Source organism: Mercenaria mercenaria, chromosome 19 (assembly GCF_021730395.1).
Source record: "Mercenaria mercenaria strain notata chromosome 19, MADL_Memer_1, whole genome shotgun sequence".
Lineage (NCBI taxonomy): Eukaryota > Metazoa > Mollusca > Bivalvia > Venerida > Veneridae > Mercenaria > Mercenaria mercenaria.
Genome location: NC_069379.1, coordinates 36,160,928 through 36,283,968, shown reverse-complemented (window position 1 = coordinate 36,283,968; position 123,041 = coordinate 36,160,928). Strand labels below are relative to the sequence as shown.

General features: G+C 34.5%; 4 protein-coding genes across 4 annotated transcripts; 3 read left to right on the top strand and 1 right to left on the bottom strand.

Moving 5' to 3' along the window:
* Positions 1–5,197: 5,197 nt before the first annotated feature.
* Positions 5,198–28,793, top strand: LOC123542410 (sushi, von Willebrand factor type A, EGF and pentraxin domain-containing protein 1-like). The gene is made up of 15 exons (XM_045328266.2): positions 5,198–5,359; positions 5,652–5,768; positions 9,190–9,369; positions 13,790–13,969; positions 14,546–14,728; positions 15,425–16,120; positions 16,928–17,095; positions 18,755–18,940; positions 19,708–19,878; positions 20,905–21,066; positions 24,662–24,770; positions 26,344–26,466; positions 26,803–26,921; positions 28,016–28,219; positions 28,696–28,793. The coding sequence occupies exons 1-15, from the start codon at positions 5,305–5,307 to the stop codon at positions 28,731–28,733; spliced, it is 2,691 nt and encodes an 896-aa protein (XP_045184201.2). The 5' UTR covers positions 5,198–5,304; the 3' UTR covers positions 28,734–28,793.
* A 1,282-nt stretch (positions 28,794–30,075) lies between these two features.
* Positions 30,076–43,746, top strand: LOC123542411 (complement receptor type 1-like). Its single transcript, XM_053530802.1, has 13 exons — positions 30,076–30,274; positions 31,112–31,225; positions 32,965–33,144; positions 34,186–34,374; positions 35,539–36,096; positions 36,687–36,854; positions 37,412–37,597; positions 38,651–38,821; positions 39,985–40,093; positions 41,141–41,263; positions 42,103–42,221; positions 42,944–43,147; positions 43,527–43,746. Exons 1-13 carry the CDS (start codon positions 30,091–30,093, stop codon positions 43,565–43,567), a joined length of 2,346 nt encoding a protein of 781 aa, XP_053386777.1. The 5' UTR covers positions 30,076–30,090; the 3' UTR covers positions 43,568–43,746.
* Positions 43,747–44,349: 603 nt separating this feature from the next.
* Positions 44,350–54,251, bottom strand: LOC123542015 (mucin-2-like). Its single transcript, XM_053531295.1, has 8 exons — positions 54,225–54,251; positions 53,575–53,700; positions 51,941–52,064; positions 50,800–50,997; positions 47,888–47,995; positions 46,480–47,766; positions 45,433–45,522; positions 44,350–44,483 (listed from the first exon to the last, which is right to left on the bottom strand). Exons 1-8 carry the CDS (start codon positions 54,249–54,251, stop codon positions 44,350–44,352), a joined length of 2,094 nt encoding a protein of 697 aa, XP_053387270.1.
* A 20,582-nt stretch (positions 54,252–74,833) lies between these two features.
* On the top strand, positions 74,834–108,668 carry LOC123542014 (phosphatidylinositol phosphatase PTPRQ-like). The gene is made up of 28 exons (XM_045327806.2): positions 74,834–74,988; positions 78,394–78,517; positions 79,928–80,100; positions 81,183–81,284; positions 81,671–81,799; positions 82,539–82,633; positions 83,040–83,187; positions 83,462–83,521; positions 85,044–85,223; positions 86,147–86,314; positions 86,748–86,912; positions 87,683–87,856; positions 88,144–88,278; positions 88,941–89,039; positions 89,818–89,981; positions 90,461–90,635; positions 91,669–91,892; positions 95,768–95,890; positions 96,572–96,719; positions 97,372–97,485; positions 98,130–98,327; positions 98,917–99,009; positions 99,630–99,822; positions 102,962–103,112; positions 103,547–103,691; positions 104,758–104,859; positions 105,607–105,801; positions 107,095–108,668. Exons 1-28 carry the CDS (start codon positions 74,931–74,933, stop codon positions 107,181–107,183), a joined length of 3,924 nt encoding a protein of 1,307 aa, XP_045183741.2. The 5' UTR covers positions 74,834–74,930; the 3' UTR covers positions 107,184–108,668.
* Positions 108,669–123,041: the final 14,373 nt, after the last annotated feature.

Here is a 123,041-nt window from a genome sequence, read left to right as displayed (position 1 = left end):
TACTCTTAACCTTCTGGAGTAGTCGATATCTTTAAAGTACTAAAACAAATAAAAGTATCTCTATTTAAACAGGAAAGGAACACTTATGAATTGGTACATTTGTTGTTGTTCTTGTTGAACAGTCGGAGGTTTCACATTGTTTAATCTAAAAGAACTTAAGCAGTATTTATTGATAAAACTCTACCGTTTTTATCAATTAAGTATCAACCTCTTTCACGAGGAATTTTGTCTTGTTAGAAAATATTTTGTTTTGTGAATTACAAACAAAAAATCTTAAAATAAATATCCAAGCATATTGACCTTATGTCGACTTTTACCTCTGACCATCTAGCTCAATCCGGTGAGAGGTGGGGTCACGAGCGGGTAGGTTAGAATAAGGTTTGTTTGAAACATAAAATTATTTTGTCGTTATTCTCAGCTTTTATCCTTTAGAATAGTGCGGGTGTCTAAAGGTTTGACTCAGTTTTGACACAGATCTCGAATTTTGATATCCTGAAATGACATTTGACTTTGCCTCTTTAATTTTTCCTTTTCAAAGTACATTGCCAATCGTTTGAGAATGACTCGTCGCCATGTTTTTGGTCTTGTATTTAACATGTTACAAAAAGTTCCTCAGTTCCCTCACCTCATTCAACCCATATCAACCTCGACCTAATACCATTGATATTAAAACCATTATATAGTACGAGACGTACGGGTGACACTGAGGAATGATAGAGAGAAAGGCATATTAAAGAAAACAATCGATGTAAGCGAACAAAGAAAACAATCGATGTAAGCGAACCAGTGGCGCATTGTTACTATATTACAAGACGCAAGGGTTAAATTAACGAATGGTATAGAAAATGGTATATTAAAGGAAGCAACAGAGTGACACATTATGCTACTTTACTATGAGACACAAGGGTGACATCGACAAATGATAGAGAAGAAAGCCATATTAAAGGAAGCAATCGATATAAGCGAGGCAGTGACACTTTATTACTTTATTACGAGACATAGGGTTGAAATCAACGAATGATAGAGATAAAGGCATATTAAAGGAAGCAGCCGATACAAGCGAGACAGTGACACTTCATTACTTTATTACGATACATAAGGGTGAAATCTAGGAATGATAGAGAAAAGGGCATATTATAGAAAGCAATCGATATAAACGAGACAGTGACACATTATTACTTTACTACGAGACTCAGAGGGGGTGAGGGGGGGGGGGGGGGGGGCGGGGATAGAAAAAGGCACAAACGGGACAGTGACACTTCACATTACTACGAGACGTAAAGCTGACATCGTCGAATAATAGAGTAAAATGCAATTAAGGAAATGGACTTATTACCAACCTCGTATTCTCGTTTGTTATTTCAACATGCTTTTGGTGCTTTTGGTTAGGTCATACGAGCAATGTTTCCATAACAACCGGAGAATGCCGAAATCACATACAGAGAAAACGCAGTCTTTATCTTTATGTATTTAGGCCTCGTTCGCACTCACCCCTGGACAAGCTTCTCTTGACTATTTTAAGGCTTCTTGCCCATAGCTGAGGTGAAAATTTTCAATCAAGCTTGGCATAGAATGTATTTATGACACTGAAAAACGATAAAGTGAATGAGAACAAGTGTTAGATAATGGTAAAAAGGCAAGAAGAATGTTGATTTACTCCATTATTTCAAAAGCGCTTCTATACAATATTTTTGGTCATTTACTAGGATACTTTGCAAAAATATTATATCATTACGTTTGACCCCTTAGGCACTTTCACAGTACCCACATGTTCTTGGTTTTTGACATTATTTCTTTTTCTTTTGCCTAAAATGTGTGACCGAATCGCTTTAAGAAACATTATGGCTTAAGAATATTTCGTACGAAAGGGCCACAGAGAGCAACATTTGTAAGGAGAGAGAGATAATGAGGTCAGTTATCAGCTGTAATGTGCTCACCTGGAAGTACTAATCTTGTGAATTGAGACCATGCCGATTACATATCAAAAGTTCATGAACTTTTAACATTGTCATAAATATTTAGATATTGTAACATAGTTTCTGAGTGTGACTTAGTGCTTATAGTTCTGCCCTCGAGTTGTTAGCTCGTGGCGTAGGGAAGTAAGTCATACTAGGTTTCTAGTAATTTGGTGTGTAAATCGGAAGCAGATGAATCATCAGGTGTTCTTCTGCAGTCTAACTTTATCCCAACTAATCGTAATATTCAGTCAGCAGCCATTTATATTCATTTTTTTTCCTCATTTATCTCTTATATTATTACGTAATACATTAGGTCATACAGTATGAGGTAAATGAATATATATATAAATGTAGGAAGTGAATATTCGTTAAGTGGATCGTTTAATTGGAAAAACAGAAGACAGTCATTGATTGTCTACAGTTTTACTTTATAAATTATATGCTGCATATTGTTCACTTATTATTTCATCCTCTGCAAGCGCAAGCACACATCAGTCTGGTCTGTGGGACAGAGCAAGAGAAAGTCACCCACCTCAGAACAGAGAGAGAGAGAGAGAGAGAGACAGAGAGAGAGAGAGAGAATTTGTGTCCCTCCATCCTGTGAAGAACCAGTACTTGACTGGGCGGGAGGCACTCATGAGAAAGAAATCAAGAAATTTCCAATGCCTAGGCTTTTTTGTGTGTTTGTACAATATATGAGAAAACGCAAGAATTTGTTTTGTTTTATATCTTCTTGCATGATAGAAAATTAATAAATTTGCCTAATATAAACTGATTTTTTTTTCAGGAGAAATATACTATATTCGCTAACTGTCCGCAACACAAATTTCAATTTTAAGAACAATGAACATTTTGCGAACATATCTAATTTTTCAATAGATAACATAGCACATTTTGATCTAAACCTTGATAGACGCTATGCAAATATATGTGTAACTAGCCTGGATTTAAGACTTTTAACGTGGCCACCATTCTTCCCTTGAGAAGATCTGATCTTAGTTTACATGTCTGTAGTTTTGGCATACTTACATACAATTTTCTCAGCGTGCTATATTTTTTTCTCCTGTCATTCGGATATAGAGGATATTTACATGAGTGTCTGTTCATATTGAATTTATTAAACGAGTTGAATACAATGATAAAATGCAAGGCTCTGCCGATATACTTTTGATCTATAGAGTCATTCCGTAAAATACCGTAGAAGCGGGCAGATATACCTGCAGAAGTGGGCAGACTAACGGTACTGGAATTGAAAAGAATCTGTCCACATTTACGGAACCCTGTAAATACAGTACAATCTCTCCAGAGTGCTCTTAAGCAAAAAGCTTTTCATTAACAACATCATCAAAATTTTCCTAAGCTGAAATATACTATCAAATTTACCTTTTCAGAACAACAATCTCTACATAACAGTCAATATTTGTATCTCCAAAAGGATGTTGCTCTACAGAGGTTGCACTGTATTATATATATTTCACCGATCAATATTTGGAAAAATGTTTGACTTAATGCCGTTTTATTACCTTGCCATTTAGGGTCTCTTGTTCCAAAAGGTTCTTCTAACTATAATAACAGCAATATTTAAGCGTTAGGCGAAGTCTGTAAAAATCACCCCATACTTGGACTCAATGATGTTAGATTTTCTTGGGGATCGTCGAGTCCGCGCAAAGTATCAGAGTTCCGCTTAAGCCGGTCCAGGGGTTTGAAAAATGCTGCATATGACATTACTTGCCATGAACAGACTCTGCGTCACAAGCTACTGGAGGATTTTCTTGTAGATTTTATGTACTATCACGACAACAATCTTTTAATGCTCTACAGTGTTTTAGGGTTTTAGTGCGCGGATTACAAATAACATTTATTCTTTCACCACTTGTACATAATTTTATCTTATCTTAATCTCTCTTCATTGTACTACATACTGTTTATGCCACTAAGAATTAACTTGTTCATGTCAGAGGACCATATGTTAGACTGGCTATAGCCAAATATGTTATCCTCTTTAAATAAAGTTATTATCATTATTATTATAATGCATTTTGGAGGTCTCGAAAAGTATCCCATACTTCGATTAGGTGTTGTTTTATTTGTTGGTTCTTGTGTGTGTGGGGGGATGGGGGGGGGGGGGGGAGGGGGTGGACTGTGGCTCGTTGAGTTGAGTTCCGCTTAAGCCGGTGCTATGGGTTATGAGCTTAGCTATACACTTCACAAGGTCAGCTTTGTGTACAAGCTAGTTTGCGGCCGATCTTTTGCACTTCCGGTGTTATAGTGAGGATCACGAACGACAACTCTGCTCGGAGGTTGGTCAGCGGCCCGTTTGTTATACAAATGTTCAACATAATTGAGACTGAAATATCTGAGAAGTGTATATACTGGTATCACAGCGACCAAATACGCATATTAAATGAAACACCTTTCATTTAGAAAGAGTCTCTTTGGGTTTATTTATTGCAATAGCTGGTTCTCAGCTTGCCAGTACATTTGCAGTTACTCACACAGTAAGCTAGGTAGAAATCCTCAATTGGATTCGAAAAGCTTCGGTCGTTTTCGTTGTTTTTAAATAAAAATCGTATCATTGAGACGGGTCGGATTAATCTAGCATTATTCAGTCACACCGAGTCTGCTATTTTTTTTGTTTGGTTGGTAAACACACTTCATAGAGTGTTCGGATAATTTATTAAGGAATCGCGAGGTCGTAAATTCGATCTCCATGGGAGGTGTTTGTTCTCCGTGACGATTTGATAGAAGAGATTGCATCTGAAATTATTTATTGTTCATCTCAGATTCAGATGAAAAAGCTGGCAGTTACTTGCAGAAGTTTGTTTACCTGTCCACCGTTCTATACCCGACATACTTATATCTATTCAGACGACAAATGTTGTAGGGGATTTTTATAATAAGGTCAAATTACAAACATCCGTTCTTTACAGGTCAACGATTTTATACATTTCATTGACACAGTCTCTTTGCAAAAGGCATGATCAGGTTTTTGTAGCTATATCTTTCAAAATTTCATGGTTTGACTAAATTTTTCTAATCAGTATGTGCAATTTTATGCCAAAAAGGAGCTTGTAATTTAAGCAATAATAAACAGTCTAAGTTTTACTAAATATCGAAATTTTACCGTCGTTTTGGTGCAACAAGTGCATGTCTACAGACGTAAGACAGATTTAGACAAATGCGATAACCCTTGGCACCTAACTTTGTTAACGCGTACTGGATTTTTGTGTCGCCCTTTCTTTTCGCTGTCGTCCACCTTTGCGCACAGTTTAAATTTTGCGTAGCAGACGGCAAAAAAGCAGACGGTAGCAAACAGACGACAGATTCCAGTAAAAAAGAGAAAGAGATGTTCAGATTCTTTGCTTTCATCATTACAAGCAGCATTTTAGTTGCTGCAAAAGGTATGTGTTACTATATATAGTAACTTTCTTACATACATTTATTTTTACAAACAGTAGCACTAAGTAAGATACATAGAGAATTTAAATTTTGTTTTTACTTATCACACGGCGATATATAGGCATAAACAGCGATATAAATGCGCACATTGAGATTCCCGTTTAGTGCGCGCTGTTGGTGAACGCTTTTTATATGCTCGTCCGGTAATTAACCGCATATTCCGATTTGCTGTTCCGGATTATAGTCTAGAACATCGTAAAATCCAATAAAATGCAATGAAACTTTTCTTTAAAGAGCTGACATCAGTCGCAAAGCGAAGCCATAATCACGGCCCTGATTGGATGGACCATTGCTGGGAACATGGTGTTAATCACGTGATGGATCCATTCTGTCCTCTTCACCGCCATGAAAGCAAGTATTAGCGGAATCGAAATGATATATAGCTACCATGTTTCAATATATTTAAACATGACGATGATGGTATATACGTAGTCAGTTTGGATATCTCCGCGCAGAGTAAAACCGATTGTTTAGATATATTGAATTCGCAGTTTTGCTATATATTATTTCTATTCTATTATGTATTTTATGTAAAAGAATGGATGAAATAGAGAAATACTGTTTCTTAGCGGATGCATGGCGTCAACAAGGAGGTCGTCGTGACGGTGACGTCACGTCACGATCACCGTGATTTAATAATATTTGAGTAGGTTGACGTCTTGTGAATTATTCTGCGCACCTTATACCGAGTGTTTATTGAATTAAATGTCTCACCGTTCTGTTGTATCATCTCGACTCTGAAAATTGTCATTTTCATAAAATCGTAGATCAAATATGGAAGTATTTGTATGGCGCCAAATAATATGTCGACGTGACGGCAATAATGCCATGTTTTAATGAAAATAAACGTTCGTTACGTGAACTATTGGAAAACATTATTATTGCATCGAGACTAGCCAAATAAAGCATTTTATTACCCTACTTAATCTCCTTATCATGTAAAGATTTATACACTGTTCTTAAATGTGTCTCGTTGTACATGGTTCATGTTTAAAGACTGTGACTAAATCAGATCTGGTGCGCCTGTGATATATTACAGACTCCGGATTCAAGCGATTTGAATGACTAGTAACATTAGTGTATATATTTTGTAACCATGGTTATCCTAACTCTAACCTTTAGTCAGTATATTACACATATTATACACTAAATGCGTGCGGACATGCAAGATATAGGGTAAAATGGGGTAACTGGGACACTTATAGAAACATGTTGAGTAATATTTTAGAAAGACAAAATATAAACTTGATTTATTAATATTTCAGTATGCGCAACCTATATAATATATGACGAATATAAACTTTTACAAATACCTGATAACCTGCGATTAACTATAAATTAATTAAACATTGGTCAAGTGTCCCAAGTTACCCCACCCAAGTGGGGTAACTTGGGACATTTTAGTTTTATTAGAATTTATGTATATTACAGTCGGATTTATGACAAATGAAACCATTCATGTCCACAGATCAAAAAAGAATTCTAAACTGAAAATTTAGCTCAGTATTAATTACAATTTATGACTGTTTTGAACAAGGATGCATAAAGAAATCAATATGTCCAATTTTTGCCTAAATTATGTCATTATTTGTTTCAATATATGCTTATTATATAAATTGTTTAAAATAAAAAAATGTTATAAGTGTAAATAACTATGTATGAATTAAACATAAACTTGACATAATCCATTATGTACTTATATATGTGATTTTTACACTTGAAACTGACCAAAATTTCAAACAGTCTTAAAACATAGATTTTATCAAATATTAACGGGACAATTAAAATGTGTGTCTTTTTTCACAAAGAAATAAGGACATTAACTAGCTTTTTGCATACAGGAAGACTCGGGGAGGAGGGGATGAAATGTGAGGGGAATGAAGGCAGGGTTAAGGAGATCTAGAGGGACACATGGGCATACGCTCTCGGAAACTATTGGCAACTGTACCTAAAATGTGTTGTCTGGCCAATATTTGGTGTTTGCTTTAGCCTGAATATTTGACACAACGTCATCTTTTAATGGAGCATACAGGAAGACTAACTAAAAGAACTACCATGCTGGCTTGACTGTCAGTTGGTTCCTGCGCTTCACCTAGTATAAATACTACTTATTAATATAAGATTTGCCGACAGTTTCTTTAAACATGAAAGAAATATCAGTATTAGCCTATTAGACTGTCACAAATTCTAAACTCACCATATTTTACGCGGAATGAGTGGGAGGGGTTCACGGAACGATCTCCCTTTAAATAAATTTATGTGACTAACAGTGACTTAGATCATGTAAATTTGGTATCGGGTAGAAAAGTCAGTAGTTGCACCAGAGTTAAGCTAATATATATTATGACCACGCCTGTGAACTAGTGGTATACTTACAACATATCAGAGTTTCGTCATTACTAGACTTTCTTTCCTATTTTCATTTCATTTGTGGAAAAAGATTAAAAGTTGACAACTTATAGTGATTATGTCCAGTTATGTACAACATTTTATGTACTGTCCATTGGAGCATATCCCCTTTTTCTTCCAGCATCCAGATTATTCAAAAATAAAATCATGGAGAACTTTGTTCTTAACGACAGTGTCCCACTTGCCCCAACACATTAGGGTAAGTGGGACACTTTTGAAAAGGAACGTTCAAAAATAAAGTATGTTGTAATTTCTCAAAAACAAATCTCATTGTATGAAATAGTAATGTGATACCTACAGTTTTGCTACTCTTCCCATAACTGAAGGTATCAACACATACTAATATAAATATTTTGGACATGCCATATTTCACAAACAAGCACCTGTTTTATAACGTCGTTGTCTGACGTCAACGCAACGGTTCATGACAGGCCACTTTATTATTCAAAATGAAAGTCAATAAAACAAAATCATTATACTTTTTTATAGAATTAAAAAAAATAATGCCATGTCCTTGATCTGCAATGATACATAATACGCTTCAATATTTCAAACAAGTTAAATGCGATATTACATGTATACCAGAACCAGCTTCTTGTGTCAAAATTGACGTCACATTTATGATCAAGCCGTTACGGTACCGAAATTAAACATCTTTAAGATCTTATTGATATACCGACCACATATAAGCAAATATATCTAGAAAGTCAGACGACTATTTCCACTGTGCGTTTCACTAGACAGGAACATAACGAGAATATTTAAATGCACCATCTGAAAAAAATAGGCATAATTATTTACAGCGTGTAATTTTATGTTTTCTTATTTTTATTTAATTAGTAATACTCTCAACATATGTCTAAGAAAATCGATTCTTAAAATATTTTCCAATCCATCGGCAGAAAAGTTTTGTCATATTAGGCTTTAACACTGAATGTCCTTTTTCAACATATGATCTTATTTAGGGAACGTAACCAATATTTACCCCAATTTACTGAAAAGTATAAAGTGTCCCAGTTTCCCCATTGTCCCAGTTACCCCATTTTACCCTAGCGTAGTTTAGCCGTGCGCTCCGATGATTTTGTGTCATGCGCAGAACGACTGCGCCAGATCTGTAATGAGAAACACCTCAAGTGTATAATACCTAGAAATTTAAGCTTAAGCTTCATTATATATTCATTTAAAATCATTTTAAAGTCGCCAATACAGTAAATACAACGGAGTTCAGAATGATGAATCTTCCTGTTAATATCTGTCCACTAAAATAAATATTGTCCCCGAGATCATACCACTGCAAACAGAACGCAAAAGAAATCCAAAGAAACCAAAAATAGCTTTAAATCACAGTTTCTTTGTCATTTAGATTGCTACCGTGCACCGGAGATTAAAAATGGAAATCACAGTCAGAATTACCAAAGAACTGTCGGCTCTACAGTGGGCTACTATTGTTACGAGGGCTACTTTCTTACTGGACCGGAAGTAGTAACATGCGAACAGACAGAGACTGATGCAAAGTGGTCGCAGACACCGGTCTGCAATAAAGGTTAGTATCTCTCATTAGTCTGTACTCAGACTTTTGGTTTTGTTACTCAGACCTTTTGTTTTGTTACTCAGACCTTTGGTTTTGTTCACAGGGGATAACTGCTGAGGGTTTTCAAATTTTGAATAAGCGTGCGCATTTTCTTCTAAAAACATAGAAAATCCGAGCTATGAAGGCATTTGCTGAGACAGTAAAAGCAAAAAAAGTACACTTTTTGGAAAAAAATGTTTTTGAAATATTTAAAATATATTTTTAAGTCGGTAGCCAGACCGAACGTATTTTGAATAAAGCATTCATATGAGAGAGGTCTTGTATGTCTCGTTATCATTTATACTCTGATACGTGTAGGCCAGAGACTCCTGTCTACAACAAAGTTTAGTATCTCATCTATTAAATTAGTCCAACATATACATCTGGGATAAGTCGTGCATGTCTCACACTGATAGCGGACTACTGTATGTTACTTGATGATATTATTATTGCCTAATTTGTGCTACAGTTCATAGATCATAAATTCTACACAGATTCAGATATAAATATTATCGCATGTCATGTTTTGATTTTTACAAAATTTGTTTCCATATTGTCAGATACCAAATGTAACAGCAGTCTGTTCCATATTTTCATGCCCCTGGGCATATAGCGATTGAACTGTCCATCCATCCGTCCATTCGAGATTTTACTGTTTTGCCTACAACCAACATTAATGACCCGATTTAGTCACACTCAACAAATCTGACCTACAAACTGATCAATATTTAAATGACCTTGAGCTTCATAGGACTTCACCTTCAAACTTCAAACCTCAAAAAGCAACATCTTTGGTCATACTTGCAGTGGAATGATTTTGCGTATTCAAAACGCAACTCTTTGTTTACAGTTGAATAATGCGCCTATCAGAGTAGATGATAAAGATGAAAGGGGCTAACTTTGATAGTGCGGGTAACGGCGGGACATTTCAATTTTCTGACAAAACATGGACATCTGTACAAGGTTGGACCCCTTTACCAAAAATTTTAAATTGCTCCTACGCCAATAGGAACAGTTAGAAAACAGATCTACCATATCACGTGATTTGTGATTAAAAAGAATTCCTAACTCCGTTTTAGACTAGCCAAAAATCTCGACTGTGGACATAATCTAAAACCTCACTGGGACTTTCTTATCCACAACACATAGGTGTGATAGATTCACTTTATATTCTAAAACAAGGTCATCTTTTTTAAACGGCTTGCTTGATTCTTTTAAAGTATTTACCACGTTGTTCATTAAAAACTCAGTGAAATGATTTTCTTTATTTGTTTCTTTCAACGCCTTTGAACACTTTATTCATTAATGATGGCCGTTGTATGATTTTCTGTGCTACTTTAGTCCCCATTCATAATGGTGGATTATGGAGGAAAATATCTGCTTTGAGAGAGCCGTTTCTATTTGTCAGTTTTCAATAAGTGAATCACATTTTATGCACTTCCTGATTTTGGAAATGTTCGGGGATGTAGCTACTTTTCATAGTAAAATCCTACGGAAATATCGCTTAGGCGAGTTCCGCATTAGTATTATGTATATGTAGAGATAGACCCTAACATTTTCACTGATAGAAATACATTAAATAAAGTCTAGAAATTGATTTCCAAGTCCTTGAAATTAACAAAAATGATTTCACAAATGTGCAATGTATGATAGTTTTGCTAATATCAATAACAGAAATTTTAATATTTAATTCAAAGTTGTGATCTGCAAAGAATGTCAACTCTTGCCTTGGGCTAGTACTTTAAAGCAGAGATATCTATTAGTTTACTTCCCTTGCAATTACACAATAGAGTAGAAAACGAAAACGGTTTAAGACACAGTATTATACATTTTTGCACAACAAAATCGTTCAGGATTTATTAATATGTGTTTGATTTACCCTTGAATCACTGGTTCCTATGATTTTGTCAACTTACTTATGGTAAAAATTAACATTTAACAAGCCGATATTATAATGAAATACCAGTAAGTATTTTATAGTGCAGATAATACAGTTTTGCTTGTATCAAAATGTCACAATAGAAGCACTTTTGTAATACAGAACACCTGGTAGGATTAGTAAAGGTGCAATTATATTGATCTCTTTTTCCTATGCCTAGTATATGCAGTTTTTGCGCCAGTTAATGTTTTGATAATGGCTACTGCTAGTTATAAGAGTGAATTGAATGTTGGGTAAGGACGCAAACGGATTATGTATTACAGTTTCTGTCAAGTAAGGCAGTAAAGTCAAAAGACATTTATATATTATCAAAACTGTATGAGGAATATAAAGACAATTTTGCCAAATCAGTAATTGTAAAATGCAAGGCAGACAATGTCACTAAAATTAGGTGAAAAGTCAAAATACGAAAATGTAGTTTTATGACTGTGTCAGAGCATTGAATAAGGAAGTTTTATTTCCCTGATAGTGACAACATGTCAAAGAAGTTAGTATAAGGTTCACGATATGGTGTAAGAATATTGGACGAGGAAGTAAAACTTAAAAAGACATTATCAGAAGATCAGGTAAATCAGTGCAGTACAAGGTGCAATGTCATACATGAATGTGAGAAGCATTGTCAGAATATCAGGTAAGAAAGAAGTAAATGATGTGGTTACATGAGCAAGAAATTGATACATGCCAGAGTAAGAATATTTGATAAAGATCTGAATTTAATCCACAGTACTAGGATGTCTTAAATGTGAAAAAGCATAATGTCCAGTGCCAGAATTAGTCCGACTATTATTCGAAGTATTAGATATGCATCTTCCTGAAATGAGTAATTAGAGACCGTCTTTTCGTACTTTTTATTAGCTCGACTATACGAAGTATATGGAGAGCTATCCAACTCGACCCGGCATGGGCATCGGCGTCTTTCCGCGTCCACACTTTGGTTAAAGTTTTGATGCACTTTCTCTTTTTTCTTCTTATCTCTGTTATTACTCGATGGATTTGCTTCACACTTAAGATAGTTATTTCTCATCATCACCCACATCATCTGGCACAATGGCTATGACTCTCAGACAAATATTTTATGAATTATGTCCTTTTATTTCAGGTTAAAATTTTGGTGCACTTCCACTCTATCTCAGTTATTACTAAATGGATTTGATTCAAATTTCAAATAGTTTTTCACCATCATTACCTACATCATATGACACAAGGTCCATAACTCTGGCTCCAGTTTTTCATAAACTTTGCCCCCTTTGTCCTTAGAAGTTCAGTTTAAAGTTTTGTTGCACTTTCACTCTGCCTGAGTAATTGCTAAATGGATTGGATTCAAACTTAAAACAATTGTTTGACATCACCAACCACATCATTTGGCACAGGGGTCATATCTCTGGCACCATTTTTTCATGAATTATGCCCCCTTCTCACATAAAATATTTCAGGTTAAAGTTTTGATGCACTTTCACTCTATCTCTGTTATTACCAAACGGATTTGATTCAAACTTAAAATAGTTGTAGCGCATCATCACCCACATCTTATGACACAAGGGACATAACACTGGCACCAATATTTTATGAATTATGCACCTTTTTTACTTAGAATTCCAGTTTTATGTTGGTGCGCTTTCACTGTTATTTCTTAATGACTTTGATTCAAACTTAAAATAATTCTTCCACATTGTCGTCTTCATCATATGACACAAGGTTCATAATTCTTGCACAAATATTAAGTGACTTGTGTCCCTTTTTACTTCGATTTTCATTTGATTTTGATGCCATTTCACCATATCTCTGTTGTTACTAAATCATGTAAATGGATTCTAACTTAAAACGGTGTTTCCACATGACACCAAAATGCTATGAGTTATGTCCTGTTTTTCTAGAATTTCTGGTTCAAATTGTGTTGCATTTCTTTTCTATTCCACTTATTATATTCAAACTTCAACAAATGCTCCACATAATTGGCCACATGATATGAAACAATGTCCTGGTGCATTACTTTGCAGAAAGTTCCATGAATTATGTATCTTTTATACTTATTTAATATTTTGATACACTTCTCTGTCCCTGTTATTTCTAAATACATTTGACACAGACTTAAGCTATTGTCCAATATCTTCATCCACATTGGAGTAATTAAACACTTCAGTGACAGCTCCAGCTTCCTAACATATGCCCATTTTCACTATCCAGCATCAGAATACTCGAGTGCGCTGTCTCCTGTGACAGTTCTTGTTCCAATGTGTTTCTAATTTTTGTTATTTTGTAAAGAGTGCAGTAAATTGTTTTTTCTGTTTCTTCCTTTTTATATAACTTTTCTTGAATGTTTCTTCTATATAATTAGATCGATGGTATATATATGACCACATCATTCGGGATGGCTAAAATAACAAAACAGCCAGTATTATACAAAAGCATTTACGATTATCCGATTTACAAGCACATGGGCTATTTGTCATTTAGGTTGCAGCACTCCACCGACGGTTGAACATGGCAGTTATAGCAAGAACTATAGCATAATTGTCGGCTCCACGGTGTCTTACTCTTGTGATGGTGGGTACTATCTCACTGGTCCTTCAATAGTTACATGTGAAAATACAGATTCTGGTCCGCAGTGGTCTCAAACGCCGATTTGCAAACCAGGTTAGTGCTTAGTAGATGTTATAGTATGCTTGTATATATACTTATAGTTTTATCTATACAAGAAATGGCAATTGTAGTTATTTGCATAAAAAAGTAATCGTTTGGCAATGTCGCAAGTATATATATTTACCATAAGTATGTAAAATTTGAAAGAAACTGTTTTGCAATGGCGCTAAGATGTGTTTACCATTACATCTTAAGTAGCTACGAAAAAAAGTTTTATAGATTGCAAAATTGAGTAATTGAAAATTTGGAGTTAAAAGTGGGGTACATATTGTGCGGCAATTACGTGTTTTTGAATAAATGAGTTGTAAAACCGTGAGAGAATGTGCTTGACTTTGGTAAAACTACACGATATTTCAAAACGGTTCAATGGGATTGATATACAGGTAATGATATACATTTTACATAGAAATACATTGTGAATAAAATCTTCGTAACGATGAAGAAGTGCCTTGTAACATGAAAGTTAAATAGCAAAACGAAAGAAATATTCATATTTAAAAGGTATTAAAGATAAAAAAATGCTATCATACTTGCATAACCAGAACGGACATCAGTCATTTTTGTTTACAGTCAAGTGCCCGGATATTCCCGACATTGAGCACGGTTTCCATGAGTCCACAAATTCAACAGAAGTTGGAACAACTGTAAGGTATTCATGTGATAATGGGTATGCAATTCTAGACAATCTGGACACAATCTCTTGTGTGTTAAACGGCACTGCGAAATGGACTGAACCCACTCCTGAGTGTATAGGTACTAATCAGTTTTGATTACGGTTGACATTGTCTTTATCTCTTGTTATCATGGTTTTGTCAGCTTTTGCTGTGGGAGGAGGTTCTCTTTACATGAAATAAACCCCATCATACTATAGAAAAAGCATGTTATAAAAAGGTAAATCTATTAAATTACATATCTTTCTGCAAAATGTGTCATCCTCTTACCACGCCCTTCATATTCAGATTTAGCGACACATAAATGGGCTACACTTCCCGAGGTTCATCACCTTAAATACACCAATATATTCGAACAACCGTTACACGTCTTCTTTCTCATGCATTTACAATAATGTGCGTATGCTTAAATTGCACAAAAGCGACTCATAGTTCTAATTCTATGTATTTCTAAAAAAATCTGTTGAGCGATTCAACACTAGAAAATACCTTCATCGTTGTAATTTACAACGCTTAATCTGCTTTCCAAAGGGCAAATAGGTCAACTGTATGCATCGGAAGTTTCCATCCTTAAGTTGATAATGTTCACACTGGCTTGGTGAATTCTAATTAATGTAGCGACACAAATGATATTGCTAACTTTTTGATGCATGACATTTTGAAACTCGAATAAACTTTCCTAAATTTCGCTTCTCATCTGCCCTGAAAGCCACCTGATCACATTGTTTGCATTGGCATTTTGCATTATAAATGAGTACTAATATATACTTGTTTCCAGAGACAATTTGCGCTCGACCTGTAATCGTAAATGGGGTCATTTTGTTACCGGGTATGAATTTAACAACTGCTTTGCCTGACAAAACTGTCGAGACAACAACAGAACTGCCATTCACTATTACTGAAGCGCCAGATGTATACAATATGACAACGACGACAGAAGTTCCAGATACGTTTAATGAAACAACCACGAGTCTTCCAGATAATTCCAATGATACAACTGTTCTTCCTGATACGCTGAATGCTACTACCGCCCTACCAGACACAACAAACGATACAGCTGTTGATCTAACTGATACAGCAAACGATACATCTGCAGTTTCCAACGAAACAACTACAACTACAACTACAGCTTTGCCAGATACGTCTAACGACACAACTACTGCAATGCCAGATAGCTCTAATGAAACAACCACAGCTATGCAGGGCGTAACTACTGAAGTAACTACCCTTCTGCCAGACACAACTACAACTCCACCAACTACCACCACCACTCTATCACCATATGTTTACATAACAAACGAAACATTCCTTATTAATGATACAATTATATACAAATGCAACCCTGGATATGGTATCGTCTCGACAGCATATCCAGGATATGTTGGAAATACTATGGGAGCTACGTGTATCAGTACAGTAAATGCAACGTCTAACATGATAACTGCTTGGAGTACAACAGTGTCTTGTGTACCAGGTAGATTCAGAAATTTATATGATTTATGAACTGCTTAATTGTTATTATGATGACATTGCAATATTGATATAATAATTTATTTATGTATAATTTACTTACGTGAAATATGACTGGATAGTAACGTGCAATACATATACAGAGGATCATTAGCCACTTCGACATACTGTTTCAGCAATGCAATGTTATATGCATAGTTTGTCAATACTAAAAAAAAACTGTGTAACATCATATGGTATTTTAAGCTGTAGAGACTATTCTGATTACTCACTATTCATTTATTAAAGTTCCAATAATGTTTAATGAGCATATATGAGTTAAAGAACAAAACTGTCTTAAACTAGTGTCTTTTGTATATCAGTTTAGTTTATCATATGGCTTCATGCCAAAACGATCTGTATCTGTTTTTAATTTTCCGTTTTCAAAACTGCAACAATGAATATGAAAAAAATCATTTTTAAGTTTTAAGAATAATCTAACACTAATGGAATAGTTATAGTAATGAAAAACATGCACTTACCGTATATTTTCGCTTATAAGAAGCATTATTAGGAGTCATTTTTCCAGTTCAAAGAGTGGGAAGTATCTTATAAGCGTGTACTACAAGGAAATTAAAAGAAAAAGAAGCCCCAGATTGCATGTCCGACGTCTTATAAGCGAGTGCGTCTTATAAGCGAAAATATACGGTATTGATTTATCGACAGAGTAACATAATAACGGGAATATGGTGTTGATCTTTGTTAAGAATGTGCGTCCTTTTCTTAACACAAAGAAATTGTTAAATGTGTGTTGTTTGCTTGCAATTTACAGAATGCCAGCCTGTTCCCGATGTAGCAAATGCAAACTACACGGCACCGTCAAACACACTTGCAGGATCAACAGTTGTGTACACGTGTTTCCCTGATTTTGAAAAGATTGGTCCATCAGAAGTCAAGTGTATGTCAACTGGAAAGTGGAGCAAGCTGCCTTATTGTAGAAGTAAGTTTATAAATCACATCTATTGTAAGCCACAAAATTGCATAATCTATCTGTCTTTGCCTTAAACTTTGCTGGTGGTTACACCGATTCGAAGGAAGAGTAAAGAACAGACTTGCCTCCCGCCCAGTCTGTTTCACTGAGTCTAAGCTCAGGCAAAGACTATGGAACCCAATTATACATGTTATATTTATCTCTGGTTACTGCCAACTCATACCACTGGAGTTACAGGCAGGACTGAAGTGCAGCTTGTAAATGTAATTATTGAGAGCGAAATTGGTAAAAGAACTTACAATACTGCTTATCATATACAGAAAGATATGAATGAAAGTGACCGTGTCAAATAGTTAAAATGTTAGTAACAGTGAGAAGAGACTTGCAGGTAAAATCGTCCATCACTGGAATAGTAATGACTGTATACCACAGTCTGTTTGAAAATATCATGTAGAATAAAGGTGTTACTAGACAGTTTGCTCGACGGTTTGTTCCAATGGTTGTTACTATGTGGGCATTTATGGGTACCAGATGTAAGTTGAATCTGTCTCCTCCAAGACCGAAGTTTATGGTAATCTGAAAAAAAGAGTGACTTAAATTTCTTAGCGATATTGTTATATGAGTTGCAGTCAAAATCCATACACAAAAGTGTAACGCCATTTAAGTGATATACAGACGCCAGCATTGGCTTAAAGTTCTTAGCGATAGTGTTATATGTGTTGCAGTGTAAATCTTTATACAACAATTAGGTTACCGCCGTTTAAGTGATATACAAGCGCCAGTATTGACTTGAAGTTCTTAGCGATAGTGTTATATGTGTAGCTGTCTAAATCTTTATACAAAAGTTAGGTTACCACCGTTCAAGTGATATACAACCGCCAGTATTGGCTTGAATTTCTTAGCGATAGTGTTATATGTGTTGCAGTCTAAATCTTTATACATAAGTTAGGTTACCGCCGTTCAAGTGATATACAACCGCCAGTATTGGCTTGAATTTCTTAGCGATAGTGTTATATGTGTTGCAGTCTAAATCTTTATACATAAGTTAGGTTACCGCCGTTCAAGTGATATACAACCGCCAGTATTGGCTTGAATTTCTTAGCGATAGTGTTATATGTGTTGCAGTCTAAATCTTTATACATAAGTTAGGTTACCGCCGTTTAAGTGATATACATCCGCCAGTGTCCTTACTAGTGTTCATGGATTAACCTGTTTCTCACGTTACTGGCAGTGTCCTCCAATGAACAAAGGAGGAGGCCATATAACCTTATACATATTCTTGCTTAGTAAAATAAATTGAAACGCTTTGCCTGATACTGTAACCACATTCTCTCATTTATCACATAAAACTCCATCTTCTTACGAATTTATTCCGATATTGTGGTAAACATTCGTAAACAAACTCACAAAAGCTCCTGCCTATGATGGATCTTTTCTGAAGTCCAACGTAAATATTCGTAAAAAAACTCCTGCCTTTGATAAATTGATTATGATTCTGATACGTATTCGTTCGTAAAAAAGTTCATTCGGTCGGAAATTGAAACTTCATACTGTGCTGCACCTATTTAGCAAACCGTGTGGTAGAATCACAAACAACGTCAGTAGATGTTTTGTTTTAAAGTTGTGTATGTCATTTGTTTCAAATTATATCAACTTACTGTCATTCAGGTTGTATGGCCGCCCCAGATATTGCACATGGGACACATAATACTGACTATAGTACCACAGTAAACTCAAAAGTATCTTATGTGTGTAATGATGGCTTCAGTATGCTTGGCTTAGAGGAAATCACGTGTAACACATTCAGCGAACCACCTTACGCCAAATGGACAGAGCCACCTGTATGCACACGTGGTAAGTTAACTTTTCTCTTATGTGTGTAATGGTGGCTTCAGTATGCTTGGCTTAGAGGAAATCACGTGTAACGCATTCAGCAAACCACCTTACGCCAAATGGACAGAACCACCTGTATGCACACGTGGTAAGTTAACTTTTCTCTTATGTGTGTAATGGTGGCTTCAGTATGCTTGGCTTAGAGGAAATCACGTGTAACGCATTCAGCGAACCACCTTACGCCAAATGGACAGAACCACCTGTATGCACACGTGGTAAGTTAACTTTTCTCTTATGTGTGTAATGGTGGCTTCAGTATGCTTGGCTTAGAGGAAATCACGTGTAACGCATTCAGCAAACCACCTTACGCCAAATGGACAGAACCACCTGTATGCACACGTGGTAAGTTAACTTTTCTCTTATGTGTGTAATGGTGGCTTCAGTATGCTTGGCTTAGAGGAAATCACGTGTAACACATTCAGCGAACCACCTTACGCCAAATGGACAGAACCACCTGTATGCACACGTGGTAAGTTCACTTTTCTCACCGTTATCAATAAAATAATCAAAATGAAAAGTAGCATTTCTGCGGGCTTTCTTGTGATTTATTCATACATGTAGTTCAATTCACAGTAGCTGATAAAAAGATCTTTTCGAAAGCATGTAATGCAACCGTGTGAAATAAAAACAAAATTTAATTCGGTTTTCAAATGCGGTTCTTGATACTTTAAAAAAGAGATTTGTTAATGATGTATAATGTTATGTCTCTTGATTTCTTTGATTGGTAGCATGTGGAACTGTTCCTGACATTAGCAGTGGTACTCATACTGAACCCGATCATATATTGATTGGTGCAAACATTACATATTCATGTTTAGATGGATTTGAGATGATCGGTTCTCCGAATGTTGTTTGTGAGGCTTCAGGAAACTGGAGTAAAGCACCTGTATGTAACAAAGGTACTACGAGTATTAATACATCTGTTGATTGGTTCAAACGTTACGTATTCGTGTTTAGAGGGATTTGTCATGACTGACTCTCAGAATAGTGTGTGTCATGTATGTGACGCACTTGAAACGTGTAATAACATCTATTGATTTATGCAAACGTAATATCGCGGGCTTAGCGCAAAATGGTTGTAACTTATATGAAATAAAGAAGGAGTTACAACCGTTTTGCGCTAAGCCCGCAATATGTTCATGTTATAACGGATTAGTCGTGACTGGCTCTCCAAAGTTGTGTCAGACTTCAGAAAACATGAGTAAAACACCTGCATGCTGCATGTGATAATTACTATGTGGATTAACATACTGGTTGATGCAAACGTAACATAGTCGTGTTTGGATGGTTCTGTCATGAATGGCTCTCAGAATAGTGATTGTTGGGCTTCAGGAAACTTGAGTAAAACGCATATACAATGTATGTGACAAAGGTAAAATGTGTATTCACATGCCGTTTAATAGATTATTTGATTTATTGGAGTACTGCAAAGATATTCAATTTACACAAAATTGTTGTTTAAGTGAAAATGTACAATCATTTAATGGATTTTGTAAAGGCATGCTAGTATGGTAGTATGGTTTGTTTTTAAGAAGTGGTAGGTCATCCGTGTATACACAAATTGCTACTTGGGTCTTGTTAATGCTTTAGAGCCAAATCATTACAAGAGACATTGAATGCAGACGTACAAAGAAATTACCACTTCAGCGTATTCTTTTGAAGCTCAGGGACGTGGCTTAAAAGCAAAAAAAAAAAAAAAAAAAAAAAAGAAAGAAATAAATAGGAAAGAAAGAAAAGAAGGAAAAGGTAATAAAATAAGAAATTAAACTGAAACAAATATGTTTTTATTGCCATTTTCTAATAAAAACACGGGCAATGGTGTGTTTGTTATATTAAAAAGATAGATCTTAGGGCAGTTTGTTCTATAAATTTGAAAGTATACCTACTAAGAATCTTACGCAAAATAATCTGATGTATTTTCCCAGTTTGTGTTGGTCCACCCGACATACCAAACTCAGTGATTAGCAGGTACACATACAATGAAACCGACAGGATTAAATTGGTATGTGAAGAACGATACACACTGATAGGAAATGATACACTTGACTGCAATGGAGGATATTGGAGTACACCATTCCCGTATTGCCGTAAGATATGGTTCTTTCAATTATAACTATATGTTACTCTTGATTGTGTATATTTATATATTACACTTGATTATATGTATATTTATATATTACACTGGATTATGTATATTTATATATTACACTTGATTATGTATTAATATATTACATTTGATTATGTGTATTTATATATTACACTTGATTATGTATATTTATATATTACACTTGATTATGTGTATATCAATATATTACACTTGATTATATATATTTATATATTACACTTGATTATATGTATATCTATATATTACACTTGATTATGCATACTGAAGAATTGGGCAAAAATCGATTCTATTATCTTTCCTTGTTTATTGAGATCAACGCTATACCTTGTTGTCTCCCTTCGACCGTCTAGCTAAATATCGGTCACTATCGGATATTTTTTAGATCGTTATGGTTCGGCTATCTCCGCTTATCGTATCACGGGAGGTGCCGATCATAAAAAAAAACAAGGGATATAGATTAGAGATCTCCTGTTAAAACGTAGTGGGAAGGGTGATTTATTTTACACCAATTTTAAGTACCGGTAAAACAACAACAGCAAATATAGTCATCAACTTGGTTTAATTCTGTTTTTCAATAATGTAAAATACGGAACGGAAAAAAGAAGGCACTACGTTATTTATTCTTTTATTTTGCATAGTCAAAGAGCTATAAAAAAGTGTTTTATACTTCTTTGGCATAGTATATGAAAATATGATCAACACTATATTATCTTCTTTATATTTTACATTAAAGAAACTGAGACATAAAAACAAATATAAATACACAAAATCATGTATATCAGGCGAGCTTAACATACATGTACATGAAACTACTATTATCTTTAAAAATAGAAAGCAGGAATTTTTTTTTAAACTGCTTACAAACTTGACAATTTCATTTTCAGTTATTATAAATGGATGTGAAATGCGTTTTTTATAATTATCATTAATCATATTTAACTTGTTAAAATTAATTTTGCTATGTAATGAACATTTGAAAAACATATTGTCACACACTGATGAAAAATGAACAAAAAAAAAACAAACTAGCAAACATACTTGACAATATAAAATGTATCTTTTTATGACACCAGAGCCTGTTAATTGGTAGTGTGACCTATTTGCTCCCGAGCCAGTCATTGTGTAATAAAGTATGTGCGAATTATGACTTCTCAAGGTTTCTCAAAAGGGACTGACTGACTGGTTTAATAAATGTCAGATTTTTAAAATAAAAAGTGGAAAACCTAAAAATAAAACAAGCACACCGTAGAAAAAAGTCTTTTAGAAAAGATTTAGGATAAAGTGACACTAATGTAGTGTAAAGGTTATTCATAATAACTATCACGAATATTTTTACTATATGAACAGGGGATTACAGATTTTTCATATCTTTTAGCGCGTGCTATACCTTCTTGAGATTAACTGTGCGTACATTCAGTTCAATTCAATTTCGATTTATTGCATAAATCAGTGCCTACAGCAAGTGAAAGCATTATATAATATGGAGCAGAGAAAGTACATAATAATTTTCAGGAGAGACAATAAACCAAAGAGCTATAAAAAATTAAAAATGTGTTTTATACTTCTTTGAATAAACTAATAAATTAATAAACGACAATTTTTCACAATGTTGTCACAAAACTTCTATACTATAATATTTTCACTCTTAGGCGAACTTTTAACACGTGTTCTATATATCTATACTTTAATATCGAACAATTGACCTGTATTCAGGAAAAAATACTGTTAATCAAATACAAGTAAATACTCAATCACTGTCCCATTATCTTATGTATCTAACAACATTTGTACTTGAAAATGAAACAAAATATTTATTTGTATTTAAGTCTCGTTCGTTAAACATGTTACAATTTTAAAAATGCTCTTACGCAGTCACCGAGAAGGTTATTATCTGTGTAATAAAAAGACCGGATCGCCCCTAATCCCCTAATAAAAAGGTGTTGATAAGCAATAAACTTGCAAAAAGCTGTTAATTGGTAATAAACAACTATCGAAAAGCGCTTTAGTATGGCTGTTTCAGAGGCTCCGAAAACAATTTACTCAAATGTTGCATTATATAAATTCTTTATAACATATTTATGGTTAAAACTTAAACTAAGGGGTATAAGTATAATTAAACGAATCTTTAAAATACGAGACAGTGGTTTAGAAAGAAATATATATAGTTGCAACGTGCATCATGTCTTATATTTTTTTTTTATTAACATGATACGTCAGCATGTTTCCCTGTAACATTTCTTTTGCGGTAAGCTTGTAATTCCCAAAAACTATGGTTCGCCTTAATATAACTGAAATTATTCCCGCACTATTATAATCACTTAATACTATGTTGTAACAATAATATTTTCTGTATCATCGGCACCTAAACTTCGGGCGGGTTCGTGCGTTTCCGCACGCGTCCGGAAATACCACGGACACGGCAAATAAAGAAATAATAAAAAAATCACCAATTTTTAAACGTCTAGGGAAGCAAGAAGACATTAAAATAATTTCAAAATAAAAACATATATAAAAAGTTTATTGTCTGTAGAATACTTCAATAGGATAATAAATATTCTCAATATATGAATAAAGTGGCTACAGGGAAAAGAATAAGATACGTATCACAGGTTTTTGCTTATTTTATTCAGTAACTATATGCCGTAAACAGAAACTGATAGTGATGTTTTTTAATCGCCAAGGGAAGCATTAATTCTTCATTTTAGATAAATAATTTTTATATCTTTGTAAAGAGAAAAGAATGACGAACACTTCAATAGGATAATAAATATTGTGTGTTCATTCTAATTAAAACGATATTTGTTCATGACAAACTTTTTTCCTTCTTTGTTTCTATTGGAAAATATCAACCAGATAAAAATCGATATCGCACTGCCAGGTGATTTCAAGGGGGATAATTTTACCGATAAGACATACAGTATATTTATATATTACACTTGATTAATAAAATAGAAATATGACATGCAAAGTCAATATGACAATTTGAGGATTTTAAAAATAAATTTTATATTGTAATGAAAAATGCATTAAACTAAAAATCAAAGGAATTCAATGGGAGAAAAACATCACTAAAAGGAAGTTAAAGTACACGAGGCAGGATCAGTACTAATCGACAGGTTTTTTTCTAGAACAATTTTATTAAGATAATGGAGACGTAATGGCATTGGTAATTTACGCTCAATTACATATTCTTCTTTTAATGATGTTTCGGCATTTTCCGGCAGCTAATGTACTTCATACGAACAACCAACCGGAAAATGCCGAAATCGCATTCGGAGAACATCGTTATCGCACGGAAATTGCCGAAGGTCATTACGGATCCACTTCATACAAATACTGAAGTAAAGAAATAATAGTTTGGAACACATTGAGCTCAGTTAGTTTTATGTTAATTAGATAAAGATAAAATAAGTCTTTACTGTGAAGTTTCCACTTTTCTCTATTTATAGCAGGAATTATAAAATGATTCTTGAATTAAATAAAATGTACACTAAATATAAAAATGCCGTCTAATTTACCAACATAAACTACAAAATATCTCTTTTTCATATCTTTAGAATGCGAAATCAAGCCGATAGATATTGTGTTCATTATCGACGGATCCGGGAGTCTCGGAGCACATGGCTTCAGTCAAACACTTCACTTTGTTGTTGATATGGTCTCGAGGTAAGATTCTTTCTTTCAGTTGATATCAGTCAATTTTTTCAGTCTTGTAAAACACGACAATTTTGTTATTGATGTGCTGAGACCTGAAATTTGTTTAATCTCCTCACTAAATTCCAGTTTGTTTAGTTATGCCATTGTTTTCTCGTTTAGGGATAAGTCATTGTTTTATCTGGGGACCATACGTCGCTTCTCATGGAATTGCACTCTGTACTTCTTTGAAGGTTCCTTGTGCACCGCCGTATGAATACATCTGCAGATGTCTCTAAATTATAGTCTAGTACTTATAACATGTGTAAATGTTGAGGTCTGTTCAATCCGGGGCTAGAGGGCGTGGACGATAGCATGTATTTCCACTACCGTCCATGAACAGGCTCAATCAAACCGAGCCTACAACATTTTTCGTTTATGTCGTGTTAGGCGACCTGTGGTTTTCTACTTTTTTCTTTTATTGTAAGGTTTTAGAAATGTAATTGAGAGCAGGTAATATGTTAATTTCAGCAAAGACACTAATATATTATAAAAAGATGGAAAATCTTGAAGATTTTATGTAAATCTTTTTGAGGCATAGAACGCAAAATAGCAAAATAATATCATTCGGCCTTTTTTTTCATGATGAGGGGTAATAAAATTTGCAACACCCTTCATGCTGCTGACACCTCTGTTATACAGGTACATTATGCAGAATCCACGATCCCAAACGATCACAAAATAAAACAACACTGAGAGAGACGTTTGGCGCTTTTAATGATGTTGTTATGACTGCTTATGAAATTTTTGAAACAACTCTAGTGAATGTTTGAGTCAATATAAATTTTATACTAAACACAAGATTATCCATTTCTGTTAATTCAACGTGAATGAAAATTTATTATCGTTATATCTAAATAACAATTTCATTGCAAAATTGTGTTTTATTTATATATGAGCCATGCCATGGGAAAACCAACATAGTGGGTGTGCGACCAGCATGGATCCAGACCAGCCTGCGCATCCGCGCAGTCTGGTCAGGATCCATGCTGTTCGCTAACAGTTTCTCCAATCCCAATAGGCTTTAAAAGCGAACAGCATGGAGCCTGATCAGACTGCGCGGATGCGCAGGCTGGTCTGGATCCATGCTGGTCGCACACCCACTATGTTGGTTTTCCCATGGCACGGCTCATATAAAATTTACTATAACGCGGAATGTAAGAAGGTAATGAGTTATGTAATACTTTTATGACGTGGGCATATACACACACTGTTATAAGTCCTCCTTTATCTGCATGCTCATTTCAGCATTCAATATAAACATATTTATTGAAAATCTCCTTTATTTTCCCTAATAATAATTTATTTATACTATATTTTAAATAATACAGATTATTGATTACCCCAAAAAGACAAAAAATGTAGTAAAACATAAGTTTTGTATGGGTTGTAGGGTCACAGTAAGTTCAATTTAGCCTTGGAAAGAAATATATATTTATAAGCACATACTCTTAGGCATTATTATTGTATTTACTTTTCTCTGTAGCTTCTCCTTACTTTACCCAAACATACTGCGATTTTAACATAATTGTTTTGTATACATCAGGTTCCCTATTGAAACAACCAACTTTGGTTTGTTGACCTTCTCCACAGGCACTTTCCTACAGTTTTACTTGAATGAATACGTGAATGACACGGCTGGACTTTCTGAACGCATTAGAAATACCTCGTAAGTATATTAACTTTTAGTTTATAACATTTTTTTCTGACTGCAGATAAGATCAAACGCTCCTTCATATGTATTGCTTATCTCCGGGAAGTGTTCATAGGATACGCCCGCCTCTATTTCTCTGACATGCATCATTTAATTTGAATAAACGTTGTTATATATAACACATCATCCGTGTCATAGTATCCAAGGTCAATGTCACTCTTAGAGATAAAATGTTTAAGACAGCTCTATAGCCCTGTCATCCATAAAGGCCAAGGTCCCACTTGTGGATATTAATTTATAGAGTAAATATCGTTTGAAAAAGAGTTATCACTTATGTTGAATTGCATCCAGATATCCAACTGGAGGGACCCATACTTACGCCGGTTTAGAATTTGCCCGACTTGAAATGTTCCAGGAGAAAAACGGAATGAGGCCAAACGTGTCACATACTGCTATTGTAGTTACCGATGGTAAGAGTTAATTTTAGTAACATTGATGAAATTGGTTTTGCTGGGTTTATTTCATCTTTAAAGCAGTACCTTTAATGTATTAACACAGCTATTGTAGTTACCGATGGTAAGTTTAATTTTAGTAACATTGATGAAATTGTTTATGCTGAGTTTATTTCATCTTTAAAGCAGTACCTTTAATGTATTAACACAGCTATTGTAGTAACTTACCAATGGTAAGTTTAATTTTAGTAACATTGATGAAATTGTTAACGCTGAGTTTATTACATCTTTAAAGCAGTATCGTTCAGTTGTAAACAGATGTACTACCTTTGTATGAATAATGAAATCTGTAAAATATTACCTTCATATTTTGTATGTTACTTATTGCTGAAAAAAACATGTTTTGAAGCATAGAACGCAACCGAGCAACATAATAGCAGACTCTGTTTGATTGAGTCTGTTCATGAGAGGTAATGGTATGTTCAACTGCACCGGCTTAATTAACCCTTATCTTGCTAAATTTCTATAATAAATCTTTCAATTTGGACAGTACCATTAATTGTTAAAAAGGGGTGCATTCCAAAACGATACTGACTGAATGGCGAACTGTGCAGATCATAGTCAAACTGCACGGATGATCTGCACTGGTCGGAAAGGCAGAATCAGTCGTGTCAAGCCTGATAAGAGTTATGCGGAATTCTATTATGGTACAACATAATGCATTCCATGATCCCAAAAGACCAGAAAATATAACAACACTGAATGCAACTGACAGAGTTAACTATTGAAGCCAAGTAGTAACAATGGCCCTTTAGAAGTGTTTTTAATGATTAGCTTATAGCATCTTTTGTTGTACTCTGCACTGCACGCTCTGGTGAATCATATTAATTGAGATATATATATCTTAGACTTCCATGGGATACATCTAAATGAGGTAAATATAACATCTGTTCTATACAAAAACTAGTCCATGACAAAGATGCACAGTTAGTTCCCACGGAACGGAATAAACCCATTGCATCAGATGCCACGCATGTGGTTACTGTTGAAATTATGTGTTTACTTGTACATAAAAGTTTCCGTTAAACACTCGATAATCTCTGTCTTAACAGGTCACAGTGACAATTTTAACGCCACTGCGGAACAAGCTCGACTTTTGAAAGAAACTGGTGTGACCGTATATTCTGTTGGTGTCGGTCTTACTGATGAAAAAGAGCTCCAGCTTATCGCGTCAAACACAACATATGTGTTCACTGTAGACAACTATGATACAATTAATGAGATTGCAGGACCTCTGGCTGGAGTAACATGCGCTTGTAAGTCATTATAACTTCATAGAGTCATTTTAAAAATAATCTGATGCACCTAAAAACCGATATTTACCAGGTTTTATACTACAAACTAGCTTAGCCTAACAAATTAGCTTAATATCTGTACAACAATATATTTCTTGTAGAAAAGTCATTTTACAGTTACTGTAATGGATTCCAACGATATTCTGTCTAGGATTTAGTTATTGTTTTGTTAATAATTCATGCCACTAATAATTAATTTATCATATTCTTGAATCAGTTAGTGATTATGATGTTGTGATTCTTTATTCGTTTTACGTACATAATATAATGCCTCGTTGCTTCATTCAATATTATTAATAGTTATACCTATAAAGGACATGTGAGTCAAAGAAAGATTTATGTCTGATTATAGAATATCTCTGTAACAATATTCAGATAGTATCAAAATCAGTTGATCCAGCCTAACCATATATACTGGACCTTTTATACATTTTCAGCCACTCACGGTACACCGAGAAGCGAAGGTTTGATATGACAATAGTCGTTTAGTGAAAATAGTTTGTCATAGTTCCCATTAAAAATTTACTGATAATTATTTCGTATTTTTCATTTATATTCCAGACATAATGCATCAGTTAAAAACGATGTTGTGTAGTTTGTTGTGTAGTTAAGTTTAGTCTATTATCTTCATACTTACTGAAAATTTGTTTTATGCAAGCATTCAGTAGGATTTATTGTTTGTTGATGTACATGTTCATATAAATTTCATAAATGGAGTTGTGAGTTTTCAGCAGATATGTAAAACAAATTAGGTCCTCTAAGCGTTGTTTGGTGAACAATAATAATTCTTTCAGCAGATTGATTGCTATCCATTATTTCACAATGGAACGTAAATCAGGCATGCAATATTCTTTCATTAACAACACAGTCAAAGCAAATTACGAATTCGTAATACGATTGTTACTTGAATTATCAGAACAAGTGTCTGTCAAAGGTTTTCGAAGTGTCGCAGGTTTACATTAAAGACCTATTCCTTGGGCAAGTTCTTTATTTACTCCCGTAAGGTATAAGTAGCTTTAACGTATAATAATGAAGATGTAAATATATTAAACAAAACAATCATTGCATAAAAATAACTGGTGCATTGCGTAAGTAAAATACAAATATAATTACAATTTTATATATATCTCACACTTCTGATAAAAAAAAGATGTTAGTGTTTAAAATAACATGCTTGTATCCTAAGAATTGAAAGTCGTTGTGAGGGCAGAAGGAATTCGGAGATGCAAAGTGCGAATAGTTTCAAAAGAAGAGACCGATGTATTCCTGTGCTTCCTTTTGTCTCATTCATACACGTAATACAAAATAATTGGACATATATAAAAAGTATTTACTACAATGCAAGGACAAAGGAACATTAAATGTCTCGGTATTCTCCGTTAACTGCCAACATCCAATAATCCCTGATTTAACCTGACCGAAGCTGAAGAACTTTTTTCGCTCTGGAAAAGACTAAAGGCAAAGCGCAAGTTGACTACATACAGAAATTACGACCCGTGAGAGTAACACCAATAACACAGTCTCTCTATAAACAGTCAGATTGACAAATATTGCACGAGGGTCACTCGGTATTCTAAATGCACGCACTATGTATCATTGAACATCGTTCCGAAACTGATTTGAATTCTATGACTTAATTCCTTAGTCAGCATGATACGCGAATTACCGTGTATAATTCTAAAATGACCCGGTAAGATATAAGATGAACAACGTGCGTGCATTAATAAAAGTTTAGACTCAAACTACGGTTGTATACTCTTAAGTGCATACCAGCAGATGACACAAAGTGCAGAGTTATAGACATGCGATAACATTTTGCCCCCTTAAAAGTAATGACGTGTTCGTTGTACCTAAGAGTCGGTCTGTTTGCGCTATTATACAACGTGTGCGCGCAGATAGCATCACATGTGAGAGATAGTAGCAGTAGGAAGATATTTGTCATTAGAAAAGAAGCAATGATGTTCTTGCTATTTGCTTTAATCCTTTCAATCAACAGTTCAGTTGTTGATGCAAAAGGTATGTTGTATTGTTATTATTTTCTCATTAAATCCATTGAAGTTTATAATATTATATATTTGAATTTAGACTAGTAAACACTAGAAACTTTGAATACTTTGTGTTAATTTCTCAGGACACGTGACTTTTACTTCATAATGTCTCTGCAATTTGGAAAAGCAAACAGTCTGAAAACATTAAAAGTGTTAATATCATATCGAAAAATATGAACTATATCTGATTAAGATTTCAAATACCTCTTTATTTATCATTAATTTTCTAGTTTTTTGTTCAAACGTATGCGTCAAGGCAGATGGCCCGTAATGACAATCGGCAATTTCCGTATGATACCGTATTTTCCGTATGCAGTTTCGGCATTCATTAGTATGAACGGAAAGCCACGTGCTTCTATGGGGCTCATTGTCGTTCGAAGGATTCCGATACATCGTAGAAGTATGTAAACGGACGGAGATTATCGACTGCCATAACGGGTCCCACTACCTTAAAACTTACATTGATAGACTTAATTAGGTAAGAGAGCAACTTCACTAACAGTCAAGATATTTGTTAACTCATTGACAATAGTCATGTATATTAAATGCGTCTTCAGTCTTTGCAACATGCAAATAAAGAGTTTATACAACAGCATCGGAGTTGATAAAACAAAATTGAAATCCAACCTCTTTAAAATGTGCAAGCATGCCTTCTATCAAATATTTTTTTAAAATATGATATGATTTGTGAGACAATGTCGTGCTTTGAAAGTGTATTGTTAGTTACACTTATTTCTCATTTACTTAAGAAATTTATTGTGTTTCCTCTAGTAAATATTTCATTGAGCATTTCTTCTTCTTTAAGATTTGTCGTCAGTAGAGAAGCGGAGTCACAACACTGGTCCTGAATGGCCTTCGCATTGCTGGGACCACGCCCCAAATCACATCATGGATCCATTTTGTGCTCTCCTTAATAACAGTAATGTTTTTTTTAATGTTTTTCTCAATAACAGTAATGTTTTAATATGTTTAATGTAAAAATACACTTCTAATGCAACTGTTTTGGTCAGTGTCTTAAATATTCTTTGAAGTACATTTTTCTTGAAATTTGGCGCTGGTTTAGACAATTAATATATCATAAATGGCATGAAGAAATTTCGATAAATAGATTAAAGCCATGTAGTAATTTTATACCATATCTCTAAGGTCACTAGACTGACATTTTTGAACTAAATGAATACATGGTAAAACGTACGATAACACCTTTGTTTTGTCAATAGTTTATGAGCATATTTTCAGGAAAGTAAGTATCTACAAAAGGTGCATTCATTTAAAGCTACTGGCATGCGCTTTCGATTAATATTTTGGAAATCTTAGTTTATGCATAGTCTGATATTGACAGTGTGTCTGACATTTTAAAGTAAAAAAGAAGTGATGTTTCAAAATGCTTGCGTATCAAACATACACAAATGTACATATTGTTCATACATTCAAAGGTTTCTCCGGATGAGTCGTTCATCTTTCAGTATACTTTGATCTTAACAGGATCAAACTTGCAGCATTTCGTGTCGGTGTAACTCGCAGCAACTTTCAAAAATGCATTTAAAAACAACTGTTTTAGACAATTCGAATATACAGTGAAATTATGTTATTTGCTTAAATGCATTTTTATTCAAAATTGGCTATGTTTTCAAAGTAAACATAATTGTCTTACTGAATAATTTCATAAACAAAAGAATTTTCCAAATAAGTTTATAATCTCCAAAGTAGAGATTCTCAAGTTATTTAAAAGATATAAGAAAAAAGTGTTGTGTTACGATGTTAAGATTACAATAACCTATGCCATTAGTCGGCCGTAACATATGTCCTAAACGAATCAAACGTAAGATGGGAGAAAAAAAAGTATAAATATTTTATAACCTTACTTTAGCATATTTCGATGGCTCAAAGCGATACTAGGCGAAGTGTTTATAGAAATAGAAGCAAATAGACTAGTTTCACGCTGAACCCTCGATTTACATTTATTTCAGATAAATCTTCAAATGCCCTTTGTATTTTCTTGTGCTATACGTGTGCTGAAAAGCTAGCAATTTATATCTCATTCTATTTGGGTCTCTATTACGAGCAAATAAAACTAAATTAGAATCACTTTTTCTCAATATTTGTCATAAATTGAAATTTGTAAACATGACTGATCAACTCTTGACATCCCGTACTTTATAACTATTTTATGTATTTCATATAAATAGAAGCATTACATGTTGTTCTGCAAGGATTAATTATAGCTTTCTTTTAAGCGTAAAAATCAGTATTTCTTCTTTCCCATGAAAATGTCCATGTGTATTAAGTTAACAGTGTGATTTCAGTTCTATCAAAACAACCAAAATTCGAAAACTACTATAGAAAATTGCCCGCCAGAGGTGATTACCCACACTGCTCTGAGATGAGATTTATTTTTTGAAAATAAATTAAATGAATTCCCAGCCGAGATCGATTACCTAGCTAGCTCAGTGAATAACACCGTATATTTTCGCTTATAACACGCCCCCGCTTATAAGACACACCCAACATCGGACATGCAATCTGGGGTTTCTTTTTCTTTTAATTCTCTTGTAGTACACGCTTATAAGATGCTCCCCACTCATTGAACTGGAAATATGACTTCTAATAATGCGTCTTATAAGCGAATATATACGGCATGCGTTCGTTATAATACAGATTGCTCCACTGCACCAACGGTAGAAAATGGTAACCATAGCAAGGGTTATACAACGAGTGTCGGTTCCACAGTGTCTTACTTTTGTCTTGACGGTTACTACCTTACTGGACCGGAAGTAATTACATGTGAAAAGACAGATGCAGGTCCAGAATGGTCGCAGACACCTGTATGCAAAAAAGGTATGTATGATTTATTTTCCTACGCCTGTCACTACTGTTATCAAAGTCTTCATGATTATATGCGCTGCAGCTTATTTTATGGAATCTCAATCAATTTAGTGAATAGACAATTATTATGTAACGTGGGCAGTGTATATATATATATATATATATATATATATATATATATATATATATATATATATATATATATATATATATATATGCATGCCTTTTGCTGCTGAAATAGAAGTTTGGAATTTAAATACATGGTTGGAAGTAGGAATAAGTTGCATAAATACTGTGTTAGGTATCTTGAATGAAAATAGTCTGAAGTAAAATAAAAAATTACAACAGGATGATGTCAAAATATTGAAGCAGGAAGTAGATTTTCCAAATCGTGTGAAAGTAAAAAATGCATGACGGTTTTAGAATATCAGATAAGAACATGAAAATGAAAAGGATGTATGAAAAGCCACGTGGGAAGAATATGGCTTTGTTGAATATCAGGTAAGTAAGTACAATACAAAGTACACAGCAATGAAACAATGTCAGAAGGGCCGAGTGGTGAGGTCGCTAACTTGGAAACACTTAACCTTCACCATTGATGTTCGCTTTGATTGTAAAATTAATATTGTGAAGCCTTCCGACTAGTCTTCGTCCAAATAGAGACATGGAAACAGACCTTAAAGGATTAAAGATAGGAAAGAAATTCGCAAATATTATAAGATATTTGAAAGCAGAATGAAAATAAAAGATTTAATCATACTTGCACACAACCGAATTATAAATAATAGTCACGTTCTGTTCACAGTCCCGTGTCCTCCTATTCCGGATGTTAAAGATAGTTATCACCTGACCACAAATTTAACAGCTATAGGTTTACTGGGCGCTATTTTTTGTTTACAGCCACACGTCCTGTTTTTCCGGAAATCGAAAAAATGATTATCACGAGTCCATAAATTCAATAGAAATAGGCACTACTATGCAGTATTAATGTGATAATGGGTATCATCAGTCATACTTTCACACGACTGAATAATAGTTATTTCTTGTTTGCAGCCACGTGTCCTGCTATTCCGGATATTGAAAACGGTTATCACGAGACCATAAATTCAACAGAAATAGGCACTAATGTGCAATATTTTTGTGATGATGGGTATGAAATACTGGACATAGACACAATCTCATGTGTGTATAATGGTACCGGGAAAATCCCAGTTTGGACCCAGCCACTTCCGGAATGCATAGGTATGAATAAGTTACAGAGTATAAAGTTATTCACAGTAGAAACTGGTTGTGTCTGACTTGTTATTTTAAAATATTTTCACGTTTTCTTAAAAGATGTTGAAATATCTATCGCAGATGAAAGGTTTTATTGGCGCATTTTACACCTGTTATGATTCCTTTGTTTGTTTGTTTGTGTTGGGTTTAATCGACAGTATTTCAGTTATATCACAGCGAGCAGTTAACCTAACCAGTGTTCCTGGATTCTGTACCAGTTCAAACCTGTTCTCCGCAAGTAACTGCAACTTCTCCACATGAATTAGGTGGAGGACGAATGGTTTCATACCCAATGTCTTTTAACAATTCGCCAAGGAGAACAAACACCGCACTCGGGGATAGAACTGACGGCCTCTCTATCCGTAGTTCTGCGCTCTACCTGTCGAGCTAAGTGGGTGGGCTTTGTTGTGATTCATATCAATTCAAAAGCCTGAAAGTTCCCAGAAGGTTTAAAATGTTTTGTGAAAAAATGATAAAAACTGGAGTCCAAAAAGAGAATTTGCATAATTATATGGTTGGTAAAACACTTCTTCTAATATTAAGTATGAACCTATATAGAATAAACCATAGAAATAGGATCAAATCAATGGATTCAATAACATTTTCAACATTGTTAATTAAGAAGAAAAATATATTTAACAGTCCTTACAAATAACGTAACAGTAATATTTCAGATAGAAGCGCTATTACCCTTTATCTGTATTTCGGTGATGTTTGTGGTCTGACTGATTAAAGCTTTATGCTCGGAAAGTGAATGATTATTTGTAACATTCATTTTCTGCCAGTACCACAGCTGGTATTGAATTGTATCCCAGGTTTTAACAGTTTACACTGAGGCATTTGCATAAGGCTGTGTTCTGTCCGGCCTTGATATACTCTTCTAGAAAAGACATTGTGTCTTAAATCATTCGTCCTCCACCTCGGATTCATGTTGACAGCTTCTTGCAGAGAAAAGGTTTGTACTGGAACAGAATCCAAGAACTCTACTTAGGTTAACTAACCGCCGTCACATAACTAAACTACTGTTGAAAAAACGGTGTTAAATCCAAAAATGAATAAAACTCTTTGGAAACAATAACATCTAGAATCTTTATTTCCCGGCATTGATCAAGGTTATGTATTTGTTTGTAGGGGGTTGCACTTTGCCCGTATTCACAAATGGTATCATTATGTTACCGGGTATGACTCTAACAACTGCTTTGCCTGACACGACTCTCGAGACAACAACTGAACTCCCATACACTACTACTGATGAGCCAGAGCTTTACAACGTAACGACGACAACAGAAGTTCCAGATACGTTTAACGAAACAACTACAGTAACCGCTATGCCAGATATATCTAATGACACAACGACTAATCTGACGGATAATACCAATGAAACTGATAACACGGACAACTCTATAACAAGTACTGCAATAACAACTTTTCTGCCGGACACAACCACCGTCCCACCAGCTACTGCCACCACTATATCACCATACGCATATGTAAGAAATGAAACGTTCCATATTAATGATACAATTATATATAAATGTAACGCTGGGTATAGTATCGTCTCAACAGCCAACGTAGGATATGTCGGAAATGCCATAGAAGCCACGTGTGTGATTGCAACTAATGCATCAGCCCCCTTACTCACATCTAACAAGATATCTACTTGGAGCACAACAGTCGTGTGTGTACCAGGTAAATGGAAGAACATTTCACTAGTTTCCTCTTTCCGTTTGTTTGTTTTGGGTCTAACATAGTACATTTTGTGCCACGAGGGGTCCTTTTGGCCAGTCAGAATTTATTCAAGTATAGTTCATATAGTAATTTATGCATCTTTGCACAGTGCTGATTTAAAAGAAAACACTTTTAACTGCTGTATTATACTTACTGGGTAAGCGAATCATGTAATTTCATGTCATGATATCTGTTTATAAAATCTACAAAGGACATTGACGAATGATTTACTAAAAAGCCTTTCAATATGTAATTATCGTATTAAAGGCAACAGAAGTTTTGGATATCAGTTTCCAGACATATCAAATTATCTGCAGCAATATAAACATGTTTCTAATTGTGTGTTGCCATATCTACGATTCGGAATGTGTAATAAGGTGTGTAGTATGTATGTTTATTTATTAACACGTTGATTACAACATATGGCAATTGCAAACGAGTTGCAGAGCATATGGCAATTGCAACGAGTTGCACAATATATGGCAATTGCAACGAGTTGCACAATATATGGCAATTGCAACAAGTTGTATTATTTTGCTTGCAATCTACAGAGTGTCCGCCTGTTGTCGATGTATTAAATGCAAACTACACTGCACCGTCTAACACGCTTGAAGGATCAACAGTTGTGTACACCTGCTTTCCCGGTTTTGAAATGGTTGGTCCAACGGAAGTCAAGTGTCTTTCTACTGGGAACTGGAGCGAGCTTCCTCGTTGTATAGGTATTAGTCAGTTGGCTTAAAATCGGTTTTAAGAAGGCCTGTTTTTAAAGAGTTATATGTTACCTTTTTTCTTCATGAAATTGTGTATAGATTTCTTTAATTTTGATTAGCAGTCGCATCTAGATAAAAGCTTTAAAGACTTTCCATTCATATGTAAGTTGCATATGCATTTTGTTTCTATCAATCAACAACATCTACATAGTTGTCCGCTTGAATACAATAGCATATACATCTGTCCAAGACTTCTGTCTTAAGAATGCCAGTGTGTTTCGTTGTCTCCATTGTTTATAAACAATCTGTAGCGGACAAGAGTATCGCGCAATTGTCGATTCAGATTGAATCAAAACCATTTAGAAAAATTAGAAGCAAAGTGTATTAAGCGTTAATAAGTATTCTTAAAATGCTCAAATCTCAAATGTGTTACGATAAATATACTGGAATAGGTGTATGGAATAGGAACAAATAACACAGAAAATGTTTACCACTGTTTAGTAGCAAAATACATAAAGCTCTTCACACAACAGTGTGTCAGTTCACGTACATAAACTTTTATTCAGGTTGCATGGCCGCTCCGGAGATTGACTATGGGACGCATGACGCAAATTACACTACAACAATAAATTCGACAGTTTCGTACGTGTGCAGCGATGGCTTCAGTATGATTGGCCTAGAGGTGATCACGTGTAACGCAATCAACGAACCCCCGTATGCAAACTGGTCAGAGCCGCCTTTCTGCACACGTGGTAATTGAAATATTTATCTGCTACCGATTGAAATTTGTCCCTCATTTGAATGCAGTGGGAAGATATTATAACTTGATTTAAGTTACAGGCACATAAAGACAACTGGCTAATTATAATGATTATATTCTCCGCATATGGTTGTATTCTCCGCATACGATTGTATTCTCCGCAAATGATTGTATTCTCCGCATACGATTGTATTCTCCGCATACGATTGTATTGTCTGCATATGATTGTATTCTCCGCATATGGTTGTATTCTCCGCATACGATTGTATTCTCCGCATATGATTGTATTCTCCGCATATGATTTCGGTATTCTCCGGTTTGAACGGAAAACCATGTTCGCAATTAGTTACGTTTACGTCAGAGAAATATCGAATAACCTAAAGAGAATACCTAGTCACTCGGACATTGTCGGGTGTACTTTCAATAGTAATTGCGTATTAAAGTTTTTATCTCAAAAGAGGTTGTGTGTAAAATACCAGAGCATCAGTTGGTGGTGTAGTATGTTCATTTCTGGCAGCATTAATAAAGGAACACATAATTTGAACTGTTTTTGGATTTCCAGAGACATATGCTTTTCATAACAGATCAGTGCACGCATTAAATTTGACGCCATATCGACCTGACACCGGAATTTTGCCTCAGAAGGGAAAAGAAATCACCGACCCGCTGTAGTTCCAGAACGTCATATGCCCTGCAAAAAGTATTTAAGAAAATATGCGAAGCAAAGCTTGTAGCAAAATTCTTAAATTTTGTAAAGATTATACTCAAGCATGTATAATAAAAAAATTCTAATAGATAAAAAATGTTGTGCTTGTCTGACATTCTGTCAAATTAAAAAAGTCAAAGGTCGGACGGTATTCTGAACAGGTCATTTGTCTTTATTTGGTCACAAGGTCCACCGCTCATATACCTTTTGAAGTAAGTTTAAGATATCCAGTTTACATGTGTGTGCGTAACATTTGTTGAGGATGCTCTAATAGTCTCTGTTTATATTTACCTTTTAAAATCATTCTTTCTGAAGTTGCTCCATGTTCTTTATTGGTAGCATGCGGACCCATTCCGTCCATTGAGAATGGCGTTCATACAGATCCCGAAAACATTCTGATTGGCGGAAACCTTACATATTCATGTTTGCCTGGATTCGAAATGGATGGCTCTTCGAATGTTGTCTGTATGCCGCCAGGAAATTGGAGTCAAACACCAGTATGTAAGCTAGGTAATGACGTAACTAATAGCTTTCCAACCCTTAATGGCAGTATTGCCTAACCAGCCAACATGACGTTCGGATACCGTTCGTCTGGAGAAAATGTCTCGATTCAGGTAACATTTGTCCATATATGCCTTATTACTTGACGAAATGTCATCAAATAAAACAGCAAAATGAGTGCTTACCTCCTCGTAAAGCGTCTGCCATCAGTTTGCGATACTTTACCCAAACAACACAAACACTTTGCCCAACTGCTTTGCGTGTACTAAATGTAGATAACGTACACACTTTTACAGTTGAGCGAAGTATTGAGAACTGGTTGCAAACGTTTAGTGAGGAGGTAAGCACTCAATTTGCTGTTTCCGTTGTACTTTATCGTATGAAAACCCGCCAAGTAATAAGGAAAATATAAGCAAAACATTACCTACAACTGTACTACATTTTCTCCGTGTGTATGGTATCTACAAGTCACGTGGGTTGGCCATCTTAACTACTGTCTTTTTCTTATATTTGATTTTAAAATCAGTTTGACAAAAGGAGGTTTGTTTTGACAATATCGTATTCCGTGACTCAACTATCGTGATTACATTTTTATGTGAATCACGCTGCACTTTGATGGAGAATCACACACTAATGTTTTGTGGGAAATGGAGTCTGAGGATTGGAAATATATCATGATTTTTTAAAACTCGAATGTTTGTGGGAAATTGAGAAGAACGTTGCTATACTGACGAAATACATTAAAAAATATGTTAAAAATACCTAATGTCGTAACAGATCAGGCCAGGACACAAATTGGTGCAAATTAATTAAAAAATGCAGTTACAGTCTGCACTTGAAAACAATGTTGAAATGCATTCGATAGTATTAACTGAATAATAAAATTAACGAATAGTATCATAAATATTTTGTTTGAGGCTGAAAGGGAACTTTTCTTCAGTTCTTCGTTTATTAAGTCATAACACAATTTAGTTTCAAATATTATTAAGAGGAGTATATGTCTTGTAAAATGGATAATGCTATATTATAATATGAAATAAAAAATATCATTTCGTTCCCAAATTTGTTCAGTTAAAACAGTTTTACTCTCTAGTACCGAAAGATGGAATGAAATAATGCCATGATTTTAAGAATAACAAATTACGAAATACACTTCTTGTTTATGTCTGTAGAATGCGTCATCAAATCGATTGATATTGTGTTCATTATTGATGGTTCCGGTAGTCTAGGAGTCCATGGATTCGACCAGACACTGCAGTTTGTTGTCGATATGGTCTCCAAGTAAGTCATACTTCTGTAGATTGCGTAATCAAACCAATTGATATTGTGTTCATTATTGATGGTCCCGGTAGACTAGGAGTCCGTGGATTCGACCAGACACTGCAGTTTGTTGTCGATATGGTCTCCAAGTAAGTACAAATTCTGTACATTGGATAACAATTGCTATGGTTTTGTTGCTTATTGAAAATAATTTTGAAATGCTATGTCGATATGGTCTCCAAGTAAGTCATACTTCTGCAGATTTGGTAACAATCGCTATGTTTTTTTTTCAAAAATATTCGCGAGTAGTGCCACTTCCGAAGCCAAAATATTTATGAATATCAATCTTCATCATGTACTAAAGATTTCCTAATGGCGAATAAGGCTTCTAACCATGAAATACTCATTCTAAAGTAATCTTTGATATCATCAAACATTGCAACATAAAATCCTGAGGAGGGTTACAATTAAAGTCTAGATCAATAATTGAGTTAATACAAAAAAAAAAAACAACAGGAAAACACTATTATATGTTGAAGTTGTTTAAGTTTGCATACTGCAAACGACAGTTCTAATATTGGATGAAAGTTTGAAAGATTTATAGGAATTAAGTTTTTAAGAACTTAATATACTATAGTTCAACTTTTTAAAACTTTATTGATTTCAAATTTGAATAAAAATGTCATAATTTTGAAGACATTCTTTTTGTGTTTAAATCTTATACGCATCACGGCGAAGATTTTTTACAAAATTTAATGATGAAATTCTATATTACACTATTGAATAGCTCCTAAATATTGTCCCAATTGTTGTTGATTATATACAGAATGATGTAAAAAAAGAAACTTGGAATTATTATTACACATTAAGGTATCGAGGATTTTGTTAAAGCAAAAATATTTCAGGGTCAGTCTTATCAGCGTTTGAGATACCAGTGTTCAGTTTTATAGGATGTAGAAATACTAATTGTAAAAGTTTATCCGAGGTGTTTTTTTTCTTTGTAAAACCTGCGTTATTTCATTCAAACATTTTCATCTTCTACAAACCTGTTATAATTATATTGTTTAGGTTTCCGATTGAGACGACACGTTTTGGGTTGTTAACCTTTTCCTCTGACACTTACCTACAATTCCATTTAAATGGATACGTTAATGACTCAGTGGGACTTATTGGGCGAATTCAAAATACAAGGTAAGTGTATTATGTTTTCATTATATAGAGCATTTTTATCGAATTCGAAATAAAACTTACGTGTATTAAGTTTTCATTTCATAAAGCTATAATAGCAAACCCGAAATATATCTTAAGTGTATATGTTTACATATTATAAAGCTTTAAGAAAACTTCGAAATAGAATGTAAGTGTTTCTGTTTTCATTTTATAGAGGTATAATACCGAATTCGAAATACAACGTAGGTTTGTAAAGCTTTAATGGTGAATTAAAAATACAACGTAAGTGTGTTAAGTGTATTATGTTTTCGTTGTAAGGTTTTAGTTTTTGAATGCCTGCAACACGTTTTCTACATCTTTTCAATACAGTTTCTATTTTTGGCTTGCCTGTTTTTCAGTGTGTGACTCTGTCTGTGCTAATAGTCTAGGAAATCCGATTACTACTTTTATGTAACTATAGTAGCTCTGTCCGTTTAGCTCAATAGGGAGAGCGCAGATGGATCGAGGGGTCGTGAATTCAATACCCGTACTAAGTGTATGTTCTCTATGACGCCTGATAAATGACATTGTGTGTGTAAATCATTCGATCTTCACCTTTGATTCGTTAAAAAATGTGGTGGCAGTCACTTATGGTGGACAGGTATGCACTTGTACAGAATCCAGGCAAAACAGTTTGATTAAATGCCCGCCGTTACTTAACTGAAATATTGTTGAGAAACGGTGTCAAACCTGAAGCAAACAAAAACCAAAGCTTTGATCTATAGGTCATATTTTAATGAAGCGAAGTATGTGCAACAGAACTATATATTGCTTGTACCTGAAATTTATATATTTATAATGTTTTCATTAAACATCAACAGCTTTCCAACTGGAGGGACCCATACTTATGCCGGTCTAGAGTTTGCCCGAACTGACATGTTCCAAGTTGTGAATGGAATGAGGCCAAACGTGACACACACAGCTATTGTAGTTACCGACGGTATGTGTGTTTTGTTTAATTGCTATTACTGATGGTGCTTCAACGCTTTTTAAGATATAATGCAAAAATATTAGTATTCATAAGATGATTGTATGGGGGGGGGGGGGGGGGGGGGGGGGGGGGGGGGCAGGGATGCTGTCTTTCCCATTCATTTCAGGTCCACCAATTCATATCCTAGAGAAATACTCGTTTCAGTCTAAATCAGTAAAAATTCATGTTATTTTACAATATGTGCAAGTAAGTGTTGTCTGCTAAAAAAGCAGCTTGTAAAAACGCGACCAACAAGGTAGGTTTAGGATACACTATTGACAATAAAGTATACGTAACAATTATTACATCGAGACAGACAAGAAGGGTAACATATTTTTAGGATATTTACCGGAATTGCGGCAGATGAGAGAAAATTCACATTATATTTAACAGTTTGATGAAAAATAATGACAGTACTTTAGATATCCCTTATTAAAAGTGTTTTGTATAATAATATAAAATCAGTAATTATCTACATCAGCTATTCTAACTCTCGTATATTCAATTGCCGTTACCTTGTTAGCGGAGATCATGTAGGTATATTTTAAACTGAATGAAATTAGAGTAAATCCGAACTCTAAATGCCGCCTCAGCAAACCTACAAATAATCTAATCGGACAAGCTTCTGTCAGTCTTTCTAGTCACTGTATCACGAGAGATTAATAAAGACTCTATAATTATTGCCTTTACAGGTCACAGTGACAATATCAACGAAACTGCAGAACAAGCACAACTTTTGAAGGATTCTGGAGTGACCATATATTCTGTGGGTGTCGGTCTTACTGATGTCAAAGAACTCGAGCTAATCGCTTCCAACACAACGTTTGTGTTCACCGTAGACAACTATGACAGAATTAACGAAATCACAGGACCACTCGCTGGAATAACATGTGCTTGTAAGTAATTTTAAGTTCATCTTACTGTTTTTAATTGAATAATATGTGAAAGTTAAGGTATGTATTAGCGAATTTCATACAAAATCAATACAGTAAATATATTCCTCCGCATTTGATAAGATAGTGAGTAAAGGGGATCCGATCTTGTTACTTTGACTGGATTAAAGAGTTCATTTAAGTTTATCTAATAATAAAGTTCCATGGAAGTCACTGCTATCGATCATATTACCTCTGACGAACAGATTCAATCATGCCGAACATGTTATTATTTAATTCTATGTTTCTGTCATTTCTTAACTTTAGAATTGAATTTAAAAAATGGACAAGTGGACTAAGTCTGTGATATCGGAAAAAATAATTTATCTGTTCTATCTTTCAGCTACCTTGGGTCCATCGGACGACGATGATGTGGTACAATAATAAATTGAAAGGAATTGTCATAGGTTTCAATAAATGATTTGAAGTGTTGAATTAAAGCGTAATTTGTGTTTTCAGTCGAACCGAATATGCTATTATTCTGCTTGGTTGCATTCTACGCTTCTTATGGATCATCTTATAGACTTTGTTTATCATAACAACAAAGTATCTCCCTACTTAGATCTAAGTGTTGTTATACTTGTTGGTCCTTTGAATCGTGGTGTCCATTTAATTCTGTTTGATGCGGTTCAAAGGGGGCGTTACAGTTATTGCACTTTCTATTACGTTCTTGAATAGACTCGATGAGACCAAGTCTGTTATTCATTTGCTTGGTTGCGTTTTATGCTCAAAGGATCTTATTATATGTTGTATTATATCCTTAAAGTTTGTTTTGTTTTTAAACAGCTCCATCTAATACTAAAATGTCAACACTTGTAGTTAATATAATGTGTCTTGAATATGGGAAAATGAACTTGATATACGATTACAAGTATTCAAAGCATGTGAAGAAATTTTGTATTTTATCAGGTTAAATCATATGAAAAATGTGCACGGAGGAAACTTTTATTAACTGACTGTGACTATCACAATGGATTCAGAAATTTTCAGAATTTAAATAAAAGAACATAGATATAATCATGAGCAATTGTATACTTCAAACAGTGTACTGTAATGTTGAAATGAAGTTGCCCAGGTTGTTCTGAGTAGTTCTGGTTTGTTTGTAATCATTCAAGTAAACAAAGGTTTTGAAATATATTTTTGCATTAGTGTAGATAAATATTTATCTATCGCCCAAAGTCACAGAGACAGACGTCACATCCATGTTGATCTTTCTTATATTTTGGTGGATTTCCACAGTCAAGCAGACATTGCTGTTGCTGACATCCGGTAAACTTCGCGGTAGTTGTCGTAAAATCCGCTGAAATTGAACAGTAATTATAACAACTTATGTTAGTTTCATAAAATCCATTTAAAGTGAAAAAATAATGGACGACTGTTTGTTGTTGTCATAGAATCGTTATAAAGTGAATAAATAATGATTGTTTGCACTTATATTTTTTTTAGAAAGTTGTTTGAAGTCAAGACTGACCTTGAATGTTGTTTATAGTTCATTGCATATCTCTCACCTCGAACAATATTATTATTATTATTGATGACTAATTTTTATACTTCATCATCGAAGGACACATTACATGAAATGCATTAATTACAAGTCTTTTCAATTTAAACCTACTAGTAAACTAATCGTACTGATGTTTGTATAATTTAGACTGAAAGATCTTTGATGATTATATTCTGGTATACCATCAACAAAAACAGCTTTCATTAGAATGAGTCTCTTTTGGTTAATATATTGAAATAGCTGGTTCTCAGCTTGACAATGCATTTGCAGTTGCTCGCACAGAAAACAAGGTATAAAAACACTCCATGAGATTTGAAAGCGTCAAAGGGACCTCCGTGACTGAGTGGTTAAGGTCGCCGACTTCAAACCACTTGCCCCCCATCGAAGTGGCTTCGAGCCTCACTCAGGGCGTTGAATTATTCATGTGAGAAAGCCATCTAGCTGGCTTACGGAAGGTCGGTGGTTCTACCCAGGTGCCCGCTCGTGATAAAATATGCACGGAGGGGCACCTGGGGTCTTCCTCCATCATCAAAGCTGGAAAGTCGCCATATGACCTATAACTGTGTTGGTGCAATGTTAAACCCAACAAAATAAATAAATTGAAAGCGTCTGTCATTTTTCTATGTTTTTAAGACAAATTCTATCTGTCAAGATGGGCTGGAATAAAGGTTGCATTGAGATGAAGAAACCTACATGTATATACTTTGATAAAATGGTTGAAAAAATAAACGATTTTCAGTTTTACCTCCGCAGTTACATTTTGGACAAAAGTTTACATCTAAGGTAGCGCATCCAGGTGCCGAGGGACAGCTATCCGGAAAGGGTGGACATATACCTTAAATATAAAGTATAAATGAAGAGGAATAGTTTTTGCCTTCAGTCATCTGAGTAGTTTGGAAAAGCAAAAAATAAACTTAAAACTTTACTGAATTTGATAGAACACATAGATCTGAAAAAAATATATGCAAATTAAGGCGCTCGTAATTACCTTCTTTATATAACGGGACATGTTTGAAAATGTTGCGCATAAACGATGTCTTTTTGATCGATCTGTTGGAACATGAAATAGGTGACAGAACGCATATGTTTGTTTGTTGTTTTGTTTGTTTTAGGTTTAATGCCGTATTTTAACAGTTTATGTAACGGCAAGCAGTTAACCTAGCTAGTGTTCCTGGATTCGGTCCGAGTACAGGTGGAGGACGAATTATTTCAGACAAAATGTCTTTTATCACGTCGTCACAGAGGAACAAACGAATTAGCTTTTGGCAAAATATTGTTGTCAGAACGTCAGCTGGGTTATAGTAGTCCAGCGTGTGATGCTATATCACTCATGAATATTAGTAGAATAGTCGAGCAGGGAATGAAAATAACACTATTTGAAGAGTTGTAGGATTTATTGTTGCTAGGCACCTTTTTAATAGGCGTTTTGAATCAATTTCATTATAGAACAGTATTTCTTCAACAATACAACAGTCCTTAATATTCCGTAATAAACCGCCAAAGTAAACGCCGGTTGTGTTATATCTTAAACAGATTTCTGAGCTACGTTCTGTTGCTGCGTGGTTGCAGTTTTGATTCAGACCCTGGCTAAATACTCTTTATTTAATGGGGTTAATGAAGAAATTTGTGAACAAATACATTCAGATCTGTAGTTATATTGAAATGTGTAAGACGTGACTTTTAACACGTTTTCCTTTACAATGTTTATTGGCACATATGGCTTTAAAAACCTAGTTGTGAACTTTATAGAAGATAATAAGCGATAAAAACATCAGAAGACTTGTGCCCTTACCATTGAATGCAGTGGTTGTACTGGTCTGTTTAAGCGTAGTTGTGGGTTTTTGAGTAGTTGTGATGGTTGTTGTTGCAGGCTTTGTAGTTGTTGTAGGTTTCAAAGTAGTTGTAGTTGAAGTTGGTATAGTAGTCTTCGGTGTGGTTGTAGTTATTACAGGTTTCACAGTTGTTGTTGCAGATTGTGTAACTGACGTTGCTATTTTTTGAACTGTAGAAGACATTACTGCTATTGGTGGAGGCGGTTTAGGTGTTGTAGTAGCCCGTGTTGTTGAAAACACTGTTGCTTTTGGGATTATTGTCGACATTAACGTAGAAGTAGGTGGCAATGTAGGTGGTGTTTGCACAGATGTTTTTGAAGTCGTTTGTTGTGTAGACTTTATAATGCTTGTTATTGGTGTTGTTTGTTGCGTTGTTGGTTGTGTTGTGGATTTCACAGTTGTAGTTGGCATTGTCGGTTGTGTTGTGGATTTCACAGTTGTTGCTGGCGTTGTTGGTTGTGTTGTGGATTTCACAGTTGTGGTCGATGTTGTCGGTTGTGTTGTGGATTTCACAGTTGTTGTTGGCGTTGTTGGTTGTGTTGTGGATTCCACAGTTGTTGTCGGTGTTGTCGGTTGTGTTGTAGATTTCACAGCTGTTGTCGGCGTTGTCGGTTGTGTTGTGGATTTCACAGTTGTTGTCGGCGTTGTCGGTTGTGTTGTGGATTTCACAGTTGTTGTCGGCATTGTCGGTTGTGTTGTGGATTTCACAGCTGTTGTCGGCGTTGTTGGTTGTGTTGTGGATTTCACAGCTGTTGTCGGCGTTGTTGCTTGTGTTGTGGATTTCACAGTTGTTGCCGGCGTTGTCGGTTGTGTTGTGGATTTCACAGTTGTTGTCGGCGTTGTCGGTTGTGTTGTTGATCTCACAGTTGTTGTCGGCGTTGTCGGTTGTGTTGTGGATTTCACAGTTGTTGTTGGCATTGTCGGTTGTGTTGTGGATTTCACAGTTGTTGTTGGCATTGTCGGTTGTGTTGTGGATTTTACAGTTGTTGTCGGCGTTGTCGGTTGTGTTGTGGATTTCACAGTTGTTGCCGGCGTTGTCGGTGGTGTTGTGGATTTCACAGTTGTTGTCGGCATTGTTTGTTGTGTTGTGGATTTCACAGTTGTTGTCGGCGTTGTCGGTTGTGTTGTGGATTTCACAGTTGTTGTCGGCGTTGTTGGTTGAGTTGTGGATTTCACAGTTGTTGTCGTTGTAAGGGTACTTTTTGGAGTAGTTGTGGATGGTGTGGTAGGTCTTGTTGTTGATTTAACTAAAACAAATGATTAAGATCGCTGTAATTGCTATAGTGTTAAGGATAGCTACTCACTGTGTAATGATATTGAAAAGAGGCATAAATAATCAGTGCTTACTTTGCCCTTCACATAGTATACATCCTTGTCTGTCGATGTGACATTTACTCCAAGGAATGTTAGGATCCTTTGGTGGACAGTTGTTCATATGACTGGCAGCGCCTGCAATATTGTTGCTCTGAGGGCCTCCTGTATTTAAGAAATATGATAGTCATATTATTCGTGCCAACCTAGCGGGGGAACGACAAGATAACCCGGAAAGGAGATCATCTCATCTTTTCCCTAAAGAAAAAGATAAGCTACACGTGCGCATACTGACATCATAATTTGACGTCATATGATTTCACAGTGCATGAGCGATTTTTAATTGACACCTTCTTTGAAAATACTGCATTAATGTCAATGATAGGGGGCAAGAAAAATGATCATAGGCTGCCCCTCGGGTTTAGGAAAATCCTGCATTACACAGGCGGTCATATAGGATCCTTGTAATCCCGTTCGATGGCCCAGAATACAAGATGCTTGTTTGTCCAACGGTTGTTATGATTTGCCCATGGATAAAGTCCGATGGTTCATAAGACGGCCCGAGGGGATTATAAGGATCTTATTTGTCTGCCTGCGTAAGACAGGGTTGTACTAAACCCAAGGGACATACGGGAATGGATAAGCTAAACATAGCGAGTTTTTTTATCTACGTTATCCCTGCTTAACTTTGACAGACTTGTTAGGTCATATTTCTTGCTTACTTTAATATTATTGCAATCTTTACAGAGACTGTAAATTAAGTATCATTTACATACTATGACACCATAATATGACGTAAGATTGTGACGTCAATATGCACGTGTGGATAATCTGTTCCCCCTATCTTTCCCCGTTATGTAGGTAAGAAATAAAAACGCTGTACGAAATCATTGGATTAACGAAATTTTATTTAACAATTTTATATTCACATACCCTTAGCAGGTAATCATTTGAATGTGGATCGAAAATAATTATAAAACATCACATTCAAATCTTACGTCATTAAGAAATATAGTGTTTAATGAAACGTTAATAAAGCCATCTAAACGGAACTGTAAGGTATCAATACACTAGATTAAATGAACTAGAATTAGCTATAATGTTTTGTGCAGTCACATAGCACTTCAAATGAATGAATATGAGCTTAATACTGAAAATTCTTAGCTACATAGTGAGCAGACATTTTTAAAATATACAATATATCATAGCATACTATACCTGAGTTTGAACAGTAAGGGCAGTCATTTGCGTCTAATTTAATCATGAATTGTGGACAATTGTTTGCTAGAGATGGACACACTAAAATTTGTGAAAAAAAAAGATATTGTTATTACACTTAATTTATACTTTTTTTTGGTGAAATTATATTCCCTTATGAAAAAAGTAGTAGATCTATGTATGCTCTAATTATTTCTTCAAATTTCTATGATAGAACATAATATGAATAGTAAGGTTTTAAAGACGACAGGTGTTTGATTCTTCGAAAGATTACAACTTCATTTAAGATTTTTTCTCTCATTTAATATTATTAATAACATATTTCGTCATCCTCGACTGTAAGTCGAAAAAAGATATTTTTTTTGAAAATGTATAATATAAGCTAAATTTTTCATGGTGCCTGCTCTATCTGATAAAGAAGACCTAAAAGGTCATAAATTAGGGAAAAGTCAACACACGTCATCTTTTGTTGGAAAGGCTCCCTGTCGTTTTGGAAAGGGACGTTACGGATTCATAATATTTTAATAACTTTTTAAAATTCTTTTATAACTTATTTACATTTGAAGTATCAAAAGTAGTGTAACCATTATGATAAAATTGTGGATTTGAGTAAAAAATAAATATATATCATTCAAATCCAAAATAAAGTTTACTCGCGGATCGAATTTTATTTCAATCAAATAGGTTTAAGTGCAATCTGACTAAAGTACATCTCCTATTACGCTACGCATAGGATCTGAGAACGACCTATTCATAGCCTCGTTCTGGCGACCCTTTCGCTAGCCAATCAGAGTTTAACTTACAAAATTTAGCAAATCTGCCTGTAGCCTTGACTTTTGATATTTACAATTCTTATGTCGGAATGTGTCAGATAGCCGGTTAGCTCAGTCGGTAGGCCACTTGCTTAGTAATCGAGGGGTCCCGAGTTCGAGCCCTGGAATAACTGCACAATTTTCTTACTCTTTGACATTCTAACAAGTCGTTTCATTAGTTAAAATAAAAATAGCAATACTGGAAATCCAAAATATACAGAAGACGTATGTGAATGGGTCGTTCTCAGATCTTCGTTTAGAAGATCAAGTACTTCAGTCAGATTGGTTTAAGTGTGGATTTGCAGCTTTTATTCGCATTAATGTGAGCTTAAAAATTCACAAAAAGCAAACATTTCGGCAGGTTATTTGAATAAGGCGCATGATTGGGTTAAAAAAAAAACATTTTTGATTTCCAAATAATTAATTTATATTCCTATATTAGCTGTGTCTGTAAGTTAACAACACGTCGGGTTTTGTAAATTTTTAAACCAGACACAGAACCAGTCATTTTACTGTAATTGCCTGTTTGACGTTGCGTGTCTGAACTTAAATCGACGTATCATTTCTATAGTGATGTTTTTACTGTATGTGTTTGTTTTCAACGGAAATAGATATTACGTAAACATAAGAAAATCATTTTGAACTGTTTCAATTTTCTAAATTGCAGGTTTTAAGCATTCAAAATGGTGCTCCTTAAAAGATGACTTTTTGTGAGTTTTAAATCTGACAGTAACATTGCTCAAAACTTCAAATACAATATTTAATTTCTTAACGAATAATACTCGTATCTAAGATTAAAAAGCATGATTCTTGGTGAAAAAAGAACATTCGTAGCAGTTTTCAATTTCTTTTATGCATATATGAGGAAGTTATGGTTGGAAAATGGGTGGGGTCTAATTAGAACTTTGGATAAGTATATAAAAATGATAATTGGGTTACCTAAGTCAGCCTTTGTATTTGACGCGGATGAACTTCCGTTAGATGACAAGCTAGATGGTGCTGGAGTGGCAGAGCCAGTTTGAGGTGTGCCATTAGCTGTTCCTGATGACGAACCTGATCCCGTGGACTGTCCTACAGACATTCCTCCACCTAGTCCTCCTGGGACAAAACTGCCGAAATTATTTGTCCCCGAAGATCCTTCAAAGATATTTTTTATGCGAAAAATAAAAATTTTGCAGTAGTTGTGCAGCAAAAAAAAAAAACCTAATTAATTTTCTATCATTATAAATCAAGTTAAAACGATTCTATAAAAAACCTTATCAGACTATTCAATTTTATCAGTTTTGAACGTGATTAAAATAACTCGGTTTCATTTGTATTTTCTATTTTCTATTCATAATCTCCAGACATTCTGTTTTCTATAGAGGACAAAGTTTCTCTTGCACCATTCTTGTGATTTGTATAGATTAAACTAACATTATTGCATTGTTAAAACCATTCTTGAAAAACGACAATATATCCTGTTATAGCCTATTTGAGCACCTCTTTGTAAGTTAGGGTTTTACGACTAGTGTGAATCCAGATCATGATTGATCCATACTGTTCACTTATCTTTTGCATACAAGTGCTGAACTATATGAACGAACAGTATGTATGTTGGGATAACGTAATGTAAAGACACCTTTGTTGGTCGCAAAGCCCTAACGTACGTTTTCTCATAGCGGCGCTCAAAATTGTTGATTTAATAGATATTATAGCTCTTTGATAATTCATTTTATTGGCTGCAGAAAGAGTCACAGCTGCATAAAAGAGAACTTGTGACAACATGCTTTTTTCAGTTTATCTCATTGTACAATGTTTTAAATAACTTTATATACATGTAATGGAGACCCTTTGGAAGCATAGAATGCAACCTAATAGCAGACTCGGTTTGATGGGGGTCTGGTCGTGAGAGGTAATGAAATTTACAGCACCCGTAATGCCCAACCCCCTATAGCTTAATTGGAATTCTATTATATTAAAATTGAATAGACTCCTTCGTCCTAAAGGACCATAAAATCCACTGGCATAGGAGCAATCTCAAAGTTGTGGGGAGTGAGAGCAATGAGGGACCGACAAGCAACACCTACCAGTATTTTACCTGAAATTATTTTGGACAACATGTTCTTCTCCTTATTAACAAAATACATCACTTCAAGCATATGCTGCCTCCTCACTCTCACAGTTTGAGGGGTTCTGCCCAACTGCCCCCTGCTCCTACGCCTCTGAAATATCAGAACTGAATCCCAGTAAAGTAAAGGGAGATATTTATACAGCCACTACACGGCATTTAAAGCTGTTGGGATAGTTATTAAAATTTGTAAAATTTACCTGAGGAACACGATGACGGGCAGATGTAACATCCGTTACTATATCTAGGACACGGACACATGAAGTTGAAAGGAGGACAGTTACTACCAAATTGCCTCCTGTATCGATCTGCGTACGTCTCTAATGTGAAAAACATGTTTTTTGGATAATTACATCATGAAAAATCATTGTTTAATAAGTATAAGGATACAGGAGATATTATCAAGTAAACTAAATATAAATATCAATACACATTAAGAAAAACTAGAAAACATGAACTCTTAGTAGTCATGCATAATTTTACCTACAAAACGAAATTAAACTCACATTAACCGGGCGAAATTGACGATTATTAGAGTAAAGCCAAAAAATGCAGAAAAACATTCTAGAACATAATATCTGTCAAATTGAACTCTACAATATGACTTTGAAAACACGAAAGAATATGTTGATCACACAGATTACATATTTACTATGTTAATATTTGCGCTTCAAATTGGTGCGTCATTTATTCTTAAATACCGCTGAAGTTAATCAACTTGATGCGAGACTATAGGACACTGGTGTCCCCTACTGTACCTAAACGTAGATCCATAACTCTAGGTAAAAAAATGTCAAGATATAAGCAAAATAAACTTTTGAGCAATGCATGCGTAATTAGACTGTTAGTAAGTCAATGACCATAACTCTGGTGTAGCGGAATGAAATCCCAAACAGAATACCGGAACACAACTTTTTATGCTATGTACAATCCTTTATGTCTACAGGTCAAATACTTTTTGAGATACACGGGGCACAAACACTTATGCCTTAAATGAACTGTTTTGAGTATGTCAAGGGCCATAACTGAGGCCTGCAGAGTGAAACAATAGAAAAGGTCGGTTTACATATCCGCATGCTAAGTAATATACGGCACGGATTCATGACTTTGAATCAATTTTAAGATATATGCAACATAAACTTTTTAAGGACTTAATGTGCATTTCCAAAACTCTGGTCCTCATTAGGATAAAATTGTAGACTCTAGTAAAATATATATTTCATTCAAATTCAAAATAAAGTTCATTGCGGGTCAAATTTTATTTTATGAAATGAGTTTATGAATGGATTAAAAGCTTTAATTCTCATATATGGGAAATTCAAAATTCTCAAAAATTAAACATTTTGGCAGTTCATTTGAACAAGGTACATGGTCGGGTTTGATAAACTTTCATGAATTCCTAATGATTTATTGATATACCTATATAAAGCTGTGTCAGTAACTAATTAACAACACGTTTGGTAAGATATATTAAGTTTTGTAAAAACAAGACACAGAACCAGACATATAATTGTTACAGCGTAACACTTAACTGATCACAGTTTAATGATACCCAAAAGAGGCAGTTAATGTATTTTCAATTATTAGAATTTATCATTGCTTACTTTGTCCTTCACATAGTATACATCCTTGTCTGTCGATGTGACATTTACTCCAAGGAATGTTAGGATCCTTTGGTGGACAGTTCGTTTGACTGGCAGCGCCTGCAATATTGTTGCTCTGAGGACCACCTGTATTTAAGAAATAATATAGCAGGAAATAATTTGAGTGTGGATCGAAAATAATTATAAAACATCACATGCAGATCTTACGTCATTAACCCTTAGCCTGCTAAATTTCTACAATGGACTGGTCCATCTTCCAATTTGGGCAGTACCATTTATCATTTGAAGGGGTGTTTACTAAAAATTTACTGACTGAATAGCGAACAGTGTAGACCATGATCAGACTGCACGGATGTGCAGGCTGATCTTGGTCTGCACTGGTCGCAAAGGCAAAACCAATCGCGCCAGCAGGCTAAGGGTTAAGAAATACAGTGATTACTGAAACGTTAAAAAACATCTAAATGGGACTGTGTGATATCAGTATAATACTAAATTAAATGAACAGAATATTAAACATTAGAATTAGCTATAATGTTTCTAGCAGTCACATAGCACTTCAAATGAATACAAATCAGCTTATTACTTAAACTTCTAAGGTAGATAGTGAGCAAACATTCTTATAATATACAATATATCATGGCATACTATACCTGAGTTTGAACAGTATGGGCAGTCATTTGCGTCTAATTTAATCATGAATTGTGGACAATTGTTTGCTAGAGATGGACACACTGAAATTTGTAAAGAAAAAAAGATATTGTTATTGCACTTGAGTTATACTTTTTCGGTGAAATTATATTCCTTTATGAAAAAAGTAGTAGATCTATGTATGCTCTAATTATTTATTTTTTTTCTCTACTTCATATTAAAGAAACATGTATATCAAAACATATTAAGTAAAACTAGACAACACCAACTCTTAGAAGTCATGCATAATTGTACCTACAAAACTAAATTGAACTCGCATTAACCTGCGAAATTGATCACTATGAACGATGCGCCTTTAAAAAGGCGTTTTATAACCACAACCAAAGTACTAAATTAAAGTGCTTTGAAATGCTTCTGTCAAACTGAACACTGCAATATGACCTTGAAAACACGAAAGAAATTGTTGATCACACGGATTACATTTTTATTATGTTATTACTTGCGCTTCAAATTGATGCGTCAGATATTCTTAAACACCGCTGAAGTCAATCAAATGTGAAATTTAAAATTCGCAAAATGTAAACTTTTCGGCAGTTCATTTGAAAAGGTACATGGTCGGGTGTTGACCTTCAAATAGTTTATTGGTATACCTATATAAAGTTACAACACGTTTGGTAAGATATGTTGAGTTTTGTAAAACAAGACACTGAACCAGTGATTTTACTGTAATTACAAGTTTGACTTTGCGTGTCTGAACTTAAATTGATATATTATTTCTTTTGTTTGTTTGTTTGCGTTGGATTTAACGCCGTTTTTCAACAGTATTTCAGTCTCGTAACGGCGGGCAGTAATCTAACCAGTGTTCCTGGATTCTGTACAAGTACAAACCTGCTCTCCGAAAGTAACTGCCAATTTCCCCACAAGAATGATTTCAGACATAATGTCTTCTATCAAATCGTCACCGAGAACATACGCCCCGCCCGTGGATCGAACTCGCGACCCCGCGTTCCGTAGGCCAACGCTCTCCATATTGAGCTAAGTGGGCGGACTTAAATTATGTTTTTAGTGATGTGTTCACTGTATTTGTTTGTTTTTAACTGTCATAGATATTACGTAAACACAATAAAGTCATATTTATTGTCAGGATATGATTTATATGACCCAGGGAAGTGCCTACGCCTTTAGTACCTTGAACAATGAAATGGGTCCAATCGCTAAGGTGACTATATCATAGACTAGCTGACAAACGATATATAATGTTCTTTTTAAAACGTATAGCTAGTGAGACCAAATATCTCGTACATAAATTTTCCTCTGGCTACCTTGCCTAAATTATTCGTGTTCCAATGTTTCGTAAATGATTCCAAATAAGAGCTAGTTAATTTCAGGATCAGGCAAAATCACTTAATATTTAAACTATCAACCTTCAACTCAAAATCAGCTCAAACACCTATAGGCTGGAGACACTATGCTTGACTGGTCTTTTTGTCGAAGTTCCCGTCAGACAATGTCTTTGAACAACAACGTACGAGTCCTATCGCATATATGCTCAGCCTATGTCCTCTTAATTAAAGCTGCAACTCTATATGCTTGCCCCGACTCCTGGATGCTCAGCGCTTATATGCTATCACATGTAGCATTTAACTATCATATAGAAATAACCCCGATGCCTTGGCTGTACTTCGCCAACAACGCTGAACCTGGTCTATAAGCTGGAACTCTCCTACTATCTCAGTAGATTACCGAACTTTGGGTCTCTGTCTCAGCTTTCCGATGCTCAGCCTTTAATTGCTATCGTCTATAGCATTCAACTACCCTTAAGGTAAAACTCCTATGCGCTGACCCTATAGCTCGAAACCTTGTTGAAATTCTGCAACTCTTCGTAAGTCTATGAACTTCAAACGTCTTCTTTTTAATAATTTATCCGCCCTGACAGTGTAGTTGCAATAACTTCCTTATCAATGTACTGGTTATTATTAGTATTAGTTGAATCCTCGATGTGTCTTCTTTAATTGCTGGATACAGAATGATCTCTCTGTCATCCATCTACCTATTTATACTTTAACAGACGTAAGCTTTGATTGGTGCTATTTATAGAACTTGTATCTGATTGGTCCAAATTCATACATAGTATTTTACAACGAGTACTTGCTCTAACAAATATCTGGTTCCCTTTAACTATTGTTTATGACATAATGTGTGATGCTGGGATCCAGCTATCAACATAATGAACCAAAATCAGACACAAATGACCCAAATCCTATTATTGACAGCAATTCAAGAATAATGATACAATGATTGCAAAAAAGGGAGTCAAGCACTATCTGTGCTTATGTGTTACGTTATCGATATATCAAATATACAAATTATTCTAACATTTATAATGAACTGTTCCAACTTTCTAAATTACGAGTTTTAATCGTTCACATTGGCGTGCATTAAACACTGACTTTTTGTTAATTCTGAATCTGACAGTAATCGTGTCTAAAACTGCAAATACAATGTACTTAATTTCTTAATGAATTATACTGAAGATTGAAACGCATGATTCTGGATGAACAAAGACCATGTGTGTAAGTTTTCAATTTCTTTTATGCACATATGCGAAATCTATGGTTGAACATGTTAGAGGTCTAGTTAGAACTTTTGATAAGTATATAATGAAATAAAAATTGGGTTACCTAAGTTAGCCTTTGTACTTGACGTAGATGAACTAGAAGTAGATGAACTAGAAGTAGATGACGAGCCAGATGGTGCTAGAGTGAAAAAGCCGGTTTGAGGGGTTCCACTATCTGGTCCTGGTGACGAATAATTGACATTTTTATTTTCTATTTTATATTCATGAATTGCATAGATTAAAACGTACATTATTGTCTTGTTAAAACCATTCCTGAAAAAAAAACGACAATATGTCCCGTTGAGCCTATTTAAGCACCGTTTTTATAAAAACTAAGGTTTCGGTTTTGCGACCTGCATGACTAGTGTTAATCCAGATCAGCCTGTACAGCCATGCAGTCTGATCTGGGTCCATACCGTTTGCTTATCTGTTGCAAACAAGTGCTGAAATTGATAAACGAAAATTATGGATGTGCAGTGATCTAGATCTTTGCTGGTCGCAGGGCCCTAACGTAAGTTTTCTTCTATCGGCGTATGATTTCGTTGACTGAAGCGATAGTATATATCTTCTGATAATTCATTTCATAGACTGTAGAAAGAATCCGAGCAGATTTAAAAAAAAAAACTTGTGATATAACATGCTTTTTTCAGTTTTTATCATTGTACAATGCTATAAATAGATTTATATACATGTAACGAAGATCCATTGTAAGCACAGAATGCAACCTCAAACAAAATTATAGCTGACTCGGTTTGATGGCGACTGTTCTTGAGATGTAATGAAATTTGCAACACCCCTCATGCCCAACCCCCTATCGCTTAATCGGACTTCTGTTATAAGGATCATAAAATACACTGGCATAGGAGAGGTCTTAAAGTTACAGGAGGAGAGGCGCGGCGGAGAGGGGGGAGGATGTGTGTATGTTGGGGGGGGGGAGGGCAGGGGTGCAGGGCAGTGAGGGACTGACCAGGTACACCTACAAATTTTTCCCTGAAAATATTCTTGGACAATAAGAAAAAATTATCTCCTTATTAAAAAAAGACATTACTTGAAACCCTCAAAAGTTGTGTGTGGGGGAATTGTCAAAACAAATACTGCCCCCTCCTCAGTCATAGTTTGATGGGCCGGCCCACTGCCAACCCCCTACTCCTATGCCTGTGAAATTTCAACACCGAATCAAAGTACAGGGACATATTTTACAGCCTCTACCCGGCACTTAAAAAGCTGTTGGGACTGTTGAGATAATTGATAAAATCAGTAACACTTACCTGAGGAACACGATGACGGACAAACGTAACATCCGTTACTATATTTAGGACACGGACACATGAAGTTGAATGGCGGGCAGTTACTACCAAATTGCCTCCTGTATCGATCTGCGTACGTCTCTAATGTGAAAAAAAATGTTTTATGGATAATTACATCATGATCTTGACAAATCATTGGTTTAATAAGCTTTAGAAAACATTAGATTTTATCAAATAAACTGCAGCAGATAAATATAACTATAAATATACATCAAGAAAAACTAGAAAATATCAACTCTTACAGTTACAGGTCATGCTTATTTTTACCTGGAAAACTAGTTTGAACCAGGCGAATTCGACCGCTATTATTTGCACTGCATTCCGTTCCATTTCATAAGAATAAAACATATTTATGATAAAAATGTTTCATATGTTTTTAAAAAATGATTGATAAATACGACTAAAACTTAAGTTAGTGGACTCATTACGACAATCGGTATTGTCCGTCCGATTACGTTTTCTCCGTATGTGATTTCGACTTTCTCCGGTTATTACGGTTGAAATTTATTTATACCCGAAGAGTGCCGAAACGAAGTTACACGGAAATTGCCGATTGTCATTACGGGCCAACTGATAACAATAATGCGTTTTCAGAACCGTAACCAAGGACTGATATTGAAGTGCTGAAAAAATCTGTCCAATTGAACTCTTCGATATGACCTTGAAATACGGATTACTTGTTAACCGTGTAAACACTTGCGCATTAAATTAGTAAAATAACTATATTCTTGAATACCACTGAAGTCAGTCATCTTGATGTGTGTCCATAGGACACTGGTGCCCCGCTTCTTGTCACTGTACATGGCTCTTTGACTCTATGTGATTTTTTTACAAGATATATGCAAAATAAATTTTTAAGCACTCTGATCTGGTGGATTGATATCACAAACAAAATATGTGCACAACTTCACTGTATGCAGTCGTTTATGACTCTAGGTCAAATACGTTTTGAGATACATGGGAAACAAACATTTTTGCGTTAAATGCATTGCTTTGTTATAAGTTAAGGGCCATAACTTTGGTCTTGCAGTTTGAATTCCAATTTTAAACTTAGGTGCATAAATTCACATTAAAATTATATTCCTGCTTGGTTTCATAACTCCAAACACTTTTTAGGATTCTTAAGCACTTAATGCGTATTTTTCATTAAGTTAAGGACCATAACTCTGGTCTGTCTAACTGACATCCCAGACAGAGTACCAGGTGCACAACTTCACATGCTATATAACAACCCTCTTAATGTTTTATGAGTGAAATCTTAAACAAAACACTAGGTGCACACCTTCATATATTATATAATGTGTCATAATCCCAGGTCATAAGCGCCACAATCGTTTTTAGCCTCACATGCTGAATGACAATGCATGAGGTTGGATAACTCTGGGTCAAATACTTTTTGAGATATGCACGACATAAATTAAGACGGACGGACAAAGTATATATTTGTAACAGAGGATATATCGGCGAGATAATGGTGGTTGATTAAAATATATCTGAAGTTAAAAATATACTTACGTGAACTTAACAGTAAAATAGATAAACATATAAGCATATCCATCTCTGTCTCTTATAAATATGGAACCTGTAATAATGATTAATAATAATGTATTACTTCAATAAACTTGCTATACATCTTGAATAATATTTTACGCGTTCAACTGATTTTACTTGCACTTTCAAAGTTTTAAGATAGTTTAAAAACTAAGCAGAAAAAAATTGATAAATATTTTGCCACTATTTATTGATGAACTATTAAAACGGTGTGCCTGTTATCGTTCTATAACACCATCATGACGGCACTGTGTTCATCTATTTGGCAGGTGAACTCTTCGTTCCCTTTATTGTTATCATTTTCTACATAATTTCATTGATAGACATAGCTTGACCTCAGGCGACATCTTATTCGCTGTCATAACCCCTAACGTGTCATAAACCCTAAAGGTGGGACAGAGATCAGTCAATGAGCATGATTTATATTGGTTGTGAGAAACGTCTTATTCATGTTTAAAAGGGTTGATCACATTCAACCAACATTTTGACATGTTTCACGTTCCGTTTATTCTATTAGAAATTAATTTACGGAACAAAGAGACCCATTACATAGAGTTAGATCCGTATTAGAAATATATATATTTTTTGGCATTTTAGATGCCATGTCGCGCCTTTCTTATGCAAGTATTCAAGAAGCTGAGAATATCATTTGCTTTTTTAATAAAATTTCTATCTATACCTGTGCATTTGATGGTACATTTCAAGAATATGAACCACAAGGCAAGTTTCAATTAATTTGTGACTTTTTAATTAATTGATTTTCGATCTCAACCGAGGGCAAAGGAAAATAGTTTCCTATTATTTTCGCCAAAATATTTGATTGTCGATGCAAGTCTATAGCCAAATTCCTAAAAAAATACCCAGTTAAAATATCTAACATGTATAAAGATCTCAGTGAAAGTAAATAAGTTTAAATGATTAGATGGCAAGGTTTTGAACTAATCCATCACTTGACCAAAATTTGATGAAGTATGTTCATAAGCTGTAATTTATTCATTAAATCTACCTTGCATATCTAATACTTTTTATCTAATTACTTTTTTTCCCATTTTGATCACACAAGGCATTTTATCTATCGCCATGGCATCGCGGTATACAGACATATTTTTAAAGAGCAATAATTAAAATTGTAAAAGACTCAAAATTGTCAAAAATGAGCAAGATTAATGTAAGAATGATTGATAATCATGACTAAGGTTCGGATTAAAGAGGTAAACTTTAAAGTAATTCGATGTTAAAAAAATCTCAAAAGTTTGTTTGGTATTCGAACTAGAGAGGTTTCGGATTACAAGGGACAATACAAAATGAATAAAAATATTGGGACCAAATAAATCGATCAGTTTAAAGAGCTTTTCGGATAATGGAGGTTATGAAAAGGCAGATCAGCTCACGCGGAAAACCCACTTTACATTTTTCCTCGAAAGGAAAATATTGCATACCGAGGAATTCCCCCGAGTACTGCATAATTCTGATTCGAAGTAACAACAATTGTAGTGTTATTACTTTGGCGGAATTTCGCCAAGTCACTTTGTGTAATTACATTTGTACTTGACGGAAATCCGAGTCGAATCTATACAGGTAACATGAAAATTTATAGCGGCTTTTAAGGCTACTTGCCGGGACTCAGAGTCTGCAATAAACAATTAATAGGTCATTTCGAGTGCCGCGATATTATTTCGCGAAACTTTGGGGTTAATTTCCTTGCCTGGGTGGAAGTTTTATATAATAAGCATATTCTTTTACATTTTTAGATTTTGAACTTGTTTACGACTATGTGCATTAAATATAAAAATGACTTATATAACATGGACTAAATCAAAACTTATACAAAACCAGATAAAGTTTAGAATAACGGCTGTTAAAGCATATTGATTTTTTTTTATAATGAAATCATAGGAGAAATGATTATTTTTCATTATAAAAATGGTCTTTTTTATATCTATATTTCCTACAGAATAATCAAATATCTACATGTATGTTAATATACGCTTCATACGTATAATAATAAGGTATGCAGCATTGCGAGCCGTAATTAATAAAATGAAATAAATAAATTGGTGGGAAAGACAGTCTCTAATGTTGTCAGAACTTGTTGTCCGACCCTTTGCCCTTTGATTATGTATGTTGAAAATGTTATTGTAATAACGTCATATCAAACAGTAATAAAATCATAACGAAATAAGTTATTTCGTTTAAACGAAATGATTTCGTTTAAATGAAATAATTTATTTCGTTTAAACGAAATAACTTTTTTTCGTTTAAACGAAATAAAAAAAAGTCTCACATTACCTAATTGGAAAAAATGTGTGTAACATGTCACTTTAGGGGCACCGTAAGTTTCCGCCCATTTGATGTTTTCAAATGTGAAATTTGGATCTAATATAACTTTAAATAAAAAGGAAAACAGCGAAGTCTTATCTTTTCGTCGGAACACAATAACTTGGTAGGTAGTTGCGTTTTTAAATGACCCTTAGGGTAGAAAAGACGGTCTGTAACATTTTACACTTTTATGATATGTGTGCATGCGGTATACGGTGGGTTAAAATACTTTTTTCATCGAATTGAATAAACATGTAGATATATGTTTTTTTTAAATCATTTTATTTTATTAACAACGCTGTGTAGTATGTATTTGTTGTTGTTTTTTGTCTAAAATTGATCGTTCACTAATCAGAAAAAAGTACACATAATTTATTTATGTACTCTAAATTGTAAGTGAATGATATCATATCAAAATAACGTTGAACGTTGTCGTTACGTTGCAAGAAATTTCAATATTTTTATTGCATAACCAAGCTTTCGAAAACATATCATGTATATTGCTTGTGATTTATTTATGTTGTATAGATAACGTACGTGGTAAGACGTGAAAAATGGTACCAGTAGCTCCCTTGCCAGGCTTGGCACTCAGCATTAATAGGGAAACTGGCCTCTCCTCTCATACCCTCGTGGCGATCGATTCCATCATGAATGAGGTGTCGAGAGTGATTAATATAAGTTGTAGAACTTGTTTTACAATCGACCTAGAATGAATTAGTATAAACTAAACTAATGTACGTGGTAAGAAGAATAAAAAAAGAAAGAAAGACAAAAACAAACAAACAAAAAAACGATCCATCATTAATTCATAAAACATTATGAGCGGATAAAAATGTCAGATCTTTTCCGATTTATCTTAAAGTAAAATAAGAAGTATTAAAATTTATTCATCTCAAACATTATGATTTTTTACATTTATCATTACATAAAAATTTGCGCTTCGAGTAATGTAAAATATGTCCTCGATGCCCCTATAAAATCGCTAAACATAATTATTATATTCGTCTTTATACACCGTATGTGAGGTTTTGTATCTAAATCTTAAGGGTACATATGCGCATGCATACAGATTTACGGATACGTTTTCAAAACATATTCAAGCCGTCGTGCTTTCTCAAATGTATTTTTTGTATGTGACAATAGTGCGCATATTGTAAAGCTTATTTGCCGAACGCTCTAGATCTACCTCATAATAGTCTGACACATTACCATTTACCAAACTCGTGAATATCGTACTGATTTGTTTAAAAGCATGTTTAAAAGCATGCACGCTATGATGCTTACTCAGGGGAGCTGTGCACAAAAGTCGGAAGAATTTGTTAAGATATTTATTATTCTAACATGGCTCGATTTGATTTCCAGTTAAACAAAGAAGAAAATCAAGCTCTATATATTCTGCGATAAACAACGGTTAACGCGCGAGAGCATTATGACGTCAATTATGACGTCATATTGCTGCATGACGTCTGATACATTACTCCTCGTTTAAATGAATTCCAGTATATTTTTTATTAAAATATATCAATTAGCATGTCAGAATTTAAACAATCAAGGCCTTCTTGTGATTTATCATCTAAGTTACCACGGTTCATCGTTCAGATGCTTCAGTATTTAACCACTCTGGCTATCGCCCTCGTGGTTCAATTCCTACACATCAGAACTCTGAACCGTTGTAAATCAGACGATAAACCACTCGAAGGCCTTGATTATTTGTTAAATATAATGTAATAGAAATATCCAATTACTATAATACATATTATTTCGCTGTTATGTATAGCTTCGTACCTGTGAAATTTATATCTGGATTGTTAATCTAGCGTAATGTTTTAGTAATCCAATGCAATCCAATAAAAAAAGGAAATATTTAATGATAATAGGGGGATGGGATGGGGTGGGGAGCATGCACTGCCTGATAATTATCCTCTCACATTGTTTACAAATATATACAGGTTAACATGGCTGAGCGGTCACCTGTTTAAGTAGCCAGATTATGTCGCTCTCTAGAATGGCTGCTAAGGGCAGGTATGACTGTATATATTACGAAGTTGACTGCGTTTAATTGTTAAGTTGACTGTGTCTAAAGAAATAGGGGTTATCTTCTAAGGTGAACTTTAGTATTAATTACTTCATGTGGCATATAATTAGTAAAACGGCAATATAATGCATTGTTAATTGCTCTAAATTTTGTACAATTAAGATTCATTAGTGTCTGAATAAATGATTGATATTTGCGATAAGAATACTAATGAGTCAGACCTTTTTTATGGACAGTGATAACAGGGATGTAGCAAGAAAAAGCGCAGCAACTTCAGGGGGAAAATCTTAAGACACTGTATTTTAGAGAATTCATGGCATTGTTTTGAACTTTTTTGATAATTGTTTTATATGCGATAACAGCAGGTGTTAATTTTTAAATTTTTGTGAGTTTTTACATTTCATCATTTATATCTTTAATGTTAAACGCCATTGAATATGTCATTGTATAGAAATAGGCGTTTAATCAAATTAATCAGTTTCAGTTTCAGTTATTTGTAAGCATTATTTCTAAGCGTTATGTTCTATAAATATTTTCATACTTGCAGTGGCTGGTTACAACATGTTCCGAATAATGGAATAAAAAACTTATTAAGAATATTAGATAGTCGCTTTATAAATTCAAATAAGTCTGCATAAGTACTGAAAACGGTACAATTAAAATGTTTTTCCTTCCAGTTCAACTGCAGTCCAAGGATGAATTTCTGTTATTTGCCTTTTTGGTTTATTTTTACATTTGTTATGCGATAGTTTAATGCTAACTCAGTCATAATGGCTGTCAGGTAACCATACTTAACGCCTCGGTAGCCTAGCAACGAGTACGGGAGGTTGCGGATTAACTCTCTAGTTGCGCCATACCAAACACGTGAAAGGTGGTATAAGCAGCATCTTTTCTTGGTGCTGAGCTTTAATATGATCGATGTAACTCATTGCAGACTTGGGGCAGTCTTCTGCGCATGACCGAAAGTGATTATCAATTGTAGCGCACGGCAAAAATATGCATTTAGTGTACAATATGCATAAAATACTGACTAAAGGTTAGGGTTAGTATCACCATGGTTACAAAATATATACATTTAAGATATTTTCGTTCAAATTTAGTTAATCCAGTATGTACCGGAGACTGTAATTTATACCGGCGCTCCAAGTCTGCATTGAGTCACAGTCTAAGATGATTGTGCTGGGACTAAAGTCTTGTCAGCCCGGTATCAGTATAATGTGTCTTGGTGGGTATCATGTCACGTGTCAACGGCGTGATATTCCAGCGAGGCAGCACTATAAATTTGGGCATTGTGCCCAATGCTACAAATTGACACCGTCATTTCTATGATTGAAAAAAAAATGTAGAAAAAGACGCTTAACCCGAACATACACAGATAATCAAACCAAGTACTGCGCTATGCGAAATACGAGTTTGTTGTTTTTCCCCGCCGATGGAGCCTTAGTATCGGACGGGTTTTCGGCTTTGTCAGAATCAGGTTGAGTGAGCTGTATGTATTTCATGTTTTTCTTGTTTACATCCAAAGATACTTGCATTACTTATTGTAAACATATTATACAATGTTAAATACACATGTTTATAATACAAGGTTTTGATTGGTATTATAATAAAGTGGCTCGTGAAATGTATTAGAAGAAGTATGTTTAATGATAAGAGAGTCATTCTTTTTAACAAGTTTATCAACATTTCCTTATTTCAAATGAGTATCAATTCATGTGCAAAAAAAGTTAAACGTTCGCTTGTGTTTATTGACTCATTAGAAGACAGTCAATTGTAGCCGCAGATTTTGAAATCGTGAAAAGAATTTTCAATGTCAGTGCGACAATAACCCCGACTTTCAGACCCATATATCATAAATGTGGTAAATATTTTATATTTAAGACATGTCAATGACATTTTATGAAAGTTTTATCAATGGTCTTTTTGTTATAGCAAAAGTCTACGTAATTCTCCATCACCCGTGAAAATAATAACCAACTACTTTTAAAGGATAGAGTTAGGAGTACTGGTGATACTTAATATATATCGCGATGAGTTTTCCAGATACTGTACTCGTATGCTCAAAGAACTATAAAATACACAGAATGGCAACTTGGGATAATCCCGCGTCATCTCGTGTTAGCGTGTTATCTTATTTCAAAGCGTTTGCCGACTTGATCAGTCATGATCAAATCAACAGACGCTTACTGAAGTATAAAACTGGTGGTACGCCCGGCACGTAATAAACCAATTTGAGTCCTTTTTCAAACGAAAACTGTTGATTTCTCAGACTTTCAATCATAAATTTATTCCTTCCCCGTGTAGAAAATACTAATAACATTAAAAATACACCATTATCATGATAAACAAATGATCCGAAAGTAACCTTATTTCAAAGCGTTTGCTGACTTGATCAATCATGATCAACAGACGCTTACAACGAGATCTCATTCAGTTGTCACGGGATGTTGGCGAGATTTGCTCTGTATGCCTTTCAAGTTGCCGATCTGTTTATTTTATAGCTCTTTGGTATGCTAAATGTTTTATCCATATTGCGATATATTTTCGCATACTGTATTCATGATATAGAAGGCTTTTATCTTTATCGCTATACTTTTCCCGATACACTCCCCGTATACCATATATTTATCTATATAGGGAAACGTTTTCCCCATACTGTACTCGTATACTAGATTTTTGTCAACGTCGTGATAAGTTTTCCTAATACAATACTCGTATACTACATTTCATCAATATCGCAATACCTGTTCCTGGTGCTCTACTCGTATTCTAGATTTTTATCCTTATTGCGACTGTGATAAGTTTTCCAAATACAATACTCGTATACTAGATTTTACCTATATTGCAATACCTGTTCCCGATGCTTTACTCGTATCTTATTGCGACTGCGATAAGTTTTCCAAATACAATACTCGTATACTAGATTTTATCTATATTGCAATACCTTTTCCCGAAAGTCCAATAACATATTCTAGATTTTTATTCTATCGCGATACGTTTACCCCCACTCATACAGCTACGCCATTTCCCTAAAGTGATAGATTGCATTGTGAAACAATGCTGAATTAATGTAGCTTTTGTTTCCATATAAAATAAACTAAGCAGCTGACAGAGGACTACTAAGCTAGTTTGAAGCTCCATCGTCACCATGAAGGCTGTCGTCTTGCTCCTCGTTACCATGGTGGCCGTTGCTCAGGGTTAGTAAATAATATTGCTTAATTAACGAACTTTATAAAATGATATTTGTATGTGACATCCGTCCACGAATATTTGGTGAATTTTGAATTGTTGTTGAGTATTTTGAAAAATGTTTTATTCACTTTAAAGAAGCTATTTGATGCAAAAATGTCAATATATTATACATGCTTCATTGAATTACTGTAGGTGTACAATCCGTGATTTTTGGCGCTAATATTGGCGTTAGCTATGAACCGCACATTTTGAACAACGCGGATATGACTGTTGCTCCAAAAAAACGCAATAAAAACCTTACGCGGTTACGCAAAAGAAACATTATCTTCAAAGCCTTTTTTATAATACAAATACACAATTAAAAAAATTTAAACGCGTTTTAACATTTTTAACAGTATGAATAGATTCTCTATTCTGAATAGATATTTAAAAAATACTTAAACATTGATGTGGATTCTGTGTTGATATCATTATACCCAATTATTATACCCTTTAGACTGGTGTGGAGAGTAAAAACATTCAAAAAGTCAAAGATCTGCTCAGATACTTGTTAACTGGGAATTACGAGAATTAACTGTTTTTTTTTGTATTCCGTTTTCTGTATTCATGCATGTATATAAATGCCTTTAAATTAATTGTTTTCTGTATTCTCTTTTCTGTATTCATGCATGTATATAAATGCCTTTTCACGCATACCTATATTAGAAGCTTTATTACTTAACACCTTAGTTGTGTGTTTGCTACCGACCATTCCGAGTGTGTTCCTTTGTATGTCTGTTTTGTCAAGGGCTATATAGTTTATGTCATCATGTCTGACAGGCATTCATCTATGAGTACACTATTAAAGGGTAGCGGCGCTTTTAGAACTTTGCTTTTCCCATTTTCATGTTGAAGTCCTTGTTTTAATGTCATTCCTGACTTGGAATAAAATCACGAAAATCAAATCTTTCCGTTTAGTTTGCAGCACATCATTGAAATCTTGATGGAAACAAAAGCTTTTGATACAGCTAAAACTAATATCTTATTATAAACTTGTTGTCCTTGATTCGATCTTTTCTTTGACCTGATTTTGACCTTGAATGAATGTGTCTTTACAGGAACCCTCCCTGCAATTGGAAGGTCTTCCTTTGGCGTCTTTCGCGGAGGACCTTTCTTTGGCCCTTTCCGTGGCGATGACTTCTATGACGATGATAGGTACCCCTTCGGCGATGATGGCTTCTTCGGCGAGTTCTTTGACGATGGCCCCTTTGATGATTTTGGTGATGATGGATTTTTCCCTGGATTTTTCCCTGGATTTTTCCCTGGCGGCTATTATGGTGCCAGGCGCATGGATGATTAGATGTTTGGACATACACACCTTTTTGAACTTTCATTTGCAGTTTGCAACAAACTTTTATACGTAGAAGACCAAAAGCATTTAATGTAATCATTTGGCTCCTCAATTTTTTTTAGAAGTTTCATACTCTACATACGATATGTGACCTGGATTATAGCACAAAATTCAAATTCAAGTTTGAACTCCTGACGAGGCGTGAGTTTTAACCCCGGATTAGGCGTGAGTTTGAACTCCAAACGAAGCGTGAGTTTAAAGTCGACATAGTTTAAGCTGTTGATATATATGCGCACTATTTGTTTTCGATTTCATACCAACTTGAATGACAATCAAATTAAATTTAAAGAGCGTAAAATTTGAAAAGTGTACCAGTTTTGTGTGTACTGTCAGTAGTAATTGTTTTGCAGATGCAGCAAATAAAATCTTTTATATTTTGATTACTCTTTTCACCATTTTTCAGATACAACCTACAATAGTACCGTATATGTAACTTATAAAAGAATATTAACCTAAAGGAGTAAAACGATGAGAAAATACATTGCCCTGAAACTGAATAATTTTTCTCCTCCTTATATTATCTTAGCTTTTAAATGGATATTCAGTACTTCGTCCTTTGACGTATAGAAACTGTCAGTTCGCTGGACTTCCCTTTCAGCTACTTGTTTATTACAGCTCTCGTATCTCTATAAATCCAAATTATTACATACTCAATTATAACCTCCGTTAAGTTTCAATGAAACCTGAAACGTCAATATTTTTTTCATATTGACATTCATATTTAATATCAGGTGGGTGACGTCATTTGTGTCGTCAGTTTCATGTATGTCGTCGCGCTTAAAAAGTTCTTTTACGACGATATTTTCAATTTTACTCACGACAGGCTAAAGAACAAATTTGTATTATTTATATAATGATTGTACGTGTAGTACGTGTATGTAATACAAAGATTATTAGGTTGGCATCGAGAAATATGCACTCGTTCTTCGCGGAATGATATTGCACTCCTAAAGTCGCGCAATATTTCCGCTGCAGAACTCATGCATATTTCTTGATACAAATCTAATGACGTATAAATATTGCAGTTTGTGAAATGAAGCGACGTGCGTTTTATTTCTTTATACACCTTTAAAGTTTATCAGAATGGTCTGTACTGTAACAAACAAAAATTGCTTTCCAAAACCGCTTCATTTAAGGGTGAATTGGTATTAATTATAATGCCATAGAACAAACTTGAACCGACATTGCTAACAGTTGCGTACTGCACGGCGTCCCAATATGGTGAACATTTTTGAAGAGACAGAAATTCTTCAAATAAGTATAAAGATACACAATATGGACACGACATAATGCATATTTGACTTTGCACTATATAGAATGCGTTGATAATTTAAAATGGCTTATTTTTTTTTGCCGCCGACCGTCCTTTTTTCTATGCACAAAAAGAAAATGACTTACTATGTGGTCTTAAGCTTTAGTAGTAGATTTGATTTCATTTTATCAGACGTTAAAAAACATTTTCTAATGTCATACAATTTGCATGTTCTTGACAACTACTTTACAGTCCGATCTTCCAGCAGTAATTAAATTATAATCAGGCCTAAAAATGGTTTGCTTCCGGTATCCGGACCTACCCTAAATTTTTGGCCCGACCCTATATGTTTTTATGGCGTCGGAGATTTTTTTTCTCCATTTTCTAACAAAAAGTTGCAAAAATCAACTTACTGATGCTCTTAAGGCATAACCCCCTTATTTGTATTCATTTTTGACACAAAAATAATAATTTCCGAAAAGTCCCACTTAATAAAAAACATTAAAAAAATACCGACATACCTACCCGCATTTTTATAGCTTGTTACCGGAGGCAATTTTTGTCAGGCCTTAAGGGTTATATATTTTGTTAATAGATTAATAGGTACGACGTTTTACAAAGGGAAACTATATTTTACAAAGGGAAACCGTATGGAAATTAAATAAGAAGGGACCGAAAAGTTTAAGCAACATTTTTATATAAGATGAAAGTAAGATTCACTTTTATATTCGGTCTTACAAGATATATATCAACATTCATCCTTAATTTTTATAATTTGAATTTTTATGCACACTGTAAAAGAAGGTTGTTTTTCATAATACTGGATTACCATAATGATAATTTAATAAGTTTAGATGTCTTTACACATTTAAAGAAGGCTTGTTCTTGTAAAAACTAGTCAGCGTTAATGCTCATCATTACTTGGACTGAAACATGTGTCCAGTACATATACTGGTATACCTTCAATCAGTTACGCAAAAAGGAAACACCTTTCATTTAAAAAGAGTCACTTTGGGTTTATATATTGCATTAGGTGGTTCTCAGCTTTCCAATGCATTTGCAATTGCTCGTACAGAAAGCTAGGTAAAAATTTCTCCATGGGATTTGAAAGCTTCTGACTTTTTCGTTGTTTTTAAACAAAACTTCTATCGTGATACCGACCCGTCGAGACGGGGCGAGAATAAGCGGCGGGGAAGAAACCCACCTAAATACACTACGACATTTGATTGGAGCGTTTGGCGCGTCATGTCCCCACTTCTAACTAATAAAAACTGTATCGCAGAGCTTTTAGATGGATTTCCAGTTTCTATCATTTGATAATAACATCTGGTAGTGAGAAACAGTGTCGATAGAACACAAAGTTGATACAATTCATTGATACAAGCAAACACTGACTTTTCGAAGTGTAAAACGTAGAAAACACTGACATACTTTGTAATATTGACTGAAAGTTTCAATGAAATCCCTTCAGTAGTCTTGAATACTTATCTAAAACAAACCATGAATATGCTTATTCCAACAGTGCCAAGGGGAGATAATTCTGCGTAAACTTGAGGAAGGATTATAGATTTTATTCTTTGCAATTCCTCCCATTGCTACGGTGTTCCGTTTGGACAGTCGTGACTTTTTATTTAATACTAAACCGCGAAGCACGATGGTACGATGACAAAAACGCGATGGCGCGATGGCACGATGATGAAACAACGATGGTACGATGGTGAAAACGCGATGGCACGATGATGAAATCGCGATGGTGCGATGGTACGATGGTGCAATGTCGATGTAATATCGCGTTTTCATCATCGTACCATCGCGTTTCACCATCGTATCATCGTACCACTGCGTTTTCATCATCGTACCATCGCGTTTTCACCATCGTGTCATCGCGTTTTCATCATCGTACCATCGCATTTTCAACATCGTACCATCGCCTTCCGGTGGTCATGCGCAGTGGTACAGTATATGTGTCAGTAAAATACAGGTTTGATACAATCTTATTTTCACATTGCACTATGTACCTTCTACATCCTAACAAGAATAAGCTGAGCTTGAATAATACCATGTGACTATTACACTCAGCTGAAACAACGATTGCACGATGGTGAAAACGCGATGGTACGATGGTGAAACCACGATGGTACGAAGATGATAACGCGATGACACGATGGTGCAAACGCGATGGTACGATGGTGAAAACGCGATGGCACGATGGTACGATGATGAAAACGCGATAGCACCATGGTGCGGTGGTGAAAACGCTATGGTACGATGATGAAAATGCGATATTACATCGACATTTCACCATCGTACCATCGCGATTTCATCATCGTGCCATCGCGTTTTCACCATCGTACCATCGTTGTTTCAGCATCGTGCCATCGCGCCATCGCGTTTTCGTCATCGTACTATTGTGCATCGCGGTTTAGTATTAAATGAAATGACACGATTGTCCAAACGGAACACCGTACATTGCCGTCCATCAATATGCAAAGTTTTTTTCTATTCTCTTTAACAATTGCAATGTTACCGCAAAATATTGAAATAATAAGTATGAACAATGAAGATTATGCAAACAATATTCAAGATAAAGAAACAATTCTTGAGGATTCTTAATAATGGCTATCTACAATCAAACGTTCGATATAATCTTTTTTGTACCTTAGAGGTATATTAGATCCAAATTTCGTATTTAAAACATTGACTTCAAGTTTTATAATGTGTATAAACAGTACTATGCATTAGGTTTAAGATAGTACACACTGTATACTTGCATAGATAAATGCAGTATAAAAGTGTACTACCACTAAAAAACTGGTTGTTTTTTTAACAATCAACTGTAACAGTTACTGCATGGCATTTAATTATGAATATAGCCCTATATGCAAACCTACGGTGCCCGTACTACGGTGTCCGTGAAGTGACATCCGAAATATTTTTTATTTCGTTTTTACGAAATAAGATTTTGAAATGTTAATTCGTAAATATTATTTCGTAAAAATGAAATGTATTTTTTTTGTGAAAACGAGATCTTATTTCGTACAAACGAAATCTTATTTCTTAAAACCGAAATGTATTTCGTAAAAACGAAATCTTATTTCGTGAAAACGAAATGTATTTATTTCTTAAAACCGAAATGTATTTCGTAAAAACGAAATCTTATTTCGTAAAAACGAAATGTATAACGTAAAAACGAAATGTATTTCGTAAAAACGAATTGTTATTTCGTAAAAACGAAACGTATAACGTAAAAACGAAATGTATTTCGTAAAAACGAAATATTAGTTCGTAAAAACGAAATCTTATTTCGTGAAAACGAAATCTTATTTCGTAAAAACGAAATGTATAACGTAAAAACGAAATGTATTTCGTAAAAACGAAATGTTAGTCCGTAAAAACGAATTGTTATTTCGTAAAAACGAAATCTTATGTTATTTCGTAAAAACGAAATCTTATGTTATTTCGTAAAAACGAAATGTATTACGTAAATTTTTAAAACGAAATCTTATTTCGTACAAATGAAATTTTATTTCGTTAAAACGAAATGTATTTCGTAAAAACGAAATGTATTTCGTAAAAACGAAATATAGTTTTGTAAAAAATACGTAAACGAAATGTTTCGTAAAAATAAAAAAAAGTAAAAAAAAGTTTCACATGTCACTTTACGGGCACCGTACAAACCTAATTGATATATTTAGTAAAGCTAAATACAATTGATGGGGATTTTATACATTTGAAGTAAATATCTAAAGGTAAAATATTTTAGTGAAATATGCCCAATGGCTATCTTTATTGTTATTCACCGGACAAAAAAATTATATTAAGTATAATAGCGAGATAATTTTTAAAACCATTTTACATAAAGTAATGTTTTTTTTTTTGCACTTAGCACTTTTCTTTTTATATTTGACTTTGTTCCGAGTTTCAATGAAATTTCTTCAGTACATTAAGTTATATATATTTTTTTGCAAGAACAACGTAGCTGCATAAAGGGATATAATTTGAAACTAGCCAAGAAAGAATTATGGTTCTTGCACACTGCTCTTAATCTCATTTGTATAAACTCATATTCAAAGTTTCATTGAATGATGATATATGCGCCAGATAAAATGTGTGAAAGAGGGAAGTAGGGACGGACAGAAGGACGGACGTGACTAACGGACAATCTGCTCACGCTTAGGGGAGCATATAAATCATATTTTAAAACATAAAAATTTTTGGATTTAAAATTTTAAATGTGTTGTTTTAATTCTGCTTTCTATCATATCGACCTTCATGAAATTGTGTTGTAATTATTCCTTATTAAAATTATCTTTTCAATAAAAGGTATGTACAGGAGAAATAACCTTCTAATAATAAACTTCAAAGCAGAAGAATTACGATGATTCTGTTAGCTTTGTAGAATGTCGTAAATATTTACGTAAGTATATACTTTGAACCTGAAACCGAAACCGGAAATTGTCTCTAAAATCCTGCAGTAATAAACATTTAAAGAGATGCAGATATTAAAGCAAAAATATTTCTCATTTTATTTGCAGGCGCGGTGTATATGCAGTGCAATAAAATTATTTTATTCTATGATGTGGTGATTCGGAGTTTCATAAACCGAGACGATCCTAAAATGAAGTAAGATATCAAAAGATTTTCAATTATCATACAAATGAGAGAGCATCTGGATTGTAATTTCGGGAAATGCCTTACATCACTTAAGTTAATGCTCTCTTAAGTGTGTCTGTAATTCCCAATGAAATACCAATTATACTTGGCTAGCCAGACGAGGAAACCACTTGAACTTCTTTTATTGATTCCACGTTTTGCCAATTAGCGGTCGTGAATTTCCGGCAATTTTCGGAACTTGCATATAAATATGAACGATTTTCTATCTATTTACCAATATGAGTCCGTTATTTTCCGTACAAAGCGGTAAATATCTATGAAATATGAACGCAAAGATATAAAAACAAAATTCCGTTAATTTCCGTGATATTAAATGATTAAGACGGACAAGAGAATATGAATATTGGAACTGTACAATAACTATAAGAGTAATGGAAATAACACGCTATATTTATTGTGTATCTATTTGTTTTGCTTGGATAAAAGAAGGTAAATTTGTATGAAGAACAAACTTTATGTTTAGCAGAGTAAAACATTATATATAGAATTATTAAGATAATATTATTAATAGGCCACCGTATGTCGGTCACTTGTGGTACCCTATTGGTACGCATGCGCGAATGATCGTTTCATAAGTACAGTATACTAAAAAGGTCATAAAGTGTTAATTAGTTGTTAAAGGCATTGATATATTAGCAATCTAAATCACAGTTATTATAATATGATCAATTCATTTTTAATTGAATAAATAAATAAAACATTTTTTTTTAATTGGCATAAATGATAAATGACAAAATTTAGATCAAAGACCAGTATTCTAGTTCGTTTAAACTATGATTGAACGATTCATATAGTGTGCGCGCTGTTTATATTAACAACTAAACACCATTCAGAAACAATTCATATCATAATAAAATTTTGCCAAAAAAAAAAAAAAAAAAAAAAAAAAAAAAAAAACTAGTGTAACTTTTTCTGTTTTATTATGGTTTAAGTTTTCATCATCAATTTAATACATCGCAGTGATCAGTCTTTATTGCATAGATATGCACAATACCTGTACCGTATTCTTTTCAAAAGGATACTATGATATATCGAGGGTTAACTAATAATTGGTAGTTAAAAGGTTTACTATTTATTGATATATCGAGGGTAAACCAATTATTGTTGTACGGAGGTTTAACTGGTTATTGGCACAGCAAAGGTAAATCAATTACTGTTATTTGGAAGGTAAACTAATTATTGGTATATCCCGGTTAAATCACTTCCTGTTACATGGAGTGTTAACGGTTTACTGGTATATCAAGGCCAGTTATTGTATATTGAGGGTTAACTGATAACTGGTATATTAAAGGTTAAGCAAGTATGTTATTTGAAGGGTAAAATGATTACTGGTAAAGCGAGCGTTTACTAATATACTTTATATGAGGGTTAATCGGATTACAAGTATATTGAGGATTAATCAGTACCTGTTTTATGCGGGGTTGACGCATTACTGGCATATTGAGGATTAACAAATTACTGTTATTCAGAAAGTTAACTGATTATGGCATGTCGAGGGTTAATCGATTACTGTTATTCAGAAGGTTAACTGATTATGGTATGTCGTTATTCAGAAGGTTAACTGATTATGGTATGTCGTTATTCAGAAGGTTAACTGATTATGGTATATCGTTATTCAGAAGGTTAACTGATTATGGTATATCGAGGGTTAATCAATTACTGTTATTCAGAAGGTTAACTGATTATGGTATGTCGAGGTTTAATCGATTACTGTTATTCAGAAGGTTAACTGATTATGGTATATCGTTAGTTCAGAAGGTTAAACTTATTAGGTATGATGTAGTCGAGGGTTAATCAATTACTGTTATTCAGAAGGTTAACTGATTATGGTATATCGTTATTCAGAAGGTTAACTGATTATGGTATATCGAGGGTTAATCAATTACTGTTATTCAGAAGGTTAACTGATTATGGTATGTCGAGGTTTAATCGTTTAAACTGTTATTCAGAAGGTTAACTGATATGGTATTCGTATTCAGAAGGTAAACTGATTATGGTATGTCGAGGTTTAATCGATTACTGTTATTCAGAAGGTTAACTGATTATGGTATGTCGAGGGTTAATCAATTACTGTTATTCAGAAGGTTAACTGATTATGGTATGTCGAGGGTTAATCAATTACTGTTATTCAGAAGGTTAACTGATTATGGTATATCGTTATTCAGAAGGTTAACTGATTATGGTATATCGAGGGTTAATCAATTACTGTTATTCAGAAGGTTAACTGATTATGGTATGTCGAGGTTTAATCGATTACTGTTATTCAGAAGGTTAACTGATTATGGTATGTCGTTATTCAGAAGGTAAACTGATTATGGTATGTCGAGGTTTAATCGATTACTGTTATTCAGAAGGTTAACTGATTATGGTATGTCGAGGGTTAATCAATTACTGTTATTCAGAAGGTTAAGTGATAATGGTATGTCGAGGGTTAATCAATTACTATTATTCAGAAGGTTAACTGATTATGGTATGTCGTTATTCAGAAGGTTAACTGATTATGGTATGTCGTTATTCAGAAGGTTAAGTGATAATGGTATGTCGAGGGTTAATCAATTACTATTATTCAGAAGGTTAACTGATTATGGTATGTCGTTATTCAGAAGGTTAACTGATTATGGTATATCGTTATTCAGAAGGTTAACTGATTATGGTATATCGAGGGTTAATCAATTACTGTTATTCAGAAGGTTAACTGATTATGGTATGTCGTTATTCAGAAGGTTAACTGATTATGGTATGTCGTTATTCAGAAGGTTAACTATTATGTTAATCCTGTTATTCAGAAGGTTAACTGATTATGGTATGTCGTTATTCAGAAGGTTAACTGATTATGGTATGTCGAGGTTTAATCGATTACTGTTATTCAGAAGGTTAACTGATTATGGTATGTCGTTATTCAGAAGGTAAACTGATTATGGTATGTCGAGGTTTAATCGATTACTGTTATTCAGAAGGTTAACTGATTATGGTATATCGAGGATTAACAAATTACTATTATTCAGAAGGTTAACTGATAATGGTATGTCGAGGGTTAATCAATTACTATTATTCAGAAGGTTAACTGATTATGGTATGTCGTTATTCAGAAGGTAAACTGATTATGGTATGTCGAGGGTTAATCAATTACTATTATTCAGAAGGTTAACTGATTATGGTATGTCGTTATTCAGAAGGTTAACTGATTATGGTATGTCGAGGGTTAATCAGTTACTGTTATATGGAGGATTAACGCATTACTTGTATATTGAGTGTTAACAAGTTACTCTTACATAGCGTGTTATCTAATAACTGTTACATTTTGTATATCGAGGGTTATCTAGCTGCTGCTATTTGGGGAGGGTTAACTGATTACTGGTATTTTGTGGGTTAACCAAGTTTGTTACATGGATGGTTAACAGATTACTGGTATGTCGAGAGTTAATCAATTATTTAAATTTTAAAGGATTACCGATAACTGATATATAGAAAAGGTAAACCGAGAACTATGGTATGGAATTTTAATTTATTACTGATATATCGAGGGTTAACCAAGTACAAAATGTACTCTGATATGGAGAGTTTACAGGTTATCGGTAAGTTGAGGGTTTACAAATTATTGTTACATGGAGAGTTCCATGAAGAGTTAACATGTAAATTTTGTAATACAGGTATATTTAAAAAAAGTCACCGTAAATACTATCAAATTAGACACTTCTAAATGCATGTGTATTTCGTATGAGTCTATAATTATCTTTATACACAGGTTTCATGAATTGATCAAAATATGTTACGTTCCTTTGTCTGAAAAACAATAATAGCCACGTCAATGTAGATGTATTTATGTTTTAAAAGTGTCAACAGCGAGATTGCCCGATGTTACAATTACGGACTCCAAAGCCGTGTCGCCGAAGAAAATATCACTTCAGTGGACACCAACTTTTGTGCCAAAGAAAGGCCAACCAGAATATGTTATCAGGTAAGCAACACTCGCATTGCCTCAGTTTTTGTCTACTTAAGTACCTAACTAGACAGAAACAACAGTTAGATGAATTGACCGAATGTACTGGTTAAATAACATTGATACTAAATCATTTCCAGCTGAAACTATCTGTGAAAACGTTTATCCGATTCACGTGAGTATTGTAATTAAATACTTAAATCAGCAAATATATTTACAAAAAATACGTCTATAATCAAATTCTGTTAAATATATTTGTTTACATTTTATGTAAGACCGGTGTGAGATAAAGTTGTCTAATAAATACACTTCAACAGTATATATACTCTAATGTGGACATGAACAACATGTTCTTATCATACCGCATGCCTTGCATTTACGTTAGAATATTCTCCTTGTCTTTTTAATAATGATAAAAAGCCTGCATGCGTCGTTTCAAAACTGATAAAAAGCTTTCTTTGATGTTATGCGTTGTAAGAATACTGATAAAAAGCCTTCCTTTCTGTTATGCGTTGTTGCAAAGCTGATAAAAAGCTTTCTTTGCTGTTATGCGTCGTTTCAAAACTGATCAAAACAACTACATTTCTGTTATGCGTCATTTCAAATTGAGAAGAAGCATATCTTGCTGTTATGCGTCGTTTAAATACTGATAAGAAGTCTACCTTGCTGTTTACGGCGTTTTACAAACTGATCAAAACAACTACCTTTCTGTTATGCGTCACTTCAAAATTGAGAAGAAGCCTACCTTACTGTTATGTGCCGTTCAAATCTTGATAAGTAGTCTACCTTGCTGTTTTTACGGCGTTTTACAAACTGATCAAAACAACTACCTTTCTGTTATGCGTCATTTCAAAATTGAGAAGAAGCCTGCACTGCTGTTATGCGTCGTTTAAATACTGATAAGAAGTCTACCTTGCTGCTGTTTTTACGCCGTTTTACAATTGATGCAAAGCTTGCTTTGATAGATGTTACTCGTTTCAAAATAGATAAAAAGCCTGCATTGCTGTTAAGTGTCTTTCTAAATTGATTGCATTTGATAACCGGAAGAGGGCTGCAGTGTTGGTATAAGCAATGCGATCGGACATAGTTTCTCTTTGTTTAAATCATGCATTTAAAATATTCTGCTTATTACATTTATATTTATCATTGAATGAGATGTAAAATATATATTGTAAGAAAGCGAAAGGACTGAATTATATTATGTTAGATGGCTGGAGATAATTATGATACATCGTTTTATAATTAGTACCCTTATATTGATAAGCTAAAATATTTAACAATGAATACATGATTCTTAAACCATGTAAAACAACATCTGGACATTAGGATATCGCAGCTGCAAGGTAATTGAACCGCATGTACTGTATTGGAGCATAACCTACATAAACCTCTTCATTAATGCTGCTGTAAAATGATTTTCTTTTCAAGATACAAAGCCAAAGGGGGAAACTACTTAAGAGCCTTTTCAAAGAAGACAGAAATCACATTGAAGGGTTTGCTACCAGACACAACTTACGTTGCTGCTGTTAGAGCTGTAAATTCAAAATCGCGTGGTGAATGGTCGGACACTGTTGAAATCAAAACAAAGTCCAGATCAAACGGTAATTTGCATTTGAAACATGAATATCGGGCATTAACAATACATTCAACGCAATGTCCATGCATGTTTATTGTTACGATTAAGTAAATTGTGTCGTGTTATTACATTTGTAGAATTCCGAGGGATTGGTTGGTGCTTGAGCACAGTAGGGCAAGGGATTCAATGTATCCCCGCGGGATTCTGAAGATGTTATAAAACAAAACGAAGCAAGCATACGTTAACGTTATTTTAGCATATACGAAAAGCTACAAATAAATGTGTTGTTCATCAACGTCATTAAATATATATTAAATGTGTAGGGTTGTCAGAAGTTTTTGACCACGGTGGCGTCGTTTCCTTATGAATTATCCGTTTTAGGGTCGTAATATATTCACGCTTTTTCCACCGAAAGCACAATGTAAAAGAACGTTGTAAGATAGCGTGTCTGGGAAAGTTTTTATTCATGAATCTTACACAATTTTTGAATAAGCGTTGATTTTGTTGTCATTTTTACTTTCTAAGATGAATAGTATACAAAATATGTGTATTATAATGTGTTCGTAATGCACAAATATGAAAATCGAAACAAGTGGGAATTTTCAAAGAATAAAATTTGAAAGAATAGTCTTTGAAAGCAACCAAGCAAAATAATAGCAGACTCGATTTGATTAAGCCTCTTGGTGACAGGTAGTGGGAAGTGCAACACCTCTCACGTACCATAGCACCGGCTCAAACGGAATTCTGTTGTACAGATATTGGAAGGACTGCATGGTCCAAAAGGACTAGAAAATAAACAATTCTCAATGCTAACATAACCCCTAAGCTTATAATGATCCTATCACTTAAGATATTGAATGTCGATCCTTTACTAACGCAGAGGCAACAATATTCTACTTTGATGGCTCTAATGAACCGGAGTACCAATATGTTTTCAAGCCTTAGCATTTTTGCTTTTTCTGGTTCCTCACTGGTACTTACAACTAAGTTGTTATTACATATATCTTTATTCTCTTATTCTTTTTCATGAATCTAACAGAACCAAGTAAATGTTTGCATTATGTTTTGATTTTCTTTAAACGGTTTTATTTTATTTTTTTTCGACAGAGGATATATATAGTAACATCACTGTGGAGGAAGTCAATGAAAAGAGCGTGATACTGAACTGGAATATAAGTAAACCGATAGGAGATATTAAAGACTTTGCTGGTAAGGATATTGATATTTAGAACAGGTCTAAAAAATTGACAAAAATAGAGTCGCATGTTTAAACAAGGATATAGGTTAAATATTTATGTACCAAAAGCTTTAGAAAAAATTAAGTACCATGGTTAACATGAGTTAGCATGATTAACTCTTGCACGGCATTATTAAGAAAAAAGCAGAGAAAAGCAATTGGACTGCTTAATCATAAAATTAAATATAAGATAGGAAATTTCATATGTGTAAAAAATAACCAGTATGGGTGAAAAGTTCCACCTTGTAAGTATGATAGTGTTCCAATGAGTAACATTTATAATAGTTGTTCGGTGTAAAGGATATTGATCAAGTATCGTTAACATTATTAATCAATAAATATTTGCACATTGTTCCAGATTTCCAGTTAATCCTGAAAAATAAAGACAAACAGCAGAAGAGGAAAACAAATTCATTCGAAATTCAGCTACAAGACCTTACCCCGGACACAAGTTATTCTGCAAATTTGTACATCATTCTGACATCTGGTACGTTCATATGATATAAACATTTTTGACTGACACTTAGCTCCTGTATATATACATTGTTGCTGGAGTGGGTTCAGACCTTTGATAATTCGAGTTCGCCACAAGAACTAAGTACGTAGAATAGAATAGGATACAGTAATTTGCTGTATTCAAAGGCATGGATGGCTATGCAGGTTACTCATTACTTTATAACTTCTTACATGACTTTCACTAAAGTATGATCTAATGTGTGTGTAATTATTTCTGATTTTTCACTACAGTGGTAGATCACCCGCTTCTATTGCGGAAAGTCGTCGGTTCGCTTCCATGAAAAGGGAGTTACTGGCTTCTCTTCTCTCATATCCTTGCCTTGTTGCGATGGATTCCATCAGGACTGAGATGTCGAAAATCAAAAATTTACTTGTAGAACTTGTTCCACAAAAAATAAACTTAACTTTATGAAGCTTTGAGGAAGTAAATTGAGAATTTTTGTAACATTTTTTTTCCAAAAACTAAGGCTTCTTGCTCGTTGCCCTCGCGACATGCCTAAACACACTCTAAAGACACAGTTGCATGCAATTGTATGAAGTGGGCTTAGATGAATCTCTAAAAACAATCAAACTGCAACAGAAATTAAATGATCCCTTTTAAGAAAGAAGCAGCTTGTTTAGTATCCCTAGATCAATCAAACTAAAACATGTAAAACGTATTTAAAATATGCAAAATACATGTATAATCTGGATCATCCTAAATGTTTTAGGGAAAAAAATACGCATTGGAAAGACAAAATTTCAGACACTTGAGCTACAGAGGAAAGCTCCAAGAAAGTTGAAGGTCAAATCCGCCACACACAGGGTGAGTTCTAGTTCCGTATTCATCAAGGTTTTATGTCTTAAATTTAGATTCAGTTAAAATGCTAAACTTTCTTTTCGCTCTGTAACTGTTACATTAAAACATATTAGATCTATATCGTTTTGATATGCTTAGGGCTTGCATAAAGAAATACAAATACTTTTATTTTGTCCATCCAAGTCAGTAAACCTTTTATTTTTTCGTTGATTGTTTTTGTGTGGAGTGAAATAAACGTATTATATTATTGTTTAAATAGCCGTCAATACGGCAGTTGTCAGCAGCCCTATCACTGTAGAGTACTTTATATTTCTTTTACGTTTTACATAACCGCAATCCATAGACTTTAAAACTCCATAGGACAAAATACAGTAAATCCAAACCGCCGGTATATTTCATATCCTTTTTACAGTCTATTGCGGTAAAATGGAAGCATATCAAGCCATCAGGGAACGGCAGTTTATCTGGATACATGTTGCAATACAAACAAAGAGGACTGGAAAATGAAGAAGCGTGTAATGTTGTTCTTGGCAGCACATACAAGTCTCACAAAATGCAAGGTTTGCTTAAAATGTGGACAAAAATCTTCAAAATGCAGTGTTAGTCTCAAGACACGTTTCATAACCATTTAATTAGCGTATATTATTAATAATCTCAGCTTATTTTGTACTAAGATTATAAAAATAGTTTTAACACGTTAAATATCCTTAAGGAATCTCAAAAGCCATAAACAAACTCTTACCTACAATAAACCTGTATTCGTGTATATCCACACAGCTGTTTGTACCATACGCAATGGTTTCTCATATCGATGATATATTTTTGCTCCTTCAGGACTTCTTCCGGACGTGAAATATTCAATAAGAGTTGCTGGAAAATTTAAGAATATCACAGGTATTTGTGTGCAGGATACTGCTCTTTATATGATACAGTTGCGTTAACTTACTAATATAGCCCCGTAATAACTCGAGATAAGTTACATACCACATGAGCGGTAAAGTATTTTGAGAGGCAAATTCATGACTTTACTAAGTCGTGCTACAGTTGCCCCACAGTTTCAGTGTATGGATTTAAAATTCCAGTTTATTTATTTATTGGAGGACCCAACATCTCATAATGTAAGCGGTGTCCAAGGTGATAATATTCAACGAATAAATTCATTTTGTATAAAACATTAAGCTTTCAAATAAAACAATGAAAGTAAACAGACTATAAAGTCTGTGATTTTTTGTAGGATCATTGACAGTTCATCAAACACCTTTGATATTTCAACAGCGTAGGCACACATTCACAACTTGGCTCATCCTACTAGGGGCGTAAAGTTGAATATTCGTTAATCAAAACGGAACATTTTAACTGGCCTCAATCTGTATTTTATTTCAAATAGGTGATAAAATAGGGATATTATAATAGTAGCTAGATCTGGTATGCTGTATTCGGCTCGAGTGGATTTGCCAAATCGGATCACACGAGGCCCGCAAGTGCCGAGTGTGATCCGACCAAAGTCCACGAAAGCCGAACACAAAATACCAGATGTTGCTTGTGTTATACTGACCCTTTTGTTATATATAACTCCGCCTTTGTGTTTGTTGTTTTCTTATCGAATGAAATCTTCAACGTTTATCGATGATAGAATAGAACTGAGTGAAGTTTTTATTTGCGTTATTGATAGAACTGTGTCAAGTCATGTATAGTAAATGAAAGTAGTCTGGCAACATATAATAACAAAGGTACAATACGGAACTTTTTCTGCCCGTTCATGTTTACTTTTGAAAAATAAGCCGACTGCTTTACAAAATTTATATAGGTATATAAGAAATATTTTTATGCAGAAATAAATTATTGGAATCTTTTACTTTATCTCCCTGTGTTGTAATCGCTCTTTGAAAATTGTCTTTGGATTCACCTTATTTCGATACTTTACGAGGACATACTGATAGATTATTGCAGCTGCATCGTTTACTGAAAACAAATTTACTGCTATTTAAGATGTTATTTACCTTATTAAAGTTAACGTGTACAATATCAATTAAATACAAACAATAGACGTTTTGTCAGATTGAATGTATTAATGTATTTTCAATCAGCATACCGAATTCCCAGTATGTTACTGGTCAGATGATACCAAAATTTGAAATTTACCTTTCTTCATCAAACTGTCGTAGAATGAAAACCTTCTAAGTGTAGAATTAAGTTTAAGTGATTTTAGAATAAAAACAAAAATAATTACTTTGTCTGTACGATGTACCTGTCTTTATGCACATTTTATGTTGAATAACTAAAAGAAGTTTAGTTTTAATACCGGCTTAAATTTAGATTTCTATATCTATGAAAATTATTCAGTGCGTAACCCAAAACTAAAAACATTTCCCTGGATTTTCATTTCAACAGTAATAAAATTTGTCTATCCATGCAGGTCCGTTTACAGAATGGCTTCGTGTGAAAACCACAGAGCCGCCGAAGGACCATGAAGATATAATTGTATACCATACTTCACCAAGCAGTGTTTTGTTGCTACTGAAACCCTTTTCAGGGTTAAGAAATATATCAAGCATTTCAGTGCTGCTAATAGCGAGGGAAGAAAAAACGATTTTTGGTAATATTTCCATTCTGTACCATTCTCATGTTTTACTTATAGAGTATGCTTCTAGATGTGCAACAGAGTATCAGTTCAGATAAAAATGCCTATATACAGCTTATGATTGCAGTGATAAATATGAAAACATGATAAAAATGCTTTTATACAGCTTATGATTGCAGTGATAAATATGAAAACATGATAAAAATGCCTATATACAGCTTATGATTGCAACTGATAAATATGAATACATGATAAAAATGCCTATATACAGCTTATGATTGCAGTGATAAATATCAGAATATTGATAGAAATGCTTGTTTATGATTGTAATGATAAATATGAACATATTGGTAAAAAGAAAATATTTTATAAAATGCCTATATATACAGCTTACATTTGCAGTGATAAATATAAAAGATATTGTCTATGATAAAAAGAAAATATTGCAAAAATGCCTATATACAGCTTACGGTTGCTGTTATAAATCTGAAAATACTGAACACTGTTCTTAGTTTCGTCATTTTGATATTACAGAGAAAATGTATCCCTCTCATTAACTTACAAACGAAGCATAACAAATGTTTATATGTGAATCAAACTGTAGCACGTTCATTTATCAAAATAAAACTTAGACATAGTTAATGACATAATTAATTTCACAGAGTACTTGCCATATTACTCAAGAAACGATTTCTAAGCTATATTGATTTGTGTATTTCATTTTATTGCACGTGTTTTACTCTACACTGTATCTGAATATCGTATGTGTGAACTGTACATTAAGTATTTTAAGTGCCTTGTCTTCTACCTTGCAAAATTTCACACCCTCGTTAGAAAAAAAACAACAAACCGTTTCACTCAGTTTGTTATTTCCTTTGATTTTATTGTAAATGTGGGAAATAATGAAGTAAAGTTACACGATAATGATTTATTTCCAGCTGAGCAAAATCTTGTTGAGGACAGAAAAGAGTTCGAAGTTGATAGCGAGAAAACATTCATTGAGGTGAATGACTTATTACCTGAAACTAGATATGAGGTGACATTGACATTCAATGGAGAGGAACATTGCAAATATCACAAAACTCAGGACATTGTTACTGTAGAGGGTGAGTCTATATTGCAGTTGCAACTAATTTCATATTTTTTAAATTAGTAAATATTGAAGTGGTAAGAATTGGAAACGACTTTCTTAATAAAGAATAAAGAGTTGTAAGGATCTACCATGTGTGGCTGTGTAAAATAGAAAATGGAGAAAACCACGGGTCGCCCAAATGAATATTTTATAGCTTCGGTTTGTTTGAGCTTGTTCGTAGATGGTAGCGGAAATGCAAGTTCATGCCAACATACCAACACTTGGCTTTCCGTGCCAGCCGGGAGATGTCAAAACTGCACATAGAGACAATACATAAACGAACAGGAATTGCAGATTTCATCAAGTTGTCTTTTTTTTTTACTTCTTTTTAGTGCAACCGGGCAGCACTGAGAACAATGAATATTAGGCAATTCGGCTTATTTTATGATATATGCTCTGAATTTCAGCGCGATGTGTTGAAGGATGTGACCTACAATCTTCGAATGAATCATATAATTATGAATCCTACCTCCGTATTATACCTCTACAAAACGATACCTTCCTCGTCACGTGGCAGCATTACAAACAATTAATTGACAGCGCATCGTTTAACTACGTCATCAGAGTTCTAGGTGAATATGACCTTGATATTACTATGTATTGTCATTTATCTTTGAAGTAATGATCATATGTTGATAACAAAATATGAATTAATATAATAAACGTAAATCATTAAGATGATGATGATTTCATAACTATAGATGCTAAAATACCGAATATTCCAATACGACCCGATTTATTTCCCTTTTTAAACAAAGAAGGTTAAATCCGTATATTATCATGTAATTATTACCCCATACCATACTACAGTAAATCAAGGGGTCTCCGTTGCCAAGTGGTGCAGGTCGCTGAATTCAAATCACTTGCCGATGTGGGTTAGAGTCCCGCTCTTATTGAGAATTCTGCATGTTTTGAAGCCATCTATCTGGCTTAGTTCTAACTAGGTGACAGCCCGTGATGAAATAATGCCCCAGAGGTGTACCTTTTGTCTTTCTTTACCATGAAGAGCTAAAACGTGGCTATCTGACCTATATTTGTGTCCGTGTGACATAAACCCCCTCCACCCTAACACACACACACCAAATAAGTCAGAAAGCCGCTGGAAAAGAAAACCACAACAAAATAGGCATTTATTTGGCGAATATCTTCAAAGATGTAGATATTAATCTTTGATAACATGTGAGAATCGAAATAATATGGCTCATATAGAGATTTGTTCTTGAATAAAATAATTGTTTGTCGTTCTGATGCGTATCACTATATGACCCGGATTTTTCCGCTGTGCTATTATTCCTTGGAAAGGAATCAAAATAAATAATGATGGTCCAAAATATTTTTGCAGGAGAGCCTTTCCTGAACCATTTGTCAACATATTTGATTTCTGCCGGGGAACGTTACACATTATTACGTAATCTGAGTAAGGACAAGACATACACAATCAATCTGCAAGTGTTCAGTACAAACCATGGAGGTCAGCCTCTGTCGTCACAGTATCTACTTGTTATGCCGATTGAAGGTATATATATAATTTTATAAAGATCATATCGATATGTATTGTTTTAAAGGTTTGCGACATTCTAAGTCAGGTTGATCAGTTAAACGACATACAATGATCTTGAGCCGCCGAAAGAGAGAGCCATTGTGACTTTTTGTCTGTCCAACTTACTGACACAGCCCTGTAACTGCACTTTTTTCAATCAGAAACGTAGAGTTTAACGGACAAATCTAAAGAAAGTAATGTTTGTCGTTGAAAGATAGCTCATATCTTTTTTTTAGTTGATAAGATAAACACTTTCTTTACAGAAATTGACCATGGCCAATCGGAAGTGGTGGATACAGAATCTATGATCAACTTTCCTTGGCAGGCAACTAGTATTGACTTGATTACAAACTTAACAGATGACAATGGAACTTTATCCAGGAACATGAATGACTCTTGTATGTTTGTATACATTGTAAACCATTAAAGGAAATTTGAAAAATAACCCTTAGGCCAGGAGCTCTAATCCTGTATGTTTAACTCTAAAATTACATTTGATTAATTCCTAGTAATTTAAAGTATTTGTCTATCAAAAACTTAGTTGTAAGTCCTCAAAGAGTGTACACAAGGATATATTTGCAATAAATAATATTGCTAGCGGTTCTTAGAGTCGTAGTTGACAATGGTCGACTTTCATAAAATGTAGTTTATATAAAGATGCTGAGTTTTATTCATTTGGAAAAGAAAACGACAGTAAATCAAACTGTTAAAGTGCACGCAGTCACCATAAAATATTATACGTTTGTACATACAAGTTGTCGGCCAATTTAAGATTAATCAGCAAAAAAGATGCTTTCTTGTCAGTTCATTAGGTAAGTACAATATCAAGAGACAGACTATTCCGAACATATCGCTTTTTTACATTTCCGTTTCCGAAATGTGGGGTTTAGTTTTAAGTAGCAAATGATAGTAATAATAGTGTTCAGGAGGTATCGTAATGGAATCAACATATGCTTCGTGAAAATTATGATTATTATTCATAATTGCACAGTTGATTAGCTGAACCATCATATTTAAGACACATGCAATTCTAAAAAAAATCACGTTGTTTTCTATACAGATGATGTTCAAGAAATACGAGAAGCTAACTTTACGCTGATTTCAAAACTCTACGTGGAAGAAAGTTGGGATATTGAGAACACTTCGTCTACGGCGACAGGTATTATTTACTATTGACAGGGACTAAGAAATTCTTCCGTTACTGTGAAAATTCTGCTAAATAGTGTTGTACTAGCAATCTATTGGAAAATTATATTGAATACACTTTGTTGCATATAAATAAAACAAAGATGGACACATATATTTGTAACACGGGTGTCTCAGTGACTGAATGGTTGAGTCATTCACCCTCACGCTTCTGGGCTCGAAACCTTGTTTGATGTATAGAATCTTTGTATGTGAGGAAGCCATCCAGCTGACTTACAAAAGGTCACTTGTTCTACCCAAGTGCTCGTCGGTAATGAAATAATGCCCGATGGACCATCTGGGATCTCTCTCCACCGTCAAAAGCTGGGAAAACCTCGTTAATAATAAATAATTATCAAGGACAAGTTAAAGCTGTTTAGAAAGGTCGTAATAATCATGCTTACATCACAAAAACTTGTATCACAAATATTTTTGTTTGAGTTTAACATAACATTGACAAAATTAAAGGTCATATTTGATTGGTATTGAATTACTATTGCTTGCATTTAATGCAGAAAAAGTAAGGTGAAAGCATATCTTAAACAAAATACAAACGGACTGTTCACCAGAAAAAAATAAAGTAATAAAATAATGAAAGCAAGAATGTCTCTAGTTGGTTTTTCACACAGTAGTACCACATTTGTACTTAATTCAACTTATGAGTTCCTTTTGTAAATAATGGTTCGATATTTTTACTGTTAAGATGTTTTAAAGAAAACATGTATATGTATAACATATTCTGTCATTTTCAGTTCCTAGAGTATATACGATTGATGACGTCAGCGTTCGGGAGGATATGACGCTAGATATAACGTGTTTTGCGGAAGGAGATCCTTATCCAATGATATCTATGCTAAATATATCTTCCAATCAGACGTTTGGAGAGGAGGAATCTGATAATAACCAAACAGTGTCTGTATGTCTATGTTTCTAGTAACCGAACTCTTTGGGAAATAATCTTCAGCTCAAATACATCCGAAATATTTATGTCTGTATTAAATGCAACATAATCAAACAGATAACTTATTATAAAAAATTTATTTGAAAAAAAAAGAAGACTTATTTTCTTCTGTTGTACTGACATACATGTAATATGCAATAATGTTTCACTTTTATTATTCTATAACAGTCATTCTGCTTTATATAGTTTTTATTTCTATGAAATATTTTCATTTAAAATATCAAACGAAGAAACTAGTTTGACAAAAATGCTTGAAGGTATTAAGCTAAAACTTTGTATCTCAAATTCCGAGGGTCTAGCGTTTTACTACGGGATATCCGTCATTCGACTTAAAATTATGTGTTTTCGGGACGGGATTGGTGATAGCTGCAATTTATAGATAAGCGAGTTCGAATTATCGTGTTTCGACCTGATCACTTTTCTGATTATTTCAGGTGACTGAACCGAAGTATGTCGGATGTAGCAGCTTAGTAAATGGCCGCGCATTCATTGGTGTAAGAAGATTCATTAGCATTAAAAATGTTACATACTGGAACAGTGGACAGTACGCATGCGCATCAGAGAATTTTGTAGGAACAAATATGACTGTATTTGAGATAAGCGTAAAGCGTGAGTTATTTAGAATCAAGATTTGTATTATAACTTTATAACCTTTAGCCTGCTGTTGGCAAGTGGATCAGCCTTTGAGACCAGTGCAGACCAAGATCAGCCTGCACGTCCATGCATCGTTGAATACCCCTTCAAGTGATAAATGGTACTGCCCAAATTGAATGACGGACCAGTCCATTTCAGAAATTTAGCAGGCTGAAGGTTAAATGACAGATGACAATATGTAAAAGGTACCAGAAAAGAGGAAAAATTCAGAGCATTTATAGAATCACCATTCGCAGGGAAGGAACAGAATACCTTGTTGCGAGTGACAGTTGCTGTTTAAAATGAGACCTTGCAAAAATTATATATAGTTGTTTTCAATAACGGTGTGCACTTAATTAAGACGAAACGTAGATCATGTATCTAAAGAACATTTGGGGAGGTGTGGCGGCAATACATTTCATAGAGTGGTCCGATGCGCAGTCCTTTTGGGTTTAAAGCTTATCTACAACCCTTTTCGATTTCAGCTAATCCAATGTAAAAGTACCCCATTTTATGTATATTGGCTTAATCTGGATTAATGGATATAGTAAATGTTCAACTTATACTCAAGTTCAGTTTATCCAGAGTTCCAACTAGACCTTTCTAACGTAAACGTAATTATGAAACGGAATACTGAATCCTTAAAATTTTAGGCTAATTTGTGGTCTATGGGAGACAATTTCATCAAATAGTAATGCAGTAGTATATCCCTTAGACCATTATTTGCAAATAACATTTACGGATTCAGTAATCCGTTTCCGATTTACGTTTACGTTAGAAAGGTCTAATAACTGCTTACCATTAACCTAGATTTATTAATTTCAGTGTGCTATATATTAATTTTGTTGTTGTATTATTCACTTTTAAAGTTCAGATAATTCAAATATTCAGAAACCTAATTCAGACTGTTGCAAAATGTGTTTAAAAAGAGTTTTGATCGTTAGTTATTTATCTATTTTGCGCCTGAATTTTCAGGTACTCGAAATGACGTTTTGTTTGTTACTTTTAGCAAAACCTCCAGACATAGTTAAAAATTTATACGCCATTCATCTGACTCCATTTGAGATCGTTGTTGGATGGCAGTCACCAAAGGACAAGGGAAGTGAACACCCTGGTCAGGTTATTGGTTATCATGTTACGGTGTTGGACGAATATAATGTGGTGCTTAAGGAGAGTAATGTAACAGATACGTTTCTCACAGTACAGAACATGGTACCTAGCACAAAGTATGGCGTAAGTATAAAGAGCAATTTATTACGTTTCTCACTGTACAGAACATGGTACCTAGCACAAAGTATGGTGTAAGTATAAAGAGCAATTTATTACGTTTCTCACAGTACAGAACATGGTACCTATCACAGAATATGGCGTAAGTATAAAGAGCAATGTAGTAGTACGTTTCTCACTGTACAGAACATGGTACCTAGCACAAAGTATGACGTAAGTATAAAGAGCTATTTATCAAATACGTTTCTCACAGTACAAATCATGGTACCTAGCAGAAAATATGGCGTAAGTATAAAGAGCAATGTAGTAGTACGTTTCTCACTGTACAGAACATGGTACCTAGCACAAAGTATGGCGTAAGTATAAAGAGCAATTTATTACGTTTCTCACTGTACAGAACATGGTACCTAGCACAAAGTATGGTGTAAGTATAAAGAGCAATTTATTACGTTTCTCACAGTACAGAACATGGTACCTATCACAGAATATGGCGTAAGTATAAAGAGCAATGTAGTAGTACATTTCCCACTGTACAGAACATGGTACCTAGCACAAAGTATGACGTAAGTATAAAGAGCTATTTATCAAATACGTTTCTCACAGTACAAATCATGGTACCTAGCAGAAAATATGACGTAAGTATAAAGAGCTATTTATCAGATACGTTTCTCACAATAGAGAACATGGTACCTAGCACAAAATATGGCGTAAGTATAAATAGAAATTTAATAGTTGCGTTGCTTACAGTACAGAATATGGTACCTAGCACAAAGTATGGCGAAAATAAAAAGAGCAATTTATCAGATACGTTTCTCACGGTACAGAATATGGTACCTAGCACAGAATATGGCGTAAGTAAAAAGAGCAATGTATTAGGTACGTTTTCCACAGTACAAAACATGGTACCTAGCACAAAGTGTGGTGTAAGTATAAAGATTTGTCAGATACGTTTCTCACAGTACAGAACATGGTACCTGCCACAGAATATGGCGTAAGTATAAAGAGCAATGTAGTAGTACGTTTCTCACTGTACAGAACATGGTACCTAGCACAAAGTATGGTGTAAGTATAAAGAGCAATTTATTACGTTTCTCACAGTACAGAACATGGTACCTATCACAGAATATGGCGTAAGTATAAAGAGCAATGTAGTAGTACGTTTCTCACTGTACAGAACATGGTACCTAGCACAAAGTATGGTGTAAGTATAAAGAGCAATTTATTACGTTTCTCACAGTACAGAACATGGTACCTATCACAGAATATGGCGTAAGTATAAAGAGCAATGTAGTAGTACGTTTCTCACTGTACAGAACATGGTACCTAGCACAAAGTATGACGTAAGTATAAAGAGCTATTTATCAAATACATTTCTCACAGTACAAATCATAGTACCTAGCAGAAAATATGGCGTAAGTATAAAGAGCTATTTATCAGATACGTTTCTCACAATAGAGAACATGGTACCTAGCACAAAGTATGGCGTAAGTATAAATAGAAATTTAACAATTGCGTTGCTTACAGTACAGAATATGGTACCTAGCACAAAGTATGGCGTAAGTATAAAGAGCAATTTATCAGATACGTTTCTCACGGTACAGAATATGGTACCTAGCACAGAATTTGGCGTAAGTATAAAGAGCAATGTATTAGGTACGTTTCTCACAGTGGTACCTAGCACAAAGTATGGCGTAAGTATAAAGAGCAATTTATCAAATACGTTTCTCACAGTACAGAACATGGTTCCTAGCACAAAGTATGGCGTAAGTATAAACGCAATTTATCAGATTTGTTTCTCACAGTACAGAACATGGTACCTAGCACAAGGTATGGCGTAAGTGTAAAGATCAGTTTATCAGGTTCGTTTCTCACAGTACAGAACATGCTACCTAGCACAAAGTATGGCGTAAGTATAAAGAGCAATTTATTAAATACGTTTCACACAGTACAAAACATGGTACCTAGAACAAAGTATGGCGTAAGTATAAAGAGCAATTTATTACGTTTCTAACAGTACAGAATATGGTACCTATCACAGAATATGGCGTAAGTATAAAGAGCAATGTAGTAGTACGTTTCTCACTGTACAGAACATGGTACCTAGCACAAAGTATGGCGTAAGTATAAAGAGCAGTTTATCAGATTCGTTTCTTACAGTACAGAACATGGTACCTAGCAAAAAGTATGGCGTAAGTGTAAAGAGCAATTTATCAAATACGTTTCTCACAGTACAGAACATGGTACCTAGCACAAAGTATGGTGTAAGTATAAAGAGCAATTTATCAGATTCGTTTCTTACAGTACAGAACATGGTACCTAGCACAAAGTATGGCGTAAGTATAAAGAGCAATTTATCAAATACGTGTCACACAGTACAGAACATGGTACCTAGCACAAAGTATGGCGTAAGTATAAAGAGCTATTTATTACGTTCAACACAGTACATAACATGGTACCTAGCACAAAGTATGGCGTAAGTATAAAGAGCAATTTATCAAATACGTTTCTCACAATACAAAACATGGTACCTAGCACAAAGTATGGCGTAAGTAGAAAGAGCAATTTATCAAATACGTTTCACACAGTACAGAACATGGTACCTAGCACAAAGTATTGCGTAAGTATAAAGAGCAATTTATCAAATACGTTTATCACAATACAAAACATGGTACCTAGCACAAAGTATGGCGTAAGTATAAAGAGCTATTTATTACGTTTCACACAGCACAGAACATGGTACCTAGCACAAAGTATGGCGTAAGTATAAAGTGCAATTTATCAAATACGTTTCTCACAGTACAGAACATGCTGCCTAGCACAAAGTATGGCGTAAGTGTAAAGAGCAATTTATCAAATACGTTTCTCACAGTACAGAACATGCTACCTAGCACAAAGTATGACGTAAGTGTAAAGAGCAGTTTATCTGATACGTTTCTTACAGTACAGAACATGGTACCTAGCAATTAGTATGACGTAAGTGTAAAGAGCAGTTTATCAGATACGTTTCTTACAGTACAGAACATGCTACCTAGCACAAAGTATGACGTAAGTGTAAAGAGCAATTTATCTGATACGTTTCCTACAGTACAGAACATGGTACCTAGCAAAAAGTATGGCGTAAGTGTAAAGAGCAGTTTATCAGATTCGTTTCTCACAGTACAGAACATGCTGCCTAGCACAAAGTATGGCGTAAGTATAAAGAGCAATTTATCAGATTCGTTTCTCACAGTACAGAACATGCTACCTAGCACAAAGTATGGCGTAGTATAAAGAGCAATTTATCAAATACGTTTCTCACAATACAGAACATGGTACCTAGCACAAAGTATGGCGTAAGTATAAAGAGCAATTTATCAAATACGTTTCTCACAGTACAGAACATGGTACCTAGCACAAAGTATGGCGTAAGTATAAAGAGCAATTTATCAAATACGTTTCTCACAGAACAGAACATGGTACCTAGCACAAAGTATGACGTAAGTATAAAGAGCATTTTATCAGGTACGTTTCTCACAGTACAAAACATGGTACCTAGCATAAAGTATTGCGTAAGTGGAAAGAGCAATTTATCAGTTCCGTTTCTCACAGTACAAAGCATGGTACCTAGCACAAAACATGGCGTAAATATAAAGAATCCATCAAGTAACTGACCGTATATTGTCGCAATGATATAAATGTGGATAAGGTTAAATGTTGGTTGTAACGAAATGCAATCAGAAATATTTTGTAAAATAAAACGAATAAAATCTATTGATAATGATAACATTTCGAGTTACTTTATTGATTATATTCATTGAATTCTATTCGTGGGTTATCGGTGACATTTTGGTTAAGACACACGCTTCAATATAAGTTTGAAATTTACACATACATGTTTTCAGATTAAAGTTGCGGCATATAACAAATACGAAGAGGGGGATAGTCAAGTTATACATGTTCAAACACAAGACATACCAAAGTTGGGACCACCCCAAAGTATATCTATGACAACCTTAAATAGTACGGTAAGTTATTTATTGACTTATGTAGGTAGTTTGTTATTGTCCCATATGGTGTCAGTGTTATGGCGTAAGAGCGTTGCCCGCAGTTCTGTTAAAATCTTTAAAAAGACGGACTATTATTTATTTTATGCATAAAACAGATTGATTGTTCAGATTGAGCACCAGATCGTGAACACTAATGGGAAGTAACTTAGTGGCAACTATGCATAAATGTAAACAATTGTATTTTCCCTTGAGCTACTTAATACAGGTAGGCAGTGTACAATTTTATATCCGTGTAATTCTTTCGAAATGAGTTTTCACTCATATGCCCCTTCAAATAAAATATGGCATCATAATTTGTTACGTACGATTTGACTTGGAAGAATATTGTGAATCTTTGTTATTGTATATTTTTTACAACCGCAACATCCAATAGTTCAATATTAATCAAATCACATAAATTAACATGTCCTACCTGTTTTTGTTTCTGTAACTGTTGCACTTTTGTGTTGTCGAAACTTCATTCTATATATATAGTGATGAAAAAAATTATAAGTAGATCGTAGAGATTCCCCTTACGTGTTACATGTAACAGTTAATTGTCTTTCGGACCAATCAAGTCTTATATTTACAAAAAGGAATAGTTAAGACAGTGGCCGAGTATCGTTTCAAAACATGTTTTGAAAATAACCTTTATTTCAGACGATACAAGTATCATGGTTACCACCCAAAGAAGTGTTTGAACGGCGAGTTCACCTGCGAGCATTTCTGTTTCATTACCGAGAAGTTGGTAGTGAAGATATTGAGGAAATGCAACTTGACAAGATGTTTACCAATGTGTCAATAATAGGTTTGTTTAGATCAGGTTAAATGGCTAGTTTCCACCTTTAGATACTAGACGAAGACAATGTAGGGGCCCATCCGGGTATTAAACTTAGGCGGGTGCCTTGGTAGATCCATCGGCTTGCAGTAAGCCAGTTGGGTGAATTTCTGACATGACGATCCAAGTAAGGCTCACACTCACATTTTGTGGGCAAATAAATCGAAATCAGCAACGATAACCACCCGGTCATAGCGGTCCCTCAGAGTATAGTCTTAGCATTCGAAAAATATATAATTTTTCATTATGAGGTCAACTTAAGTATTACGCATCACAGGAAATAATCTATATTTTTCTTACTTTATATACTAGAAATATGTATAAATTCTCCTAACTCATTAGTTAATCAATCCACATTATCGTTACTTGAAATAGATTGATTATCCTTGAATAAATCTAAATGTATATATTCTTTATATTGATATGTAAGAGAAGAGATATGACGTTTGAAAAAAGTTTTCTGAAGTTTGCGTTTGGTGTTTTGTGAATTGAATTGTTATTATATATAACCAATATTGTTTAGTTACATATAATATACTGCGTATTACTCTTTGTGAGCTATTTATTATAAAATAAGTGTTATCATGTGAGTAGATAAATTGCTCAGTTATATGAATTTTAGGTCTTAAACCGGACAGAAAATACGAAGCTCAAGTGCTAGCGATGTCCGAAGATGCACAAATTTCGCAAACAATGTGGATACAGGGCAACACTTCAAGAGAATCATATATGAACGGTATGTTGAAACCAGTTTCTTGAACAAGCATTAACACATTGATTAATAGATCAAATCATATAGACATGAGACGTGTGAAAATTATCATATTCGGTATATAAAGCGTCCCACCTGCTACATCTTTTTACTAAACTGTCAGCTCATTGACTCATGTTGCGTTCAATGCTGTTTTGGAAATCTACTTTGACTTTATTCCTACTATGAGCCTACTATGTAAATGCGTGGCTCTGGGGCTGTGCTGTTGTTGGTGCTCTGTGCTTCCGGGAAATCTACCCTTACCTATTATCCTTTATATTTTGTTTGCAGTTTTATAGATATGTGCACAGCCGTTCATATAGCATGGTCTTGATCATACTCAGGACCTTAAAGTTTATCGAAAGACTGGAGCAAAACTGTTTAAGTAATTCTTTTTTTGTATGAACTTTAAACATTTTTGCTCTGAACCCTAGACATGAACTTTAAACATGTAGACGAATACTTCGAATATACACCACAAATTTGTTCTTGCTAAAACCATTTTGCAGTGTTCAGTTTAAAAGCATTCGAGTATTTTTCTTCCAACTAGAATTTGTTTGAATAATACCCTCACAGTGATACTTCAAAATGATCTATAATTATACTAACTCTTTATTTTTTACACACAGAGAGTGTGCCGCCTCCACCACCTAACAACGTGTTCCTCAATCTAATACATGGCAACATCATCGTGTCATGGATGCCGCCATTTCCTGATGAAAATATCCTCGTTCGTGGTTACACTATTGACGTGTTCTACAACAACACAAAGCTACAAACAATGGAAGTGGAGCACAAAGAAAGCAGCGTAATAATATACGACGTCGGTAAGACGTACCATTCTTACATTTTTGGTGAAGAATGAAGTTTACTTAAGTTTGTTTTGGATTTGATTCTTTAGTTAATTGATCACACACATTCTTACCTAATTAGCTGCAAACACCTTATAGGAATTTAAGATCGACGGACTATTCTGGCCATTGGAAGATTTTTAATCTCTCTTTCATGTAAACTTTAAAAGAATATTGATCTTTCGCAATCTGACAGAAAGCTTGTACAAAACAAAAGGAAATGAAATGATTAAAACATCAAGAAGCTAAACCCAAAACAGCCTACGAGGCAATGGAGCACTCCTGTTAATATTATCTTAACCTTAAAAGGGATTGAAAGGTGAGTTGTTAGGCATAGGCGGGATGGGCTTAAAGAGCTTGATATTTAAGATTTTGGTAAACGGGGTTAAAAAATTAAATACGCTTACTAATAAAGATACTTGTAGCTATATGTAAGTTTTGTTAATTACTACTGAACATGCTTTAACTTGCAGGCGTTACGGAATATCTATAATATTCTTTTGATACATATAAGTTGCTGCCACATTTCTTTCCATTTTGGATTACTTCTATTTTCTTTCTACAGAAATGGGTATTTTATACAGGATATCAGTCAGGGCAGCAAACAGAGCTGGTAAAAGTATAGATCAGTGGGAGGAGTTAAAAGTACCAGTAGAATGTAAATATATTTCATTTCAACCTTGTTAAATTTTTAACCGGTTAATGTATTGTCATCCATGGTTAAATACTGCATTTGATAAGAATTCATTTCATACACATACGAAGAGTTGGAAACACAAAGGGGTGTAAATTATAATAGATATGAGTATATTAAATAAGTAGGATATCTAATCATAACAGACATGAATTTATGATAATAAAATATATGTACATATTGAATAAGACAGATGTTTTAATCACAACAGATATGAATAGATATGAATATTTCAAATAAGAAGGATATCTCATCATAACAGATATGAATATTTCAAATAAGAAGGATATCTCATCATAACAGATATGAATATATTGAATAAGAAGAATATCTCATCATAACAGATATGAATTTATTGAATAAGAAGAATATCTCAATATATTGAATAAGAAGAATATCTCATCATAACAGTTATGAATATATTGAATAAGAAGAATATCTCATCATAACAGTTATGAATATATAAGTCATGAGCGATATGATTATATTAAAAGAGTAGGTATTTTTATTATAACAGATATGAATATAGTAAATAAAAAGGATATTTAAATCTAGTATCAAGTCACTAAATCGACCCTATTCAGATGTGACACAAGAGTCTGTCCAGAATTTTCAAGGCATAGCTTTATCATCAACACAACTTGAGTTAACGTGGGAACCTCCAGAGTCAGGCGCATATTCAAGGTTCGTTCTGTCTTACACACTGGCTGGTGATCTCAAGCCCGAATTGCCTGGTGGAGGGAACCTACCTGCAAGCTCCAGCAGTTACATTGTAAGGTGAGTAATTGTCGACAGATGCATTTTAATTCGAGACTTTAAAGTACTCTCAGTTCTTTATAGTTTTGCTTTTATAACATACCGGATGACAGTTATTATATCAACATCTGTACGTAGCGTGTTGGAACTGTAATCATTTATCCTAAAAGCCTTTCACAATGAACTTACTTGGTGTTCGTTAATGTTGTTTAGTCTTTTTCATGAATATTATTTAAATGCCCTTTTGTATTTATGTAGAATTGTACGTTTCAGATTAAAGGTTTTTGTAAGAAAATAAGACACTCTTAAGAGCAATAATGGTCAAATTCCTTCCAAAACAAAACAACAGTTATCTTCTTACGCAAAGTTTTCTTAATATTCATTCACTCTCATCTTGACTTAAACCTAACTGGAATTATGATAAGTAAGTTTTGCCATCGAGATTCTTAATGTGGATAATTATAAATTTTCCTGTATATATGTAGCAATATTCCCATTTGCATCAGTTTGATCATGGGAAGTAATGAAATATACATCATTCCCATGACGCTTCGACCAGTTTAACAACACTCTGTTATATGAAAATGTATTTAATAAGCTCAATGATTTCGTAAAGACAAGACAACATAACAATACAAGGTACTGGGAGGTTTTTACTGCTGCCACACGGCACTTCAAGACGGATCTTACGATAGTTAATAGAAATGTATAGAAAATCACTTTTAGGCAAAGAACGAGTCCCAGCAAAATAATTGCGAGGCAATGTAATGTCCAACTACTCAACTACATTTTTAGCTCACCTGTCGCATAATGACAAGGTGAGCTTTTGTGATCACCCTTCGTCAATCGTCCGTCGTCAGTCCGTCCGTCTGTGCGTCCGTCAACGATTTCTTGTCCGCACGATAATGGTTTCATTTATGACATTATTTTAACCACACTTGCCCAAAACTTGTATCACCATAAGATCTTGGTTCCTTTCTTGAACTGGCAAGATCCCAGTATGGGTTCCAGAGTTATGGCCCCTGAAAGGGCCAAAATTAGCTATTTTGATCTTGTCTGCACAATAGCAGCTTTATTTATGATTTGATTTTTACCAAACTTGCACACAACTTGTATCACTATAAGATCTTGGTTCCTTTCTTGAAATAGCCAAATTCCAATATGGTTTCCAGAGTTATGGCCCCTGAAAGGGCCAGAATTAACTATTTTGACCTTGTCTGCACAATAGCAGCTTCATGTATGATTTTATTTTAACCAAGCTTGCACACAACTTGTATCACCATAAGATCTTGGTTCCTTTATTGAACTTGCCAGATTCCAATATGGGTTCCAGAGTTATGGCCCCTCAAAGGGCCAAAATTAGCTGTTTTGACCTTGTCTGCACAGTAGCAGCTTCATTTATGATTTGATTTTAACCAACTTGCACACAACCTGTATCACCATAAGATCTCGATTCCTTTTTATACGCCCGAAGGGACGTATTATGTTATCGCCTCGGTGTCCGTCTGTCTGTCTGTTGGTTAGCAATATCCCCTCCGCTCTGTAACTCTTGAACCCCTTGAAGGATTTCAAAGAAACCTGACACAAATGTTCACCTCATCAAAACGACGTGCAGAGCGCATGTATGGGATGGCTCACTTCAAGGTCAAGGTCACAGTTAGGGGACAAAGGTCATATTACTTTGTTTTGTGTGTATACTGCTCTGCATTTGCGTTGCATTACAGTTCTCTTGTTTTTATTTAACAGATCCTTCTTTTGTTCACTTACAATAATTTTCTTTTTAATTACTTCCCTTTTATGTTACTATAAATAGCTTATTTAGTAACTTTTTTATTATTGACCGTAGGGAAAACCGAGACCACCTTTCTGTGGTACAACATGGATGGTACCTCCAATTTTTAGGGGTATTTTGACATATCTGTACCTTGTAAGATTTTTTTTCTTTTTGGTTAAATTTCTTCCCTTTGTTGTTCCTGTCCTTTAGACTTAGATATTTTTTTCTGAGGACTAACCTTCTTGTTTTGAACTCTAACTAACATGTATCTTGGTAACCTAGATCATTGATAAATCTAGAAACTTTATGAGCAATATATGCTATACTGAATTTTCCTCATCAGTTAACACTGATAAGACCGTGGGATTAACAAATGTCGTGTCAACTTATTTGTGCTGATTCGAAGTAACGGGGAATTTCAAAGCATTCTTAATTGGAAATAAATAACCATCCCTTCCGTCGTTAACTTTTAACCGGCTTCATATTGCTAAATGCCACATATGGTATTAAATCTTCGTGTGATCTTTACGCTGTCTGAAATGAATCCGTTGAAAAAAAAACACAGTTTAACAAATGTCTAAAATAAACTTTTTAGGTTTTAAGAAATTAACAATTACAATTTTTTTGTACACGCACAAAACCTCAGTTCACTTCATTCGTTAATTTTGTTATCTATATATAGGTTTCAAACGGAATCTGCAATCAGTTTGGTTGAATAGCCGTTTTATGCATCCAAAGGATCTTCTTATATTTTTCATTAACTTACACAACAACTGTCTTTCAGTGCTGTTTGGCGGCATTTTCAGTACATCTTACATATTCAGATATGTACAGTCTGGTATAAGACTGTTGATTAAAGTTGAAATAAATTTTTCACAGTTAAAGATAGTTTCAACATCACTTCAGGGGTATTTGGGTTATGCTGCAGTCATAACTACTTTAGATCTGCACAATCATGTATAAGACGGTTGATTAAATTTGAATTAAAATGTTTCACAGTTAAAGACTGTTTCAACATTTCTTAAGGGTATTCGGGTTATGCTGGAGTCATTTCTACTTCAGATCTGTACAATCATGTATAAGACGGTCGATTAAATTTAAATAAAAATGTTTCACGGTTAAAGATTGCTTCAACATCACTTCTTGGTATTTGGGTTATGCTGCAGTCATAACTACTTTAGACCTGTACAATCATGTATAAGACTGTTGATTAAGTTTAAATTAAAATGTTTCACAGTTAAAGATTGTATTCACTTTTCTTGAGGGTTTACAGGTTATGTTGCTTCAGATCTATATCTGTAGACTTTCATTTATTTTAAAGTTTATACATTCTTTAATCACATACGTTTATTTAGCTGAGCGAGTTTATGTATATTTTATTTTCAGATCTTTACAACCGTACACAGGATATTTGTTTAATATTACACCATTCCTGAAGGACATACGTGGTGTCACAGCCAACACTTCTGTCGTAACGTTAACAGACAAACCATCGGCACCTCCCACAAACATTACTCTTACTGTTCTCAACTCTACCGTACGTAAGCAATTTCATACTAAATTATTTCCGACAACCTTCATATGTTACTTCCATAGACAAAAACGTTTTCAGGAAATGTTTAGATGCTTTTAAGACAGACACACACTAATAACAGAAATTGCTTTAGGCCATGCCGCCATCATTTACATAATCATATGAGAGAAAATTTCAGATGCACTCATTAGGTTATAAAACCGCTCAGGGAACACATTTATATTTATTTTGCCCCGTTGTGTCGACCAAACTGCGGCATTTTAGCATATTAGAATATACATGAAACATAAACAGTAAAAATGTCCCTTTGAGTGTGATATTACTCCAGTCATTCTTTTCATTCAAAACTTACGTCAAAGCCAATTGTTACAAAAAGCAGTGCCGTTGACTGACAAGTAATACAGCGTTTAAATATTTATATATGTTGTTTGTTCCAGACTATTCTAATTAGATGTTCACCTCCAGAAAAAGGTAAAAATGGACCAATTATTGAATACAGAGTAGCGTATCGTGAACGGGACTTCCGGAATAATATTCTTACTGAAGCAGACGAAAATGAAGAGTTGTATTTTCACTTAAATGGTACTTGTATTTATTTTATTATACCAGATTTATAGACCACCGTGATAAACACGTTCAAAGGCGCATTACTTACATTGTGATTTTATGCCAGTGGCCAAAACATTCACTTGCGATGTAATGTGCTGCGGTTTTCATTCACTGGAAATGTTTCCGATATGTTCATAATTTCTTTTTTTGTATAAATGTCTGTAAAATTAATGACATAATTATACCTATGACTATGAGTCAAATAAATGTTTGAATATCACCTCGTAAAACGCCTTACTTCAAATGGAAAATCCTTTGCTCTTAAATATCGGTCTAATATAACTTGTGATCGTTAGATGTTTTTGTTCTTTTATCTCATTTAGGAAATAAATAACAGAGCAAGCATCATTACAGTTTAATAAACATCATATATTTGAAAAAACGTAAAATTTGTTTCTCATCTGAAATGCTTAGTACAACATGTAATTGATACCTTCTGCAAAATAACCCAGTTTGCAACCATCTTTGACAAAACAGATCATTACGCGACTTTACAGTGTTAGCTAGCTATGTTGAATGATTTTATAGCCTGTTATCTAGACGACTCATTAGCAAAGGTAGCCACAAGTATATGATAACAGTTGTGACAAAACAAGTCAATTCAATCACGGTGATATTTAAAGCACGACATTACAATTTACATGCATTCTGGATTGAAAATAGATGTAAAGTGCTTATAAAACTTGCCATTATAATTTAGTTAGAGTTACTGACAAAAGCAAAACAAAATCAATTTTGATACACACTGTATGTCTTGAGAATCTTACTGGACGCAAATGATTTACTAATAGAGGTGTTTTCACATAGAATAGAATATACCACCAGGCCACCATTTCGAGGATCCTTACTGATATAAAATCAGTTTATATGAGAGAAAGGATTATGAGTTGTATACTTTTGACTTTACTATATTTTTGTTGATTTTTACGCTGCCTTTATTACATATGTTAAATTGTGATCCAAAACGTTACTGCTATTTTTTTTTCAATGGAAATAAACATTTGCTAGATAATGACAAATGTAGTCTTCGTACTTTCAGGTTTAGAGCAAGCAACCGTGTATGAGATAAGAGTTCGAGCTTTAACAGTTAATGGCTCAGGTCCTTGGTCACCATGGCTACAGGAAAAAACTGCAAAAAGAGGTATCCTAATATTAGACAATGCTGATATTTAAATAACAATTAGTGTCTTTATTATTAAAATCTGTTGTTTACAAAACAGCTAAAGGGCATGAATTTAATAAATAAGACTATAGGTACTCTTCTGTTGGACGTGTTCTTAAAAATATTCAGCATTTGCGAATTAAAAAACAAGAGGTAATTCTCTCGCCATTTTTTTCAGCCAACGGAAGTGAATTGAACCCGGTTAGTCAATGAAAACACACGCATAGGCTTGGAACTTCTATCTTCCTGCTAATTTAGTGGAATATATCGCCGGGCTTAATTCACTTCCGTTGGAGGTGAACCAGACTGGTCAATAATAAGCATTTAAGAGTGTCTATGATTCTAAGTATTTGTACACGCCATTTCATACATGAATGCGGGGATTCTTTTTTAAGGCGCAGATATATTTTCCTACTTAGTGTTTTAAATTCAGTCTTTGTCATTTCTATTTTAGACGTCTTATTACTAAATGTTGATTAAATTCGGGTCCTTAGAAAACATCAAATTTGTTTAATAGTTCTTAAGAATAGAATTCCGAAATTGCCGTTTCCAGAAATTATAAGGGCTGGTACATACCTCTCTTCCTTTTATGGACAAACCTAATCAGTCATAGTCTGTTGTTTTATAGCTTAACTGCATTTTGCTCTGTCTAGACATCTTTTTATAGATTTCAATATCAATGAGAGGAAAGAAAATTAATAAGAAATGTTAATTTCCCTTTTTCAGTACCAGTATTGCCAAAAGTTCCACAGAACTTGACAACAACAGTTACTGACAACACTATAACCTTATCTTGGATTCCACCAGAACAACACATCAGTGAACTTACGGGTTTTGTTGTAGGATTAGGGCGTTTTATTCCGGAAGTATTCAGGAATAGTGTCACGAAAGATAAATACAGCTATGCTTTCAACAATTTAGGTACATTTTGGAATGATTAAATAGCTGATTAAATCTGCAGTAATGTCGCCATGGAAACAGTTTCTTTATATTGCTATTGAGGAGTACACATCAATATTTTTCCATATTTATAGCTATAACTATTACCTTCTTTTGTAAGTGTAATGACGAGTACATTTCCAAAATGCATACAACATGTAATATTGAACTTAATGTCTATCGAAACATGTCACAAAATATAACATAAAGCACAGCATGACACTACTTTACCAATTATCTAAGTATCCAAAAATATCTTTGCCATAAATGTGTGCTATGCCGATTAACTTGTAGCACTTAGGCTTCCTTAATTTACTTCTAATGGGATCTCAGTTTTTCCCATTAGGATGACCTTTAACACAAAACACGCATAAACACGATTATCAGTCGCGTGATTTGCGATCTGTCTGATTGGTTCTGTCATAGTTCCGTCTAAACTATAACAAATAGGAGTGTAATTGCTTATTTTGACCTTATAACGGAGATGAGACATTTTATTTACTAAAAGGCAACGGTTTGTTCGGATGTCGATGAAAGTTCCAACATGGAATGGATGGAACATTTTAGTCAATTCCGTGGTAATTGTCCTCAATTGTCCTTAGGGCGATAATGCTTCGAAACAGTAACGATTTAATCATATCACTCATCAATGAAAACTCGTCTTGGAATGAACCCGGATCGCTTTTGTTCTTGTCCAACTTGATAACCATTATTCTTCTGACGGACATTTCGATGTTGAATTAAAAATTGCTGAAAGAAGTTTAATACTGATCAATTGTTTGCACCGAAATCCCAGGAATAAACTATATCTTAAAATCAGTTATCAAGTGTATTCCGAAGAAAGCTTAGTAAGGAAAAAAAGAGCATTCAAAAGTTTGACAAGATTGATATTATTTTAATTTACCTTTTTAGATTTATATTCTTCCAATATCATTGTTCTTCATTATTTCATAATTGTATGTCAAATAGTAGATAAAGGCTTTATGGAAAAGTTGAAGTGTTTGGAAGTATAAGTTAGGTTTTTTAATGATGTTTCAAATTCAGTTTAGAGCTTTATGCAAAAAGCACTTAATATCAACATTAAATATATACAGTTACTACCTAATGAAATATCCATTTTAATTTTGAAAAATAAAATGAACGTAAGGAATCTGGATGTATGCCAAGGAGGCCTGTCCCTGTAAGCATGCCAATGAAGGCGTGTCAATTCAACAAGCTTTACATATACATATAAAACAGAAAAATCATTTTGTATATATTGTTGTTTCGTTACAGATCCAGAGACAGTTTATATAGTAAGTGTGAGATCATTTAACGATTTCGGAGAAAGTGCTGCAGTGTTCGAGTTGGTCACAACAGAGTGAAGCAAGTAGCAATGAGGTCAACATAGTGTTTTTACAGAACTATAATGCGGAACATCTTGTGCAAGTGTTTAAAATACGTTTTGAAATGGATGCTACGTTAGACAGTATGAAACATGTAAATGCAGTACAATTCCATTTAAAATCCAATAGTTTGAATGAAAGAGTCGGAGGATTGAAACGTTTAAAAAAAAACTTCGACGGGCCCTACAAAATGTATGGTGGTTTACTTGCAGGGCTGGTATATATGTGTACCTTAATTACAATTTATGTGTTTTTATCGTATTATATTTAAATATCTTTAGCGTTTTATATCTGTTATCCGTTGTTAAGGAACAGAAGAAATTTCATCAGTACGTTCAAGATCCAGACTGTGCAAACAAGTCTAACACGCTTCGGTAATTTCCGTGAGCATTTAACTATAGAATGTGCAAATAGGTTTTACTTCTACTCTTTACTTCTATAGCATTGGACTATGGTGACAAAACCTAAAGGTATTCTAACCTTTGTTCTCTGGGAATTTCCAATACTCAGTCATTCAAAATGAATAAATAAAAAAAACCCGTTCAGATGTCACCGAATGAAATACATTTTTCAGTATGCACCACTTGATAAAAATTAAAGAATATAGGAAGAAACGTGAGTTTACCAAATCAACCAGCAAAAGATTTCATATATGTGAGTAGTAAAGTATGTTTTACACATTTGGTTGGGTTTAGGCCTGTATGTTGCTTTTTGTCTTAGGATTGCATCTCAGACTTGTAGATTGCATGTATTTATGAACTGTAGCGTGTTAAAACTGACTGTATGCGGTTAAAAGCAACATAACTGCCAGCCAGTCAGGAAACTACAAGTGACCATTTACACTTATACCGGTTATTTCTCTCTTACGTAATGTTGCACTCATTGAAGGCCGACATCGTACTCTAAACGAACGCGTTTTATGTTAATGTCAATGAAGTTGTAGTACATGGTGTCGGATAATTTAAAGTGTGGAAATTACTTAATTAAAGAGTCTCGGCAACGAGATCATTTGGATTAATCAGTCACTTTAGAAGTGTTAATCTAATATGTATATAAGTATTTCGTACTAAATTCACTTTTAAATGTGAGGTTTATAATAAAATATTTTAGAGACATAGATTATTTTTTTCCATAATTAGTGTAGGCTGTTACAGTAACTTTGAAAAGGCATGACTATTAATATAATTGAACTCTTCGAATAATTAAAGAAACATTTGATCGTTTACAAATCAGATTTTGCTTTTCCTACGAAATTACGAATGAGTAGTTATGATTTTTTGTTAGTTTTGGGTTTAACGCCGTTTTTCAACAATACCTCGGTTATGTATTATGATAACAGCTGACATTTTATATATTTGCTGCAAAGTACAGCTCAGACCGCAAGGTTGTATTCTATTTTTTTAACAACATGATTTGTGTAGTACAGGTTTATTTTCTGTATATTACAAATTGGTTTGCCTTACAGTATTTCTTTATATGTTTGTATGCCCTGTCTTTTATACATTGTAGATGTACAAATCGAGTAGTGAAAGCAAAAGACGTACATATTAATTTAATATATAAAACCATGAAGAATTCTTTGGCATTATTATGCCTTACTAAATGCATTGTGTTTTATGCGCATATACAAACGTTTGGGAGTTTCGTTTTCCTTGAAAGCGACTTTTCATATTTGGTCTTTGTCCTTGATTTCAAAACAAAACTGCATTCAATCGACTAATGCACGTGGAATTAGAGTATTTATTTACAATAATTGCAAATTGAATACGCTTTCTTAATACAAGTTTAACAAACATAAAAGAATGGCCGTACAACAAGTAATTTATCGGTATGTTTATACATGAAACATACATTTATGTTAAACGAAAAAACATGTAAATCATTTATTTAATGAAAAATCCGGCAGCAGAAATAATTGTCGTTATTATCTCTAGAGATGTCGCGGGTTTTCTTTAAAGCTTTCCAACGTTGTAATGCACTTTTGCCCCACCCATGCAAACACATAAATACACTCAATGCCTTATAATTAGACGGAATGGCTACTGGATTTATGTATTCAGTTTATCATAATTATACAGAGACTTTGCGGCCGACAGTCATAACAACATAGCATATTCTGGGAATAGTTATTATTACAGCAAGAAATTCTTTACATGCAAATGTGCGTGAGTTTTCCATGTGATAAATGATGTTTTCAGTAATATGCACTTTTATATCTGCAACCAGCATGGTATCATAAACCTTACACAGACCATCTTTATATGATGACCTTTTGTACTTTAGACCATCATGGCGCGTTAGTACATTTAAACTTAGTTATAACCATGATAACAGTTTCTTTATGAGTATTTTATACTGCTTTGTCAATGTAGTATAATTTTCAGATTATTCATACATACTGGTAAGAAGTGATACTTTATGTACCGTTTAGGTCAATATCGTGTTCTTGTGTTCATCTCACACATTATGTCCGAGTGCAATTAAGTTCCTTCAGTAGAGCGTAACGACTTTCTCTCCACAAGGTCCGAGAGTTTCCGAGTATTCTCGCTTTTATTCTGAGCACTTTTACTTTACATTTCGCGCAAGCAACTAGCTTTTCATTTAATCCCCCACCCACCCAATCCCTTTTTATTATTTTTTTCCCTTCTTTTTCTTCCATCTTACACTGCCTCAACGGTACTTTGTATTCATTCATTCATGCTGTTGTTTATTGACAATATGCATTGAAAATATGCATACTTCTTCATATATTAAATAGAGGGGTTGTCCTTGTCTGAGGAGCCATATCTTCATAACCTGATGTCCGATTTTAATAAATGATACCTTGTTGCAAAGGGGCAGCCAGTACATAGAGAAAAGAGACCACATCAGGTTCGAACACGGTCGGCTAGGGTTCAAGGTCAAATTCCGGTAATATTCTCAAAATATGAACTTGTCAGAGCAGTCAAGACAGTCCTGAAATCCCAAGCACTACCTTCATTGAATCAAATGACACCATTGGAGCAATTCTCACGGCTCCCCGGGTCGGACCAGCTTAGTCTCGGCAAGCACCCTACCGTATATAACAAGTTTAATCATTTTCTGATACCTGTCCTGAGCACTGACGGCATCATATGGACTAAGTAGCTTAAATGTAAAGCCAAATCATCTACGAACATGTTCATATATATATGGTATAGGTAGGTACCTGGGTGTAGAGACTCGAACAAGGATCAAAAACATAGTGTCATTATCAGCTGTAATTCAGTATAAATTACAATAATAATAATAATTAAAAACAAATAGGACACGTATAAGAAAATGATCAAACTTGTTATATGCGGTGGGGTGCTGGCCAAGACTAAGCTGACCCGACCTGGGGAGCCATGAGAATTGCTCCAATGGTGTTATTGGACTCAGTGAAGGTAGTGCTTGGGTTTTCAGGACTGTCGTGACTGCTCTGACAAGTTCATATTTTGAGAATATTATCGGAATTTGACCTATGACCTTGACCCTTAGCCGACCGGGATTGGACCTGACGTGGCTTTTTTCTCTAGGTACTGACTTGCCCTTTGCAACAAGGTATCATTTATTAAAATCGGACATCAGGTTATGAAGATATGGCTCCTCAGACAAGGACCACCCCTCTATTTAATATATGAAGAAGTATGCATATTTTCACGAAAAATGATACATTTTGAGACGGTCCTCCGACAAAACCGGTAAAATTATACAAGTTACATATCCGTTTAGACAATGTTTGAATTTAATTTTTAAAAGTTATTTCATTAAAATATCTTGTGTTTGGAACATTCTACAATTATTTGAAGTTAATGAAAAACATGGACATTTTACGTACGGAAAAGTACGGAAATACAGCTTTTCATCTTACCCTTTCACCGGTAGACGGGCGACATGCGATACGACATTATGAAAATGTCGCTTCGTATTGTCGAGTGTCACTTCGCGTGTCGTGTATCGTTTGGAATTGTCGCGCGTCGACTCTTACCCAAACCCGCGACACGCGACATACGATACGACATTTGGAAAATGTCGCTTCGCGTTGTCGAGCGTCGATTGTGATTATCGCATGTCGTTTGATAATGTCGCCGTCGCGTTTGCAGGGTCGACACACGACAACGCGAAGTGACATCGCGACATTACGAAGTGACATAGCGACAATGCGATACGACGCTCGGCAACGCGAAGTCACATCGCGATATATCGTGCTTTTGAAAGGCGACATTTCAAAGTGGATATCGCGACATTGTCGTTTGGGATTGTCGCCGTCGTTTGCGATTGTCGGGTGTCACTTCGTAATGTCGCTATGTCACTTCGCGTTGTCGTGTGTCGACCCCACAAAGGCGACGGCGACATTATAAATGGCCCCAACAGGATTTCGTAGAATCCGCATAAATACAGTTGTTACAGGAAAACTCCTGATAAACTTATTCCGTAGTGATATATTAAGTTAGGTTTCAGATTTACAATTTCTATGAAAGTATGTACTTTTCCTAAATTTCAAATATCTAAAGGAATGACCTTATATTAATTGACAATTATGTGTATGGAGGACGTTATATCGTAATTGAAAATAGACATCGAAGACGGCAAAACATTTCTGTCAAAAAGTATGATCTTTCCCTATTTACAAACTGTCGTACATTTAGAGGAACGAGTCTGTATTAACTAACAAACATTTTGATATAGGAAGATATGTCACAATGACAAATAGATTTTAATGACGACAAAATAACTAAATGACCTTCTGAGAATAGAAACCCTTTTAGGAAAAAACATTTTCACATGCAAATGTGCCTGATTCTTGCATGCGATATCGACTTTTTCGAAATATGGTAAAATGGCAATATGCGCTTTCATTAAATTTTATCTCTGTCGTTAGCTTGGTATACTATAGTTTATTAGTACATAAATATCTTAGACAAAGAAGAAATCGTTGCTACAAAGAATGATAACCCTTTATACACCTTAATTTATTTTTTGAATCACAAAGACATGTCTCTTTATCTAAACCTAATGGCCCTTTAGGTGGATTATTGAAACTCTGCCCAGGCGCTCGCACGTGCTTGATATAATGCGCGGAAGGGCGCCATATGTCATTTTGCACTATGAAAATCGGGATAAATGCCATATGACCTATAACAGCATGCTTTCAACAATTTAGATAAAGTTTGAAATAATTAAGTAATTAATTAAGTTTGCAGTAATGTTGACCTGGAATAAAACTTTCTTTTTATTGCTATTGAGGAGAACACATCTTTATTTGACTTATTGGTGATTTCAACTAGTTTCTCATTCTATAAGAGGAAATACTAGAAAATTTCTAAAATGCTCACATGAATCATCTCTGTACTGTAAAAAAATACAATATGCAAAAGTTAAAAAAACAACAACAAAAAAAAAACAGCAAATATTTAAACTTTATTAAGCAATGTCTACCGAATCATGTCACGAAACATGACACAAAGTACAGCATGACAGCACTTTACCAGTAACCAGAGTCTTCAAAATTACGTGACCATATATTTATTTAACGTGAATTGTCTTTCGGCACTTTTGCTTCCTTAATTAACTTCTAATGGGATCTCATTTTTTCCCATTAGGCAAAACCTTTAACACTAAACACGAACAATCGCTATTATCAGTCGCGTGATTTGCGATCTGTCTTATCAGTTTTGTCACATTGTCGTCTAGACTATGACAAATAAGAATATAATTGCATAGTTTGCTCTCATAATGGAGAACTTTTTATGTACTAAATGTCGATGCAAAGGTTTCTTGTTTAGCGTGGGTTGTCGATGAAAGTTTTTATATTGAATGGATGGAACATTTTAGTCAATTCCGTGGCACGTGTCCTCAATATCCACTTTAAGGCGATAATGCTGGACACAGTAAAAATTTAACTATATCGGACATCACTGAAAACATTTTCTGATATCAGCCGCGGCCAGGAATGGAACCCAGATCGTTTGTATTCTTGTCCAGTCTGAAAACCATTGCTCCACTGACGGACTGTTGGATGTTGAATTTAAAATCACTAAAATAAGTATAATACTTATCAGTTGTAGAAATCAAAGGAATCACCTGTATCTTGAATTTAATTATCAAGTTAAGAAAGTACAGTAAAGGACAGTAATAATACGAAAATTAGAAGCAAGAATACATGACTTTGATAATATTAATGTCACTATATTTTTACCCTTTTTGAATTCCATTCTTCCATTGTTCTTCATATTTTCGTAATTTTATGCTAATTTTAGTTGAAGCTTCCGAGAAAAGATGGTGTGTTTGGAACTATAATCCAGCTTTTATAAAGATGTTTCAACTATCAAGTGCTTTTTTTCAGAAGCACTTATCTTTCTTGTACAGCACGCAAAAATATAAACTTCACATTATATCAAATATACAATTGCTAGCTAATGAAATATCGGTTTTAAATTTGAAGAAAAATAATGAAAGGAATCTGGAAGTATGTCCTAGAGACGTGTCCCTGTAGGCGTGTCCTTGTAAGCATGTCCTTTCAACAGGCTTATTGTTTAAATAAACACATAGATTTTATAATGGTTAATGATTATCTATTTATTGTTATTTCATGACAGACCTCGAGACAGTGTATATAGTTAGAACATTTAACGAGTTTGGAGAAAGTACTGTTTTATTTGAGTTGGTCACAACAGAGTGAATTATTTTTCAATGTGGTCAACAAAGTTTTTAAGTGCTATGATGCGGAACATTTTTCGCACGAGTTTTAAACATATGAAAAGGATGCAGCATGTAAAACGCAAGTTAATTCCATCTGAACACCAAAAGTTTAAAATGAAAACTACAGAGGAACGAAAAGTTAAACAAACAAAATGTTTGGTGAGCCCATTAAGCACAATGGTCGTTTTCCAGCAGATTTAATACTTGTTCATACATAAACTATAATATATGATTCAAACAGATTATAATGAAATAATGAAACTATATTGAATATCTTTGGCGGATTACGCAAATCATCCGTGGTGAAGAAACAGAAGACATTTTATCAGTAAATCAAAGATCTAGAGTGCGCAAGCAAGTCTTACATGCTTCGACATTTTCCGTGAATATTTGGTGCTAGAAGGTGCAAGGATGGCAAAGTTTTGCTTCTGTGCAAAGAGAAAAATACCTTACATTCTTGCATTCACCTTAAACATTATTAATCCGGCAAATGTGAAACCAGTTTATCTGTGATAATATGTAGTAGTCAAATATCTGTCTTTCTTGTTTACTTACATTTTATAAGATTCTAAGAATGAAGTGACAATTGATAAATAGCTCTTATTTGGCATGGTCGTTGATTTATTTTGATATACATGTAATGAAACTATTTACCAGCAAAAAATGATTTTTCCACTGGCACCACATAGAAATGAAAATGAAACAATAAACGTTTTTAATCTATAGTCAAAACGTTTGTGAGATTGTTACCTATACCAACTGTTATAATTAAGCTGGTGAAATTATCTGAAATATTGTTTCTCATTACTTGTGATTATTTAAACCACTTGTGGGTTGTATGCTGATCGAAATGCATCAGTCTTCCAGAGCTCTTTTAAAACGTTCCCTGACACGTTAACATGCGTGAGGCATACCTTCTTCTAATTTAGCTTAGCTGTACACAGATAATTATAACATTATATCTGTTTAAATCTCCTTTGAAAATAAATTATTGTTTGTTTTCCATTACTTGGCGCATTTGATTTTTCTTTGCGAATCATAGGTGCTTTCCTTTGTGTAAATTTTTGAGCCACTAAGATCTTGTTTCAGTTAAGATATATACATAAAACACACATTCTAATATGTCATAGTAGCCCTAATTACTAAGGCTTGTAACAGCGTAATATAAGGTCCTCATTTGCGTTGAGTCATATACGGATGATTTTTGTTAAAGCTGGGGGAAATCACCCAGTACCATATATTTTTCATATGCATGCAACGTACGTATAATAACATTTGCTCTGTAAATATTAAATTTAACTCCAATTGATACCGTCACCCTGACCTAACCAATGAACCGAATCGGCGGTGAAACCCCTAAAATTATAGATCACAATATTACTTTCAAAGATATATCTTCAATAATAGAGAGGGACAAACACATAAGTCACAGTAGCCCGGGATTAAAACAGACTTGTAATGCGATTTGCACGCGGTTTCTACCTGCGTTGAGTCGTATACGGATGCGTTTTGTGAAAGCTGAAAAAAAAACAACTAGAGATATTTATTTCATATGCAACCTATAGTAACATTTACTCGGTAAGTATCAATTTGTTATTCCAAATTGACTTCGCCATACTCCTCTAAACACTAAACCGATTCGAATGCCCCTCAAATGGTAGATTTAAAGCTTAATTCACACAGATAAGGACAAAAACTTGGGTCATAGCAGCCCGCATTACTAAGGCTTGTAACATCGTAATATGAGGTCCTCATTTGCTTTGAGTCCTATACAGATGAGTTTTGTGAAATCACCAAATGAAATCACCCAGTACTATATAGTTTTCATATGCATGCAACGTTCGTATAATAACATTTCCTCTGTAAATATTAAATTTTACTCCAATTGATACCGTCACCCTGACCTAACGAACGAACCAAATCGGCGGTGAAACCCCCCAAACTGTAGATCACAATATTAATTTCAAAGCTATATCTTCAATAATAGAGAGGGACAAACACATAAGTCACAGTAGCCCGGGATTAAAACAGGCTTGTAATGTGATTTGCACGCGGTTCCTACCTGCGTCGAGTCGTATACGGATGCGTTTTGTGAAAGCTGAAAAAAAACCCCAAACAACTAGAGATATCTTTATTTCATATGCAACCTATATCAAGAAACACCCTTAAGGGCCCGACAAAACAGGCCAGAAGACGCAAACCAAAATAGTTCAGTGCTGGTGGGATTAAAAAACCTGCTTATCACAGAGTTTTCCCATCCTCCGTCAGACACACTCAAAGAGGGAAGCGTAGCGTCCAACTGTAAACACCATAAGCAGTCAACAAATGCACTTTGATAACATAAATTTAACTCCAGTTGATACCGTCACCCTGACCTAACCAATGAACCGAATCGGCGGTGAAACCCCTCAAACTGTAGATCACAATATTAATTTCAAAGATATATCTTCAATAATAGAGAGGGACAAACACATAAGTCACAGTAGCCCGGGATTAAAACAGGCTTGTAATGCGATTTGCACGCGGTTCCTACCTGCGTCGAGTCGTATACGGATGCGTTTTGTGAAAGCTGAAAAAAAACCCAAACAACTAGAGATATCTTTATTTCATATGCAACCTATATCAAGAAACACCCTTAAGGGCCCGACAAAACAGGCCAGAAGACAGAAACCAAAATAGTTCAGTGCTGGTGGGATTAAAAAACCTGCTTATCACAGAGTTTTCCCATCCTCCGTCAGACACACTCAAAGAGGGAAGCGTAGCGTCCAACTGTAAACACCATAAGCAGTCAACAAATGCACTTCAATAACATAAATTTAACTCCAATTGATACCGTCACCCTGACCTAACCAATGAACTGAATCGGCGGTGAAACCCCTCAAATTGTAGATCACAATATTAATTTCAAAGATATATCTTCAATAATAGAGAGGGACAAACACATAAGTCACAGTAGCCCGGGATTAAAACAGGCTTGTAATGCGATTTGCACGCGGTTCCTACCTGCGTTGAGTCGTATACGGATGCGTTTTGTGAAAGCTGAAAAAAACCCCCGAACAACTAGAGATATCTTTATTTCATATGCAACCTATATCAAGAAACACCCTTAAGGGCCCGACAAAACAGGCCAGAAGACAGAAACCAAAATAGTTCAGTGCTGGTGGGATTAAAAAACCTGCTTATCACAGAGTTTTCCCATCCTCCGTCAGACACACTCAAAGAGGGAAGCGTAGCGTCCAACTGTAAACACCATAAGCAGTCAACAAATGCACTTCAATAACATAAATTTAACTCCAATTGATACCGTCACCCTGACCTAACCAATGAACCGAATCGGCGGTGAAACCCCTCAAACTGTAGATCACAATATTGATTTCAAAGATATATCTTAAATAATAGAGAGGGACAAACACATAAGTCACAGTAGCCCGGGATTAAAACAGGCTTGTAATGTGATTTGCACGCGGTTCCTACCTGCGTTGAGTCGTATACGGACGCGTTTTGTGAAAGCTGAAAATAAACAACTAGAGATATTTCTTTCATATGCAACCTATAGTAACATTTGCTCTGTAAATATCAATTTTTTATTCCAAATTGACTTCGCCATACTCCTCTAAACACTAAACCGATTCGCCATTCTCCCCTAAACACCTAAACACTACACCGATTTGGCAGTAATGCCACTCAAATGGTAGATCAAAAGCTTAATTCACATAGATATGTCTTCAAGGCCATATAAGGACAAAAACTCATAGTAGCTCGAATAACTAAGGCTTGTAACATCGTAATATGAGGTCCGCATCTGCGTTGATCATATACTATGAGTTTTTTGTGGGCTTGAAAGCCCACCAGATACATATTTTGTCATATTGGGCGAACTTTTATCATTGCTCTTAAAGGTATGAAGTTTACCAATGCCCCTCGTGCACTATTCAATACACAGCGGGAACCTGGGATAAGAATACGAACCTTCCGTAAGCACTGGATGGACTTTCCTCACGTGAAGAAATTCTATCGAAATTAGGTTTGTACAATCACATGCGAGAGGGCAAATTGTTTGAATCAGACCTAACCACTCGGCCACGGAGGCCCCTGAGTCATATACGGATGAGTTTTGTGGGAGCTGAAAGAAATCACCAGGTACCATATATTTTTCATATGCATGCAACGTATTTATAACATTTGCTCTGTAAATAATAAATTTTACTCAAATTGATACCGTCACTCTGACCTAACCAATAAACCAAATCGGCGGTGAAAGCCCTGAAATTGTAGATCAAAAAGTATATATGATATTCTTTTTATTCTAGCGAAGCAAACCTGCGATGTACATATCAGATATACTTTGTCATCTGATGAAATTGAAATTTATCAGAAATGTTAGCTCTTTGTATTCAAAATGACACATGCGACAGAAACGTTTTAATTGCAGAAACAATATTTCGTTAGATGGAACTTGTTGTGTCAAAGCATTCGGCGGAATAATTCATCGGCGTACTATAATGTGTTAATATCTTATGTAAGCATGGCGTGGTTTAATATATGATCTGTTGTGGAGTGTAAATCGATCACGTCCTTGGCAGATATAATCATGATAATAGAAATAATAGCTTTCAGAAAACGGAAAATATCATGTAAGATCATTTGACTTTAGAAGTAAAAAGACAACATGCAAGAGTTTCCAAGACTAAAGTATATTATTACATACATGACAATGCATTTGATTTTAGGAGTGGAAGTACCTGAGTAAACACATTCAAATGATCAAATGTGATAGAAAATGACATATTTCGTTTGTCTTCCAAGAACTTCCAAAATCATGTAATCAAAGTGACAATAATAGGTACACGCCAATGAGAGTTTTACCTGTAGTTCTTAAATTCTTAATTGACTCGTACGTGATGCTGGCTAAAAGAAACGTGGTACACTGTCTGCATTATGTACTGTCCAAAAATGAGAGCAAAATAGAGAGCTGTGTTAGATTTTTATGGTAAACTACAATTTTCTATGAGATGTAAAGATACGTATAAAATACGGCATCAAAGTACACACAAATGTTTGAAAATTGAAGTTTAAGGAATAGATAAATGGTCCATATAACTCACTATGTGGCATTTTTACTTTTCATTTTTTGTAATAAGCTAATAAGCTAATGAACTCAGTTCAACAGGAATTGTCAAAAATAAAATCCACAAATTGCCTGTTCTGATAAAATGTAACTTCAAATAACTGTATTTTGTAATTTTGCTTGACCAAGAATCAATGGTCTATCGTTTAAGCATATCTAAATATATTCAAGTTTAGAAAAATACGCGTTGTAACTAAAAAAAGTTTTAAAATAGGTGCATTATTTATGTGTATTACACCACGATGCTAGATATTATTTTAACGTTGAGCGCATAAATACACGTAATACATGTTCTGTAAGAAATAATTACTTCAGGCACTATCCTCTAAGCTGAATCCACAAAAATACAGTTATAAACAGGAAAAACCCAGATAAACTAATTCCATACTGGTATATTGAGATAGGTGTCATATTTCTTTCGTGTATCTCAAGGGAGATTTTATTCAGTACAAAAGTGTTAATTATTAAGTTATATAATCCCTGACGTGTGTGTATATCAAACCTACAGACATTGCATTGTTTTGCGCCTTGTTTTAGTTGTGCAGTACATGAATATAGCCATACATTTAAAGATGTCCATAACCCATCTTTCACTAAATTATTTCTTCTTGATACGAAAACCGAGGCTGTAACATTTTTATTTTTGTTTTGTTGAGCGACCTATGGAGGTTCCACTTTTCTTTATAAGATTTTTACTTCAAATGTAGAAAACCGTTGTAAAAAGTATCTAGCTTTACTAATTGATCATTAATAAATTAATTGTGAACGTAGAGCTACATACATAACACAAAGTCATGCAGTAACAGTCTATTGAAATACCCCAGTCACACATACGGCGCGGATAGCTACGTCTAGCCACGGATAGAAACGTAGTAATCTGTATCGATCCGTACCTGAGCCGTACCGTAAAGTAGTAAGCCGTATCAATCCGCACCAATCCGAACGGCTCAGGTACGGGTCGATACGGATTTCTACGTTTCTATCCGTAGCTAGACGTAGCTATCTTCGCCGTATGTGTGACTGGGGTATTAAGAAGCTCTTAACGGTAATACATGTTAAAATTGCCTTAGTCTATCCATGTATTAAGTGCATACGATGTGTAACATAATGCAAAGTACTGTTAATGCACTTATACGTTTTGACATTAAATGGAAAAATTGAAATATTAAAAAAAGACATAATGATAAACAAATTTGCAGGATATTAAAACAACAGCAATTATAAACCTTTATATCAATCCATTCCCGAAAAATGTATTGCCCGAATTACGATACCGTATTACTATTGCAAACAAGACAAACAACGGCCACACTAGTTATTTAGTGGCAGGAGCCAGTTTCGCATTTGGCCCGGGTACGTTTTTTAAATAAAATAGACAGGTGCACTTTAAAGGCATTTATATTCAACTGGTTATTTATGATGTTTATAGAACTGAGGATTCCTGCGTACGAGTAGTTATTGTGTAAAGTAAATATGTACTTGAATCTATTTTCCTAGCTCCGTGTAGACGGCCGGGTCTAAAGTCTTACCTGAGGTGAAGGAATTCAGACGAAATGGAAACGGTCATTCATCCATCCAGATTCAGCTCAAAATAGCGGAAAAAGTAAACGGTTATGAGACACTTATCTTCCCACCATTATTTTCGTCTGGCCACATGCTTTAAAAATATGCATGTGTTTTAGGTGAGTCATTTGCAGATAATACGGTACAGGTCGCGCAAGGTGTGCATTTTGGGCCATTTTTGCCTCAAAATTTAGTGTCCTGAAACCTGCATTTTACTCCTTTTTATCACAGGCGCAACAGAATCGGCAGGCTGAAAATGTCACACAATGAAGTGCTAAGGCTATGCAATACATTCGCTTAACACTTGCCTTGAATTTGTCAAAATTGGATTTTTCATGATTTGTTTCGCACTGGTATCAGCGCAGATTTGTGGAATTTTCAAATTAACTGTCCCTTGCCCCCATTTTCCATACACACTGGAATTTCAATGTAAACAGTTTCCCCAAATTTCGTATTCACATCTACTCAATGAAAAATACAAATTTATATACAATTTAACTAGAGAGTAAGGAACTATTGAGCATCAGATAGTTATTTATTTTCGAGTGCTAGAGTAATATATTGAACTACAAAATTGTGAACCAATACTTCGAGATTTTAAAGAGAAATGAGTATTTCAATACTTACTTCTATTGCGGTATATATATTTTCCTTAACTATTTACATTTACTTAACAACAAAAGCAAATTTACATACATTTTAGCTAGAGAGATAGTAACGATTGTTCACTTTAATATAAATTTATTTCAGTTGCTATAGTAGTGTATTGACCTGCGAAATGGTTAACCAGTAATTCGCAATCTTATCAAATTTTAAACGATGTGGTCTAAAGCTAATACGATTGAAAACATGCAGTATTTAACTGCATATTGATATGACAACAAAGACGGCATATTCCCTTTAGAAATATTCTAATATATCTGTGTGCTTGTTCTTGCGATTTATGGTAAAAGCATAATTAAAGAGAGACCTTGAATATGGCAAAATATTTCTGTCAAATATGAACCTTCCTAATACACGAACCGACAAACATTTAGTGGAATGAACCTCTATTAACTGACAAACATTGCTATATAGGAAGGTAGATACAATAACAGTCATTGATGACGACAAAATTATCTACATTGCCCTCTAGCTGTCTAAGAATAGAAAACCTTTCAGGCATTTCCACATGGAAATTTGTCTGTGTTTTGCGTGTGATAAACTATATTTTCCAAATGTCTTAAAATCTCTTAAATGTCAATATGCGCACTTAATGTTTGCCTTCGGTTTAGCTTTGTATAACTTACATACATTAAATTGTCTAAGACAAAGACTGTCTAAGACACAGAATGATGACCATTTTTACATCTTAGTCCATCTTTGTAAACATAGTTACATGTGATTATATACAAACCTAACGGCCGTCCAGCTGGTTTACTGCATTCTACCTAGGTGCTCCCTCAGGCCTGAAATAATGCACGAAGGTGCACATTTGATCATCGTGCACTATCAGTATCTGGATACACGCAGTAAAACCTATAATTGTGTCAGTGTATGTTAACCCCCCAAAAAATATCAAACTTTTTGTACCCTGAAATTATTTCAATCATGCATCAGCTTAAAATCGCTTACCTCAACATAAAAAGTGTACATATTGGAATAAGATGATACTCATGTATGCATTAGATATTCGTTTCTTTCATCAACTGGGAATTATTATATTTAGACTGTCTTGTCTAATTTGTGAAAACTAGAATAAGAACTGACTTGGCATTCTTACAAAGTGTTATATTTTTTTATACTGTTCGTCAGTTCCATAATTTCGCTTAATATCACCAAATGACATATATACGATTATCAGTCAATAAACATGTCAACGTTTCACCTTTAAGACCTAAGATCCAAAGGTAAAATTTATATTTATTTTTTGCCGGTCTATTACATTTCTTGAGTAAAGGAATTTGAGAATGTATATTTGGCTTGAAAAAGCTGAATTTTCTGCCATTCTATTTCCAGTCTTTTGCATATGTTGATGTTGGTAAACAGTACAGACATAATTATGCTGGCCTTGTAATGTAACTTGCAAAAGACAAAAACTGTTATTTTTACCTATAAATATGACAGTTTGATTTAGAAGACACACTCGCATGCAAAGCGGATGGGGAGCTTAAACCGGTTTATGATGCTCAGTCAACCTCACTCTTACCCCCTACATGTTTCAAATTAAGACACAGTGTAAAGAAAAGTAACCCCCACCCAGATGAATCTCTAAAACACGCAATGGAAACAAAAGGCATGGTATGTAAAACACAAAATTGCTCCAGTATAATTATATAAAAAGCAACCTTAAGAACCAAAAACGCATGTACTCAATGCCTTTGCAGAAGAAAGAGCATCAAGATCAAGAAACACCCTTAAGGGCCCGACAAAACAGGCCAGAAGACAGAAACCAAAATAGTTCA

Bases quoted from the DNA above. Each gene is read 5' to 3' on its own strand.
- LOC123542410 (XM_045328266.2), top strand. From the start codon at position 5,305: ATGTTCAGATTCTTTGCTTTCATCATTACAAGCAGCATTTTAGTTGCT. The intron at 13,970-14,545 runs GTTAGTGCTTAG...TTTTGTTTACAG, and splicing joins AACGCCGATTTGCAAACCAG to TCAAGTGCCCGGATATTCCC. The intron at 14,729-15,424 runs GTACTAATCAGT...ACTTGTTTCCAG, and splicing joins ACCCACTCCTGAGTGTATAG to AGACAATTTGCGCTCGACCT.
- LOC123542411 (XM_053530802.1), top strand. From the start codon at position 30,091: ATGACGTGTTCGTTGTACCTAAGAGTCGGTCTGTTTGCGCTATTATAC. The intron at 36,855-37,411 runs GTATTAGTCAGT...ACTTTTATTCAG, and splicing joins CGAGCTTCCTCGTTGTATAG to GTTGCATGGCCGCTCCGGAG. The intron at 38,822-39,984 runs GTAATGACGTAA...TTATGTCTGTAG, and splicing joins AACACCAGTATGTAAGCTAG to AATGCGTCATCAAATCGATT.
- LOC123542015 (XM_053531295.1), bottom strand. From the start codon at position 54,251: ATGACTGCCCATACTGTTCAAACTCAG. The intron at 53,701-54,224 runs GTATAGTATGCC...TCTTAAATACAG, and splicing joins CCCATACTGTTCAAACTCAG to GTGGTCCTCAGAGCAACAAT. The intron at 47,996-50,799 runs GTAACCCAATTA...TCTTAAATACAG, and splicing joins AAATACAAAGGCTGACTTAG to GAGGCCCTCAGAGCAACAAT.
- LOC123542014 (XM_045327806.2), top strand. From the start codon at position 74,931: ATGGAAATAACACGCTATATTTATTGTGTATCTATTTGTTTTGCTTGG. The intron at 89,040-89,817 runs GTATTATTTACT...TGTCATTTTCAG, and splicing joins CACTTCGTCTACGGCGACAG to TTCCTAGAGTATATACGATT. The intron at 95,891-96,571 runs GTAAGTTATTTA...CCTTTATTTCAG, and splicing joins TGACAACCTTAAATAGTACG to ACGATACAAGTATCATGGTT.